This window comes from Hyperolius riggenbachi, chromosome 9, assembly GCF_040937935.1.
Source record: "Hyperolius riggenbachi isolate aHypRig1 chromosome 9, aHypRig1.pri, whole genome shotgun sequence".
NCBI classification, from domain to species: Eukaryota; Metazoa; Chordata; class Amphibia; order Anura; family Hyperoliidae; genus Hyperolius; species Hyperolius riggenbachi.
In genome coordinates this window covers 271,056,451-271,200,629 of record NC_090654.1, presented here as the reverse complement: position 1 = coordinate 271,200,629, position 144,179 = coordinate 271,056,451, and the positions used below count along the sequence as shown (strand labels likewise).

The window sequence follows — 144,179 nt, the reverse complement described above, 5'->3', positions numbered from 1 at the left end:
CATATACCAGACATGAGCGCATGCGCAGTACAAGATTTTCTAAGCATGTGGATCCAACTTAATCATACCTTCTCTTCATATCTCAGACATGATAGCAGAGTTCTCATATAGGGATTCCCAGCAGTCAGAGGGATTATCAGGGAGGAGACTGGCAGATGAACTGTGTATGGAAAGGGAATAGGGCGGTTCATAGATTTCTTAAACAGAACCGGACCAAGAATTCTTTGTAATCAGGAAGTGATTGAATTTATTCATGCTACGAGTTTATCTTTAGAATAAATAAATGTCCTCTTACCTGCTGCACAGTGCTGCCATGTGCTTATAATGTGAATCTTTCAGGAAGAGGGCGCATGTTGATGACCTCATCCAGGTGCTGCAGCTTTTTCAGATTCCAATAAAGATGTGCTGGAGTGCCCGGTAATACAGGTAAGCTTGTGATCATCACGACGTTTAGAGATATTTGCATCATATGATTGGCTGGGTAGAGCAACACCTGTATTGCCAGGTAAGATTTCTGATATCCGGTGGTTACTTGTGTATAGGTAAAAAAGCATCATATACAGTATGGTTTTCTGGAAGGTGATTATATCTCACTGCCTCTCTTCACCCCCCCATTCTAAACTGCTACCACTGACTGAAAACCATAGACTCTCTTGTGCAATACACTCTCAGGCCTCGTACACATTGCGTTCTGCTCACGTTGGCGTTCGCGTTGGACTTTTTTGGAAGCCATTTTTTCCCCTTCCCGGCGATTTCTGTGAGTTGGGCATTTTTGGTAAGGGCCCTTTTACACTTAATCAGTTGCTCTCAGTTAAAACAGAAAGAAAACTGATTTTCAAAGTAATGCCCATGTTTTCCTATGGCATCTTTCACACTTAATGCGTTTTAACTAAAATCTTCTTCCCAATGCACTGCTATGGAAAAAACGCACACTAACGCATACCAACTGATTAAGTGTAAACGGGACCTAAGCGTTTTTGTAGGCGTTTTTGTAGAGCGATTCCGGTTTTCCCTTCCTGACTGACGTCGGGAAGTGATCTCTTTGATACAGAAAAGAATAAATATAGTGGGGGAGATTTATCAACGCATTACCGGCAGTTTTTTCTTCTTAATCTGTTCTAACCAGCAGGGAGAACAGTTCTGCATGATAATAAGAATGTTCTTAAATCCTAGGTAATAGTGGCAGTTTAGCGTGGATTTCTAGAGCTGCATTACAGTTAAGAGAAGTGCAAATCCATCCCTAAACTGGTGCAGATTAAGAAGTGCTTGAAAGCAGTTCTACAGATGTATAACTTCTAGCTAGACATGATTGCAGAGTGCAGGCTAGACATGATTTGTGTGGTGTTCCAGGCTCCTCCCCCCTGCTGAATTCCTCCTCAGAGCCTGCTGCTATCAATACAGCAGGTGTGTTGGTTACCTCAGCAACAGCAATTCCCCTCTCACACTGCACTGCCTGAGAGACCTTCCTAGCTCCTCCTATTATACAACAGTGTTAGAAGAAATCTGCACTATCCAATGATTTCATAAGATGTCTGAGACAGTTCTGCACGGATTTCTAAAAACCTACCAATATTTTGTCTCAGACACTCTTGATAAATCTGGCCCAATGTATTTATTCTTAAAAATGCAATCGCTGCACAAAATGTTTTTGTGAGCATTTTGCGCTTTTCCTATACATTCCATTGTAGCAAAATCGCCCAGAAAATGGTCCATGCAGCGCTTCTCTTAATGGAAAGGGGGCGGATCGCCCCAATCGGAACTAGCGCATAGGAAAGCATGGTGAAAGCGCTTTCGGGGCGATTTAGAAAAATCGCAGGTGCTTAAAAAAATCCCAAAACACCTCCAGTGTGAACGAACCCTCAGAAGCTCTTCACAGGGACTTGTCTGATGACCTGACCTCCACTGTGGGACCATGTAAAGTCTGTCTATGAAATGCCTAGGATGCAGATATGGTAGCCTTTAAACTCTGTGACATAGAATACAACCGCTTTCTGTAGAGTTCTTCTTTAATATACAGAATTGGATTAGACAAAGAATGATAATCACATGCTTAGTTTTTAAGGTATTAAAACGTCTATGCAATGCATTAAGTATCTGTAAGATTAATGAGTTCTCTGCCTTCTTACCTGTGAATAGAGGTCATTAATGAAATGGTCATCTTTCTGACTTGCATGCAAACATAATGCAAATTGTATGCAACCTGAATCAGGCCAATCAAAAAATGTCAGGGAGTTACTCTGGTTGGCCCCATTCCAAGCTATATTCAGTCTAATTTGCATGCAAGTCAGAATTCTTGTCATGCTTCAGTGTCCCTGTTGAAGTTTGTGTTTTGTGGTAAGTGCGTTGGGATGCTGCACGCCATTAGACTGCACCACAATTCCCCAATGTGAACCTAGCCTCAAAATGTCAATTTAAAGGACAACTTGAGTGAGAGGGATATGGAGGCTGCCATATTTATATCCATTTCATCCACAGCTATAATTACTAGGTAATTCCCGGTGGTGTTGATCCAGGGATTTTATCTGATAGCCATCAGGAGTCGGGACGGAATTTCTTTCCCTTTTGGGGCTAATTGGCCTTGTAAGGGTTTTTTGCCTTCCTCTGGATCAACAGGGATATGTGAGGGAGCAGGCTGGTGTTGTACTTTGTTTTCTGGTTGAACTCGATGGATAATATAAACACACACACACACACACACACACACGATAATATAAACACACACACGCGATAATATAAACACACACACACACACACACACTGTACACACGCACGATAATATAAACACACACACACTGTACACACACACACACGTACACACACACACTGTACACACACACACGTACACACACACACTGTACACACACACACTGTACACACACACACTGTACACACACACACTGTACACGCACACTGTACACACACACACTGTACACACACTCACACACACACTGTACACACACACACTGTACACACACACACTGTACACACACACACTGTACACACACACACACACACACGCTTTTAAAATCACAAAGCACTCAGAAAAGCTCTTCTGGTGTGCATCAGCCCTTACTGTGTAAACAATACCAGTTGCCTGGCAGTCCTGCTGATCTATTTGGCTGCAGTAGTATCTGATGACACCAGAAACAAGCATGCAGCTAATCTTGTCAGATCTGACAATAATGTCAGAAACACCTGATCTGCTACATGCTTGTTCAGGGTCTATGGCTAAAAGTATTAGAGACAGCGGATCAGCAGGACAGCCAGGCAACTGGTATTGTGTAAAAGGAAATAAATATGTCTTGCATTACGTAGTTACATTGTTGGGTTGAAAAAAGACATGTCTATCAAGTTCATCCAGAAAATAAGGTACACTACACTAGCCTGCACCTTCATATATCCCTGTTGATCCAAAGAAGGCAAAAAAAAAAAAAAAACCTTTAGGGTCCTTTCTCACTGGCTGCGATCTGTTTGGTTTCTGAAAAGGCTTGCGATTTTCCAAACACAAGTACAGTAAAGTTACAATGGGAAATGTGAGAATACAGTCATACTGAATGCATTTCGGATTTTCTAAAAAGGCAATAGTAGTTTTGCTGCATTTTTCCTGCATTTCTATTGAGGCCAACATAATGAAAATCGCGAAATGCATTGTGTTTTGCGATTTTGGTGTGAAAGAACCCTTACAAGGCTCGGACCAATCTTTTCAACTCCAGATGGCAATCAGATAAAATCCCTGGATCAACTCTCCTGGGAATCACCTAGTAATTATAGCCATGGATGCTCTTCAATGCAATTCCATTATAAGGTAAACACAGCACAACTGAAAACATTTGCTGTAGAGTGTGATGTGACGCACGCAAAGAAGTAACTGACCAATGTGCACATTCATTTACTAACATTCTAGCAGCGCACTGCATGTTCTGTGTTGTGATAACTGAATCCATTGACTCACAGCTGATGAGGTGGGAGCCATTGACAGACTTTGGATTGCACCGCGTTACAGTGCACAAAACCGTGTCGGTTACAACACAACATGTCAATGTGAAAGTACCCCTAGTAAACTGCGACTGCAATCTGTCAGGACCATGGTCATGACATCACACTGGGAGGGGTTTCACCACAATATCAGCCATACAGAGCCCTCTGATGATCTAATAACGCAGGGGTCAGGAACCTTTTTGGCTGAGAGAGCCATAAACGCCACATATTTTAAAATGTAATTCTGTTAGAGCCATACATTGTTTCAAACTGGGACAGTGCGCATGCGCAGCAGAGGGCTCATGTCCCTGTTACCATGGTGATGTGTACACAGTTGATCCTCTGGGCAGCGGAAGTGTCACACACGTCTTCAGCTTCTCTTGGGTTTCAGCAACATCAGCAATTTCCCTGAGAGCCAGACAGGAGAAATACCGACTAACAGCTTGTACAATTAGCTAGCTGACTTGGGGGTTGAATCACTTTGGATGAGATCCCCATACATTGGCCCAATAGGCTGCCTGTCAAGTGCAAGACAGCCTATTGGGCCAATCAAAGTGCAGGGATCTCGTCCTACAAAGTCACTAGACCTGAAAGGGTCCAGAGTGGGACAATTGGAGCAGCTGTTAGTTTTGGGGGGGCCACGAGGAAGTTAGTACTGCATGCTACAGCAGTAGCGCGCCTTCTTTGAAAATCTTACTTGCGCTGCCACACTAAGCTGCGCTGCTTGAGCAGTGTAGTTTAGTGAATCAACCCCTAACTGTGAGCCAGATGTAGCCATCAAAAGAGCCATAGGTTCCCTACCCCTGTATTAGAGAAAAGGAAAAGATTTCTCATGGGAAAGGGGGCATCAGCTACTGATTGGGATGATGTTCGATCCATAGTGTTATCTTTGTTGATTATTCTCAATAGAGGTCTTACTGCTCACGTTGTTTTGTTGCTGTGTTATAAGTGATAGATGAGGGGGGTAAGGCTTCTGATTCAGTGATTTGCGTATTTGCCGCCATATATTCTGGCGTCGGCGGGAGCTGTTGTGATAACAAGTGTCTGGGGATTGGATGTGTTTCTGCAGAAATGCAGAATGTGTTTATTTATTGAGTCAGTGCAGAGCGCACCCCATCTGTGCCGCTCCTGATGCCAGATGCCGCCGCCCGGCAACCCCGCACCAAATTAATTACAGGAAGCCGCAGAAAAAGCAACTGTTAATCATCCGCTGCCTCCGCCGATCGCGTCGGTAGGGGGCCGCACACGGCGTAGCGAGCAGTCTGCCGTCATTATCGGAGATGGAAATGACTGATTTAGTCCGAATCGGAGCAGTTATAGAAGGGAGGCTGCCAATCTGGAACCGTTTGTGGGGTACATTTGTGCTGTAAGCCTCAGAATTAAATAAAGACATACTTACCTAAGATAGAGACGCCGCTGGATCCTGTGGAGGCTTCCCACACCGTCCTCCGGTACTCAGTCACCGAGGCAGTATGCCTGTGCAATAAGCCACAGCTGCTCATGGCAGAAGAGGAGTGCAGGCCCGATGTTAAGGAGGGTCCCGGTATGTGGCGGCCGGAGGAGCAAGGAGGACCCAGAAAGCCTCTGTAGGATGCAGAGTCTTCCCTCATCTTAGGTAAGTATGTTTTTCTGAACTTCTCTTTTAGGGTAACGATCTGTATTCATGTTGGTTTCTTTTATATTTAAAGCGTAAAGCCACCGGCAGGATCCCCTACGTTGGAGATGCTGACCTCGCCAGCTTGGGATCGCGCTCACATGGCCTGGAGCGTTCTGTGCAGGCGTAGAACTACTTAACCTTTGTGCTTTCTGACCATCGTAACCCCCCCCCCCCCCCCCACCACCACCACCACCAACATGATCCCCCTTGCTTATGCCTCACCTCAGTGTCCATCCCTACTGTTACCCCCATCCTGAAACCTAACTTACCCCAAACATTAAACCCTTTCAGATGCCTAATCATAAGCTAATGAAATTACCCTGCACCAAAAAGTACTGCTTCACAGGGCACCCGCCGGACAGCTGTATTAGGTAGGTACAGTGTTTTGCAAATGTATTCGGCCCCCTTGAAGTTTTCCACATTTTATCATATTACTGCTACAAACATGAATCAATTGTATTGGAATTCCACGTGAAAGACCAATACAAAGTGGTGTACACGTGAGAAGTGGAACAAAAATCAGACATGATTCCAAACATTTAAAAAAAAACAACTGCAAAGTGGGGTGTGCGTAATTATTCAGCCCCCTGAGTTAACACTTTGTAGAACCACCTTTTGCTGCAATTACAGCTGCCAGTCTTTTAAAGAGAACCAGAGATGAAGCACCCTCTTGTATGTTACCTTATAAATCAGTGGGAACATGACAGTAAACACCTAATCTGCTCTCTTGATTCATTGTTCTCTGTTTAATCTGACTGTTATCACCTCTGATAAGAATCCCAGACTGAGCACTCAGTCTAGCTTTGCTACGGAAAGATTATAGCTGAGTCTGTCTTCTCTGGTGTCTTTTCAAGCCCAAGCCTGCCCCCTTGTGGCTCTGCTATAATGACTCAGGTATAATTATTCCCTGCAAAGCCAGACTGAATGCTCAGTCTGGGATTCTTATCACAGCTGAGAACAGACACTTTTAGCAGTGAGGATGAAACAGAGAGAACGGTCTTCTCTAATGTTCTTACTGATATATATGGTAAAATACACAAGGGTGCTTCGTCTCTGGTTCCCTTTAAGGTATGTCTCTACCAGCTTTGTACATCTAGAGACAAATCCTTGCCCATTCTTCTTTGCAAAACAGCTCCAGCTCAATCAAATTAGATGGACAGCGTTTGTGAACAGCAGTTTTCAGATCTTGCCACAGATTCTTGATTGGATTTAGGTCTGGACTTTGACTGGGCAATTCTAACAAATGGATATGTTAAGTTTTAACCAATCCATTGTTGCCCTGGCTTTATGTTTAGGGTCGGTGTCCTGCTGGAAGGTGAACCTCCACCCCAGTCTCAAGTCTTTTGCAGACTCCAAGAGGTTTTCTTCCAAGATTGCCCTGTATTTGGCTCCATCCATCTTCCCATCACCTCTGACCAGCTTCCCTGTCCCTGCTGAAGAGATGCACCCATCGAGCATGATGCTACTACCACCATATTTGACAGTGGGGATGGTGTGTTCAGAGTGATGTGCAGTGTTAGTTTTCTGCCACACATAGCGTTTTGCATTTGGCCAAAAAGTTTCATTTTGGTCTCATCTGACCAGAGCACCTTCTTCCACATGTTTGCTGTGTCCCCCACATGGCTTGTGGCAAACTGCAAACGGGACTTCTGCTTTTCTGTTAACAATGGCTTTCTTCTTGCTACTCTTCTATAAAGGCCAACTTTAAGCCGTAAACGACTAATAGTTGTCCTATGGACAGAATCCCCCACCTGAGCTGTAGATCTCTGCAGCTCATCCAGAGTCACCATGGGCCTCTTGATTGCATTTCTGATCAGTGCTCTCCTTGTTCGGCCTGTGAGTTTAGGTGGACGGCCTTGTCTTGGTAGGTTTACAGTTGTGCCATACTTCTTCCATTTCTGAATGATCGCTTGAACTGTGCTCCATTGGATGTTCAAGGCTTTGTAAATATTTTTGTAGCCTAAGCCTGCTTTAAATTTCTCAATAACTTTAGCCCTGACCTGTCTGGTGTGTTCTTTGGACTTCATGGTGTTGTTGCTCCCAATATTCTCTTAGACAACCTCTGAGGCCGGCACAGAGCAGCTGTATTTGTACTGACATTAGATTACACACAGGCGTACTCTATTTAGTCTTTAGCACTCATCAGGCAATGTCTATGGGCAACTGACTGCACTCAGACCAAAGGGGGCTGAATAATTACGCACACCCCACTTTGCAGTTATTTATTTGTAAAAAAAAAAAATGTTTGGAATCATGTATGATTTTCGTTCCACTTCTCACATGTACACCACTTTGTATTGATCTTTCAAGTGGAATTCCAATGAAATTGATTCATGTTTGTGGCAGTAATATGACAAAATGTGGAAAACTTCAAGGGGGCCGAATACTTTTGCAAACCACTGTAAGTATACATCTGGCCACGCCCACTTCCTGCAGTGCTGCACGACATGGACAGGAAGTGAAGGGGAAATTCACTCATTGGAACTCAGCAACGTGAATCCAACAAAGGTTGAAGCCCCTCGCCAATGTCACCAAAAATTGCTCACTTCATTAAAAAAAAAAAAAAGTTTTAATTCCGATATTAAAGCTGCGAAAGAGCGAATTTTTTAAAGGACAAATGTAATTCCCTGGAAGACGTGACTTTCGTGTGTCACAATGTGCCTCTTCCGTCGCATGATATTCTCTGAGCCGCTATCGATCCGGAGGATTCAGCACAGCACGTGTTCGGACGCAGGAGATTTACAGCTATCGCTTGTCCTGGATTCTCTGGGATTTGCCGTGGCGTTTCAACTGTTGTCATGGAAACCACTTTGGTTACGGTGTTTGGAATCCTAGAGGAGGATGCGGAGGCAGAATACAGAAGTGTTCGCCCGTAAAGCTGATAGGTTACCTTGGAATTCATAGTCTGAAATAATCCTCATCATCTCGCCGCACTCCGCATAAAACTGACGAGGAAGGAATTCGTCTTCATGTAGATCGCACGCTGGCGTTCTTGTGCAATTCTGCCCTTGTAAAACAAAGTGTTTCCAAAATTCTCTTCCATTGAGAGAGGAGAACCCCCCCATAATGCATCACTGCAAGGCTACGAGAAAATATGCAAAGATTGCTTTAATCCGTATCTGCTGTGTTACCTGTATGTAGCCTGTTTATTGTATAGCACTGTTTATGTTTATGAGCTAATACAGTATATAGACAAACTTTCTTATCTGGAGTTAGCTAATCGGCAGGTCAATCAGTTATATCCTACATTTTCCAGCATCCCTGCATCACATCGGCCCTTTTCATAATTACAAAAAAGCAGTCGCCTGATAACAGAACTTCTTTGTTTACCGGCAGATCACCCTCCTTATAATGCCAGTAATGTAACAGGATTTAGGATTAGGTGTTGATTATATGCAGAGTGAGGGAATGGGTGGGATCAAATGATGATTCTGTGCAGAACGAGGAGGTTGGTGGGATCAGGTGAATGATCAGTGCAGAAAGAGGAGGTGGGCAGGGTGAGGCGATGGCTCTGTGCAGTGGGAGGAGGTGGGTGGGATCAGGTGATGGTTCTGTGCAGAGGGAGGAGGTGGGTGGGATCAGGTGATGGTTCTGTGCAGAGGGAGGAGGTGAGTGGGATCAGGTGATGGTTCTGTGCAGAGGGAGGAGGTGGGTGGGATCAGGTGATGGTTCTGCGCAGAGGGAGGAGGTGGGTGGGATCAGGTGATAGTTCTGTGCAGAGGGAGGAGGTGAGTGGGATCAGGTGATGGTTCTGTGCAGAGGGAGGAGGTGGGTGGGATCAGGTGATGGTTCTGTGCAGAGGGAGGAGGTGGGTGGGATCAGGTGATGGTTCTGTGCAGAGGGAGGAGGTGGGCATGATCAGGCGATGGTTCTGTGCAGTGGGAGGAGGTGGGCGGGATCTGGTGATGGTTCTGTGCAGAGGGAGGAGGTGGGTGGGATCAGGTGATGGTTCTGTGCAGAGGGAGGAGGTGAGTGGGATCAGGTGATGGTTCTGTGCAGAGGGAGGAGGTGGGTGGGATCAGGTGATGGTTCTGTGCAGAGGGAGGAGGTGGGTGGGATCAGGTGATGGCTGTGCGCAGAGGGAGGAGGTGAGTGGGATCAGGTGATGGCCCTGTGCAGAGGGAGGAGGTGGGCGTGGTCAGGTGATGGCTCTGTGCACAGAACCATCACCTGACCACACCCACCTCCTCCCTCTGCATAGAGCCACCATCACCTGACCACGCCCACCTCCTCCCTCTGCACAGGGCCATCACCTGATCCCACCCACCTCCTCCCTCTGCGCACAGCCATCACCTGATCCCACCCACCTCCTCCCTCCGCACAGAACCATCACCTGATCCCACCCACCTCCTCCCTCTGCACAGAGCCATCACCTGATCCCACCCACCTCCTCCTTCTGCACAGAACCATTGCCTGATCACGCCCACCTCCTCCCTCTGCACAGAACCATCACCTGATCCCACCCACCTCCTCCCTCTGCATAGAACCATCACCTGATCCCACCCACCTCCTCCCTCTGCAGAGGGAGGAGGTGGGTGGGATCAGGTGATGGCTCTGCGCAGAGGGAGGAGGTGGGCGGGATCAGGCAATGGCTATGTGCAGAGGGAGGAGGTGGGTGGGATCAGGTGATAGTTCTGTGCAGAGAGAGGAGGTGGGTGGGATCAAGTGATGGTTCTGTACAGAGGGAGGAGGTTGGCGGGATCAGGTGATGGTTCTGTGCAGAGGGAGGAGGTGAGCAAGCAAAAGTGATGGCTCTGTGCAAAGGAAGGTGGTAGGTGGGATCAAGTGATGGCTCTGACAAAGGGAGGAGGTGGGTGGGATCAGGCGATGGATCTGTGCAGAAAGAGGAGATAGGTGGGATCAGATAATGGCTCTGTGCAAAAAGAGGAGGTGGGCAGGGTGAGGTGATGGCTCTGTACAGAAGGAGGAGGCGGGATCAGGTGATAGTTCTGTGTAGCGGGAGGAGGTGGCCTGTATCAGGTGATGATGGCTCTGTGCAGAGGGAGGAGGTTGGTGGGGTGAGGTAATGGCTCTGTGCAGAGGGATAAAGTGGGCCGCGTCAAATGATGGCTCTGTGCAGAGTAAGGAGGTGAGCGGGGTTAGGTGATGGTTCTGTGCGGAGGGAGGAGGTGGGATCAGGTGATAGTTCTGTGCAGAGGGAGGAGGTGGGCGGGGTCAGGCTCTGTGCAAAAGGTGGAGGTGGGTGGGATCAGGTGGTGATGGCTCTGTACAGAGGGAGGAGGTGGGCGGGGTCAGGTGATGGCTCTATGCAGAGTAAGGAGGTGAGCGGGATCAGGTGATGGTCCTGTGCAGAGGGAGGAGGTAGGCGGGATCAGGGGATGATGGCTCAGCAGAGGGAGGAGGTGGGTGGCATCCTTTGCGCACAGATCTCTTGGTCATGTGTCTGACTCTTGCTACTGTGACACTGGACATTTTCCGTTTTATTTCAGTTGTATTTCTGACATAAGTCTGACTTTTGTAAAAAAAAAAATTACTGTATTTATCAAATGGATATTTCTTTTTCTCCTCAGCAGAAAGCAGCGATTAATGACGTTCATGAAAAGACGCTATTTTTGTACCGTCAGATCTCTCTATAATGACTGGGCTGTCGTGTTTTTTTGCCACCATTTTAGATGTAAATAAAAGTATATTTTGGCTCCTTGAAGCGGTTAATTCTCGTTTACGGCCAGCTAAATACTCATACTGGACAGATTGAAATTCGCGCCTCGTCGCCTCGTAGAGAAGCTATAAATCCCGGCGGCGCTGAAGAGGCCCATTCACCGGGTGAGGCGCACAAAGCTCAGTGACAGCGCCAGATAGACGGTCCGGCCAGGAAGTGGCCACTTCTCACGCCTCTATAGAAACCCGCCCCATAAATCCAGATAATGGCCGGGCGATGAACCGCCCTGAGACTATCGACAGAATCCGGAGCCCCCTCCTGCTCCGAGCGGTTCTCAGGAGACTGAAAAGCGGAGGCTGGACGCTGCTCTATAGGTGGAAGATGTACGGCGTGTCAGTGGAGCGCTGAATCATCGGCCGACGCACTCACGCCAAGTCACTGTCACTTCTACGCTGCTGGAAAACATGCCTGACATATGAGGACAAGTGCCGTCTCCCATCATCAATGTATCCTTAAAGTGGACCTGAACTCTTTCACAGGACAGAAGGAAAACAGAGAGACAGAGGCCCATATGCAATTACATTTTTCTCCTAGTTGATGTTTACAACCTTGTTGATAAATTTCCTTTTAAACCACCAACAAGCAAAAATAATTTGCTGGGAGAATTCCGCATAGCTAAACAGCCAAGGCTGTGACATCACTGGGTGGGCAGGGCTACGCACCAATATACAGCAATATGTAGATATAGGAGGTGTTTCTGATGCTGAAACCAGGAAAATGATCATATTTGGCCCATTGGGGGGTTTGCAGGCAGCATTGATGCCCGTTAGTGATGCTATTGATGCATTTTCCGATGAAGACTGCCTGTAAAATCGCAGAGGAGAGTCTCCGGGGCGCGAGCAGGAGCTGGTTGTGGAAGGTGGGTGGGCGATCAGTTTGGGTCGGCGTCGCTGTGGATGAAGTCGCTCTCACGCACGGCAACGAAGCGCACAGAACATCAATCAGAGGCGAAGGCGACTGCAGCAGCAGAAACACACGCAAAGCTATTCCAGCGGAGCAGAACATGCCTCGTCTCCAGCGATGCTCCGAGAACACGCTGCGGATGTGGGCCGCAGGTAGGTCCTTTCAATCGATTTCTAATGTTTCTCTGTGGAATGGATCACGCCAGAGCGATGTGATTTTTCCCAAAACGCAAACGCGGGTCCTGCAGCATTTCTGAGGCGATTCAGGCTCAATGTGACGCATAGGAAAGCGGGAAAACGCTCTAAAAGGCGCTAGATCAGAACGATTTTCCAAACGTTTTTGTTACTAAACAAGTACACTAGCAGTTGCTACACAAAAATGCTCCAAAAATCACTAGGTATAAATAGAAAATCGCTAGGCACATGCCTAGAATCTCCTTGAAAAACCAGCGCTGAACATTTGCGATTACGCTAGCGCTTTTAGGTGTGCACCAAAGCCGGGACAAGGTCCTCCAGCACCCAAGGCTGAGACACCAAAGTGCGCCCCTCCATCCCTCCTACCCCAGCCGTCACACACTGATTATCTCTAGTTATCTGGCTTGCAGTCACTGTCATGTATGCCCTTTTCTTATTTCTCTCTGCTTCAAACACAATAGAGGAATGATAGCTGAGTGAGATGTGCGCCCCCTCCTACACTGCGCCCTGAGGCTGCAGCCTCTCTTGCCTCTGCCTTGGCCCAGCCCTGGTGTGCAGGGGAGGACTGGCCAGGGGGGAAGGGGGGAGATTTCCCCCCAGGCTGCCTCTCCTTTAATGATTTAGGGCTGGCCGATCCACCAACTGCTTCGATAATTATCCAATCGGATGAAAATCTGTGCCGCCACAAGCATGCCCAATCAACAATTTGACTTATTTTGGGTGGAAAGTAGTTGAATGTATCAATCTGAGATGCTGGGAAATCTCATGCCGATGTATTCGTTAAGTGCAATAATAACAAACTATGTATGCAATGGAAACCCCGGCGTTTTCCCTCAAAATCTATTATGTACCCCACGGTGCCTGTGCATTTATACTTTACCTGTCATGCTGTCCCTCTAGTATCCTTGCTATATTTCTGCATTGGCATGACCATGTGACTACCGGTATATAGCACGTGGGGCGCATGTGACGTCATTTGGGCTGGGGCTGCCATGAAACCGGGCCTCTAGTTTGTGTTTTCCCTCCAGGCCAAAAGGTCCCAGTCCTCCCCTGCTGGTGTGCACCAGCTCTTCTCATGACTCGTGAAGTTTTGGAGACCCACAGCTGGCTGCAAACGTACATTAAAAATTATTATTTTGACAAGTGGAATATTGAGAACCCTGTCAGTTCTATTTCCCGGCGATCGCTTGTGTACATTGTGTATGAATGTCTTCCCAAATACCGTTCATGGCTGGCAGTCTCGTGCTAATGGGTTTTTCAAATAAAATGCAGCAGTAGGTGTATGCCTGCAGGCACCCTCTGTAACAACACAGCAAATAAAATGCAGCAGTAGGTGTATGCCTGCAGGCACCCTCTGTAACACAGCAAATAAAATGTAATCAGCTTAAGTAGCTGGAAGAAACAATAAAAAAGGAATCATAAAACTCAGGGGAGATACCTGGTCTAAAAGGCAACTATAATCTGTGTTTTTATGATTATTTCAATAGCTTTTTATTAAGAAGACCTACATATACATACATTACAGTAATGAGACAGGTGATGTAATGAGATCAGCCTATGGGGTGCGGTAATGTACGCGATCTGAGTTATGGCGTATCTCCAGCGAGGATGCGGATTGTCACTATAACTGTCACGTTAGCGACGTGTTAATTGTACCTTTTATAGGATATGCTTCCCTTGTGTGAATACAATGGAGGCTGATCAATGTAAAGAGGATCTTTGCGCAGGGAGATAGGACTCCATTACTGTCTATCTGGCCAGGCTGGAATCACATGACTTATGCTGGGCATACACGGGAGTTGTGCAGCCTTATCAATCGAGCCTGATGGCTCGATTGATAATATCCGACAGGTCCGATGACCTTCTGGATAGATTTCCTGCTCGATCCCCGCCGGCATCACACTGTGGGAGCCTTGTTGCATTTTGGGAAATAACAGCTGTTTACAGCTGTTTCAAACTGCTAAAAAAGCAAGCAGCATCTCCTTCCTCTGACATCACATGCCAGCAGTAAAAATGTCACCATGTGATAAATGTCAGAATGTAAATCAAGGAGAGGAAAGTTTTTACAATGGGAAAACACTGACGGAATCATTTATACATAATTATGGTAAAGATGAAGCACTTTTTGCATTACATTATTTTCACTGGGGTTCCTCTTTAACGTAATCCTGAGATTTAAGCTATCACATTGATTTATACTTACCTGGGGCTTCCTCCAGCCCTCTGTAGTCTGTTAGCTCCCTCCATGGAGTTCCTCTTTAAAAAAAAATAGAAGGTAGATCAGGAAGCAGACATTATTTCCCACAATGCAACAAGGTTCACAGGCAGGAAACTGTCAGGACCATGGTGATGACATCACACTGTGGAAGGGGTGTCACCACAATATCAGCCATACAGACTTCCCTTAAAGTGGACCCAAATTAAAAATACAAGATTTCAGAAATAAAAACAGTATTTTCTAAATTATAATATTAAATATCAGCCTTTTTTCAGCTGCATGATGACAAATATAAAGTATTTTACATTTATTGGAGGAACCCATCTCTTGCTTTCATATTGCCGGGACAGAATCCGGCAAACTGGTGGAGTAGATGGTGTCCGGCAATGGGGGAATTGCTAATGGCTGCCACCTGTATAACCCTAGTTATTAAAAGAGAAGGGTGAAAAGCATGCACTGAAATGCTCATAGGCCTGAAGAAATGTTTTTTTTTATCTTTGTATGTGTCAGAGTGGTGCAACTAAATATTTTGAATTGAAAAAAATCTTTGGTTTGGGTCCGCTTTAAAGAAAACCTGAACTGAAAATTAAAAGTCAAAATAAGCATACACCAGTCATACTTACCTTCCATGTAGTCTACTCCTCATTGGCCTCAATTCACTAAACTTATCTCCTGTCTTTAATAACTCTTCTAGAGTTGTTACCATGGTGATAAGGCATGTAGTATTCAGGAAACATTTTACCTCAGGCAAGCCTAAAGTTAACTCTTCTGTCTTTAAATTAACTCTCCAATCCTTAAAATAACTCCAGAGTTAAAGAAAGGCTGTTAATTAGCTGCATGTGAAAATAACTACAGAGGAGGTAAATTACCAACAGAGGAGGTAAATTAACTACAGGAGAGGTAACTTAAAGGGGTTCTTTCGCGAAAAAAGTAGGCAGTTAAAAAATGTGACAGGTTTTGGGCCAGTCCATCTTTTTAAGGGGGATTCTCAGGGTTTTCTTTGTTTTCAACAGCATTTCCTGAACAGCAGTTGCAAAATCTAACTGACATAATAGTGTGCAAGTGAGTAGGGAGGCTGGCTGGTATCTTACTATGTTGGCGTTGGCAGTTAAACTGCTGTTCAGGAAATGCTGTTGAAAACAAAGAAAGCCCTGAGAATCCCCCTTAAAAAGATGGACTGGCCCAAAACCTGTCATCTGTCACATTTTTTAACTGCCTACTTTTTTCGCGAAAGAACCCCTTTAAGGAATGAAGAGGTAAGATAACTCTCTCATGTGTGGAGGTAAGTTTTCTCTTGCCTTATTATCTCTAGCATGATCTTAGTGAATTGAGGCCATTGTCTTTCTCCTGTCCCGCGTCCTGTTTGTTCACTGTGATCAGGGGAATTTTCTGTCCTCCATTTTGAAAATGGCCATTACCCATAACAGCTTTCTGGTCAGCACACAGTTAAACTGTAACATCGCCCACTTGAGCCATAGGGAAACATGGACATTACCTGGTACATCCGTTTTCCTCTCAGCTATAACTGACAGCAACTGATATTTTAATGACAGCAACTGATATATTTCAGATCTGACAAAATATTGTCAGAACTGGAAGGGATTATTGTCAAAAGAAAATGGTGCGCTTCTGAGAGGAACTGATGGCAAGGTAACCATGTAATGTTCATTTGAAGTTACCTCGTGTTTATTTTAAATATTTTTTCTCAGTACAGGTTCTCTTTAAGCAATACCAGTTGCCTGGCAGCTCTGCTGTTCCTAGCCTCTAAAACTATTAGCCATAGCCCCTGAACAAGCATGCAGCAGTTCAGGTGTTTCTGACATCATCAGATCTGATAAGACTAGCTGCATGCTAGTTTCTGGTGTTATTCAGACACTACTGCAGCCAAAGAGATCAACAGGACAGCCAAGGCAACTGGTATTGTGTTAAAGGAAATACAGTGGTTTGCAAAAGTATTCGGCCCCCTTGAAGTTTTCCACATTTTGTCATATTACTGCCACAAACATGAATCAATTTTATTGGAATTCCACGTGAAAGACCAATACAAAGTGGTGTACACGTGAGAAGTGGAACGAAAATCATACATGATTCCAAACATTTTTTACAAATAAATAACTGCAAAGTGGGGTATGGTAATTATTCAGCCCCCTTTGGTCTGAGTGCAGTCAGTTGCCCATAGACATTGCCTGATGAGTGCTAATGACAAAATAGAGTGCACCTGTGTGTAATCTAATGACAGTACAAATACAGCTGCTCTAAAGTTATTGAGAAATTTAAAGCAGGCATAGGCTACAAAAATATTTCCAAAGCCTTGAACAGCCCACAGAGCACTGTTGAAGCGATCATTCAGAAATGGAAGGAGCATGGCACAACTATAAACCTACCAAGACAAGGCCATCCACCTAAACTCACAGGCTGAACAAGGAGAGCGCTGATCAGAAATGCAGTCAAGAGGTCCATAGTGACTCTGGACGAGCTGCAGAGATCTACAGCTCAGATGGGGGAATCTGTCCATAGGACAACTATTAGTCATGCACTGCACAAAGTTGGCCTTTATGGAAGAGTGGCAAGAAGAAAGCCATTGTGAACAGAAAAGCATAAGAAGTCTCGTTTGCCACAAGCCATGTGGGGGACACAGCAAACATGTGGAAGAAGGTGCTCTGGTCAGATGAGACCAAAATGGAACTTTTTGGCCAAAATGCAAAACGCTTTTGTGGTGGAAAACTAACACTGCACATCACTCTTAACACACCATCCCCACTGTCAAATATGGTGGTGGCAGCATCATGCTCGGGGGGTGCATCTCTTCAGCAGGGACAGGGAAGCTGGTCAGAGTTGATGGGAAGATGGATGGAGCCAAATACAGGGCAAACTTGGAAGAAAACCTCTTGGAGACTGCAAAAGACTTGAGACTGGGGCAGAGGTTCACCTTCCAGCAGGACAACCACCCTAAACATAAAGCCAGGGCAACAATGGAATGGTATAAAACAAAACATATCCATGTGTTAGAATAGCCCAGTGCTGGGCGTAATGGAAAAAACTACGCTTACGGATCATTACGCGTAATTTTACGCTATTACGCATTACGGAATTACGCTTACGGCGTAGACAATCATTTACGGTACATGTTTGTAATTACGCATAGCCCTTACGCAATTACGCGTAAGAGTACCGTAATTAAGGTTGTTATGTTATTGGCTTACGCGTAATATCCTACTAGCAATTAATGCTGTCATGCTGCCAAGCGGAAAAGTTGACGCATGGATCAATGTTAGGTAGCCGCCGACTTTAAGGGTTAATAGCAAAGCCCCCTTAATTGCTAAAAGCCTCAAATTTGGAGAATTTATCAAGGAGATCAGAAGGAATAAGTGGAAAATTTTTTTTTCAAAAAGACCTTATAGTTTTTGAGAAAATCGATGTTAAAGTTTCAAATGAAAAATATATACATTTAAAAACCCGCCGACTTTAACGGTTAATAGCAAAGCCTGCTTAAAATTTAGGAACACCAAATTCACAGGGTATATTAAGGGGATCAGTGGGAATAAGAGGAAAAAAATTTTTTTCAAAAAGACCTTATAGTTTTTGAGAAAATCGATTTTTAAGTTTCAAGGGCAAAAATGTCTTTTAAATGCGGAAAATGTCAGTTTTTTTTTGCACAGGTAACAATAGTGTTTTATTTTCATAGATTCCCCCAAGTGGGAAGAGTTTTACTTACTTCGTTCTGAGTGTGGGAAATATTAAAAAAAAACGACGTGGGGTCCCCCCTCCCAGACCTCTTTAACCCCTTGTCCCCCATGCAGACTGGGATAGCCAGAATGCGGAGCACCGGCCGCGTGGGGCTCCGCACCCTGACTATACCAGCCCGCATGGTCCATGGATTGGGGGGTCTCGAAGGGGAGGGGCAGCCAAGCTTTCCCCTCCCCCTCCGAGCCCTTGTCCAATCCAAGGACAAGGGGCTCTTCTCCACCTCCGATGGGCGGTGGAGGTGGAGGCCGCGATTTCCTGGGGGGGGGGGGGGAGGTCATGGTGGCATCTGGGAGTCCCCTTTAAAAAGGGGTCCCCCAGATGCCCACCCCCCCTCCCAGGAGAAATGAGTATAGAGGTACTTGTACCCCTTACCCATTTCCTTTAAGAGTTAAAAGTAAATAAACACACAAACACATAGAAAAAGTATTTTAATTGAACAAAAAACATAACCACGAAAAAAAGTCCTTTAATATTCTTAATTAACCATTAATACTTACCTGTCCCTTTAAATAAATGATCCCTCAAAATAGCCTCGGAAATGTTCTATCAGTTACAATGTAACAAAGTTATTACAATGTAACAACTTTGTTACATTGTAACTACGCCGCACCCGACGTCACTCGCCGCCGCCGCATACGCGTCTGCGCTGCACGGACCCGACAGAGCTCTGAGCTATATAGCTCAGAGCTCTCTAAAGCATCTTTGTATTTGGGCTCCAAGGAGCCCCATTGGTCCTTAGCAGACCAATGGGGTTCCTTCTGATTTAAAGGAACCCCATTGGTCTGCTAAGGACCAATGGGGCTCCTTGGAGCCCAAATACAAAGATGCTTTAGAGAGCTCTGAGCTATATAGCTCAGAGCTCTGTCGGGTGAAGGACGCTAAGTCCCCGCCGGCTCCGCTGCCCTCCCCGCCTCTCCCACATGTCACCTATATACATGCTGGCACCCATGGGTGCCAGCATGTATATGGGTGACAGGTGTGGGCGGAGTGGACGGCGGGAGCCGGCGGGGACTTAACGTGTATGCGGCGGCCGGCGGGTGAGCGGCGAGTGATGTCGGGTGCGGTGGAGTTACAAAGTAACAAAGTTGTTACATTGTAACAACTTTGTTACATTGTAACTGATTAGTATATTTCCGAGGATATTGCGTGGAAACTGGCTTTTAAAGGGACAGGTAAGTATTAATGGTTAATTAAGAATATTAAAGGACTTTTTTCGTGGTTATGTTTTTTGTTCAATTAAAATACTTTTTCTATGTGTTTGTGTGTTTATTTACTTTTAACTCTTAAAGGAAATGGGTAAGGGGTACAAGTACCTCTATACTCATTTCTCCTGGGAGGGGGGGTGGGCATCTGGGGGACCCCTTTTTAAAGGGGACTCCCAGATGCCACCATGAACCCCCCCCCCCCAGGAAATCGCAGCCTCCACCTCCACCGCCCATCGGAGGTGGAGAAGAGCCCCTTGTCCTTGGATTGGAGAAGGGCTCGGAGGGGGAGGGGAAAGCTTGGCTGCCCCTCCCCTTCCGAGACCCCCCAATCCATGGACCATGCGGGCTGGTATAGTCAGGGTGCGGAGCCCCACGCGGCCGGTGCTCCGCATTCTGGCTATCCCAGTCTGCATGGGGGACAAGGGGTTAAAGAGGTCTGGGAGGGGGGACCCCACGTCGTTTTTTTTTTTTTGTTTTTGTTTTTTTTAATATTTTCCACACTCAGAACGAAGTAAGTAAAACTCTTCCCACTTGGGGGAATCTATGAAAATAAAACACTATTGTTACCTGTGCAAAAAAAACTGACATTTTCCGCATTTAAAAGACATTTTTGCCCTTGAAACTTAAAAATCGATTTTCTCAAAAACTATAAGGTCTTTTTGAAAAAAAAATTTTCCTCTTATTCCCACTGATCCCCTTAATATACCCTGTGAATTTGGTGTTCCTAAATTTTAAGCAGGCTTTGCTATTAACCGTTAAAGTCGGCGGGTTTTTAAACGTATATATTTTTCCTTTGAAACTTTAACATCGATTTTCTCAAAAACTATAAGGTCTTTTTGAAAAAAAAAATTTCCTCTTATTCCTTCTGATCTCCTTAATATATTCTCCAAATTTGAGGCTCTTAGCAATTAAGGGGGCTTTGCTATTAACCCTTAAAGTCGGCGGCTTTTTTATATTATACGGGAGCGTAATATTACGCGATTACGGCAGACTGTGTAATTTCAATGGGAGTTTACTGTCTTACGGGTAATTTGTTACGCGTAATAACGTAACCTACGGTCTACGCGTAATTAATTACGCGTAATACAGTAACCTTACACGTAATGCTTACGGTCCATTTGTAGTGAATTACGATGCGTAATTACGCTAATGCGTAATTTCGGCCCAGCACTGGAATAGCCCAGTCAAAGTCCAGATCTAAATCCAATCGAGAATCTATGGCAAGATCTGAAAACTGCTGTTCACAAACGCTGTCCATCTAATCTGACTGAGCTGGAGCTGTTTTGCAAAGAAGAATGGGCAAGGATTTTAGTCTCTAGATGTGCAAAGCTGGCAGAGACATACCCTAAAAGACTGGCAGCTGTAATTGCAGCAAAAGGTGGTTCTACAAAGTATTGACTCGGGGGGCGGGCGGAGCAATGACCCAGCATACAACACTGTGGGCGGGGTGAACAGTAGAACAATGCCCTCCACCTACCCTTGTCCAAGATGATCTGCTAGGTTGATTGCTTGCCAACTCCCCAACAGGTAAATACAACAAATAAGGTAAAACTTGTCAGGCCTGCAGGTGGCGCTCTAAACAATCGAACATTCATTTGTAATATCTTACATCCCTAATGAAACCTAGTTAGTTTAATGAAGATAAATATATTAAAACGAACTTGAACTCAGAACTTCCTCTCTGCTCTAAATGATAAGCAACAGCATAATAACCTTTAAAGAAAAAACATTTCTTTGTTACATCTGCTAGAAATCCTGCAATAAATCTGCAGTGCATCTACTTCCCGCTTTCATGGAAGCAGACATAGGGTTACCATCCTGTGTTTACAAATTAGCTGCTCTGTCAAGGCAGCCAGCTGAGAGATCAAATTACGGTGGTGATTAGTCACAGTTGAGGGGGAATTAGAAAGGCTAAACCCTCTGAATACACACAGGGTGCATTTATCTAGGTTTTCCTTCTGTCCTGGGTAAGAGTTCAGGTCCCCTTTAAACAGTGCGGCACCACTTTGTGTTGTGTTTCCCTCCCCCGGGAACGCTGGACGTTATTAGGCCACTCGGTAAATATTTCATGTTGAGCGTCACATTTTTCTGCTGTCATGGCTCTTTCTGTTTGCAGGCAGCGGCTGCGATGTCACTTCATGTTTAGTCTGAGCCCGGGTCTGCCGATCACACGATATAGCCGATCCCAAACCTCAGACTTCATGGTCTAGTTTGTCTCTTTCAAAGGAACTAGACTGGTTATATTGTCCGTCCCCAAATTCAGCCACGCCGATGGTTTATAGAGAATCAGGGGCGTAGCAATAGGGGTTGCAGAGGTAGCGACCGCATCGGGGCCCTTGGGCCAGAGGGGCCCCGAAGGGCCCTCCCCCAACTACAGTATTAGCTCTCTATTGGTCCTGTGCTGGTAATAATGACTTCTATAGATACTTTGAATAGTGGTAATCCTTAACACACTGTTCCCTATCCCCTTCTTGCACCTCTGACACTGTAGTTGCCATTGACAGGTTTTGGTGCACCGTATCAATTGTTATGTATAGAGTGCTTGGGGGCCCCATTGTCAAACTTGCACCGGGGCCCACAGCTCCTTAGCTACGCCACTGTAGAGAATGCACCTGCTGGGAACACTTCCTCTGCAGTAAAGATTACTATAAAGAAATATGCAGCAAACTGGGTTTCTGTCAAAGATTTCTCACTGCAGCTGTGTAATTGAATTTTTCAGCAATCCGTGCTGCGTTCTGATGTAACCCAGGTCGGCATTTACCAGCTAATAGCGTTACTTTTTTACAAAAGCAGGAAGGGGTGTAACTAGAATGTGTGGGGGGTCCCCTGGGTCCATAGAGTGTGAGCTCATCTGGGGACAGTCAGTGACATGACTATGTACTCTGTAAAGTGCTGCAGAAAATGTCAGTGCTATATAAATACATAATAATAAAATGGTAGGACATTAGGCTATGTCCTCAGAGGAGCTCACAATCTAATCCTACCATAGTCATAGTCTAATGTCCTACCATTTTATTATGTATTTATATAGCACTGACATCTCCTGCAGCACTTTGCAGAGTACACAGTCATATCACTGACTGTCCTCAGAGGAGCTCACAATCCAATCCTACCATACATAGTCAGTCAGTGACAGGACTATGTACTCTGTAATGTGCTGCAGGAGATGTCAGTGCTATATAAATACATAATAATAATATGGCAGGACATTATACTATGACTCTGGTAGGATAAGAGTGTGAGCTCCTCTGAGGACAGTCAGTGACATGACTATGTACTCTGTAATGTGCTGCAGGAGATGTCAGTGCTATATAAATACATAATAATAATATGGCAGGGCATTATACTATGACTCTGGTAGGATAAGAGTGTGAGCTCCTCTGAGGACTCTGTAAAGTGTTGCAGAAGATTTCTGTGCCATTTATAATGCACAATTTTAAACTAGCGTGACTTCAGAGGAGCGATTTGTGCCAGAAAGCTGGTTGAATATGGCTGGTGGAACAGTGACACCATGTGGCTGAAAGTTAACACTGCAAAGCATTATTTTTTTTCCTCTCAACTTGTTTTAGCGGTGTCTGCTTTTTTCTGGTTGTGAACAATAAAAAAAGCAAATTATGCACCGAAAACTGATAGTGGTTTATTGGTTAAGAACATGTTCGCACTGGGGTGATTTGTGAGTTTCAGTGAACACTCAGAGTGACCCAGCCCACCTGGATCATATCAGATCCTAGCATATAAGCTGATCTGCTACTGCAACTTGCGAGAGGAGGTTCTGCTTAATAAACGGTATTTACCACAGATCAGTTCTTGCTGCTTTAGCTGCCTGTGATTGTATACCACAAACTACATTTCTCTAACCTTTCTCCAATCTGCACTATAGTCCAATATGACCCCGCTTGTCACTTAGTAACAGTTGAAAACACTGGCCGGTTCAGGAAAGTCTCTGCTGCACAGGAGCAACTCTGTCCTCCCATTGGAGGTACAGTACAAGCACTTGCACATTTGGTGGACTACAAGATTAAGTATACCTTAGTGCTGCATAGCCAGGCTGGACAAATTGCTGGTACAGTATCCTGGGCTCCTTGAAAATTGCAGCCATCACTGAATAGAGGCAGCCATTTGCTTCCTGTGAGTGGCTCTGGTACCTCCGCGGGCGGGACTTGCAGTACGTGTCCTGCAAAACTTTCTGCTCACACTTGAGCCAATCATGAGGTTTCCCTTCAAAATGCAGTAATCATAATAAGCCGCTCTCATCTGTAATGCGAGTGGCTCCGATACCTCAGCGGGTGGGACTTCGCACTCTCCTCTCCACTCTCCTTAGTTTTGAAGCGAGTAGGTCCGCTCTGATCTGCACTGCAAGTGAAAGTACCCTGTACTGCGCTCCACACGCTACAAGGAGCGTCATCACTATAATGGGAAGAGATACTCAGGAGTGCGCACAATCCTGTGGTACGACTGTGATGACACTTTTATCGGTGATTGCAAAGTGGAAGCGGTAACACTGCATCCTCTGTAGTTTACCTTAACATTATTCCTCATTTTCCCCAGGCTGCTTATTTGTACACATGTCCAGCAGCGGGAACATTCTTCTTGTTTAACAAATGTTATCAGGCATCAACTCACCTGCAACCAGCCTGAAGAGAGCAGCAGACCATGGGCTTCACACTGACGTGACACATGCACCACCCAATGACATGTGACGCATGCACTGTCCTCTGATGCATGCACTGCCCACTGATGTGATGCATGCACCGTCCTCTGACGTACCGCCCACTGACGTGACGCATGCACTGTCCTCTGATGCATACACCGCCCACTGACGTGACGCATGCACCGTCCTCTGACGTAATGCATGCACTGTCCTCTGATGCATACACCGCCCACTGATGTGACGCATGCACTGTCCTCTGATGCATGCACCGCCCACTGATGTGACGCATGCACTGTCCTCTGATGCATGCACCGCCCACTGACATGTGACGCATGCACTGTCCTCTGATGCATGCACCGCCCACTGACATGTGACGCATGCACTGTCCTCTGATGCATGCACCGCCCACTGACATGTGACGCATGCACTGTCCTCTGATGCATGCACCACCCACTGACGTGACGCATGCACTGTCCTCTGATGCATGCACCGCCCACTGATGTGACGCATGCACTGTCCTCTGATGCATGCACCGTCCACTGACATGTGACGCATGCACTGTCCTCTGATGCATGCACCACCCACTGACATGTGACGCATGCACTGTCCTCTGATGCATGCACCACCCACTGACGTGACGCATGCACTGTCCTCTGATGCATACACCGCCCACTGATGTGACGCATGCACTGTCCTCTGATGCATGCACCACCCACTGACGTAATTCATGCACTGTCCTCTGATGCATGCACCACCCCACTAACGTGACGCATGCACTGTCCTCTGATGCATGCACCGCCCACTGACGTGACTCTTTTTACTATATCCAGAATCACAAAGAGGCCAAAAAACAGGTTTACTATAACACAAGTTTTATTATATACCAGGCGTTGCTCCCATAGACTTATAATGGAGATTGGCCGGGACCTGGAGATGTAGTTTACTATACCCGAGTTTATTATATCAAGATTATGCTGTATATTTAATCTCTGTCATTGGGTGCGGGGCGTCAGTGTGCAGACCACCCCGTCTCTGGGCCGCAGCGTCCCAGTATCCATGATCTCAAAGGACTGACCAGGGACCAGCTTGAAGTTGAAGCGCTGCAGCAGTTTGCTCAGGACCACTTTAGCCTCCAGCTGGGAAGAGAGCAGAGAGAGGGACAAGAAGATTAGGAAGGTGCCTCACACTTTTACATTTCCCACACACATCACATGATCTTCTCTGCTGATCTTTATTGCTTCATTAGTCTGCCTGCTGCTCTCTGCTGGGCTCCTTTCTCTCCATTGCTCGCTGCTCTCTGTCAGGATCCTCCCTCTCTAGTGCCTGCTGCTTTCTGCTGGCTTGCCCCCCCCCCCCCCCCCATATGACCGCTTCTCTCTGCCAGCCTCCCTGCTCTCTAGTGCCTGCTGCTCTCTGCCAGGCTCCTCCCTCTCTAGTGCCTGCTGTTCTTTGCCAGGTTCCTCCTCTAGCCCCAGCTCCTCTCTGCTCCCAACTCCTCTTTGCAAAGACCGCGAAGCTGTAAGCCCTGGCCATCACTGCCACCGCACTAATCTGTTTGTCCATAAAGGGAAGACAGCCAGGGGAGCAAGGGAGGGGGGGACCCTGGTGGAGAAAGAAAAAGTCCAGGCCCCAGGGAGGAGGGACCTCTGAACATAAGAAAGGGGCGAAATAAAAGTTTTGCAGGGAGAGTCTGTAAGTCATAGATCTGCCCCAGGTGAGGTAATTACAAACATTGCACCAGGGCTGTGGAGTCGGTACAAAACTCATCCGAATCCGACTCAATTTATGAAACTACCAACTACCTAAAATGACTCAGACTCCTTGACTCCTTAGTCTAATACTTACCAGAGCTGTGGATTTGGTACAAAAATCATATGACTCTGATTCCTGCGTTTATGAAACCTCCGACTCCGGGTACCTAAAATTGCTCAGACTCCAACTCTGACTCCACAGCCCTGCCAGGGTCAATGGTGTCATGAGACACTGTAGGAGGTGACAATGCACAACAGGTGTCAGTCGGACTGATGATGTTTTAATTGTCTGGGGGAGTCCAAACCAATGGCTGGAGGTCCATCCAGCCTCCCATACACTGTAATACATGCAGTGCAGTTTCTAGGCTAAAATGCACCCAGGGCGAGGGTGTAAAAATTGCGCCCCCCCCCCCCCCCTAGGTTAGATAGGTAGGTGCCTCTCAGTATAGGTTAGATTAGGTAGGTGCCCCCTAGTATAGGCTAGATTAGACAGGTACCCCCAGAATAGGTTAGATTAGGTAGCTGCCCCCCAGTATAGGTTAGATAAGGTAGCTGCCCCCCCAGTATAGGTTAGGTAGGTGCCCCCCAGTATAGGTTAGGTAGGTGCCCCCCAGTATAGGTTAGATAGGTAGCTGCCCCCCAGTATAGGTTAGATTAGGTAGCTGCCCCCCAGTGTAGGTTAGATAGGCAGCTGCCCCCCAGTGTAGGTTAGATAGGTAGCTGCCCCCCAGCGTAGGTTAGATTAGGTAGGTGCCCCCCAGTGTAGGTTAGATAGGTAGCTGCCCCCCAGCGTAGGTTAGATTAGGTAGCTGCCCCCAGTATAGGTTAGATAGGTAGCTGCCCCCCAGTGTAGGTTAGATTAGGTAGGTGCCCCCAGAATAGGTTAGATAGGTAGATGCCCCCAATAATGGAGGGGGGAGCCGCAGGGAGGGCAGCCCGACCTCTCCCTCCCTCTCCTCTCCCGGGCGCCCTCCGTGCTCCCCCCTCAGATGCAGAGTTCGTGAGCAGCAGGGAAGCGCTGTTTACAACTCACCGGCTGCCTGGCTCCAAGCGCTGCTCTCTCGCCGCTGGTCTCCTCTCTCTGTATACATACTGATACACGCTGCTTCCGGCTACAGGAAGCAGCGTGTATCAGTATGTATACAGAGAGAGAGAGGAGACCAGCGGCGAGAGAGCAGCGCTTGGAGCCAGGCAGCCGGTGAGTTGTAAACAGCGCTTCCCTGCTGCTCACGAACTCTGCATCTGAGGGGGGAGCACGGAGGGCGCCCGGGAGAGGAGAGGGAGGGAGAGGTCGGGCTGCCCTCCCCGCGGCTCCGGCTCCCCCCTCCATTATAGCGCCCCCCTCCCAACAGCGCCCCGGGCGGCGGCACGCTCCGCACGGGGCAAGAAACGGGGCTGAATACATGCAACAAATAGAGTTCAGACTCAACCCTTGAAGTGGGAAAATTCCCCCAAGAGCATCTGACAAAGGGCCTCAGTTTCCCACTTCACGGGTTGAGTTCGAACTGTTTTTGTTGCATGTATTGCATCGTCGGAGGTGAGCAAAGGGCACAGGGGGAGCACAAGGAGAGAGTAGTGGGGGGACACTGAAGGCAGGGGGAGACAGAGGTGGCTAGTAGGGGTAGTGGGGGCACAAGGAGGGGGGGGGCACAGAAAGCAAATGGAGACAGTGGTGGCTTTGAGGAGGACACTGGAGGCAGGGGTGGGGAGAAGGCGCAGGGCGATGGATGGAAACACGGGGGGATTAAAGGAAGATGGGGATGAATGGAGGCACGAAGAGAGATGGAAGTAGGCACAGACAGGGTACAGGACAACAGGGGCAGGCACAGGGGCACTGGGAACTAAGGAGGCACAGAGGAGTCACACGGGGACAGAGGTGCCTTACAGAGGGACACTGGGGGCACGGGGGGGAAGGGGGTGGGAGCAGGCACGGTGGGACACCATGTTGGTACAGAACGACAGGTCAGGAATAGGGCATATCATATATATGAGTCCAGGCCCGGATTTACCTCACAGGAGCCTATAGGCACATGTCCTGGCACCTTAGATTTCGCCCTCCATGAACCTACAAACCCCGACCAAACCGCACCACAAGTGTGTTGGCTGCCCCAGCTGTCACTTCTCTCTTACTTTTCTTGCCCGTCATAGCTACAGGTTCCCCTTTGTATTAGGTAGAAGGAAGTACCCTCAATACTAAGTAACTAGAGGTGCCCCCAAGTATTAGGTGGCTAGAGGAACCTCAGTATTAAGTAGCTAGAGATGCCCCCAAGTATTAGGTAGCTAGAGGAACCTCAGTATTAAGTAGCTAGAGGCGTTTCTGACTGAAGGCAGATCTCTTTAGTGGAATGTAGAGAGCCGGGTGAATAAACTCTCATTTACACTCTCATTAGGACTCTGCTTAGGGAAGGAGGAAAAGAAGCGCTCTGGGAGGGGATTGAGGCACCTTTCCATCATCAGGCGCCTGTAAGCACGTGCCTATAGTGCCTTATGGTAAATCCGGCCATGATTATATGAGCATTCTATTGTAAATCGTGTCACCACTGCAGGGCAGAAAAAAAATAAAAAAAATACTAGCAGACTAGAGAAAAGAACCCTCTAATGAGATGGCCACTATAAATAAAGCAATGATGCAATGGCAATCTCAATGTATAACAAATATCAAGCTTTATTAAACAAAGAATAATACCATAAGGCCTCTTGCACACTGCAAGCGATTCAGATTCAGATTCAGCTTTTTAATCGGTTTTTGCTTCCGATTCAGATTCAGATTTGCAGTTTGCTCCCTGCACACTGCAAATCGGAATCTGAATCTGATGTAAAAACTGATTAAAAAGCGGAATCTGAATCGGAATCGTGTGCAGTGTGCAAGAGGCCTAAAAGCATAAAAAAATCCCCAAGCACTGTGGCTATACAGGTCTCCTGATATTCCACAATAAATAAATCTATCCAAACAATACTGTAAAAATATACCACTCTGGGCAAGGACCAGAAAAATAGGATGTTGCAATGACTGATCCACTGCAACACAAAGTGCTGGTGCTCTGTATGCACTTTCTTCTTAGCACCAGCACTTGTGTTGCATGGATTAGTCACTGCAACATCATATTTTTCTGGTCCTTAAATTGTGTCATTCGTTGTTTAACCCTCCTGGCGGTCTATTAGAAACCGCCAGGGGGCAGCGCAGCAGTGTTTTTGTAAAAAAATATTTTTTTAAATCATGTAGCGAGCCTAGGGCTCGCTACATGATAGCCGCCGTGCGGCGGCATCCCCCACGCCTGCTTCGATCGCCTCCGGCGATCTTTGATCAGAAAATCCCGTTCAAAGAACGGGATTTCCTGAAAGGCTTCCCCCGTCGCCATGGCGACGGGGCGGGATGACGTCATTGGGAGTCCCGATCCACCCCTCAGCGCTGCCTGGCACTGATTGGCCAAACAGCGCACGGGGTCTGGGAGGGGGGGGGGGCAGCGCGGCGATCGGAATGCACACGCAGCTAGCAAAGTGCTAGCTGCGTGTTGCAAAAAAAATGATGCGAATCGGCCCAGCAGGGCCTGAGAAATCCTCCTGCACGGCATAGCCCGTGCTCAGCACGGGCTTACCGCCAGGGAGGTTAATAAAGCTTGATATTTGTTAAGGCAATGATGCAATGGCAATTTCAATGTATATTTATAGTGGCCACCTCATTAGACATATCTGTGTCGGTCTGGGGCGCCCCGTTAGCAAGGGGAATTTTCCTCTACCTGTGGAGAAGGTGAGACGGTGTAGTATCGTTAGGAAAATTTGGAGGAACAGAATGGTGAATAATATATACTCACAAAGGTGGGTTGCAGTCCTGCAACCACCGTATTGGCATGCGAAAAAGACAATTTCCGCTCGGTAGCCCGGACCCTCTGGATCTGGGTGGTCGCTCTCCTCCTATGGTCCTGTACCCTGGTCGGCCGTCTCGCCCACTGGTAGGGATGACACCTCAGAGAGGTGTTGGATACACTAGTAAAAGCTCGTCGGTGGAGGCACACAAATGTATGCAATGGTAGTAAAATTGGTAACGGAGGTCTCTTACCTCCAGAAAAGGACTCTCATAGGTGGAACAAGGGAGTCTTTATTAAAAAACGGTTATACTGTAGACAACGCGTTTCAAGGGACACAGCCCACTTCCTCAGGTCAATAAAAAAAGATAACCTTATTTCCAGCCATGCAGAGCGAGGGCGGCATAGATCAAAAAACTTTTTTACTACCATTGCATACATTTGGGCGCCTACACCGACGTGCTTTTACCTCATTAGACGGTTCTTTTCTCTAATTTGCTAGGACAGGAATAGGGAACACGGGAAAAGGGGAATACTGAAGACAGAGCGGATACACTGGAGGCGCAGAGGTGGCACACTGCTCCGACTTACAGACAAATTCAGGTTACGAACAAAACTACAGTTGCTATCTAATTTTTTAACCGGGAACTACCGGTTTAGAAATGCTGGAAGACAGGAAGCTTGCTATCTATAAAAAATGCTTTGTGACACTAAGCGATTGTGTTTGCCAATTTTCAGCGGGAAGCTGCCTTATTTCCCTCATTTCAGTCAAAGAAGCCGCTCGATTTAGAATTCTAACAAATATATAGTTACATTTTGGCATAGGAACTACGTGAACACATTGATGATTTGGGGGGACATTTTTATGCGCTACATCTGGGACCCCAGTATGACCACTGGCTGGTCTGTCTATACACCACATACCTGAGAGAAGACCTGCCCCAGGCAGGAGCGCGGGCCCAGCGCAAACGGGAAGTAACAGAAGTACGGCCTGCAACACAAACACAGCCTTTAAACAACGGTACCCGGTCACTGACAAACTTCAGTTTGCCCCCACCCCCTCACCGACCCCTCCCCCCAGCAAAGACTCCTCCCCAGCCTGCCCCCCAGTACAGACCCCTCCCCAGCCTGTTCTCCAGCGAAGACCCCTCCCCAGCCCGCCCCCAGTGAAGACCCCTCCCCAGCCTGCCCTCACCACAGACATCCTTCCCAGCCTGCCCTCAGTTCAGACCACTCCCCAGCTTGCCCCTGGTGCAGTACCCTCCTTATGGCCCATACTCACAGGCTACAATTGTTGCTAGCCGTTAGCACACGGGAGCGGGTGCGCGACAGACCGGCGACAGCTCTTCGCTGGGTCCCTCCGCATACACACTGCGGAAGAGGGATTAGTGGTGCGACGGAAGCTGTCGCCGATGTCCCTCCCCCCCGCCGGAAGCTCCGTGTGTTGGCTATAGGTTGCTGTCGCTAGTCTGCATACACACGCGGACTAGCGACAGTTGCGGCGAAGTTGCGCCGGCAACTGTCGCCAGGCGATTGACCGCGCCAAGCGCCTGGCGACAGCGACGGTTCGGGGTGCGCACGCCACACTCACGGGCGACCTGTCGCCGCAACACGCGCATGCCACGTGGTTGCGATGACAATTGTAGCCCGTGAGTATGGGCCAATAGAATGCCCCCTGGTGCAGTCCTGTCCTTAGCCTGCTCGTGACAGGCCCCTCCCCAATCAACGACATACCCGTCACAATGCAGCAGCAGAGAGGGGTGCATGCAGAGTGAGCGGTTAAGATATCTTACCTTGCTTGAATCCCCATGCTCTGCATCTTCCTCCTGGTCCTAGGTATCCTGACTTACTGGTAAGTGACACAAGGGGTCTAGGACCAGGAAGGAGAAGCGGGCGCATGTGGATCCTGGCGGGATGAGTTATCCGCTCCTGCTGCACTCTGCATGTGTCCTCCTCTGCCGCTACTTAAAGGGAGGTGGGGATTCTGAATACCTAAAAGGGGTGCACTCTGGCTTCTTATACAGGATGGGGGCCTTACCTCTGGCTAGCTATATTGGAAGCTACTTAATACTGAGGAGCACCTCTGGCATCACAATAGTGTGCCCGAGTCTAGGGAAGGGGGGTGCAATTTATAAACCCCGGCCCTGAGAGCTCTGTAGCCCTGACCGGCGTACAAACGTTTTGAATGCGTCTCCACTGAAGTAGCAGAAAGCAAAATCCCGTCTTGTACGACTTTTCTGGACTCCGCACTGAAATCGGACAGGTGTTAGATAGCATAGTATCTGACACGCCCATTACAACACACGCCCCAATTACCCAGGTGGACACACCGGATCTGCTGTGACTGTCGCATTGTGGCTATGGTGTAGCGTGGGTGTACTGAGACCAGAGGACGAGAATGACAGCCGCTGCTCTGCCGAGTACATTACAGATACTTCACCTTCTCTCTTTTACTCACTTCTCAGCTGTTGGGCTGAACCTCTCCGGGTCAAACTTGAACGGGTCCGGAAAGAACTTATTCATGCGGCCCATGATATACGTGTTAAACTGTAGAGAAAAAAAAGATGTCAGAGAAAGGTGAGGAAATATGATGTCAGAGGAAGAGAGAAGAGATGATGTCAGAGGAAGCGAGCAGAAATGATGTCAGAGGAAGTTGAGGAAATATGATGCCAAAGGAAGCGAGGAAATATGATGTCAGAGGAAGCGAGGAAATATGATGTCAGAGGAAGCGAGAAGAGATGATGTCAGAGGAAGCGAGCAGAAATGATGTCAGAGGAAGGCGAGGAAATATGATGTCAAAGGAAGCGAGGACAGATGATGTCAGAGGAAGCGACTAGAGATGATGTCAGAGGAAGCGAGCAGAAATGATGTCAGAGGAAGGCGAGGAAATATGATGTCAAAGGAAGCGAGGACAGATGATGTCAGAGGAAGCGAGGAGAGATGATGTCAGAGGAAGCGAGGACAGATGATGTCAGAGGAAGCGAGGAAACATGATGTCAGAGGAAACGATGAAAAATAATGTCAGAGGAAGGCGAGGAAAGATGTCAGAGGAAGCGAGGAAAGATGATGTCAGAGGAAGCGGGGAGAGATTATGTCAGAGAGAGGGGGGAGAGTTGGAGAATGTAAAGCAAGGTGAGGAAAGATTTTACAATAAGTAAACAATGACTAAGGTCTCAAACCCACTTGCAGTGTTTTGCCATCATTTTGAAAGTGTTCTCCCATTCACTTGAATGGGAAATTCTGTAAAATTGCGGCAAAACCATTGCAAAATTGGCGCAAACAATTTTACTGCAATTTTTAAAACATTGTGGTGATTTTTCCGTGATTCCCATTCAAATAAATGGGAGCGCTTTTTTAATACGCAAAATGCTGGCAAAAAGTTGGATCTCTAAATGGTTTGTAAATACTGTAAAAAAAATAAAAATAAACAAATAAGCACTCTTATCCATTTTGATATACTAGTATTCAGTTCCGCATTAAATATCCAATCAGCAGCATTGTGACTGAAAGGGAACCTAAAGTTAGAAGTATATGGAGGCTGCCATATCTATTCTCTTTAAACAATACCAGTTTCCTGGAAGTCTTGCTGTCCTTTCAGTGTCAGAATCACAAACCTGAACAAGGATGTGGCTGATCGGCATGCTTGTTCGGGGTTTATGGCTAAAAGTATTAGAGGCAGAGCAGCAAGACATCCCAGCAAAGCACGGTGCACGCGCGCTCATCTCCTGCTCGGGGGGCGGAGCTCCGTCCCGCCTTTAGTCTCCGAGCGGCGATCGCTGCTCGGGAGACTTAGACGACGAAACCTCTTTGTACAGCGCTGCGATCTGCAGCACTGTACTGGGGACAGCCGTGTGACAGGGCTGTCCCAACTAGAGATGCAGAAAATTAAATATATATGTCAGCCTCCATATCCCTCTCACTCCAGGTTCCCTTCAATTATTCAACTCTCCCTATCCTTAAAGTGACTAAAAATCGACTCAGCAGCACTGATAAGGCTTGGTGTTTCTTTAACAGTTTCACAGCATCAGAACTTTGTTTCTCTTATACAAGACTCATTTTTAGCTGCACAGAAGAAAACTGCCCGGGCATTTTTCCCCTGATGCTGTGCAAAGCATGATGGGATTTCTGATGTTGTTGTTCTCGTTCTGCTGTTTTGGTGCAATTTTTTTTTTGCATTATGAATTTGACATTTGAAGCCTAGCGCATGCATCTGGGAGGGGTTATCAGGACACAGGACAGTTGGAACTGTGTCTCCTGCTCCCTGTCACTTCCTTTCAACCAAAAAGATGGCTGCCCCCATGAATCACAAACATTTGCCTGTTCTTTTAAAACAGGGTGGGTAAAACATTATATTACCTATCTATTCTAATTAACATAACTAATGTAACTTAATGACAGAATGTTTGTTTAGGCTGAAGTTCCCCTTTAAAAAACAACTATCAAAGAAACTGTTTTTCTGTATACCCCACATACCTATGGAGCTTTTAGCCTGCAACACTAAAATGCTTTTCAGAGGTCTATCAGCACAGCCTGTGTGAAAAAAGCCTTGTTTACCTTGTTTTGTAACAATTTTGTGTTGACATCAGGAGGCGGTAGAGCTGAATGCTATATATGTTACAGGCAATGTGTGACAAGCAGGCATTCTATAAAATGCCTAGGCAATATATACAATGCCTGGAGTTTGTTTTAGCAAGGTATGAAATAGCTGTGTGGTTACATACATTTCCTAGGCATTCTAAAGAATGACAAGTACTAATTTGGCAAAGTGTGAAATGGGATATCAGAGGTATTTTTCCCCCAACGAAATGCCTGAGAATGAAAGAACATTTAAAAAAACAAAACATGTTTGCGAGAATGAATTTCCATTATGTGCAATGTGCAATGTAACCGCCCATACATTGCTTGTCCTTTGCTGGCTGCGGGCGATGTCCTTTGTCCATACATGCATCCCATGTGGTTGCCGGAGTAATGTGTGTGCAGGAAACACTGCACATTGGAGGACAGCGTCGGGCCCGCAAGGTGGCGGATGTGGTGTCACAAGGCTGATTCAGGATCAATTTCAGCATGAATTTGATCAGGAATCGGCCTGCGGTGTATGGGCAAGCGAGAGATTTATCTCTTGTTTGAATCTGCCCATCATCACCATATGTATGGCTACCTTTAAAGAGACACTTAAGCCAGAAAAAAAAATGAGTTCTACCAGCCCCCTGCAGCAGTCCGGTGCCCTCGCAGCCACTCACTAATCCTCTGGTCCCCCGCTGCCAGCTAGTTTCGTTTTTGCCGACTGCCAGGACTGGCCACGCGTAGCTTTTTCCGCATTCGACTGTAATTAGCGCTATTGCGGGCCGCAACGTGTACAAAAATATGCGTTGCCGCATTACACACACATAGATATGCGGCAACGCCTATTTTTGTACGCATTGCGGACAGCAATAGCGCTAATTACAGTCGGGAATGCGGAAAAAGCTACGCGTGGCCAATCCTGACGGGCCTGTCGGCAAAAACGAAACTAGCTGGCAGCGGGGGACCAGAGGATTAGTGAGTGGCTGCGAGGGCACAGGACTGCTGCAGGGGGCTGGTAGAAGCCCCAGGTGAGTAAAACTCATTTTTTTTTTCTGGCTTAAGGTTCACTTTAAGGTGGCCATACACTGGTCTATTTATTTGTTGCATCGATATCCAGCCGATTTGATCGAAATTGATGCAGCAAACAATTCCCGATCAATTGATTTTTCGACACAATAGATCAAGTCAGACAATCACACAGGATGAAAGATTTTGCTCGATCGGCGGCAGCGGGTCTTAAAGAGAACCCGAGGTGGGTTTGAAGATTATTATCTGCATACAGAGGCTGGATCTGCCTATACAGCCCAGCCTCTGTTGCTATCCCAAACCCCCCTAAGGTCCCCTTGCACTCTGCAATCCCTCATAAATCACAGCCACGCTGCTGACAAACAGCTTGTCAGAGCTGGCTGTGTTTATCTCTATAGTGTCAGTCTGCTGCTCTCCCCTGCTCCTGCAGAACTCCAGTCCCCACCTGCATCCCTTCCCTCCCTGCTGATTGGAGGGAAGGGACGGGGGCAGGGACCGGAGCTATGCAGGAGGCGGGGGAGCAGCGGAGACTGACACTACAGATGTAAACACAGCCTCACAGCACGACTGTGATTTATGGGGGATTGCAGAGTGCAGGGGGACCTTAGGGGGGTTTGGGATAGCAACAGAGGCTGGGCTGTATAGGCAGATCCAGCCTCTGTATGCAGATAACATTCCTTGAACACACCTCAGGTTCTCTTTAACGAATCACAAAGTGGTATTCGATTTTAAGACAACCAATGCAGCAACGGAGCTTACACTCACCTGTCCACCACTGCGTCTTCTCTCCACCTTCCTTCCTGTCCTTTCTCTCCTTGGTGCCAGCGTCACATCTAGGTCATGTGATAGATATGCAAGGCTCTGATTTGCCAGTCATGATCATGTGCTAAAGCAAAATGTGATTGCAGCAAATCAGGGCTGTGCAAATCTATCAGGTGATCAAACAAATCGCATGCTTCTCTGGCGTAACTTTAGGGGAGCAGTCTCTGCAACTGCAGGGGGCCCAGAGTAGTAAGGGGGCCCCAACTACTACGTCACTCCCTCAGATAAAGGAGTTCATCCTTCAGATCAGGTGGTTTTGTGGCTACACTTGTTACAGGTGTGAAGATTGTGATGCCCACACTTATTTTATGAGCCTTGTGAGATGGGCCTCCTGGCTGTGAGGGTCACCAGGGATAGGAAAGGGAATGAACATTGGGGGTCTCCATCAAAGTTTTGCTGGGGGGCTCATGATTTGTAGTTACCCCTTTGCTTTTCCATTAGTTCTTCTAGACGTGACCATCACTAGTCAAGTCACAAATGTTAGAAGTCAAACACTAGAGGCCTCTACTGGTCACATAAGGTATGTGCCGTGCTGCCTGCAGTGTTTATCACATGACACAGGCACCCTGGGAGCAAAGAGACAGGAAGTAGCACCCGATGGTGGATAGAAAATGTGTGGCAGGCAGGTAAAGGTGGCCACACACGATACAATAATATGATCCGATTTTACGGCAATTCGATAAATATGATCGGATCTCCTGAAAAAAAATCGAAAGCTTTTTTTTTTTTCATTCGACTGAACAATCCGATCAGATTTCCCGTTTTCTTCTATTTTTATCGATCCAGAATGTCAGATATTTTTCTTCAATCTTTCTAAAGATTGTATGGTGTGTGTTAGATTGTCAATTTATTAATATACACACCCTAGCAATTTTGTCAAAGTTTCCAATCATTTTTTTATCACAATTGGGGAAAAATTGAACATAGGTGTGTGGTACATTGGTCATATTTTTGAAATGTTACAATCAGTCAGAAAAGTCGATTGCAATTCTTAAATTGAACAGATATTTAAAAAATGGTATGGTGTGTGGCCACCTTAAGGCCAGAAACCCACTGGGAGCGCTTTGTAAGCGTGAGTGATTTGAAAAAGCTCTTGGTAATGCAATGCTATGGGGGATTTTTATAAAATCACATCACTCAAGTGGGATCACACCCCTAGCATTACATTAGCTAGAGCTTTTCAAATCACAAAGCGCTCAGAAAAGCTCTCCTAGTGGGTTTCTAGCCTAAGAGATGACAACTCTGCATGGCCCAGGGACTTTTGTGCAGCACAATTATCAAACAACTTTTGTTGTGTAACAAGTTGAAACAACCCAAAAAAAGTTGCTCGGTACTGTTCAAACTGATAAGACTGATAAGACATCAATCTGAGGGCCCATTTCCACTATCGCGAATTTGCATGCGTTTTTCGCATGCAAATTCGCATAGCAATACAAGTGAATGGGACTGTTTCCACTTGTCAGGATTCCTTTGCGTTTTTCTGTGCAGAAAAAATTTGCATGGCAGAGCCATCAGAATTCGCATACCGCATACCGCTATGCGAATCGCATGCAATGTATTTAATAGGAAATTCGCATGCGGTTTGGGAATGTGAATTTTCATGCGAATTTTCATGCGAATTCGCATAGAAACAATGGAAAATCACACCAGCAATGCCATGGTTAAATTCGCATACATCGTCATCCATGCGAATTCGCATGAAAATTAGCATAGCCCTGCATGCGAATTTCGCATCCGCATGCAAATTTTTCCCGCGACGATTCCCACCGCACAAGTGGAAATGCAGCCTAACTGTTGGATTGGCGTCTTATCAGTTGTGTGAACAATAGCAGGCAACTTTTTTTGGGTTGTTTAAAGTGGTTTCACAACAAAAGCTGTTTGATAATTGCGCTGAATAAAAGAAGGCTGTTGAGCGTGTGTATGGGGCTTAAGGGGACTCTGTACTAAAAAAAAACAAAAAACATCCCCTGGGGGTTGCTCACCTCGGGAGGGGGAAGCCTCAGGGTCCCAATGAGGCTTCCCCTTCCCCCTGTAGCTGCAGGCAATCCAGCGCTGGCTCCCCCGAAGCGTCCCACAATCCTGGCTCGACAAGCCTGACCTGGCTAATATATTTACCTTCCCTGGCTCCAGTGGGTGGCACTGTTGCGGCTCTCAGCACGGAGATAGGCGGAAACAGCCGATCTCTGCCGGGTCCGCTCTACTACGAAGGCACAGGAGACTTGCTCCTGCGCAGTAGAGCGCCCCGAGAGCGATTGGCTATTTACGCCTATCTCCGAGCGGAGAGCCGGTACTGCACCTGCGCTGGAGCCGGGAAGGTGAATATTTACATATCCGCTCTTCGGAGGGGCACAGCGAGACCGCCGTGGGACACAGGAGGACGGGGGAAGCCTCGATAGGGTCCGGAGGCTTCCCCCACCCGAGGTGAGAACCCCCAGGGGAACTCTTTTTTTTTTTTTTTTTTTTTTAGTTACAGGTTTTCTTCAACTCTCCCCTTACAGCTGGGTAGAATGAATGTGGTTGATAAGAAATGGAATCACAGTTGAGCGTGTCAGGGGGTGGAGCCAGAGCACATCCAGTACTGGTGAGGAGATCTTTCCATTTCTTATCTGGTTGATAAGGTACATTATGGCTCACCTGTCACCTGTTTCCACACCTGAACTCAGTAACATGCAATTCATTCGAAAGCCAGAATCCAGTGTGTAGTAACTTCATGTAAGCGGCTTGAGAATGGGCCAATCAAATTGAGCAGCTGCTGCAGTCAATTACTTTCCTAGCTGCAAAAATTAGCATAGCATTTGCATCAACTTTAAACTCAAAATGACTAGTGTCTCATTGACCACCCCTAATGAAATCTGCTGTTTTTTTAAGCAACCTTCCCAGTCTCACCGTAATAGGCACTCCGCCGGGGATCGGAATACCGGCAATCACCGTGTCTTTCTCTATATAGCGGGATGTTCCAGGACCTGGCGGGTAAAGACGCAGAGATTCCTTCAGAACCTGCAGAGAAGAAGATTTATGTCATGTATGTAGAAATCACTGATCCATTCCCATCAGTCTCTGCACCAGAGGAGCTTACACTCTGATGTCCTCATCACAGTCACACACTATTATTATTATACATTTATATACAGTGGGGGAAACATTACCACAATTTCTTCTATCTAATCTTCCCTGAATAAGTCTCAGTAGCAGCCACCAGGGGGCCCCATATAACATACATGCTGCACTAGGGATAAAGCCAGCACTGATAGGATATAGTAATAGTGGCTCTGAGGGTTGGCTCCCGTCCACATACCTGTCACAAAGCAATCTGGTCTCCCTCAATAGTCAGTGTTGATGGAGAATGTTATTTCTGCATTGGGGCAAAGTTCAGCTATGCTGTATGTTGGAAAATGAGCTATCTAATTTTTGGGAGGGTTTTTCCTTTTAAATATGTGTGTCTACATGGTTTTTAGATGACCTGTCACCTCCATAGCTGTTGCTTACTAATTTGCATATAAGGTCTGTGTGTCTCGCTGTTTTTGGAATAAATAATATTTAATTATCTATAGCTCTCTATACCATTTTTCTATATTACAATGAGGGATAAGAGGTGCCCAGGGATGAATAAATCTGAGTTAAAAATACTTAGGCCTTGTTCACATTATAAATCAACAGCGCAAGCGCCAAGCTATTTGCGCTTTGTTGAGCGCTTTTCAAATCGCTTTTGTCTGGCGATTTTTTTGTTTGTTTTCATCTTGCTGATGACACTCAGGAAGTGAACTCTTTGACCTGGAACAGAATAAATACAATGTATTTTTTCTTGAATGCGCTGGGGAATATCGCTTTTCAAAGCACTTTTTCCCTATACTTTGTATTGAAGTGCAAACGCTCAGGAAATGGCGCAGGAGCCGCGTTGGGGATTGGATAGAAAGCTCATCGCTTATGTGAGAACACTCACATAGAGCAACTAGAGATGTCGCGAACCTCCGATTTTCGGTTCGCGAACCCCCGCGAAAGGTTCGGTTCGCGTAGACTTCAATGGGGAGGTGAACTTTGAAAAATAGAAAAAATTCTAACGCCTAGAAAAATGATAGAAAACATGTTTCAAAGGCTCTAATACCTGGAGAAATGTTAGCCTGGGACATTTGATGTGTATTTCACTCAATCATGTCCCAGGCATGATTGAGTGAAATACACATCAAATGTCCCAGGCTAACATCTAGGTTTCACACAGACCCCTATTTTAGGACTCCCTCCTCCCTTCTACCCTTCTACCTATTCCCTCCTACCGGAGGGAGGAGGGTCTCATCTGCCAGAGAATTATATTATTTCAAAAGCCAGTTTACATACCATAGCTGAGAATTGAACCCAGGTCTCACTGTGTGGTGGGCAAGTACCTTAACCGCTGTACCACAACAGTACTAACTGAAGCTGGCCAAGCATTTACCATTTATGCTCAATCCAAGAGAAACATTAGACAAGATAGCAGCATTAGGAAGACTTGCCTAAGGTCTCCTACTGAATAGGTGCTGGCTTACTGAACAGACAGAGACGAGATTCGAACTCTGGTCTCCTGTGTCAGAGGCAGAGCCCTTAACCATTACACCATGCAGCCACTGCTTACAGAGATGTAGCCAGACATGGCCTTGTATTTTGTGTTCAACAGTTGTCCAAAGAGAACCTCAGATAGCCAGGTAAATTCATATCCGGGAGGAGGGAGGAGGAGCCCACAAGAGCCTAATTAAAATCTCCCTAGCAGAGTGTGTACCAGCTGTCCCTTAACTAATTAGTGTAGGCAGACAAGTGAGTCAAATGGTATAAGGACCTTGCTTGGAGGAGGGAAGGGGGGCGGGCCTCCAGCATTGAGAGCAGTGTGTTTGGCAATAATGTGTCTGCTGACTGTGATGTTAAGGGTCAAAGTTTTGCTCCATAGAGCATTATGGGGAGAATCGAACTTCCGGGAAAGTTCGCGTTTGGTAGGCGAACGTGAACCACCGAAGTTCGCCTGGAACCGTTTGCCGGCGAACCGTTCGGGACATCTCTAAGAGCAACATTGCAGAAGTGCATTTAAAGGGATTTTTAAAATCACCAGCGCAGTCTAGCTTTGCCCGGAATGATTATAGCTGAGTCCGTCTTCTGTGATGCCTTTTCAAGCCCAAGCCTGCCCCCTTGTTTGCTGCTTCGAGGATAAATAGCAGGAAAGCAGAGCCACAAGGGGGCAGGCTTGGGCTTGAAAAGACATCACAGAAGACTGACTCAGCTATAATCATTCCGGGAAAAGCCAGACTGAATGCTCAGTCAGGTATTCTGTTCAGGGCTGATAACAGGCAGATTTAGCAGAGAAGAATGAAACAGAGAGCAAGGTAGGTGTTTTCTCTAATGTTCCCACTGATATATATGGTAAAATACATGAGGGTGCTCAGTCTCTAGTTCCCTTTAAAGGGGGTAGTTATACTTACCTGAGGCTTCCTCCAGCCCCATGAGGAGGATGAGCTCTCTCCCTCCCTGTTAACTTGGTATGCCCCCCAGTAATCTGTTCGGCCACATTCCCTCTGCGCCTGCGCATAACGCTCCGGGCTGCAGGAGCGTGACAGGGGTGCGCATGCGGCCGGGCATGTGCAGTTGAGTGCGGCCGGCCAGTTTACCGGGGTGTATATCAAGTGAATGTAGAGGATGGCGAGGGAGCCCATGCACTTCCTGGGGCCGGAGGAAGCCAAGATAAGTAGAACTAGCCCCTTTAATCCCATCTCCGGTACACTTTAAAAAGAAAAAAGGAGGTGGCTTACCTCAATCACCACATTCTCATGAAACAAAGTTAGGAGACTGTCGTTATTGAGGTAAGCCATACATCTCCACCTGCTTGAAGTGGTCGGTTGCCCCTTACGCATCGCAGACCACCTTTGTGGGTAATCATTTGTGTAATAACAAATTACTGTATTTTTTGGACTAGAAGATTCACTCCCCCCCCCCCCCCCCCAAAAAAAAAAAAGTGGGGAGAAAAAGTCACTGCGTCTTATAGTCCAAATGCAGAGAGTACCTGACTTGTGAACGCCTGCCAATACCAACCTCCAACCCGCAGCAATGTCGGGGACTCCCTGTACTGTGCCCATGCAGAGGAGGACACAGGGAGACTAATGGAGAACACAAGGGTGACACAAAGGGGCATAGAGGAGGACACAAGGGGGCATAGAGGACACAAGGGAGATACAAAGGGGTAAAGAGGAGGATTCATGGAGGACAGAGGCGGACACAAGGGTGAACAGGAGGACATAAGGGGGACAGAGGAGGACACGGAGATACAAGAGGTACAAGGGGGCATGAGGTACAAAGGGGGCATAATCCACAGGATGCCCCTTCACCATGGATGCACCAGGTTTAGTATATATATATTTTTTTCCCCCGGTTTTTGTCCTCTAAACCTAGGAGTGTCTTATAGTCTGAAAAATACGGTATTCCTTATTCCCATAACATATTGCACTATTTGGGCTCATGTTGTCTCTGTGCTTTTTTTTTTTAAGTGGGATGAAAGTCCCTTAATAAAATATTGAATACAAAATATTTGCTCCCCAGAAAGTGTATTATTCAAATTGCAAAGTAGAAACCAGGTGGACAAGCACCCAAATGGGGACAGACCTGTGCTTAAGTGGATAGACTCAATAGCCCTTAGAGCAGTGGTTCCCAACCCATGTGCCGCAACACATACATGTGTCGCGGCAGCTCCGGGTATGTGTCGCGGCTCTCTCGGAGGGGAGCAGCGCAGTGGAGGGAGAGCTGTGGGCAGCGGTGGAGAAGGGGGCCATCTCCTCCCCTTCTCTCACCTTAGGGTGCTCTGCCTCCCTTGCTCTCCCCTCTGATACTAAGTGTGGCGGCGCTTGGCAGCGGGCGGAACTTACTTTCCGTGTCGCTCCAAGCGCCGGCCGGAAGTTCTGGTTCTGCAGCCGCTGCTTTAGTCTGGATCAGGCCAGAGTAGTGACAAATCATCCCGCGCCGGCGACGAGACCAGACGGAGACACGGAAGGTAAGTTCCTCCCCTCTGCCAGTCACCGCACTTCGTTACGGAGGAGAGAGCGAGGGAGGGAGAGCACCCTGAGGTGCCGCTCTCCTTCCCTCGCTCTCTCCTCCTGGGGGGGGGGGGGGGGGGGCACCTGGCTACATATACTGGGCACATACATCCCTGGCTACATATACTGGGCACATATACCTCTGGCTACATATACTGGGGACATATATCGGGGACATATACACCTGCCTACATATACTGGGGACATATACCCCTGGCTACATATACTGGGCACATATATGTATATAAAATCACACTAGACTCACACCTAAACCAGGTCTGTGACTCTAGACCTGGAAGCCGGTGCCAACTTCTGCAGGTACACCACTCCTGCCTCAACGTACTACACACCAGGAATGAAGACGGCACACAGAAGGCTATTTCAAGTAATCTGTATTGAGTGCATACAGTTACAGAGTGTCAGGACACGACATGTTTCGGGCCACGCCCTTCCTCAGGTGTGCCCCTCCCAGCACACATGACACCCTTATACCCCACCCACAGGAAGTCACCTGTATCAGGTGACCAAATTGAAATTTCAAATAAACAACCAATCACATATTACAAAATAGACCTAAACAAACAAGGGAACAACTGGCTGTTTGTCATTATGTGCATTTACTGGTGAAAAGCTGTCTTTTATTATGTGCATTTACTGGTGAAAAGCTGTCTCTTACGTGCATTTACTGGTGAAAATCTGTCTCTTATGTGCATTTACTGGTGAAAAGCTGTCTCTTTTTATGTGCATTTACTGGGGAAACGCTGTCTCTCATTACGTGCATTTACTGGTGAAAGGCTGTCTGTCATTACCTGCTTTTACTGGTGAAACGCTGTCTCTTATGTGCATTTCGTGGGGAAACGCTGTCTCTCATTACATGCATTTAGTCTACGTGTCACGGAGATCTGAACATTTGGTTTGATGTGTCACGACTCCAAAAAGGTTGGGAACCACTGCCTTAGAGAGTCAATCGAAGTCCAACGCTAGGAATCCACAGCACCACGTCAATGATGTATAGCTCTTTTATTGTTAAAATAACAGAGACAGCCATAACAGCTTCCTCAAGCGGGGTCAGGCTCTCTCTGAAGTGTAAGACAAATACTGCTCTTTACAGTATATAGTGACCATAGGTACAAAATAACCAATCAGGATGCAGAGAGGACACGGAGGACCTGATGGGAAACTACAGAAAGCCACGTATGTATGCATCTATGTATCTATGACTTAAAGAGTCTGAAGCAAGAATAAATCTCGCTTCAGACCTCATAGATAGCAGGGGCATGTGTGCCCCTGCTAAACCACCGCTATCCCGCCACTAAACGGGGGTCCCTTCACCCCCAAATCCCCTCCGTGCAGCGCATCCCCTCTTCCTGGTTGGGGCAGGGCTAACCGCCGCAGCCCTGCCCCACGCGCGTCTGTCAACGCGTATCTCCGCCTCTCCCCCGCCCCTCTGTCTTCCTTCACTGAGAGGGGCGGGGGAGAGGCGGCGATGCGCCGCTGATAGACGCGACTGGAGGCAGGGCTGCAGCCGTTAGCCCTGTCTCCAGGAACGACCAATCTTACGACCAAGGTTTGCGGGGGGGGGGGGGGGGGGTGAAGGGACCCCCGTTTAGCGGCGGTTTAGCAGGGGCACACATGCCCCTGCTAACTATGAGCTCTGAAGCAAGATTTATTCTCGCTTCAGAGTCTCTTTAAATCCAACTGACCAATCAAAGAGAATCATGAAAATTCAAAATCCCCCCTACCTCCTAACTCCAACTGTCCAGTAAGAGAGGACCCGATGGGGAACTGAAGTTCCTACCCATATGTGTCACGCCAAACAACTTCCTGAAAACGTCTTGCTAGTCCCGTGATGTACGCATTCACGTATGCATAAAAACGGCAGCGCATGCATAAAAACGTAAGCATTGCCTGTGCGTAAAGCGCCTGCGTAAAAATGTATGCGTAGTTCCCGCGATAAGGCATCACATACAAACTACATAGCCATATGCATAAAGCGTGCATGCAAATATAACGGGTAAAAACATAATCAGACGCGTAAAAATATAAATGACATCTCTGTTATTTTAACAATAAAAGAGCTATACATCACTGACGTGGTGCTGTGGATTGGTTGTGCTGCTATTCAAATTGCAAATCATTTTGAAAAGTGTACAGATCCCAGCTGGATGACCTGCCAGCTCTGTTAACCTCCTTAGCGGTAACCCCGTGTGTGACACGGGGTAAGCCGCCGGAGGGTGCCGCTCAGGCCCTGCTGGGCCGATTTACTTAATTTTTTTTTTGCTGGACGCAGCTAGCACTTTGCTAGCTGCGCCAGCACCCCGATCGCCGCCGCCGCGCGCCCGATCGCCGCTATCCGGTGCGGCGCGCGCCCCCCCCCCCCCCAGACCCCGAGCGCTGCCTGGCCAATCAGTGCCAGGCAGCGCCGAGGGGTGGATCGGGTCTCCCAATGACGTCCCGACATCGCTGACGTCGGTGACGTCATTCCGCCCCGTCGCCATGGCGACGGGAGAAGCCCTCCAGGAAATCCCGTTCTTTGAACGGGATTTCCTGATCGCCTATCGCCGGAGGCGATCGGCTTGGCTGGGGGGATGCCGCTGAGCAGCGGCTATCATGTAGCGAGCCCTCGGCTCGCTACATGATTTTAAAAAAAAATAATTAAAAAAAACTGCTGCGCTGCCCCCTGGCGGTATTTTTCATACCGCCAAGGGGGTTAATAAAGCAGATCTGAACTCAGAATTTCCTCTCTGCTCTAAAAGATAAGCAACAGCATAATACCATTTAAAGAAAAAAAAAACATTTCTTTGTTACAGCTGATACAAATCCTGCAATACATCTACAGTGTGTCTACTTCCTGCTTTCATGGAAGTAGATATAAGGTTAACATCCTGGGTTTAAAAATTAGCTGCCCTGCCGAGGCCACCAGCTGACACAGCTGGGAGATCAAATTACAGTTTAGATTAGTCACATGAGGGGGAATTGGACGGGCTAAACTCTCTAAATACATACAGGGTGCATTTCTCGTTTTCTCTGTCCTGTGTAAGAGTTCGGGTCCACTTTAAATGATCCGCATCCGTAGGTGGAGGAAGCTGCTAGGTTGCAAGGCATTGTGGGAGGGGTTTTTTTTTGGGGGGGGGGGGATGGTTATTATGAGAAGGTGCCAGAGAGGCATATTCACACATGACTTCTGATTAGTAAGGCTTGGTTTACACAGAGCTGTACATTTCAGGTCTAGCCCTGTCCTGTCAGTTTTCCCTGACTGCATTGGTGCTGTGTACACCTTTTATGTGTGAACACACCAATAGAAATACATACAAAACTGATAGGACTGGACACCTTTTTATGTGTGATCCCAGCCTCTGTGCAGCTCATCCACAGCTTGCGTTACTCTCTGCCTTCTGCTCTGTTCGGCTGCAGTGAAGAGTTATCTACCTGAGCGCAGCAACAAACCAGCAGAGTGAAGGGGAGAGATAAAGTCAGCCTGGCTGCCCTCCAAGTTTCTCAGCTTCACTGTCTCAGCTAATTACTGATAAGGAAGTATCTCTGTGCACAGAGGAAGGAAGGTTACAGGCTGGGCTGCAGGGGACAACCTTATCAGTAACGTTTATTCTCTCTCACTACAATGGAATGTTACAGACTGCAGTGTACCAGCGAGGCACGCCAGGCTTTAGAGGGGGCTTCGCTGTTCTGCTGGTGTCCTGCTCTGTGCTCTGCTGTGCAGCCCCCCTGGCCCTTCTAGCATAACTCGCATGCTTTGGATCGGGACATGTGAGTTAGAGAAGGGGCTGGGGGCAGAGCAGGGGGACCTGAGGTGACACAAAGGGGAACAAGAGTTGCCGCACAGCAGGGGGACAAGCTGACACAGGGGACACAAACAGGGACAAAAAATGCACAGGGAACAAGTAGGGTAACAGATGACACAGGGGGACATGAGGCAAAAGAGGCACAGGGGGGGACAGAGGTGACACAGAGGGGGACAAAAGAGGCACAGGGGGGACAGAGGGGGATGAAATAGAGTGAATTCAGGTTAAGAACGGACCTACAGTCCCTATCACGTTTGTTAACCAGGGACTACTTGTATTCCTCTAGTCACTTTTATTAGCTACGTCTTGCTAATACTGAGTATGACCTTTTTTTGCCATCAGAACTGCCTTAATTCTTCATGGCATTCTTCAGAGATGCTTGGTCCATATTGACTTAAAAGCATCATGCAGTTGGCTCCACACACATCATGTCCACACACATCATGTCCTGGCCATGCCCAATTTTTTGCCGCCTCGCCCGCTGCTCTCTTCGGAAGGGGGGGGGGGGGGGGGGGGAGGAGGAGCACGGACTGGTTGTGGCCACAATAGCCTCAACTGTGAGCTTGTCAGCTTTTCTCAATCACACATGCCCGTGACCTAGGCTACATGCACACAGTGGGGGTGATTGTAGTCTCAGGGTGGTGGGAGGGCAAAGTAAGTGTTCTGTACTGGGAAGAAAAAAAAAGATAAGGGAGGAAGTGACATCATCTTGAGCTTCATCAGTAGCGTCCCTATCATAGGGCGCAGGGGGGCGGGGCGCACCGGGTGTCAGACACCCAGGGGGGTGTCACCACGACCCCCCACAGCAGCACAGCAGGAGGGTGAAAGCAGCGCTAGAAGGAGGGGCAGTGGGGGCAGCGGTGGGGAGGGGGGAAATATCCCCCCCCCTCCCTCACCTGGGACCCCTCCTTCTGCCTCCATAGCTAATTGTCGGGGTGGCCGGAGGCGTGCTAAGAATTACTCACCTCATTTCCGCGTTCCAAGCGTGGAGCGCAGCCGCAGCGTCATGTCGTTACAGGTCTCCGCCTTCAATGCCGCCCACTGTGCTTCCTGATTAGTGGAAGCACAGTGGGCGGCATTGAAGACGGAGACCTGTAACGACATGACGCTGCGGCTGCGTTCCACGCTTGGAACGCGGAAATGAGGTGAGTAATTCTTAGCACGCCTCCTGCCACCCCGCACTTCCCGACAATTAGCTATGGAGGGGGAGAGAGGCAGAAGGAGGGGTCCCAGGTGAGGGAGGGGGGGATATTTCCCCCCTCCCCACCGCTGCCCCCACTGCCCCTCCTTCTAGCGCTGCTTTCACCCTCCTGGGGGCAACTATACTAGCTATACTGGGGCAACTATACTAGCTATACTTAATGGGGGCAACTATACTGGCTCGGGGCAACTATACTAGCTATACTGGGGCATATATACTAGCTATACTTACTGGGGGCAACTATACTGGCTGGGGGCAACTATACTAGCTATACTGGGGGCAACTATACTAGCTATACTTACTTGGGGCAACTATACTGGCTGGGGGCAACTATACTGGCTGGGGGCAACTACACTAGCTATACTTACTGGGGGCAACTATACTAGCTATACTGGCGGGGGGCAACTATACTAGCTATACTTACTGGGGGCAACTATACTAGCTATACTGGCAGGGGGCAACTATACTAGCTATACTTACTGGGGGCAACTATACTAGCTATACTGGCTGGGGGCAACTATACTGGCGGGGGGCAACTAAACTAGCTATACTTACTGGGGCAACTATACTAGCTATACTGGCTGGGGGCAACTATACTGGCGGGGGGCAACTAAACTAGCTATACTTACTGGGGGCAACTATACTAGCTATACTGGCGGGGGGCAACTATACTAGCTATACTGGCTGGGGGCAACTATACTAGCTATACTGGCTGGGGGCAACTATACTAGCTATACTGGCTGGGGGCAACTATACTAGCTATACTTGCTGGGGGCAACTATACTAGCTATACTTACTGGGGGCAACTATACTAGCTATACTGGCTGGGGGAAACTATACTAGCTAAACTGGGGGCCACTATACTGGGGGCCACTATACTAGCTGTACTGGGGACTACTATACTACCTACACTGGCTCCTGGCGCTACCTAAACTAGGGGGCACCTCTCACTACCTAAACTATCTAGGCCAGCCAGCCCAACATCACCACCAGCCAACCAGCCCAGAATCGCTGGCAAAAAGGCCACAGCATCACCCCCAGTCAGGCCAGCATTTACTTCAACCAGCCAGGCACAGCCACAGCATCACCGCCAGCCAGGCCAGCCACAGCATCACCGCCAGCCACAGCATCACCGCCAGCCAGCCAGCCCAGCCACAGCATCACCGCCAGCCAGCCCAGCCACAGCATCACCGCCAGTCAGGCCACAGCATCACCGCCAGTCAGGCCACAGCATCACCGCCAGTCAGGCCACAGCATCACCGCCAGCCAGGCCACAGCATCACTGCCAGGCCTTTCAGTCCACACAGTATTGCCAGCCAGGCACAGCAGCCAGTAGAGGAGAATTCAGAAGCCAGGTGAGAAGTGTCTACCATATTAAGGGGGCATTCTGCCCATTTATGTGAAATGCTGTCTATTTATGTGCCTTATGATTGCTGAATTTGTCTTGTTGGGGGCCTCATGATTGCTGAATTTGTCTTGTTGGTGGCCTCATGATTTGTTGGGTGCCTCAAGATTTCTGAATTTGTCTTGTTGGGGGCCTCATGGTTGCTGAATTTGTCTTGTTGGGGGCCTCATGATTGCTGAATTTGTCTTGTTGGGGGCCTCATGATTGCTGAATTTGTCTTGTTGGGGGTCACATGATTGCTAACTGTGAGACTATGGGAAAAGCTGAATCCTTATCATATGAGACAATAGCCTTAAATCTACTTTTTTAGCTTTTTAAAACAGAAAATAAAATTGGGGGGAGGGGGTTTCTAAAACAATACATTTTTCAGGAGTAGGATGGATGAAATTGTTTATCTTCACAGTTTATTTTCAACTTGGATTTTCCATAATGTTCACGTATGAGTTTGTATTTAGTTTAAATTGCTGTTGGCACTTTGCGATAGATAAGTGACTTTTGGGTTGCAGTTTGGGCACTCGGCCTCCAAAAGGTTCGCCACCACTGTCCTAATCTAATGTACCACCATTGGTAAGTTCATGTAAATTTGTCTCCACCCGTGACCACACCCACATTTTGGTCCATGACCACACCCATTTTTCAGCGCAGCCGCACAATGTAGCCCCATTTTTCGGCTAAGCGTTGTCTTCCTGATTGGGGGGGGGGGGGGGGGGGTGTCTGTGGATAATCAGCACCGGGTGCCAAATACCCTAGGTACGCCACTGAGCTTCATAAAGGAAAAGTCAAGATGGGAATCACGGCAAAGTGTTTTCTTTTTATGATCTTTTTTTATCAATACTAGCGGATGACCCGGCGTTGCTCGAGTATGTATTTGGTTGGTGTCGGCTCCGCCCACTTTTTCTAACACTAACACACAAACACTCAATGACCAAGTTTGTGAGCTTTGGCATAAATAATTTGTATATGCTCATAGAAATTAAACAAATCAGATTGGTGATTTGTGACTCCACCCCTCTCCAGCATTTGAACCCCAGTCACCTAATCACCAACTGTAGCAGGTTTGAGGCATCTGCTATTAACAGTGTAAAAATGGCAGCAATTTAAATATTCCCCTTGAAAATCAACGCATTTTGATGGCAGCTCCACCCACTTTCTATTTGCGCTTGCGGGGGGGGGGGGCTCTTCAAAGCCCCCCTCCGCAGTGCTTCCCCTTCCCTCCCTCTCCCTCCACCTGTGAGCGGCGCAGGACAGAAATCCGTGGCCGTGCTTCAGCCTATCAGATGCCGGCGATCCCCGGCCAATCAGAGGCCGGGGATTGCCGATCTCCTCTACGGCGCTGCTGCGCAGCAGCGCCGTATGTATGTAAACAGCGGGGAAGATCTTCCCCGCGTGTTAACATTTACCCTGCGAGCCGCGATCGGAGGCTCGCAGTCACGGAGACACCCTCCGTGAACTGACATGGAACGGCCGCTCGTTTCCATGGAAACCACTTCAGGATTCAGGGGCGTACTTATGCGTACGCAGAATCCTGAAGTGGTTAATATACCCCTTGAAAATCAACTGATGAATATTGATTGGCTTTTTTAGGCTCCACCCACTTTTCCGAATATTAATCCCAGTCACCCAGTAACAAACTTTGCAAAGTTTGAGAACCCTGCCATTAGCAGTGAAGAAGGGCTGCAGTTTACATTTTCCCAGGAAAATCTGTTTTTGACTCCACCAAGTTTTAGTAACCTTGACACCAAGTCACTCAATGACCAAGTTTGTGAGCTTTCGGGTTCCTGGCATCAAAATTGTGTGAATGGAAGCAGTTTATCCAGCAAGGAAATCTGATTGGATGTTTGTGGCTCCGCCCTTTTAGTTAATTTGAACCCCAGTCACTTAATGACCGACTGTACCAGGTTTAAGGCCTCTGCCATTAACAGTGTAAGAGTGGCAGCAGTTTCAATATTCCCCTTGAAAATCAATAGGTGAATTTTGATTGGCTGTCACAGGTTCCACCTACTTTTCCAAATATTAATCCTAGTCCCCCAGTGACCAACTGTGTCAAGTTGGAGAACCCTGCCATTAACAGTGTAATGCTGGGCATACACGGCGAGTGTCTTGTTATTAATCGAGCTGATGGCTCGATTGATAATATCCGACGTGTCCTATCACCGCGGCGGATAGATTCCGCGCTCGATCCCCGCGGGCGGACAATGCAAAAAACGAAGCGCTGATAAGGAAGTGCCCGCGGGGACGAGCGGGAATCGATCCGGGCGGCGCGATTCCCGCGCATTATCTAACCGTGTGTTCCCAGCATAAGAATGGCTGCAGTTTATATTTTCCCCAGTAAAAAGTTGGTTGTTTTTGGTTGTTTCTAACCTTGCCATACAGTCACTCAATGACCAAGTTTATGAGCTGTGGGGTCCTTGGCATCAATAAGTTGCATTTTTCCATTGAAATTAAACAAATCTGATTGGCTGTTTGTAGCCTGCCCCCTTTTCAGAATTTAAACCCCAGTCTCCCAGTGACTGACTGTAGCAGATTTGAGGCCTCTGCCATTAAGAGAGTAAGAATGGCAGCAATGTAATGTAAATGTAAATATTCCCCTTGAAAATCAATAGGTGAATTTTGATTGGCTGTTGTAGGCTCCACCCACTTTCTAAATATTAATCCCAGTCACCCAGTGGCCAACTGTGTCATAGTTTGGAAGCCCTGCCATTTAACAGTGTAAGAATGGCTGCAGTTTATATTTGACCAGTGGAACTTGTTTTTGGCTCCACCCACTTTTTGTAACCTTGACACACAGTCACTCAATGACCAAGTTTGTGAGCTTTTGGGTTACTGGCATCATAAATGTGTGAATGGAAGCAGTTTATCCAGCAAGGAAATCTAATTGGCTGTTTGTGGCCCCGCCCCTTTAGTGAATTTGGACACCAGCCAATGACCGACTCTAGCAATTTTGAAGCCTCTGCCATAAACAGTGTAAGGATGGCAGCAGTTTAAATATTCCCCTTGAAAATGGATCTATATAGATTTACCTAATACTACCGTAACTATAATTGGATAGGTAAGCAATACTAACCATTACCTATCAGTTGCCCTTCCACAGCACATCCGCCACTCTCCCACCTTTGAAATCTTTAAACGCTCCCTCAAAACCCACCTTTTCCGACAAGCATATTCTCTAGCTTAGACCATGCTCCCACTAAGTAACCTAATTACGCACTGCCTGTACATACACTGTATACTTCCCCCACCTTTTGTTTCCACCCCATTCCTTGTAAGCTCGCAAGGGCAGAGCTCTCACCCTTTTGTGTCATGGAATGTTATTAATTTAATTGCTGGCACTCTGTTAGACATTTTATACATTTTAGTCATCAGGTTAAATTTGCTATTGTAATCAGCATTGCTGTATTTTGTATCAGTGTTCATATTTGACGTATATCATTGTCATAATGTATCCCTTGTTTGTTTTCTTACATTGTACAGCGCCACGGAATATGTTGGCGCTTTATAAATAAATAAAAATAATAATCAGTTCATTTTTTTCACTTTTTTCTTTAAAGAGAGTCTGAAGCGAGAATAGATCTCGCTTCAGACCTCATAGCTAGCAGGGGCATGTGTGCCCCTGCTAAACCGCCGCTATCCCGCGGCTTACCGAGGGTCTTTGTCCCCGCAAATCCCCTCAGTAATGCGGGGGAGCGCTTCCGCATTGGGGCAGGGCTAACCGCCGCAGCCCTGCCCCACGCGCGTCTGTCAGCGCGTATCTCCGCCTCTCCCCCGCCCCTCTCAGTCTTCCTTCACTGAGAGGGGCGGGGGAGAGGCGGCGATGCGCGTCTGATAGACGCGCTGAGAGGCAGGGCTGCAGCCGTTAGCCCTGCCTTCAGGAAGGAAAATAAGCGACCAAGTCTGCGACCAAGGTTTGCGGGGGGTGGGTTGGGGGGTCAGGGACCCTCGTGCAGCCGCGGGATAGCGGCGTTTTAGCAGGGGCACACGGGGCACACATGCCCCTGCTATATATGAGAGCTGAAGCGAGATTTAGTCTCGCTTCAGTGCCTCTTTAAATATGCGGTTTTATCCCACTGTAAGGTGTCGAGGCAGCCAATACTCTTTACTTTTTTCTAGATAAGATGGTGACCTTTCATCTGATAAATGGCAGTGGAATCTGCAGTCTGGAAAAAATCCTATCATAAAATAATATATCAGGTCATAAATTTCTGCAGTGGAATGCAACAGATAAGCCAGGAGTGGATAGACATGAGCTGCTGCAGACAGAAATAGTTGGCCTTGACCTGTTAGGTTATCTGGCCCAGTAAAATGCAGGGCAGCAGACACCGTGTTTAACCATTTAAAGGAGTTATCAGGCGATTCTAAGGAAAATAAGTGCTACTTACCCAGGGGCTTCGTACAGCCGCAAGCTCCCAGCATGTCCCTTGCTGCAGCTCCGCGGTGAGCCGTTTGCCGCCGCTGCCTCCCGGACCCCGGCGATGCTTGACGGCGCCACTCACACAGACGCAGTACAGGCCGACCTCCAGGTCAGCCTGACGTCATTGCCGAGGACCGGGAGGCAGCGGCGGCTGACCGCGGAGCTGCGGCGAGAGACATGCTGGGAGCTTGGGGCTGGACGAAGCCCCGGGTAAGTAGCACTTATTTTCCTTAGAATCGCCTGATAACTCCTTTAAAAGGGACACTGTAGGGGGGGGGGGGGGGGGTCGGGGGAAAATGAGTGGAACTTACCGAGGGTTTCTAATGGACCCCGCAGACATCCTGTGCCTGCGCAGCCACTCACCGATGCTCCGGCCCCGCCTCCGCTTCACTTCTGGAATTTCAGACTTTAAAGTCTGAAAACCACTGCGCCTGCGTTGCCGTGTCCTGACTCCTGCTGATGTCACCAGGAGCATACTGCGCAGTCCCAGTATGGTCTGTGCCTTCGCAGTTCGCTCCTGGTGATATCAGGGGAAGCGAGGACACGCAGGCGCAGTGGTTTTCAGACTTTAAAGTCTAAAATTCCAGAAGTGAACCGGAGGCGGGGCCGGAGCATCGGTGAGTGGCTGCGCGGGCACAGGACGTCTGTGGGGGACCATTAGAAGCCCTGGGTAAGTTCAACTCATTTTCCCCCGACCCCCCTACAGTATCCCTTTAAAAATGACGCTACCTGCTAAAGCTACGCCCTGTTTTGATGCTGATCTGGCTGCCAGGGCGTAGATTTCAAATCACCAATGCCACGCGTTCCCACCACTTCCGCCGCTCCCTATGATCTCGCCGCTATCTCCCCGCCGCAGCTCATTCATTGGCTCCTGACCTTGTCTATCCACGTAATAATAATAATTCCTTTTTTTGTATAGCGCTTTTCTCCTGGCGGACTCAAAGCGCCAGAGCTGCAGCCACTAGGGCGCACTCTATAGGCAGTAGCAGTGTTAGGGAGACTTGCCTAAGGTCTCCTACTGAATAGGTGCTGACTTACAGAACAGGCAGAGCCGAGATTCGAACCCTGGTCTCCTGTGTCAGAGGCAGAGCCCTTAGCCAGTACACCATCCAGCCACCGCTGGATAGTGAATGTAATGGCTTACATTCATAGACAGGGTCAGGAGCCAATGATCGCTTCTCCTGACCGGCTCACTGGAACTCTGCTGTCATAGAGACAGAAGAGTGGGTAGCCGATGTGCAGCGCTTTTGTGTGCCAATTCGTCTGTATTCCGCCGTTTCTTAAGGACCAGAGACCGCTGGTACTTAAGTGGTTAACTGAGCCTTAAGGCAGACCTGAACTCAGAACTTCCTCTCTGTTCTAAAAGATAAGCAACAGCATAATAACCTTTACAGAAAAACATTACTTTGTTACAGCGGATACAAATCCTGCAATAAATCTGCAATGTGTCTACTCCCTGCTTTCATGGAAGCAGACATAGGGTTAACATCCTGTGTTTACAAATTAGCTGTTCAGTCGAGGCAGCTAGCTGCCACTGAGAGACCAAATTATAGTTGTGGTTAGTTACAGATGAAGGGGAATTAGGGTAAACTCTTTAAATACAGACAGTGCATTTCTCTGTTTGCCTTCTGTCCTGTACCAGAGTTCAGGTCCACTTTAAGGATTTAAAGGATTTTAAGTAAATGTTTCAGGATGCCCATTTTTATGGTACATTTCATGGTTTCCACATCAGAAACACATCCTATCCTACTTAATAAGATCCCTGGTTTCTGTGTCCAGGTGTTCGTGCATGTCGTCATACTGCACATGCGCATGGCCGCGACTTCGCATATGCGCAGTATGGCAGAACTAGAGTGGGTGGCAGGAGGCACTGAATACACCTAGTGCACCTTAAAGGGGAACTTCAGCCTAAACAAACATACTGTTATTAAGTTACATTAGTTATGTTAATTAGAATAGATAGGTAATATAATCTCTTACCCACCCTATTTTAAAAGAACAGGCAAATGTTTGTGATTCATGGGGGCTGCCATCTTTGTCATGGGGGCAGCCATCTTTTTGGTTGAAAGGAGGTGACAGGGAGCAAGAGACACAGTTCCAACTGTCCTGTGTCCTGATCACCCCTCCCAGCTGCACACGCTAGGCTTCAAATGTCAAATTCAAAATGTAAAAAAAAAAAAAAAAGTGCACCAAAACAGCAAAACGAGAACAACAACATCAGAAATCCCATCATGCTTTGCACAGCATCAGGGGAAAAAAGCCCGGGCAGTTTTCTTCTGTGCAGCTAAAAATGAGACTTGTATAAGAGAAACAAAGTTCTGATGCTGTGAAACTGTTAAAGAAACACCAAGCCTTTTCAGTGCTGCCGAGTCGATTTTTAGTCCGGAGGTTCACTTTAAGGCCAAGCTGCAGGGCCGCACAACACAGCACACAAGTGATTCCCAACCCCCCTTTTCTCCCCACCAACAGGGCTCTCTGTTGGTGGGATCTGATCGCCCCCCAGATGTTTGTTTGTTTATATGTATTTGTTTTTGTAATAAAAACGTGTTTTTTTTCCCCCAGCTGTAACCCCCCCCCGCCAGCCAATCCCCGTGATCAGCTGTCATAGGCTTCAGCCTATGACAGCCGATCACCTCTGTGTCTCAGGAGGGGACAGCCGTGTCACAGGGCTGACCCCAGTACAGCGCTGCTGCTGATTGCAGCGCTGTACATGTAAATAAACGGCGATTACGCCGTCTAAACAGTCTCCCGAGCGGCAACAGGCGCTCGGAGACTGAAGGCGGAGCTCCGCCCACCAAGCAGGAGATGCGCGCGCACCCTGCGCGCGATCTCCTGCCAAACACAGCCCCAGGACTTTACGCCAATCAGCGTTAGGCGGTCCTGGGGCTGCCGCCGCGGCCATGCCCATTGGTGTGACGCGGTCGGGAGAAGGTTAATATGAAACAGGCCCAATGGTTAGTATCTACTGTGTATATTGGTATGAAGACCCACCCTTCCAGCAATGCATAGCCTAAGCTGTTTAGCTATGCAGAATTCTCCGTCCAGAGCATTTTGGGAGATCAGGTATATTTTCGCTGGCTTCAGAATTCTCCAAAACAAACATTCCGCAGAGCTGCACCTGACAGAACTAAAGAAGTTGCTGCCTGTGATTAATTTCAGAATGTAAATCAGGGAGATGAAAGGTTTTACAATGTGCAAACACTGACTAAATAATCTATACATCAATATTCTAAGAAAAGAAAAAAAAAAGCATAAACCACACTGCAGCTTATGCTAAAATGAATGAAGACAATGTACGCCTTGTAGCATGCAGAGCTGTGATTGGCCATTTAACTGTTTACTGGTGTCACATGATAGACGGCTTTGCCACTCACCTGAGTCATGTAAGTGAGTTTTGAAATGTCCTCAAAGTCGATGTCACGTTTGACACCGATGACCTCATCGATCTCTTTCTGCAGTCTGAAAAACAAAGCAGATGTCTGCTTCAAACATGTGACCAGCATTAAAGAACTGTAACCAAGGCTTGAACCTCATCCCAATCAGTAGCTGATACCTCCTTTCCCACAAGAAATCGTTACTTTTTTTTTTTTTAATAGATCATCAGGCGGGTCTGTGTGGCTGATATTGTGGTGAGACTCCTCCTACAGTGTGATGTCATGGCCATGGTCCTGACAGTTTCCTGTCTGTGAACCTCATTCCATTGTGGGAAATAACAGCTGTTATTTTTTAGCCTATCGCATTGTTAGTGGGTGTGGTTATAAATAATATCAGTTGGTGCTGCCTAGTTTTTTTCTTGTCTGCCAGTAGTAAAGATGATGACCTGCAGGCTAATTGTGGATCAAACAACATGAACAAATGACACGATGAATATCAATAATTCCTTTAGCCCTCTTCTATTTTTTAACTTCTCACTTTGCAAAGTATTGATTTATTTTTTTCCCCTTTTCGCTGAAGTTCCTCTTTAAGCCAATGAAGCAGTTTCCTGTCACGTGACACAGACTTCCTGCTGTATCCGCAGTGAGAGGGATTCTTTCACTTCTCTTTATACACCCAGCAACAAATATGCTGCTTCTTCTGTGTTGAGTGTACCTATACTTAAAGGACAACTGAAGAGAGAGGTATATGGAGGCTGCCATGTTTATTTCCTTTTAAGCAATACCAGTTGCCTGCTGATCCTCTTCCTCTAATACTATTAGCCATAGACCCTGAACAAGCATGCAGCAGATCAGATGTTTCTGACATTGTTGTCAGATCTGACAAGACTAGCTGCATGCTTGTTTCTGGTCTAATTCAGATACTACTGCAGAGAAATAGACCAGCAGGGCTGCCAGGCAACTGGTATTGATTAAAAGGAAATAAATATGGCAGCCTCCGTATACTTCTTACTTCAGTTCCCCTTTAAAGCAACCTCTACAAACGTTTCCACTGCTTTATCCCATCTCTGCTGTTTTACTTACCTAAACTAGATTATCATCTCCTCCACAGGGCAGCCATCTTACAACAAAACATTTGCAAAGCGCTTTAGAATAAATAAATATGGCAGCCTCCATATGCCTCTCACTTCAAGTGTCCTTTAACCCCCCTGGCGGTAATCCACAGCATAGCTCGGGCTAAGATTCAGATGCTGGGAGCGGTAAGCCCGAGCTACACTCGGGCTAGCTAAATTAGCTGCTGCAGCTTACCTGGGTCCCGTGCGCGATTGGTGCTGTCCAACGGGACTCCAGACTCCTATTGCTGGCCACCGGGATCCCCATCTCCTCTCTGCTTCCTGGATCCCGGTGGCCAATCAGCAGGGGTACACAGCGGTGTGACATCATCGGGGGTGGCACATCATTTTAAAGTGGACCCGATCTCTCGCACAGGACAGATGAAAACAGAGAACTGCACCCGGCATGTATGGAGAGAGTTTAGCCTGTCTAACCCCCCATCTGGACCCCGATCATTTGCACAGGGCAAAAGGTAAACATAGAAAAATGTGCCCTGTATGTATGTAGAGAGTTTAGCCAGTGTAATCCTCCATCTGGACCCCGATCTCTGGCACAGGACAGAATGTAAACATAGAGAAATAAATGCACGCAGTATGTATGTAGAGAGTTTAGCCTGTCTAATCCCTCCTCATTTGTCTCTAATCACGAGTTGTAATATGATCTCTCCCCTGTGTCACCTGACTGCCATGGCAGATAAGCCCATTTTAAAGCACAGGATGTTAACAAAATAGCTATTTGGTTTCCAACTGCTTCTGAGCTAAGTGCTTCTGCTGATCTGCCTTACTGTTACCGACTTTTGCCTGGATTTTTACTACTCTCTGCCTGCCTTCTGCACCGACCTCTGCCAGGATTTTGACTACTCTCGGCCTGCTGCCTGCACCGACCTCTGACAAGATTTTTACTACTCTCTGCCTGCTGTCTGCACCAACCTCTGCCTGGATCTTGACTAATCTGTGCCGGCCACCTGTACCGAACTCTGCCTGGATTTTGACTACTCTCTGCCTGCCGCCTGCACCGACGTCTGCCTGGATCTTGACTACCCTCTTCCTGCATTGACCTCTGCCTGGATTTTGACTACTCTCTGCCTGCTGCCTAAGACTGATAGCAAAGGGAATAAAGTCCAAAACCAATGACGCTTCTCCTGCCCCGATTGTGATGTCACCCTCTGTGCCATTTCCCGTTTCAAAATATACCTCCCGCGGGAAGTGTAACAGGTATATATGCACATACTGTATAGACTCTGGTGCCTTATTTGTACAGTTTTACTATTTTTTAAGTTAATTCATACATTTTATTCCAGCAATGTTGTGTTCTAGTCTGTTATTATACGCGGTAAGTCTACAAGACCTTTATTCTCATATATTTTGGTGAGTTATGACTTAAGAATTGGAGGCCTAAAATTCTTGAAAAAAATGTACCGTTTTTAGACCCATAAATCCAGAAAGAAATGCACCGCCAGGGAGGTTAAGTACCTGGTGGAAGACTCCAGGGAGGAAGGTGGCCTCGCCTGCACTATTAGATCGTAGATTCCGGAAAATAAGGATCTAAGAGGCTCAGTGAGTCTGTCCTGTGGCTGTTGGGTACTGGGACCTGTCATGGGGGGCTGTCATGTCATACTTCAGGTGGTACATGCCCTCTTCAATCGGTGACATTTTCACCAGTCACTCACCTCTCTGTAATCTCTGGCTGTCTGGTCAGCTCCATGACGGTGAAGGACAGCTGGTTGGCGGTCGTCTCTTGTCCTGTGTAGAAACAGCGATCTCATGAAACATTCTGGTCTGTAGGTACTCGAAATGTACCTACATACGTGGCAGCCAGATTCCAGGGAACAATACAACTTGGAAAAGTGAACCACTGCCTGGTTAATATTTAACCAAGGTAGCCATAAGGGGGCTACAGGTACTACTCTAGTGACAGAAAAAAAGGGAGAAGGACCAGAATTGTATCTTGTAAGGGAGTGGTACTGGCGATAAGAACCAGACATTTCTAATCATCATCAGGCTGCTCAGAGCGCTAGGGGGTGGGGCACAGATTGAGCTGTCTGAGGAGATAAGAGCCTGTGATGAGGTGGGGGTTGGCAGGAGGTGAGATGGGGTGTGGTCAGTGATGAGGTGGGGGTTGGCAGGAGGTGAGATGGGGTGTGTCCAGTGATGAGGTGGGGGTTGGCAGGAGGTGAGATGGGGTGTGGTCAGTGATGAGGTGGGGGTTGGCAGGAGGTGAGATGGGGTGTGGTCAGTGATGAGGTGGGGGTTGGCAGGAGGTGAGATGGGGTGTGGTCAGTGATGAGGTGGGGGTTGGCAGGAGGTGAGATGCGGTGTGGTCAGTGATGAGATGGGGGTTGGCAGGAGGTGAGATGTGTCAGGAAAATAGCAGCTACTTATGATGTTGGGATAATACAGGAGTATATTTTCATTTTTCTATCTGCTGTGTATTATGTCAGAGATGTAGGTATGCCAGGCTGGCAGTTGGCTTCATGGAGTTCCTGTATGTACATGTAAATTAACTCTATCATTGTCTGCTTCTAATTAGGAAACACTTAAAGGGATACTGTAGGGGGGTCGGGGGAAAATGAGCTGAACTTACCCGGGGCTTCTAATGGTCCCCCGCAGACATCCTGTGCCCGCGCAGCCGCTCACAGATGCTCTGGCCCCGCCTCCGGTTCACTTCTGGAATTTCTGACTTTAAAGTCAGAAAACCACTGCGCCTGCGTTGCCGTGTCCTCGATCCCGCTGATGTCATCAAAAGCGCACAGCGCAGGCCCAGTATGGTCTGTGTCTGCGCAGTACACTCCTGGTGACATCAGCGGGAGCGAGGACACGGCAACGCAGGCGCAGTGGTTTTCTGACTTTAAAGTCAGAAATTCCAGAAGTGAACCGGAGGCGGGGCCGGAGCATTGGGGAGTGGCTGTGCCAACACAGGATGTCTGCGGGGGACCATTAGAAGCCCCGGGTAAGTTCAGCTCATTTTCCCCCGACGCCCCTACAGTATCCCTTTAAGAGCAGGGAATGCAAAATGGATTTGCTAGCCTCTGGCAAGGAGATGGCTAATTAGTCAATAGCCAGTCAGATCCTTACCCTTGATCTGCTAGGAAATAATGTCACCTGTAACCTGGAGTAGGGAAGTCTTTTGTTGTGTGTGTGCTATAATACACTTTTACATGTGGAAGTTGGATCTCTGGGAATTAAATTATGTCTGGAAATGTAATTAAAACTAGTTCCCCCCTTCCAAATGGGCTTGCAGCCTCAAGCCAAATCTCCCAGCATAAAAAGCAGGGGCAGATACCTAAAATCAGTCCGCTCCTGACGATAGCTGAAGCTGGGTGGACTCCCGGTCCAAGTTAAGTTGGCTCCTGGTCCAACCAGAACTGTGTCTGTCCACAAAAACCAAGTCCAAGGTTCTTCTATCTTGATCCTTGTTTATTTTGGTAAGCAAATAGCCTTGTGTGTGTGTGTATCTTTGTAACTTTTATCCTTGCAACTTTTATTTTGTAACTTTTACTGTTTTTGTAAATCTTTTGTATTTATTATTTTCTGCATTGTTCCACTTTTTTTCCTGGAATATTAAATCGTTATTTAATAAGTTTGACTTCTGCTGTACTAAACTAACACCCATAGCCTAGAAGAGACTGAAGTGTAACTGTGTATAAGTCCATGATTGTATGACTGAGCAACACTACCGTATAAGATTGTAATTGCATTGTGTGTATGGGGCACTTCTGCACTCGACAGCAGAGTGGAAAGTCTCGGAGTGGCTAACAGTATCGTTCGGAACGACTGTTAGTGGTTTTGCTTCACTACAGTGTAAGATTGCAACTGTGTGTGTGTGCGTGGCGTTCTCGTATTCGGCCTAAAGCGCAAAGCTGACCCGAGTATGAAAACGCGGATTCCGTGCTGAGCACTCGACAGCAGAGTGGACGTGTCTAGCAACAGCTAGTGGTGGAAGTGAGAAGTTTGAGGGGTCCCAGCCTTGTTTTTAGCTTGAATAAGGCTGCTCACCGCTTGATCTGGTCAAACCCGCAGTCGGGAACCGTATCTGCAGGTGCGCCGCGGGGCTGGTTCCTGACAAGATGAGGTGTGGTCAGTGATGAAGTGAGATGGGGTGTGGTCAGTGATGAGATGGGGTGTGGTTAGTGATGAGGTGGGGTTGGCAGGAGGTGAGATGGAGTGTGGTCAGTGATGAGGTAGGGGTTGGCAGGGGGAGAGATGGGGTGTGGTCAGTGATGAGGTGGGGGTTAGCAGGGGGTGAGATGGGGTGTGGTCGGATGTGTGGTGAGGGTTTCAAAACACAAACTAATTGGAAGAAAATGGGTACAACATTACAAAACAGCGGGGATGCAAACTCAGTCCCTATTGGCCCTTCTCAATTAGTACATAGCTATAGCTGCCTAAAATATATCTTTTAAAATTGGCTAACAAACATATACCATCACCTCAACTTAAGTATGGGGAAAGGGAAAGGGGAAGGGTATTATGACCTAAGGTACTGTCTGAACCATCAATACAATCTGACCTCACTGTATCAGGTGTACTGTGCTATGGGTCTGACAGGACAGAGAGGAGCAATCTCTCCCTCTAACCCTGTAGCGTACGTGACTCCACACTCAGATTACTTCTAGAATACTGGGTCTTTTAGCAAAAGTCAAACAAATCCAAAAAAAGGGCAGTGGTCCAGACTATTATTTGCAAGGTCTAGTGGACCAAAGGGGTGCAGTATCTCCCTTCTAACCAATTAACCTAATTGACCAAACACAAAAACGGTAACCCCATACATGAACAAACGCTCCAAGCTACATAAATTCCAATATGTTTTGCCTGTATAACAAGGCTTTGTCGGGGAAACAAATAAAGTGCTAATAATGTGCAACAATCACAGTGACATAATAATAGCACAAGTCAGAGACAAACTGATACTGGCTCACATCGCTATATATACTGCAGTTGCCCCCTCCCCTGTTAAAAAGACACTGAAGCGAAAAAAAAACCATGATATTATGATTTGTATGCGTAGTACAGCTAAGAAATAAAACATTAAGATCAGATACATCAGTCTAATTGTTTCCAGTACAGGAAGAGTTGAGAAACTCCAGTTGTTATCACTATACAAAAAAGCCATTATCTCTACGACTTTCAAAGTAGTGGAGAGGGCTGTTTTCTGACTTTTATTATCTCAACTGTTAGTTAACTGTTTACTTTTTCTTTGCCAGAGGAGAGGTCATTAGTTCACAGACTGCTCTGAAAGAATCATTTTGAATGCTGAGTGTTGTGTAATCTGCACATATTATAGAATGATGCAATGTTAGAAAAAACACTATATACCTGAAAATAAAAATATGAGAATATTTTCTTTGCTGCTAATCTTCTAGTAATTATTCATAGTACACAACCAATTCATTATATCATATATTTTTTTTCGTTTCAGTGTCTCTTTAACCAGCACACCCCCTCATTAGACTCACCTGTTTGTGACTTATACAGCCTTCTACAGGGTGGACGGGATCATGTAAACATCATCAGGAGGTATGGTCATATTGTCCGCATAGTCCTCCATTATTTGAATTTTTAAATAGTAATGGTGTGGTCAGGCTATGGCAGGAGGTGAGATGGGGTGTGGTCAGTGATGAGGTGAGGGTGGCAGGAGGTGAGACGGAGTGTGGTCAGTGATGAGGTGGGGGTGGCAGGAGGTGACATGGGTGTGGTCAGTGATGAGTTGGGGTGGCAGGAGGTGAGATGGGGTGTGGTCAGTAATGAGGTGGGGGTGGCAGGAGGCAAGATGAAGTGTGGTCAGTGATAAGGTGGGTGTGGTCAGTGATGAGGTGGGTGTGGCAGGTGAGATGAGTTGTGGTCAGTGATGAGGTGGGAGTGGCAGGAGGTGAGATGGGGTGTGGTCAGTGATGAGGTGGGGGTGGCAGGAGGTGAGATGGGGTGTGGTCAGTGATGAGGTGGGGGTGGCAGGAGGTGAGATGGGTTGTGGTCAGTGATGAGGTGGGTGTGGCAGGAGGTTTGCTTCTCCTGCACATAATTAATAAACCCCCATAACTTATCTTTGGCCCTAGTAAAATGAAGCACTTACCAGCTATGAAGAATGTGATGAAGTTGTCACTCATCATTTCATCATCCATGCCCCCATCCTCCTCTGCATAGAAGGTACAGAGAGGTCTCTGATTAGTCACAGTAACACAACCCAAGCTACATACAGAGATGATGCTTCTACATAAAGCCAGCTCCGTACACACTAAACAAACTAACAAGGCTTCCCGCACTTTAATGCAAAATTATATAACATAATCTATATAATATATTCTGCTAAAGCATCTGAGTCACCTGTCTAATACCATGTAGTGCCCCCCTTGTGCTGCCACAAGACCTGTGAAAGTGTCCTGAGGTATCTGACTATATATCTAGAATACATAGAATACACTGTCAGCCTATAGTATAGTGCAGCTCCCCCTGGTGGTCAGGCCTGCACTCCACAAGACCTGTGAAGGTGTCCTGTGTGATATCTGACTATACATGTATGGACTACACAAGACCTGTAACGGTATCCTGTGGTATCTGCCACCAAGGCGTTAGCAGCAGATCCTGTCAGAGGGCTTTGCTCCTCCTCCTCAGACTGACACGTACGTGCAACTTGCAGGATTTTGGTGAGGATGTCTTTGGGCAGCTCCTCCCCTCTGAGCATGGCTTGCTTCCTCTGCATGATACACTCCTCGGCTGTCTTCCGCAGCATTACGGCGCTCTTCTGTACTTCTTTAATGAAGGCCCAGTGCTGGGGCATGTACTGCAGACAAGGGGCAATCATCATCATCCTGCACTACAACACAGGATTCATCTCTACTCATAGCTAAGTAATGATTGCACTATAAGGGGAATTGTAACTGGGGGCAGCCTTACAGAGACACTATCAGAGAGCAGTATACCTGGGGGAAGACAATGGAAAACAATATAACATTGCATGGTAAGGCAGGCCTTTAAAACTGGGGGGAAATTATGGGGATCACTGTTATAAAGGGCATTATACCTGGTAGAAAACAATGAAAGGCAATATAATTGGGGGCACTATTATGGGGAGCACTATTATAGAGGGTATTATACCGGGGGAAGACCATATAACATTGCATGGTAAGGCAGGCCTTTATAACTGGGGGCACTATTATGGGGAGCACTCTAACAGAGGCATCATTATAGAGGGCATAATACCTGGGAAGAATATTATGGAAGACAATATAATAGTGTATTGTAGTAGAGGCTTTATAACTGGAGGCACAATAATAGGGCAAACCTACAGAGACACTATTATAGAGGGCATTATATCTGGGAAGAATATGGAGGACAATATAACAGTGCATTGTAGTGGAGGGTTTTATAACTGGGGGCACAATAATAGGGTGAGCAAACAGAGACGCTATTATAGAGAGCATTAGACCTGGGGTGGTACCAGGGAGGATTCTGTGACAGTCCACTATAATGGAGGACACCATAATGGGGCATTATAACTGGGGGCACTATTGTGGGGAGCACTCTAATGGAGATACTGTTGCATGCATTTGGGAGACACTTTAATTTCATGCATCCTGGATATTTCTTTCAGGCATTGCAATCATCATTTTCCTACCTCAAGGAGCGGATTCTGGAGATATTGAACCATGCCTTTCAGAATCGTGGAAATGGCGGCTGGAAAAACGGAATTCATTCCCTCTGTCAGACCGAGCTCCATGCCAAACGCCACCTGTTTCAGGGAGAGGGGTGGGAGTTGTCAGTACTGGACCTTACCAAACCCCATCTGAATACAGAACCTATTTTTGTGAGACTGGAGGGATGTGGGCCAAGGAATCAAAAATCTGTGGCCCGAGAAAACACAAGGCAGACACAGCCCAGGAGCTAATAGTGCAATGTCAAAACACCAGAATAGGCTGGAAATAAGAAATAAACTTACAAATTTCAGGTTACAGCAATTTTACAAACACCAATAGAGCTTATAGGACAACTGAAGTGAGAAGATTATGGTGGATGCCATATTTGTTTCCTCTCAAACAATGCACATTGCCTGGCAGCCCTGCTGATCTATTTGGCTGCAGTAGTGTCTGCATAACACCAGAAACAAGCATGCTGATAATCTTGTAAGATCTGACAATGTCAGAAACACCTGATCTGCTGCATGCTTGTTTAGGGTCCATGGTGGAAAGTATTAAGAGGCAGAGGATCAGCAAGACAGCCAGGCGACTGGCATTGCTTAAAGGGACTCCGAGCAGTGCAGAAACTATGGAAAGATGCATATCATTTTAAAGCTCTCTTTCTCCTCTTTCCAATGATATATAAACCGCCGCCCTACGCCTTTTAGTTTTCGCTATTTTTGTGATCGAAATTGCCACAGCCACGATTTCGATCGCAAAAATAGAGAAAACTAAAAGGCGTAGGGTGACGATTTAGGGGTCGTCATAAACAGGAGAAAGAGAGCTTTAAAATGATATCTATCTTTCCATAGTTACATTGTATTACACAGGGCGACTTTTTCTGCTGAATGGAGCTGCTGACTTTGAGAAAAAGTCGCCCTGTGTAATACAATATAACTATGGAAAGATGGATATCATTTTAAAGCTCTCTTTCTCCTCTTTCTGACAACCCCTAAATCGTCGCCTTACGCCTTTTAGTTCTCTCTATTTTCGCGATCGAAATCACGGCCACGGCTATTTCGATCGCAAAAATAGCGAAAACTAAAAGGCGTAGGGCGGCGGTTTATATATAATTGGAAAGAGGAGAAAGAGAGCTTTAAAATGATATGCATCTTTCCATAGTTTCTGCACTGCTCGGAGGAGTCCCTTTAAAGAGAGTCTGAAGCGAGAATAAATCTCGCTTCAGACCTCATAGATAGCATTGGGGCAGGGCTAACCGACGCAGCCTTGCTCCACACGCGTCTGTCAGCGCGTATCTCCGCCTCTCCCCCGCCCCTCTCAGTCTTCCTTCACTGAGAGGGGCGGGGGAGAGGCGGCGATGCGCCGCTGATAGACGCGCTGTGAGGCAGGGCTGCAGCCGTTAGCCCTGCCTCCAGCAGCAGCAAAATATTCAACCAATTTGGTCGTTGATTTTGCTGGGGGGGGGATATGGGGGTGAAAGGACCCCCGTTTAGCCGCGGGATAGCGGCATTTTATGAGTTCTGAAGTGAGAATTATTCTGGCTTCAGTGTCTCTTTAAAGGGAAATAAATATGGCAGCCTCCATATACCTCTATCTTCAGTTGTCCTTTATGGAGAATTTCTCTCCCCCATTCAGGTTTACGAAGCTCCTCAAATGGTCTCATTCCTGGTACTTAGGCAGGTACTAACTCAAAGGGAACCAGAGATGAACGATTCGCACAAAATAAACATATCAGTTGATAGCTTGTAAAGAATAAATGCTCTACCTGATAATTTTGCCACTCTGGTGTGCCTTTTTGAGTGTTTTTTATCCATTATTGCTCCAGGAAATATCCAATATGGCCGCCGGCTCATATCTCTTCTGCTTCCAGGTTATAAACTGTTCTGGATGTGCTGTCTAGCCTCTATGACACTATAGACAAGCAGGGCTGCTGCAGCCTTTCATCTGTCTGCTTTCAACTTGATTATTCTGGTATGCTGTGTGGCTGCCTGTAGGAAGTGTCTCTCATAGGAATGAAACTGCATACAGTAGATAATGACTGGCTGCACAGTGCACACAGATACACTTGTCTGTTTCAGAGCTTCTTTCTTGGTAGCAGCAGCCCCTCCCATGTCAACAGCTCTCAGTAGGAAATCTGAGCCAGGAGGGGGCAGGCTTGGGCTTGAAAAGACTCCACAGAAGAGTGACTCAGCTATAATGATTCCAGGTCAAACCTAGACTGAATCAGTCCGTGGATTGTTATCACAGTTGATAACAGATAGATTAGACTGAGAAGAATAAAACTAAAAGCAGGGTAGGTGTTTACTGTCATGTTCCCACTGATAAATGTCATAAAATACATGAGGGTGCTTCGTCTCTGGTTCTCTTTAAAAAGGCAAAAACTACTTTAAAACAATACAACCACCCAACAGATGTGTAAGCAAAGATACTGGTGGATGGAGGCAACCAAATTAATAAAACAAAACTGTTTAAAAAGGAGAGGTATCATTGGCTTACCTCTCCTGAAGATCTCAAAAATAGCCAATGATTGTTTTCTTTTAAACGTTTACTGAACACGGCAACACGTTTCGCAGGTATTTTCCGCTTCCTCGGGTCAGTTAACAACCATCAAAAGTGTTCTGTTGGCTAGAGTAGTCAGAGGCACTTGAATCTGACTACTTTCTGGCCTTACTGTGTACAATAAACTTTTGAAAGAATACAGAATTATATTGGCTAGTTTTGAGACCTTCAGAAGAAGTAAGCCAACTTGTACCTCTCCTTTTTACTTACCGTACCATAGTTTTTTATTGTTTTATTATTTTGGGCACCTTTACCAACCAGCATTTTTGTGAGAATTCTTTTTTTATTATCTTGCTGTTTTGTAACAGACATTGATTGTTTCCCTTGATTGTTTCCCTTGTGTACCACCTTGCACCAATCCACAGATCAAATACAAATACAGCAAAGTCCCCGTTATCCGGAATTCAGGCAACCGGAAGTCTCATCTAACCTGCATGCCTGAGGGATAACGGGGACTTTGATTTGGGCAGTTTTGGAACCTTTAAAATACTTGACGAGCCTCCAGCGATGTCAAGCAACCTTCCTGCATCTCCTAGCGGCATCTGTGCACGCAAGTCAGCGTGTCACATGACAAGTTGTGGGTCAGGTGACACTCCAGCTTCTGTGCACAAAGGAAGCCAGAAAGCCGCTAGCAGCCCGCAAGGTGCAAGTGGAAGGCTGCTAGCCATCACTGGAGGCTCGGTAAGTAGTCAGAGTGGGGGGTTTGTGTTTTTTCAGCCAGGTGCTCACGTAACCCGGCAAGCACATGTATCCAGCGTCACGTGATCCCCATTGCTGCTGGTTACTCGGGACTCTGCTCTACTATACTTATCTTTTAGCCATGTGTTCAGGAAATCTCAGGTAATCTGTGCACCTCCAGCATGCTGGGAGTTGTAGTTTTTATCAGAGGAATTAAGTTGTACATGGCTATACCCTGGCATCAGGACTTACCCTTGTGATGACATCCAGGGTGACGCAGTTGATGTGGGCGTGCATACTGACTTCCTGCTTGCCATCTGCTTTCTTCTCCAGCTGTTCCGTCAACTGCTCCGCTACATCATTAAACACCCCGACCATGTCCATGAGGTACCTGCAGAAGACAGCGGATAGCGTATAATAACAGCATCTTACAGGTACTCCGCCAGTTGCGCAGGAAGGAAGCCCGCTAGCATGGGGTGCTAACATATTACGGAGGGCCTTAGAGGGGATCTAATTAACATGTATACATACGTCAGAGAGCAATATAAAAGCTTGGCGGATGAGCTTTTTGTCCCTAGGCCTTCACAAAAGACTAGAGGACATGATCTGCGCAAGGAGGAAAAACGTTTTAGACGTTTATTTAGGAAAGGGTTCTTTACAGTAAGATTGATCAAGATGTGGAATGTATTGCCACAGGAAGTAGTCATGGCAAATTCTATATCTGCATTTAAAGGGACTCCGAGCAGTGCAGAAACTATGGAAAGATGCATATCATTTTAAAGCTCTCTTTCTCCTCTTTCCAATGATACATAAATCGCCGCCCTACGCCTTTTAGTTTTCGCTATTTTCGCGATTGAAATTGCTGCGGCTGCAATTTCGATCGCGAAAATAGAGAAAACTAAAAGGCGTAGGGTGACGATTTAAGGGTCGTCAGAAAGAGAGCTTTAAAATGATATCCATCTTTCCATAGTTACTTGTATTACACAGGGCGACTTTTTCCTAAAGTCAGCAGCTCCATTCTGCTCAATGGAGCTGCTGACACTGGGGAAAGTGTCGTCCTGTGTAATACAAGTAACTATGGAAAGATGGATATCATTTTAAAGCTCTCCTTCTCCTCTTTCTAAATCGTCGCCCTACGCCTTTTAGTTTTCTCTATTTTCGCGATTGAAATCGCGGCCGCGGCAAATTCAATCGCGAAAATATCATTGGAAAGAGGAGAAAGAGAGCTTTAAAATGATATGCATCTTTCCATAGTTTTTGCACTGCTCGGAGTCCCTTTAAAGGAGGCTTAGATGCTTTCCTTGTGATGAAAGACATCCATTTATATAATTACTAGGTAATGCCCAGTGGTGTTGATCCAGGGATTTTATCTGACTGCCATCTTCCGGAAGGAATTTCTTTCCCTTTTGGGGCTAATTGGACCATGCCTTGTAAGGGTGTTTCGCCTTCCTCTGGATCAACAGGGATATGTGAGGGAGCAGGCTGGTGTTGTACTTTGTTTTCTGGTTGAACTCGATGGACGTATGTCTTTTTTCAACCCAAATAACTAACTATTTAACTATGTGTGCATTAAAGGATACCACAACTGAAATGTGACATAATGAGATAGACATGTGTATGTACAGTGCCTAGCACACAGATAACTATGCTGTGTTCCTTTTTTTCTTTCTCTGCCTGAAAGAGTTAAATATCAGGTATGTAAGTGGCTGACTCAGTCCTGACTCAGACAGGAAGTGACTACAATGTGACCCTCACTGATAAGAAATTCCAACTATAAAACACTTTCCTAGCAGAAAATGGCTTCTGAGAGCAAGAAAGAGGTAAAAAAGGGGAATTTCGTATCAGTGAGGGTCACACTGTAGTCACTTCCTGTCTGAGTCAGGACTGAGTCAGCCACTTACATACCTGATATTTAACTCTTTCAGGCAGAGAAAGAAAAAAAGGAACACAACATAGTTATCTGTGTGCTAGGCACTGTACATACACATGTCTATCTCATTATGTCACATTTCAGTTGTGGTATCCTTTAAACAATGTCACAGAGGGACATGACAACATTCAGCAAAACAGTGATGTAAACAATGTAGATGTAAGAATAGCAGACAAGTCACTGGGTATGTATGGTGGCAGAGAAGAGCACTCAGGGAGAAGGCCCTGCCATATAGGCTTACAGTCTAAGGGGTGAGGGAGAGGGACACATAAGGAGGCGGTGGTGTGTATGTCCAGTGGAGTGGGTTGGAGCAATGAAGTTCGTGAACAGGCTTTGGTGAACAGATGGTACTTTAAGGCCTTCTTGAATGAGTTCAAGGTCGGGGTGAGCCTGATGGGGGGAGGGAGTTCCGTAGAGTAGGGGCTGCTCTGGAGAAGTCCTGAAGCCTCAGTGAGCAGTGATGTGAGGAGTGGACATCCGCACAGTGTCAGAGGAGTGGAGAGGGCATGTTGGGGAGTAACTCTGGAACGGGATCGGAGATGTATGAAATAGAGGTATGGTGGATGGATTTGAACGCTGGGCAGAGGGAGTGTAAATGTCATTCTGAGGGGGGCAGAGAGCAAGTGAAGGGACTTCTGAAGAGGAGCAGTGGGAGGGGAGGATGAGCCTGGCAGCTGCAGTCATAATGGAGGGGGCGGAGTCTGGTCTTAGGAAGTGCACAGAGGGTGGCACTGCAGTGGTCCACATGAAAGATGACCAGAACATGGCCTAAGAGTTTGGCGGTATTGGGGTCAGGTAGAGGTGAATATTGGCGATGTTGAGGAGATGTAAGTGGCAGGACCTGGCGACCTCCTGGATGTGGAGGGATAAGGAGACTGCAGAGTCCAGGGTGACACCTAGCGGGTTTGTGGGAAGGACTTACGTGTGGCTGAACGCAGGGTTCATGATCTTCCGCTGTCTGTACCAGTGCTCGTGGTCATCATCGGTCAGCAGCCCCTTACCCATAAACCTGCAGAGGAGAGGAAAATAATGTCCAGCCATCAGTTTGGTAGCGGTTTTGATAAACTGCAGGTTACCATAACAACAGATCTCCTGATGGGCAGACCAGCCACACACAAAATAAAATTCATTAAATGATTGAAGTATACATTTATTAAAGAATTGTTTGTGCAAGCTTATGATGCGCAAACATTACCCCTCAGGCAAACCGTTTAGGGCTGAGTGCTGTACAGACGCGTCGCAAAGCAGCAGCCTTGCTCTATGTTCTTTTACTATGGAGGGGGAAGAGGGATGATGATGTGAAACGCAGAGGAGCCACACTCCAGTGACAGGGGAACAATCTGCTAATTAACATAGCGGTCTATGGAGGAGCCGGAACCTGTGTGCCAATACTGCCTGCTTCACCAGGGAGGCTGTACATACAATAGACTCTCTCAGCAGAGACCCCTCTAGTTGGCTTTATCAACCTAATCGAGTTCAATCATATTTTCTGTATCAGATCTCTTGTTCCAGCAGACTGGAAGGTAAAGACAACAGATTTCCACTATGTGGATCCCAGTTATGCTATGGCATAGTGATGGGTCGTTCGCGAACGAGCCGGCTCTAAGAGCCGGCTCTTTGCTGCGAACGACAAGAGCCAGCTCTCAGTTTTGAAAGAGCTGATGCCTCAGCCGCCCTACACAGCTCTGATTTGCTGTGTAATAAAGGGCGCTGAGGCATGCTGGGAGATGTAGTCCTCCTCTTGCAGCTTGTAGGAGTGTATTGGGCGGAGCAGAGCAGTAGCAGGAGGGAGTGCCCCAGTCAGAGAAGCAGTCTGGAGTTGTCATGGAGATGGGGTGGGGCTTTTACTCCGATTCTGAGTGGTGTCTAGTGATATTCAATGAAGAGCCGATGCAGAGCCGTAAGAGCCGGCTCTTTAATGGGAGCCGATTCAGAAGAGCCGATTCTCCGAGAAGAGCCGGTATTCCCATCACTACTATGGCAACAACCATGATTTTATGCAAATCTCCTGGTTTGTTTGGTAGATGTCTTATCTTCAGCCAGTCAGCTGGCATTCAAAGGCACCTCGCAGAACTGGGAAAATCCCAGTAAACTCCATCACTGTCGATTAGGCCTCTTTTCCACTGACTGTTGATAGGCAGTGAAATGCCCCTCAAACTCTCACAACTGCTCACTGCTGCCTGATAACTGCTGCCTGGTAACTGCTTACTGCTGCCTGGTAACTGCTTACTGCTGCCTGGTAACTGCTCACTGCTGCCTGGTAACTGCTCACTGCTGCCTGGTAACTGCTCACTGCTGCCTGGTAACTGCTCACTGCTGCCTGATAACTGCTCACTGCTGCCTGATAACTGCTCACTGCTGCCTGGTAACTGCTCACTGCTGCCTGGTAACTGCTCACTGCTGCCTGGTAACTGCTTGCTGAGCACACAGCTCAACAGTCCATGGTAAAGAGGCCTTAGACCAGTTTCCAAATCAAGATTCTGGCCGGCTGACCTCTTTAAAAGGGAAGGCCCAAGGTGTATAAAAAAATCTTCTTACCTGCAGCTTCCTCGAGCCACTGGCAGCCGTACTGTGCCCTCACCGCAGCTCTGCTCCCAGCCGGTGGCCCGGTATCCCCTCCGGTAAAAGAGGCCTACTTGCGCTCCAGTATGCGGCTCACATAGTCGCGCTGACGTCATCCGGACTTTACTGTGCAGTACACACCATGAGCCACCGGAGCTGCAGAGAGGACACAGGACGGCTGCCAGGGGCTGGAGGAAGCCCCAAGGTAAGTGGATTTTTTATTTTTATACACCTCGGACCTTCCCTTTAAAGGACAACTGTAGCGAGAGGTATATGGAGGCTGCCATATTTATTTCCTTTTAAGCAATACCAGTTGCCTGGCTGTGTTGCTGATCCTCTGCCTCTAATACTTTTTGCCATAGCCCCTGAACAAGCATGCAGCAGATCAGGGGACATTATTGCCAGAGCTGACAAGATTAGCTGCATGCTTGTTTCTGGTGTTATTCAGACACTACTGCAGCTAAAGATATCAGCAGGGCTGCCAGGCAACTGGTATTGTTTAAAAGGAAATAAATATGGCAGCCTCCATATACCTCTCGCTACAGTTATCCTTTAAAGTACACCTGGAGTGAGAGGGAAGTGGAGGCTGCCATATTTATGTCATTCTAAGGACTACCAGTTGCCTGGCAGCCCTGCTGATCCTCTGCTTCTAGTTCTCTTAGCCATAGTTCCTGAACAAAACGCTTGCAGCAGATCAGGTACTCTGACTGAAGTCTGGCTGGATAAGCTGCATGTTTGTTTCAGGTGTGTGATTCAGACACTACTGCAGCCAAAGAGATCAGCAGGGCTTTCAGGCAACTGGTATTGTTTAACAGAAAATAAATAAGTCCGCCTTCTTATCCCTCTCACTTCAGGTGTCCTTTATAAACCTTGCTTCTGGCATTTTAGTGCCATCGGCCAGTGATTTGACCTCCATGAAAGCTAAAGGCAGTACAGCAAAATTCCTGTTATCCGTAATTTAGGCAACTGGAAGTCTCAACTAACCGGCATGCCTGAGTGACAATGGGGACTTTGCTTTTGGCTGGTTTTGAGGCTTTGTAAATGCTTACCGAGCCTCCAGCGATGTCTAGAAGCCCTTCTGAATCTTCTATCGGCTTCCGGCGTCCGTGCACACAAGTCGGTGTGTCATGTGACCGGATGCGGGTCAGCTGACACGCCGGCTTCCATGCACAGAAGCCGGAAAGCTGCTGGAAGCCCGCTAGGTGATTCAGAAAGGCTGCTAGACATAGCTGGAGGCTCGGTAAGTATTTTGGGGGAGGTTTTGTGCAGTTCAGGCCGGTTTCTCAAGCAACTAGCAAGCACATGTAACCAGCATCAGGCCATCCTCACCGGTGCCGAATATTTGGGACTCTGCTGTATATGCCAAGTTAGTCTTTTGCGAAAGTTAGAAGTTTTAAATTAGGGATGATCAATGATATGCAAATGTATGTACATTTTTATGCAAATAGATGCAGCTTGCAAATGGACAAATCAGTTCAAAGTGGACTTGAACAATTGCTCAGGATAGAAGGAAAAACGTAGAGAAAGGCACCCTGAATGTATTTAGAGAGTTTAGCCTGTTTAATCCCCCCTCATTTGTGTCTAATCACAAGTTGTAATTTGATCCTCCCCTGTGTCACATGACTGCCTATGGCAGAAACACAGATACGCCATTTGAAAAGCACAGGCTGTAAACAATATGTCTGCTTTCATGAATAGGAAGTAGAAACTGTGAAAATGTATATTAGGATTTGTATCAGCTGTAACATTTACGTGTTTTTCTTTAAAGGTTATTATGCTCAGAGAGGAGTTCTGAGTTCAGGTCAGGGGCGTAGCAATAGGGGTTGCAGAGGTTGCAACCGCATCGGGTCCCCAAAGGGCCCTCCATCAACTGCAGTATTAGCTCTCTATTGGTCCTGTGATCATAATAATCACTTCTATAGATACTTTGAGTTGTGGTAATCATAAACAAACTGCTCCCCATCCCCTTCTTGCACCTCTGACACATTGGCAGGTTTTGGTGCGCCGTATTAATTGTTACATATAGTGTTTGGGGGGCCCTAATGTAAAACTTGCAACGGGGCCCGAAGCTCCTTAGCTACGTCACTGATTCAGGTCCATTTTAAACCTGGGTGAGACTTGATAGGTCCATTTTCAAGCTGCATATATTTGCATAAAAATGTACATAAATTTGCATGAACTCAAAAATATTTGCATATCATTAATCATCCCTAGTTGTGATTTTAAAAAATAAAATTGGGCAAAGTGTGTGAAGCGGTTTCATCCAGCTCTGCACCGCAGACCTGCATGACATCATCATACCTTTTCCCAAACAGATTGAAAAGCCGCTTGTAGACATTCGGGTCCTTGGGGTAGTTTGGTGACATCAGAAACTCCTGCAGGGAGAAAGGATAGCATATATTGTATGTAAGAAGGATACTTACAGATTCTATCTTTGGGGCAGTTTCTCGTTTAACCACTTTCCTACCACAGGTCATTTCCCCTTAAAGAAACAGATTTTCCCACAACACCTCCTCCCATTCATTCACCAATAACTTTCTCGCTAATTATCACACCAAAATTATTTGTATATTTTTTTTCATCACAAATGAGGCTTAGGGTGGTATTTTTTGCTAAGAATTATTTTATTTTATATGACTAAAAGGGAATAACAAGAAAATAATAACAAAAAAAAATTATTTCTCAGTTTTCAGCCATTATAGTTTTAAAATAAAACATGCTACTGTACATAAACCCACATATTTTATTTGCCCATTTGGCTCGGTTATTACAACATTTAAAGGGGAACTGAAGAGAGAGGTATATGGAGGCTGTCATGTTTATATCCTTTTAAGCAATACCAGTTTCCTGGCAGCCCTGCTGATCCTCTGCCTCTAATACTATTAAGCATAGCCCCTGAACAAGCATTCAGCAGTTCAGGTGTTTCAGTGCTTCATTCTGATACTACTGCAGAGAAATAGACCAGCAGGGCTGCCAGGCAACTGGTATTGATTAAAAGGAAATAAACATGACAGCCTCCATATAACTCTCTCTTCAGTTCCCCTTTAAAGTGTACCTGAGACGAGTGGACAGAGCTTTTGGAGGAGATGGAGGAGCTAGTAATTATGTTTTACTATTTAAAGGACTATTGCCCGCCCACTCTCAATACCCCTGACGACGACAGGATGCCGAAACCGGTCGGTTTGAGAGCGGGCAAGATCCTTATAAGGTCATTTTGGAGAGGTGTTCCATTAAGTACAACTAAGGTGGAAAGTAATTTCAGCCAGGGGGCCCTAAAGGAGTTCAGACCCACACAAGTGAGTGCAACTTTTATTGCATTGCTATTTTTATGCATATGAAAGCTGGATTGCTTATTCCACACTGAGCGAGTTCCTATTTATTTTTGTGTCTCCTTGTATATTTGCTCGGACGAGAGTGGAGTCGTGACAGCAGTACTGAGACAAGGAGGGATCTCCTGGGACCAGTGTGTGACTGTGTCAAGGCAACTGGTGGCGATCTAGCGCAGCAGAGTATATCTTGTTGGCTTGGATAAAACTGCATCTGGGATTTGGTCTTTCTGTGTGCGGCTGAGCAGTACAATTACCAACAGAGGGCGCCAAGGCTCGTAATTTCTTCAGCTTATTCAGACACTACTGCAGCCAAATAGATCAGCAGGGCTGCCAGGTAACTGGTATTGTTTAGAAGGAAATAAATATGGCAGCCTCCATATACTTCTAGCTTTAGTTGTCCTTTAACAGTCAGAGGAGAGCAAACAAATCTCCCATATCGGAATAAACAGAACATGTCTTGCGAGTAACAATACACCAGTCATACAGATAAAGCACATGTATTATGCGAAGTATCATCACAGGCAGGGCTGGTCACCTGACTGCAGATATCAGCTTTCTCTGACGCTGACGCTCTGGAACCCACACAGGCCAGAGTCCCGTCTACCTCTATAAAAGGGCTTGTTCAATATTTCCCTTACTGAATGGATTAACCATTCACTGCATGGAAAATGCAGTAAACATATATCCCAGGATCCTCCACTGCAAAGCTATACTGAATTTCAGAAATGCTTTTTATTTACAACCCTCATTCAGCCACCCATTTCCTAATGAAAGTGGCATTATCAAAGTGATACTTAAAGAGAATCTGTATTGTTAAAATCGCACAAAAGTAAACATACCAGTGCATTAGGGGACATCTCCTATTCCCCTCTGTCACAATTTCGCCGCTCCCCGCCGCATTAAAAGTGGTTAAAAACAGTTTTAAAAAGTTTGTTTATAAACAAACAAAATGGCCACCAAAACAGGAAGTAGGTTGATGTACAGTATGTCCACACATAGAAAATACATCCATACACAAGCAGGCTGTATACAGCATTCCTTTTGAATCTCAAGAGATCATTTGTGTGTTTCTTTCCCCCCTGAGGGGGAAGTGCATAGCAGAACCACAACACTGAAGAACTTGGCAGCCTTCCAGACACAAGGGAAAGATACATTGATTTATTACAGAGATTGTGATAGTACAAAGTGCTGCAGTAAGCCAGAACACATTAGAATAGCTTTTGGAACTTGTAGGATGATAAAAAAATAGGATGCAATTTTTGTTACGGAGTCTCTTTAAGAGAGTCTGAAGCGAGAATAAATCTCGCTTCAGACCTCATAGATAGCAGGGGCATGTGTGCCCCTGCTAAACCGCCGCTATCCCGCGGCTTAACGGGGGTCCCTTCACCCCCAAATCCCCTCCGTAAAGCGGGGGAGCACTTCCGCATTGGGGCAGGGCTAACCGCCTCAGCCCTGCCCCACGCGCGTCTGTCAGACGTGTATTTCCACCTCTCCCCCGCCCCTCTCAGTCTTCCTTCACTGAGAAGGGCGGGGGAGAGGCGGCGATGCGTGTCTGATAGACGGCGCTGAGAGGCAGGGCTGCAGCCGTTAGCCCTGCCTCCAGGAAGGGAAGATTTATGACCAAGTCTTGCGGGGGTGGGTTTGGGGGTGAAGGGACCCCCGTTTAGCGGCGCGATAGCGGCGGTTTAGCAGGGGCACACATGCCCCTGCTAACTATGAGCTCTGAAGCGAGATTTATTCTCGCTTCAGAGTCTCTTTAAGTGAAAACAAAAGTGAAGAGATAAACAGCTGTATCGCTCCTCATACTCCTAAAAATGATTTTTTTGACTATCAGCGTGTTCTGATAGCTTTTTTTAATTTTTTGCGCGTTCTGATAGCTTTTTTTAAATGGGATAGCTCCCATTCACTTACATTAAAATTGCGGTAAAACTGACGCAATCGCAATTTTTCAAAAAATCACGATCATGGCAATTTTACCACAATACGCAGCCGGGCAGTGCATGCGCAATTGGCTCAGAACCGGAGGACTTTCCGGGGCTAATTGTGATTGAACGAGGAGGTGGAGGAGGACAGTGAGGGAGCGATAAGCCTGGAGGAAGCCCCAGGTATGTATATTTTTGTCTTCATATCAGGTTTACATAAAGCAGTGACAAAAGTTTTGTTGTAATAAATATATTGATGCTACCTGGCTGGCTCCTGTATGTCCATTTCTTGCTGGTATGATTATGATTATTTATATAGCGCCAACATCTTCTGTAGTGCTGTACAGTAGTATATATTGTCTTGTAACTAACTGTCCCTCAGAGGGGCTCACAATATAGTCCCTACCATAGTTATATGTCTATGTATGCATCTGTAGTGTATGTATCATAGTTTAGGGCCAATTTAGAGGGAGGCCAATTAACTTATCTGTATGCTTTTGGAATCTGGGAGGAAACCACTGTGCCCGGAGGAAACCCACATAGGCACCGGGAGAACATACAAACTTCTTGCAGATGTTGACCTGGCTGGGATTTGAATCGGGGACCCAGCGCTGCAAGGCGAGAGCGCTAACCCTACGCCCTCTTGCAATCTTATTGAACAGTCAGCTGTTCAAGCTCCGTCCATCTCCCACATCAGAAAATTTGTATTTAAAGGAAAAATGTCAATTTAATGACTCTATATTGGATACACCACCACTACTACCACTAGTGCTAGGGTCACTTTGTTTATTCACCCAGTTCTCTACAGTTCTCATTCCTCACACAGCTTACAAATATACTTTACTGTGTCACAGCATGCAGGACAGTCTCAGGATCTGAAGAGGTAACAGGTAGCTAGATGTGCTGGAATATAACTAGCAGTCAGGGAGATGTGTATACACTACCCATGACTGACTGGCTGCTTGTGATGTTACACTCCTGGCTGCATCTACTTCCTAGGCTGCTGTGTGCTGCCATGCTGGAAGGGAGAGACACTGATAAAGATGCTGATGCCTTTGTAAACAGTCAGAAAAGTGAAGAGAGACAATAAACACACATTGCTGTAATGTTAGGGCTGGTTCACACGGGCGTCTGCCCGGCTTTCGGAGGCGTTGCGTTTGGTTGCGTTGCGGCAGCGTCGCGTTCGAGCTTTCAGTGGCTTTCCATGGCGTTCAGTTGCAGTCAGCGGTTTTCTCCCCCACGGGGGACATTAGCATCATCGGTTAACAGGGTCGCCTCGAAAGCCAGGGAAAAATCAGGATCTGACAAATCGGGATTGTTCGCGCAAACACCAGTAAAAGCCCGGTAAAAACGCTAAATGGGAGCGTTTTAATGCCAAGTCCGGAACGCCGGCGGTAAACGCGGGGCAGACGCCCGTGTGAGCCAGCCCTTACCACCATCTGAATAAGGTGATTGATAAACTATATGCTGAGTAGTTGATAGCAACCCCCAATGCAGGAACATGGTCCAATACTGCAGAGCCAGTTTTTGTATCTAAAACTGATGGATGATTTTACAGTAGAGAGGCAGAGCTGTGTGGAGCAATTCGCCCGGCGGATCGCTCAGAAGCAGCCGTATCAGTCCGCCGACAGTGCGTACACACGCTGGACTGTCGTTGGAATGCCCACCCAGCGGGAGGTGACGACGGACCCGTCGTTGCCTCCAGTCCGGCGTGTGTACGGACCTTTAGCTGTATCTGCTGGCCTCCTCCGTAGAGCAGCTAATTTGTAAACACAGGATGTTAATTCTATGTCTGCTTCCATGAAAGCAGGAAGTAGACACACTGCAGATTTATTGCAGGATTTGTATCAGCTGTAACAGATATTTTACTTTAAAAGATTATTATGCTGTTGCTTACCTTTTAGAGCAGAGAGGAAGTTCTGAGTTCAGGTCCGCTTCCTGAGACATCAGGAAGGATTTAACATTCGGGGGGGAGTTTAGGGTTAGCCATCAGGAAGGGGGTTACATTAGGATAACAGTATTGCTTAGGGATAGCTGATCGATGAGGAAAAGAGATGGAAACACAAAGGTTTGATCGGCTACAAATCCAAAGTATGACAAGAGTAAATGCTATATTGTACATTGAGCAGAAAAGCACTGGGCGGGAATACAATGAGACTCTGCTGTGCTGCAGTGCTGGCTACAAAGAGCTACTCTTTCTCAGCACTGGAAGGAAGTGGGTGTGGTCAGGTGAACTGCTCTTTACTGGGAAAGCTCCTCTCGGCGTCAGGAAGGGGAAGTCTTAGGGTTAGGCGTCAAGAAGGGAGTTTTAGCGCTAGGCATCAGGAAGAGGGGTATTAGGGTTAGGCGTCGTGGGGGGTGGGGGTTTTGGGTTGGGGAAGGGTCCTGTGTGAGAGTAGGGTTAAGTTAGGTTTAGTTGTAGTAAACTATCGGTTACATTTACCAATGTTTTACTATTGTCATTTTGACTGTAAATATTTTCTCATTGTTAAAGATGATATTTTGCAATTTCGGCTTCGCCCAGCGCCCTTTTTTAATACCGTTATTTTAACATATTTACTAATCTAGTGGAGATAAATATGAACAAACTGTAAAAACTTTGTTATAGACGATATTTTGAGATTTTGGCTCCCCCTGCGCCCTCGTTCAACATATGCAATTAGGGATGGGCAATGAGACGCTGATAATTCCAACTCGACACAGATTTTATGCACCCTGGAATTGGCGCAATCAGATGCAGCATCCCCTGCATTTCATTGGTCCATTTCAAAGCTGCAAAAAATTTACATATAATCTGCATCAACTCCCTGACCATTCCTGACTGTGACACAAAAGCGGTTAATGTGGGCTGTTTGTGCTTTTTATTGAACAAGCATTCATGACAGGTCACCTTGACGGACTCTGGACAGGTAGAGAAAATCGAGACATTATGCAGGAAATTCACTCGGACGACTGGACCGTACTTTTCTGCCCTGTGAATAGAAGATAGAGGATGTCAGTGACCAAAACAAAACGACCTGCAACAAACCTTTAATCTCCAGCAGGGGGCGGTGGTCACACGCTTCACCGAGCATGGCACAATCTATCCATTACCTAATATTACACAATATGGGACAAGGGTGTGTCTAGCCAGCGGGATCTGCATGAGTTCACATAAAAATTACAGCAGATCTGCCACCTACATTAAGTCTGCCTGAATAAATAGACAGATATGAATCAGCTTTGAAAGGGATGACCGGAAACTTAAAGTGACCCAGAGACGGCAGCTTTTAAAGATTTTTACCTTACCCGGGGCTTCCTCCAGCCCCATAAGCACGGATGTGTCCCTCACTGTCCTCCCGCGTGACTTAACAGCGATCAGCTCTCTGAATTCTGCTCAGTCGGGCCCAGTCTGACTCAGTGACGTCAGCCAGGTCTTCTGTGCTTGGGCAGAAGATCCGCGCATGCGTAGAAGGCCCCCTGCTGATGTCATTGAGCCGAATACCGGAGCTGATCGCGGCTTAACGGAGGCACTCAGGAGGACGGCGAGGGACGCATCCATGCTTATGGGGCTGGAGGAAGCCCCGGGTAAGTAAAAAAATCTTTAAAATCTGTAGTCTCTGGTACACTTTTAGGTACCCATGCATCTATCAACCATACGATTCGATAATTGTCCAAATCGGACAAAAATCGGGGCCATCAAGTGCATGCCTAATCGGCGATGCAACCAATTTCGGGCCGAGGATGCTGATTGTACATGCTGCAAGATGTCGGGCTATCATGGTCGATCAATGAAATCCCCAACGCTGTCCCCCATAATGTCCAGTGTGCCCCCTGCCCGGTGCCCAATGCAGTATACATTACCTGTACGTGTCCACCACTGGCTCTGTTCCCATACACACGCCCAAGTGGTTGTCGGAGTAACATGGGCATGTGTGACATCAGCTCACGTGTACAGCGGCAACCACATGGGGCGCATGTATGGATGGAGGGCGGAGCCAGCAGTGGACACGGACAGGTAATGTTCACTGGGCACATTGGACATTGGGGGGGGGGCAGAGGATGCGGCGTCACAGGCCAATTGTGGATCGTTTTCAGCATGAAATTGGGGAATCGTCCTGCGGTGTACGGGAAGCAAACCGATCTCTCTAATCAGATTTGATTAGAGAGATCTGTCTCTTGGTCGAATCTGCCCATCATCACCATATGTATGGCCACCTTTATCGGAATGTCACACAAGAACCATAGGCTGACCTCAAGTGACCTTCCAACACAGTGACAAACGGAGACTGGGGCAACACAGCGTGACACTGGCTCCTACAGGCAGGGCTGATGTCATGCCAAGACAGAATAAACCCCTTCATCAGTCAGAAGCAGAACCCAGTCAGGCTGAGGTTTGCTAAGGACCACAGGAGTTGAGCTGTAGAGAATTGGCGTAAGGTTATCTTCTCAACAACCAGTTATCTTATGATTACAGATTCAGCACAGAAGCCCACAGCACACCACGATGAGATAAAATCCAGACTTTATTTAGCACATCCATAAAGACGAAAAGGCATCGGCCGTGTTTCAGACGCACAGGTCCTTAGTCATAGCTCGCCAAATACAAACACAAAATTGCATATATACATGAGACTCCACCCCCAAGGGCTGGGCCTGACACCTGCAAGGTAATACATTTGACCAGCACATAAAGAACCATGTGAAAGTTGGTAAGATTGCACCATTGTATCATTAGTGCGCACCATACGGCAAAGCTGGTCAGTCCAATACCTGCAAAGCTTTGAGGGTTTTTTTTTTTTTATTTTTTTGCGGTGGTCTATTTTTTCCAGAGCTGTATGTGAAATTGGAAAAACCAGCCTGAACAGTGGGGTTGGTCTTTGGTATCAGTTATCATCAACATTCAATCCTGCCTTTGGGTCGGTTCACACTATGAACGTTTTTTTTTTTTAAAGCACTGGCGATTTTAGAAATCGCCTTATAAGCGCTTGTGCAGTGTTTTCCTATGAGAGTGTTCACATGTGAGCGTTTCCATTTCTTTGAAATTGCAAAAGCGCTGCCTGTACCATTTTCTGAGCGCTTTGGCTCAAGGGAAATCGCAAAGTGCTTGAAAAAGCGCTTGGTATAGCGATTTCCTGAGTGCTTTTATGAATAAATACATTGTATTTATTCATTTCCGGGTCAAAGAGTTCACTTCCTGACTGATACACTCCAAAGGGTCAAGGCAACGCGTTTTGCAGGTGTGGCCCCGCCCCATCAGGCAATAGGGGGTGGAGCATACAGCAACAAGTGTCTATGTCTCAACCTAGCGCCTCAGCCTATGTCTCAGAGGCGCTAGACTGAGTCACTTGTTGCTGTATGCTCCATCCCCTATTGCCTGATGGGGCGGGGCCACACCTGGGAAACTTGTTGCCTTGACCCTTTGGAGTGTATATATAAATAAATTTGCTTGTTGATATAACCTCCATGGCGGTAAGCCCGAGCCGAGCTCGGGCTATGCCGCGCAGGGAGATATCTCAGCCCCTGGTGGGGCGATTTTCACCATGTAAAGTGCTGTGCACGCAGCTAGCACTTTGCTAGCTGCGCGCACTGCTTGATCGCCGCCGCTCTGCGGCGATCGCCCGCACGCAGCGGCAGAAGAGGGTCCCCCCCCCCGCCAGAGCCCTGCGCTGCCCGGACCAATGAGTTCCGGGCAGCGCTATGGGCTGGATCGAGTGCGCCTGACGTCAGGACATCGGCTGACGTCCATGACGTCATGCCGATCGTCACCATGGCGACAGGAGAAGCCAAACAGGGGAACGCGTTATATACGCGCTCCCCTGTTTGCTATTGTTGCCGGCGGCGATCGGACTAGAGGGCCACATGCGCCCTCTAGTGGTGTTTCATGTAGCTACCACTCTGGTAGCTTTACATGAAACAAAACAAAAAAAATTAAAAAAAAAGTTTTTTGGACCATTTGAAAAAAAAAATTAACCGCAAGGGAGGATAATATCAACCTGTTTTTTTGTGTCTGCTTAGAGGGGGTGGGTCCACCACTGCCTCCCCCGGTTTTTAAAAAGTTTTAGCTACTTTTATCCTTTTGGCATCTCTGTTCATTTCCACATTGTTCAATTCCGTCCACGGTGGAAGGTTGTTAACACCTTGTTTCCAGATCTACAGAGAGAGACTTGTTAATCCTAAGTGGGGACAGGTCTCCTCACCTGCCGTCACAGTGGTTGCCTTAGTGGTAACTCATGTTTGTGAGTATAACTTTACATACTTGCCTCTCATCACCCACATCAATCCAGTACATACTGCACTATATTGAGCTCTCAGTGTTTTTTTTTTTGTATGCACTTCTAATGTTCCTGCGTGTCGCACACCATACGCAATGCACACGGCAGCGCGTATAGTGTGAACATGGCCATAATCAGGTTTTCACTCTCTGGGAAAGGTGAGTAGGTGACCCTGCCATGTCACAATTTTCATATTTGATACAGCATCTTTGTAAGAGATGTCCCGTGACCCAGTATCCATTCACAAAACTGGCCGCTGCTAAGAGACCAGTCATTCCCCAGCTAATGAACAGCAGATCATAAATTCATAAATAGTCCTGCTGCTGAGAGATTATCTCTTTGTGGTCGGCACTGCAGTTAAGCAGTCTCATTATCATTTGTGTAATAAAGCATTTAACCTTTCCCACATCCTCCCGGTGTGTTTATACAAGCCATGTGTACCTCTCACCACCCTGCCTGCAATTAGAAATGTTTACTCACTGCCCTTTTATGAAGACAATGGGGAGGGTTTGGGAAGAGATACATTCTTTTCCCCATACTAAGGAATGACAGGAAGATCTGACTCAGCTGGGCTGCAATGCTGGTTACAAAGAGTTCATCTCTCAGTAGGGTCAGTAGCACAGGGAGGAGATGGGCGGAGTCAGCGCCATGCAGTGAAAGTCATAAAAAGTGTGAAGACTTAGCTTGGTGCTCATATCTGAACATAACAGAACCCCACCAACAACAATGGACTGGCCCAGTGGCCTGACTGTGAGACATACCATTGCAAGAAGAGGTCGTGCACCACCTTGTAATTCTTCATGGATTTATTAACGCTGGGCAAGTGTCCGAAGAGGAAACTACACAGGAGACAAAGAGAAAGACACGTTACTAGAGAAACCGTCTAATAAATATGGGACTGTCACCTTAGCAAGATCTCTGCTTACTGCAGAAGAACCACAGGTGCCAGCATGCTACTAAATCTCTTCATTTTGTATTAAGTTGTTAATTGGTTGTGCTGGGACTTGTATGTTATGGCAACTAGATCCCACTGACCACTTCTACCTACAGCTACCATCCCCCCCACCACCACCACATCTCTACTCCAAAAACTGCCTGATCCACCCCCACCCCCACCCCCCCTCGCCTTATGCTTCTGTAACCCTGTGTGTGTGTCATTGCAACAGAAACACACACCAAGGGTTACAGATGCATTTACTTTTTGTGGAAAGTGCTGCTGTAAAGGGAGCCTGCAGGTGCCGCCAGGGGGAGCCCATGAGCAGGAAAGAGGAGAGAGAAGCTGGGCATGTGCAGGGAGGAAGTAACAGTTGAGTTTTACAGTTGAGGCAGGGAACACACTTGCAGGGCCGTTTTCCCCTGCGTTTCCCAGGTTTCCGTCGGGTTTTGCGGTCGCGTCTAACGCGTGCGTTTTTCCACGTGCGTTTCCGCGTTCATGCGATTGCATGGCATGTAGTGCCATGCAATGTGCGGGGAAAAACAGAAAACTGTGCGAGTACAAAACGCGGAAAAAACTGCGAACGCAAACGCGCACAAACGCATGCGGCGCAGCGTTTCCTGAGCTGGGCTATTAATTTCAATAGCCTCTAAAATCGTGCGCGTTTTGCCGTTCGCGGCAAAACGTGCAAAAACGCATGTAGTGTGTTCCCTGCCTGAAGGCTAGTGAGGGGGAGGAGCCAAGTAGCCATGGAGACTGAGCTGATGCAGCAAGAAATAAATTGTGTCAAGATACTATACTGGACTGCAGCAAGAAATACGCTTGATATGTGAGGAAATAGAGGAGAGACACAAGAAGAGACCAGCCATTGGTGAGGCAGTCTGAGCAAGGCAGAGCCACAGACAAGGGAGCACTTACTGAAAACTAAAGTAAGGGAGAGAGAAAGAGAGATTCAGGCATTACAGGAGAGGAGAGAGACCACTCACAGCTACAGGCCAGTAAAGAACAGCCATACTGGAGAGATAAGCCAGAAGAGAAACAGTAAGCAATAAGAAAGAAAGACAAAGATATTAAAATGTACTGTAACAGAGAGAGATAACAAAAAACAGCAGAGACATTACAGTGACACAGAGACAACAGGAGTCAGGACAGCAAAGCATACAAGAGTGAGACAGAGAAACAAGTGACAGGATTAAAGAAAAGGAGTGAAGACTGCAGTGCAGTGTCTAAAGAGATTGGGCTTGATTCACAAAGCGGTGCTAACCTACTTAGCACGTCTAAAGTCTTTAGGCGCGCTAACCAGGGTGCTAAGTAGGTTAGCATCGGTTTTCTCAATTGAGAAATCCGGTGCTAACCTACTTAGCACCCTGGTTAGCACGTCTAAAGACTTTAGACGTGCTAAGTAGGTTAGCACCGCTTTGTGAATCAAGCCCATTGTGTGATAACAGCTGGCAGACAAAATACAGAGGAGACAGCGGTGCTTCTTATATGTTAAGTGATCATTCACAATCATCAGTTTCACATATTCTGTCCCATCCTGGATGTTGCTAGGTAACCGCCGGGCATTTCTCTACGTTTCCTTTTGTCTTGTGCAAGAATTCAGGTCCACTTTAGACAGCGGTGAAGAAGTTGCAGACAGCGGAGTGCTGAGTGAGGAAAATTCTGGCAAGTTAATGCTAATAAACTGTATTGCATATATGTTTCCTGAACTAGCCCTGATCCTAGAAGGCGGATGTATACAGAGGCCTACCTATACTCATCTGCTAAGAAGAAGTTTATGAATGTGTTTTGTCACTGAATATTTTTTATCCATATGATTTAATACAAATATTTATTTAAAAATAACTTGATTGGTGTCTGGAGGATTTATTTACAGTTAACGCATTTTAGAGGTGTTACACTTCCACAACCCCAAACATGTCCTGACAGCTCTCCACATATCACTTCTATTCCCGAAGAAGCCTACCTCTCCCCCACTTCAAGCTTTGCTACCCCAAACCTAGTCTAACACCTCTTCCCAGTTCCCACCATAACTTTGCTAAACTATACTAGCTCGCTGCTGACTTATACTGTATGATATCTCTGTGCGTAGGAGTACATTGCCCTGAAACACAGTTGTAGAGATCACTTTTTTGGCCTCAATTCACTAAGCTTAACGCCTGTCTTTAATAACTCTTCTGAGCTGTTTTACAGGTATCACAATTATATCACCATGGTGATAACTGTAAAACAGCTCAGAAGAGTTATTAAAGACAGGAGTTAAGGTTAGTGAATTGAGGCCATGTATTTAGCAGTCTAGAGAGGAAAGTAAGTCCAATTCGATCAGAAGTGTTACAGCACCAATGGTCACAGTATGATGTGCAAGGATCCACTCTGGAGCATCAAGTGTCAACAGTAATTCCTCAAGATCCTCACCATCAAAAGTCCATCTTTATTTAAGGTATCAAAGTCATAAAAGCATCATAAAACAGCATGGAAATATGGCAGATGACGCACAGGCGTTTCGGACCATCACAGTCCTTTCTCAAATCATCATAGACCCACACTGTGTGGGTCTATGATGATTTGAGAAAGGACTGTGATGGTCCGAAACGCCTGTGCGTCATCTGCCATATTTCCATGGTGTTTTATGATGCTTTTATGACTTTGATACCTTAAATAAAGACGGACTTTTGATGGTGCGGATCTTGAGGAATTAGAGAGGAAAGTAAGAGCAGATTCACAACAGCTCACGGCCGCTGTCATTACAACGCAGGAAGTTCGGCCATATTTACCAGAACTCCCGCAGACATACACTGAATGACAGATCAGCAGCGCTGCCCTCTCCTCCTGTGGCCACACGTGGGTACAATGTGGCTTTTGTTCGACATTTTGCCTTGCTTCCTATATAAAGTCAGAACACTTTTAAGGTGGCCATACAGCTCTCGACTTGGTGGCCGATCGACAATCCGATTGGAGAATTATGAAAATCGATGCCGCCAAGAGCATGCCTGATAGACAATGTGACCAATATCGGGCCAAAATTGGTTGCATGTATCAATCAGACATGCCGCAAGATGTTTGGCTGTCGTGGTCAATCGGGTGTGGGGTGGTAAAAACGAATATCAGGAGGAGCGACGAACGCGACAAAGCCAAGTCTAGCGCTGCCCCCCTAGTGCATAAATGTGTGTGCATTTATACATTACAGTAGCAGTAGGGTATTGTACCGTGTTAGCCATCAGTAAAAGCAAGACGTTTTAAATCAGGATGATACCATTTATTGGCTAACTACAAATGAATAAAAATAAGCAAGCTTTCGGCCTTGCAGCCCTTATATGGCTTATATCCTGTTCCTTTGCAAGCTGGTGGTACCGACAGCTTTATACATGCAACATCAAAAGGGAAAACAGATATTTTTTCAAGCATAAATACATGTCATTAAGATGCCTTAATTCAAACAGACCATCTCAATGGGGTTAGAGGTTGTTAGGTAAGATAAGGATCCTTGTTTACTCGATGCTCACAGACCTGGGATTAGGATTGACCCAGAGGTATCGTAATTCTAGCTGAACTTGTGAACTAAGAATTTACGATACCTCTGGGTCAATCCTAATCCCAGGTCTGTGAGCATGGAGTAAACAAGGATCCTTATCTCAGCTAACAACCTCTAACCCATTGAGATGGTCTGTGTGAATTAAGGCATCTTAATGACATGTATTTATGCTTGAAAAAATATCTGTTTTCCCTTTTGATGTTGCATGTATAAAGCTGTCTGTACCACCAGCCTGCAAACTAACAGGATATAAGCTAGACGAAGGCTGCAAGGCCGAAAGCTTGCTTATTTTTATTCATTTTTAGTTAGCCAATAAAATGGTATCATCCTGATTTAAAACTTCTTGTTTATACATTACCTGTCCTCTGTCGCCCACTGTGCGCTGCCCGTCTTCGGAATCCCCCACTCTTTCTTTAGCGGTATACACGCCGCCGGTGTATAACACGTGGCCTCCTATTTGCCTGTGGCATGTATATCGCTAATGGAAGAGCGGGGGATTCCGAAGATGGATGAACACCACGCGGTGGATGACACAGGACTGGTAATGTAGAAATGCACACACGGGGGTACATTTATACACTAGGGGGGCGTCGGCAAACTTGGCCGATTCCCAAGAGATTTCATGCTGAAATTGATTAGGAATCGGCCTGCGGTGTATGGGTAGCAGACAGATCTCTCTCCAATTCGATTCGTTCACAGACAGAGATTCGTCTCTTGGCCGAATCTGCCCATCATCACTAGATGTATGGACACCTTTACAGTTATCGTACAACCAATTTACACTCACAGGCCCATATGCAATTCACTTTTTCTGCTGAGTTTTCTTCTAGGAGAGAAGTTTTCATCTTTGATGTATAATAACTTTTTAGCACTTTGCAATGGAAAAAGTACCAAAAAGTAGATGAAAAAGTACTATCAAAATGATTTTGAGTATTTGTTTCCTTGCTGGTGCACTTTAAGAAAATGTAAAAAAGCGGGTCATGGGTAGTGGGTCGGGTAGCGGGCCTGCGGGTCGGGTTGCGGGTATCAAATTCACCAGAAAGCGGGTTGCGGGTCGGGTGCGGGTATGAAAAAGTGGACCCGCGCAGGCCTCTACTACATTGTACCAGTCCACCCTTGGTGGAGGGGTGTTACCCCTTTTTCTTGATCTATGGAGAGCGACTTCTTAATCCCGAGTGGGGACAGGTCTAATCTCCCCACCTTCATCTACAGTGCTTGCCTATTTAGTAACCCTGACTTGTGAGTATACTGCACATACTCTTTCCACACACCTTCATTTACCAGTGCATACTACACCCTATTGTCCTCCTCATAATTCCATTTATACTGCTCTGCCTGGCGTAAAATCAGGGGTCGAGTGGGGCATGAACGCGGGTGGACGACGTCCACCTGCTTTTTTCAGAGGGTCGACGCCGTCCATCCTAGCATCCATAGTGGAGGGGAGCAGCACAGAGGAGAGCTGTGGGCACAGCGGGGAAGGGGGGACGTCTCCCCCGCATTCCCTCACCTTGGCGCTCCCCCTCCAGATCTAAGTCTGGTAGCGGGCGGAACTTACCTCTGTCTCGTTCCAAGCGCCGGAAGTTCTGGTGCCGCTGCTCTGGACCAGACCAGACTAGCGGCAAATCCATTAGACCATCCTGTGCCTGCAACGAGACAGAGGTAAGTTCCGCCCGCTGCCACCCGCCACACAAGACTTAGTTATGGAGGGGAGAGCGAGGGAGGGGGAGCCCTAAGGTGAGGGAAGGAGGGGAGAGACGTCCCACTTTCCCCACAGTTCTTCTAGGCGCTGCTCCCCTCCTGCAGGGGGACACCTGGCTACCTATTCTGGGGACATATACCCCTGCCTACATATACTGGGCACATATACCCTTGGCTATATATAGCAATAATATTTATATAGCGCTTTTCTCCCTGGGGACTCAAAGCGCTGGGCACATATACCCCTGACTACATATAATAGGGACATAAACCTCTGACTACATATACTGGGCACATATACCCCTGGCTACATATACTGGGCACATATACCCCTGGCTACATATACTGGGCACATATACCCCTGGCTACATATACTGGGCACATATACCCCTGGCTACATATACTGGGCACATATACCCCTGGCTACATATACTGGACACATATACACCTGGCTACATATACTGGGCACATATACACCTGGCTACATATACTGGGCACATATACCCCTGGCTACATATACTGGGCACATATACCCCTGGCTACATATACTGGGCACATATACCCCTGGCTACATATACTGGGCACATATATCACTGGCTACATATACTGGGCACATATACCCCTGGCTACATATACTGGGCACATATACCTCTGGCTACATATACTGGGCACATATACCCCCCTGGCTACATTTACTGGGCACATATACCCCCCTGGCTACATATACTGGGGACAGCTATACACCTGGCTACATATACTGGGGACTACTATACACCTGGTCACCTATTCTGTGGACATCTATACACCTGGCTACCTATTCTGGGGACATTATACACCTGGCTACCTATTCTCGGGACAACTATACTCATGGCTACTTATACTGGGGACACCTATAGACCTGGCTACCTATGCTGGGGGTACCTATGCTGGGGGAACTGCTGTCAGATTAAGTGTATTTTGGGGAACCGCTGCCAGATTATGTGTATGTAAGGGGAACGGCTGCTGCCAGATTACGTGTATTTTGGTGAACTGCTGTCACATTGTGTAAGTTTGGGGGACCACTGCTGCCAGATTATATGTATTTTGGTTGTTACGTGTATTTTGGGTGATCCACTGCCAGGTTTTGCGTATTTTGGGGAACTGCTTCCAGATTATGTGTATGTTGGGGGAACTGCTACTGCCACATTGTCTATTTTGGGGGAACCACTTCCATATTAGCTGTATTTTGGAGGAACTTCTACCAGATTACGTCTTTTGGTGAAATGCTGTCAGATTACATCTATTTTTGGGGATACACTACGGCAGAGCTCAAACTTCCCCGGCAGACTTTTTACATCACTGCTAAGGTCATGTATATTTGGCCCCAATCATGACCACGCCCACGTTATGCTTGACCACGTCCATTTTTTGTGCGCCGCGATACGCAGAGGTTTTCGGGGTGAGTCCACCCACCTCTTTTCCTAGGACTAGACCCCTGCGTAAAATCCATCCGCCTTACCTATCCTTTGTACATCTAGGACAGTGATGGCTAACCTTGGCACTCCAGCTGTGGTGGAACTACAAGTCCCACAAGGCATTGCAATACTCTAGCTCTAAGCATAACTCGGGGAGGCAGAGGCATGATGGGATTTGTAGTTTTGTCACAGCTGGAGTGCCAAGGTTAGCCGTCACTGCTCTAGGGTCTTGTCCAAATACTCCCCAACCTCTCCTCCAACACTCTACAGATGTCCACTCCTCACTTGCAAGGCTCCTGGACGTCTCCAGAGCAACCCCTACTCTATGGAACTCGCTTTCCGCAATCAGGCTTTTCCTCAACCTTCAACTCATTCAAGCAGGCGTTAAAGACCCATCTTTTTACCATTGATTGCCTGCCATCTACACAGCTCCCCCCCTTTCCCCCAATGTGTTTCACTCCTCAACCCCTTAGATTGTAAGCATACTTGGCAGGGCCCTCCTACACATGTGCTCTTCCCCGCCACCATATGGACTCAGTGACTTGTCTGCTATGTTTATCCCTACCTTGCCATCGGCACACCATTGTTAATTATTTCACTATTTTGTGTACAATTACATTGTAATGTCCTCGTGTTATGTTGTTCTGCGTTGTAATGTCTCCCCTATCTATTGTACAGCACTGCATAATATGTTAGCGATTTATTTGTAAAGTTTAATAATCATAAAAAGGTAAATGTGTAGTGTAAGCATTCAGTGGCGTATCTAGAGGAGTGCAGGCATCACACCATGTCCACCTCCCCTCCGGGCATCGTCCCCACCACCGCTGCCTGAGCCCCCCTCTCTGTCATATTAACAGACTTCAGATCAGCGCAACAGCAGAGACAGAAGGGCACACATGCTACCCACGCCTGGTGTACTCCAAAAGCAGGATGTGCTGAGGGCGGCACCAGGATACAGGCAGCACAGGCACAGTAGTGACAAGGACCGGTCACTGCTGATCTGAGGTCTGTAATGGCACCCAGCCAGCACCTTGTCCCAGACAGCACCCTACCCCAGCCTGCCAGCACCCTGCCTCAGACAGCACCCTACCCCAGCCTGCACCTTTCCCCAGCCAGCCAGCACGCACCATGCCCTAGCCAGCCAGCACCCAGCCTGTACCTTGCCCCAGCCAGTACCCTGCGCTAGCCAGCCAGCACCCTTCCCTTGCCACCACCCAGCCTGTAACTTGCCCAAGACAGCACCCTACCCCAGCCTGTACCTTTCCCCACCCAGCCAGCACCCTGCCCTAGCCAGCCAGCACCCAGCCTGTACCTTGCCCCAGCCAGCCAGCACCCTGCCTCAAGCAACACCCTGCTCTATCCAGCCAGCACCCTTCCCCTGCCAGCACCTTGCCCCAGAAAGCACCCTACCCCAGCCAGCACCTTGCCCTCGACAGCACCCTGCCCCAGCCAGCCAGCACCGTGCCCCAGCCAGCCAGCACCGTGCCTCAGGCAACACCCTGCCCTAGCCAGCCAGCACCTTGCCCCAGACAGCACCCCACCCCAGCCTGCACCTTGCCCAAGACAGCCAGTACCCTGCCTCTGGCAACACTCTGCCCCAGCCAGCACCCCACCCCAACCAGCACCCTACCCCAGGCAGCTCCTGGACACTGCTACTGCCAATAGAGCGCGCCCTAGTGGCTGCTGCTCTGCTCTGGCGCTTTGAGTCCGCAAGGAGAAAAGCGCAATATAAATGTTATTTGTCTTCTCTTGTCTTGTCTTGTATGACTGTGACATCTTTATTTTTATTTGACAACATGTGACTACTTGATTTAATTATCTGATGGCACGTGACTATGTGAGGTCCGGTTCACATTTGCGTTTTTTCATGTAACCAGCCGTACGGATCCGGCCATCAGGATCAGGTAAAAACTGTCCGTTTTTACAGCCAGTGTGCTGCAAAGTGTCCTTTTGTATGTAGCTGCAAAACTTGCCGTTTCCGTTCCGCTGGGCACAATGGTCCGGGAAATTACGGTAGGTCCTGCTGCATATTTTTGTTTGTTGTACGGAATGGACAACAGATCCGTACAAGCGGATAGATGTGAACTGATCCATTGGTTTAACATTGGATCTGTTCACATACCGGTCCTTTTGTACAGTTTACGTTCCGCTCACTGCTAATGTGAACTGGGCCTAATTAATTCTAATATCTTGCGGACCACAGCTTCTGAATTTATGTATCCAGGTGGGGCATTTTAAACTCTGGTATTTGGGTAACCCAGCTGATTAATTCTAGTATCTAGAGACAACACATTTGTCTTATGACAATAGTGCAGCCTGCAGATAAAAGCTATACTGCCTCCCCGCAGGTATTGAAATGTAGTCTCCCATTTCTTGTTGGACAGAATTCTTCCAGCTTGCCTAAGTGACCTTTCAACGTGTGGGGGATTGGGGCAAATTCAGTGTTTGCCATATGCACCTTATTACCCAGATAAGCCTCTGCACTCACTGTATATAATTAACTCATTTTTTTTCTTCCCATGTCACACTCTGTACACATGGCGGTTACTATCCTCTAGTACTTCTGTTTATTACTGTCACTGTGGTTATAGGTCCTGACACACTGGCTGTGCTGTGATTTTAGAATCAATTTTTCAGTCGCAAAGCCTTCAAGAAAATAAAGCAAATCGCAAGGCACTGTACACAGTGGTGCGCTGCGATTTTAGAAAATTGCAATCGCAGTGCCTGCAGCGCTTTTTGAGGGTTTGTGTTTGTGAAGTGCAAAGAAACTGTAACGCATGCAATTTTCATTGCGTTTTAAGGCCAGTATACACTGAAAATTCCCAAGCGCAAACGCAGTGCAATGCAATTGCATTTTTTAATCAAAATTCTACTTTTTTTGTGCGTTTGCAATTAGACTAGGATTTTGTGAGACTATCTTGTCCTGATTTTCCGGTTGAAAATTTTAATGAAAATGTTATCCTGCGTTACAAATGTAAGTGCTCAAAAAGCACTGTAGGGGCCGCGATTGTGATTTTTTTAAAAAGAAAACTCATTGCACCACCGTGTACAGTGCCTCATGGTTTACTTTAATTTGGGAGACATCTCGAGCTCACTCCAACCTGAATTATCGCAAATTCTTTCTGTTTTAGGAAAGCAAATTTTTGTTTTACTTTAATTTCATGACGGCTTTGTGATTGTGAAATTTGAAGAAAAAAAAAAACAATCGCAAAGCAGCCAGTGTGTGCAGGTCCTTTAGGTAAACAATCTGGAAACGATAGCCTTAGCAAAATCTCAATCGCAAACACACAAAAATAGAATGTAGAATTTTGGATAAAACGCAACCGCATCACACCGTGTTTGCGCTTGGCGATTTTCAGTGTGTACAGATCCTAACTCACAATTCCAATAAAAAAATACATTGTTGGGAAAAGACAAGAGAACTTTTGCAGCCAATACTGACCTGTCTCTGGGCGGCCCGGGGATGTGGTCATACTTCATGTGAATGTGCTTTACATAGCCGCAGTAGAGGAGGAAGGCGAGGAGTCCTCCGCAGACCAGGAGTAGTAGCAGATAATAGAGGCCGGAGAGGAGCAGGGTCACCACAGACTCCCACATTGTGGCCAGGAGAAAGTCTGCTGTATTCAGGAACTTCCACTGCTATGAGACTTATAAACAGTGCAGAGTTCAATGTGGGCAGGAATAGGAAGTCCTACACTTCCCACTGGATTATTGCTGAGCCATGACTGCCACCTGCTGGACAAATAGCCTCATTGTTTAAATGACACCTGAACTGGGAGGGATACGGAGGCTAAAATATTTATTTCCTTTTAAACAATGCAATTCGCCTGGCTGTCCTGCTAATCCTCTGCTTGCGTGCCTGAAATAGAGGCGCTATGAAAAAATGCCACAGGATATAGCTGGATTTCTTATTTTACAATAATAAGTACAAAAATATTGGTTTACAAATACATTTCATTTTAAATTATAACTTTGTGTAATTGTGATTCCGTCTGACATTTAGCAGAAACTATGAATAACATGTTACCGGAAAAATACACGTAAAGTATAAATTAAATGGTACAAAACATTATTTGTAATCTTAATCATATAATTTTGTTTCTGAAACATTTTAGTGGCTGATTCTTTAAAGAGACTCTGAAGCGAGAATAAATCTCGCTTCAGAGCTCATAGTTAGCAGGGGCATGTGTGCCCCTGCTAAAACGCCGCTATCCCGTGGCTAAACGGGGGTCCCTTCACCCCCAAACCCACCCCCGCAAGCGTTGGTCGCAAACTTGGTCGTGAGTTTGCTCTTCCTGGAGGCAGGGCTATCGGCTGCAGCCCTGCCTCCAGTCGCGTCTATCAGCAGCGCATCGCCGCCTCTCCCCCGCCCCTCTCAGTGAAGGAAGACTGAGAGCAGGGGAGGACTGGGACCTTTTGGCCTGGGGGGAAAACACAACCCAGAGGCCCTTGGGGAGGGGGGGGGGGGGGAGTGTTACAACAGTGAGGCGAACAACAAAGATGGGATTGACCGTGGCATGATGTGGGCGGAGCTAACTGCATGGCACTATCATGCCAGTATGGACCAAAAATCTCTGAGGAATGACCTAAAGAATGAAAGGAATACTTAAGTCAAAAAAAAAAAATGACATTTACTCACCTGGGGCATCCCTCAGCACCCCGAAGCTGGATGGTGCCCTCGCAGCCCCGCTCCGATCGTCCTGTCCCCGCCGGCGGCTACTTCCGGTTCGGCGACAGCCGCCGACAGGCTGGGAACGCGGCTGATTTTCCGCGTTCCCAGCCGCTGCTATCACCCTCTATGCTGCTATGTATATATACACGCTATAGCAGCATAGAGAGTGATAGCAGCGGCTGGGAACGCGGAAAATCAGCCGCGTTCCCAGCCTGTCGGCGGCTGTCGCCGAACCGGAAGTAGCCGCCGGCGGGGACAGGATGATCGGAGCGGGGCTGCGAGGGCACCATCCAGCTTCGGGGTGCTGAGGGATGCCCCAGGTGAGTAAATGTCTTTTTTTTTTTTGACTTAAGTATTCCTTTAAGGCAGTTCTGATGGCAAAAACAAAATCATATTCACTACTAGGAAAACATACCTAATAAAGTGGCAAAATACAGGTAGTCTCTGGTTAATGAAGGAGATAGAGAATGTGGGTTCGTTCTTAATCTGAATCCGTTCTTAAGTCAGAACACTCATTTCTGTGCCTCTTCTGTCCTCCTCTATGTCACCTGTTCCCCCTGTGCCTTTTTTGTCCCCCTCTGTGTTACCCGTGTGTCTCTTGTCTCCCTCTGTGTCACCTCATGTCCCGTTCCTTATTTCCCCAGTGTCCCCTTTGTTCCCCTGTGCCTTTTTTGTCCCGTGTCACCTCTGTTCACCGTCTCTTTTGTCCCCCTATGTTACATCTGTTCCACGTGTCACCTCTGTTCCTCCTCTGTTACCTCATGTCCCCCTGTGCCTTTTTTTTCCCCCAATCTCTTTTGTTCCCTCTCTTCTCACTGTGCCTCTTTTGTCCTCCTGTGTCACCTGTTCCGCCTCTGAGATGTGGTGTATTTATACTTACCTGGGGTTTCCTCCAGCCCCATGAGGTGTGTAGGCTCCCTCACCGCCCTCTCCGTTGTGTTGTAGTCCCCCATGGTAATCTGGCTGGCCGCACTCTTCTGCGCAGGTACGGCTCGACTGCATGTGCACCCCCATCATGCTTCCACAGCTGGGAGCGTTCTGTGCCTGTGCACTGTGCAGACGCAGAGCACTCGTGCGTGGCAGGGCATTGTAGAAGCGCATGACTGGCTGCTACTGGCCAGATTACTGCGAGAGGTTGTGTAATATTATAACAAAGTGGCCAAAGAGGACAGCGAGGGAGCACCTCATGGGGCTGGAGGAAGCCACAGGTAAGTATAAATACACCAGTACACAACTCAGGTAGACTTTAAAGTTTCCTTTAAAGGACTTCCGATGCATCAACCAGTTGTACTAATATCTTGTACTTAATAAAGCCTTAATAAAGGACTTACGATGCAAAGTAAAAAAAAAAATCAATTTTTTACTCACGTGGGGCTTCTTCCATCCCCGAGCAGCCGTCTCAGTCCCTCGCCGCAGCCCCGGTCCTCCTTGGTATCCCCTCTGGCTATCCGCAATGATGGCGACCCGCTGGTGGGGTCGGCTCTTCTGTGCCTGCGTGTCTATGTCATCTCACGCATACTGCACTTGCGCACAACTATTGCTCAGGCACAATATGCGCCAGACGATGTGGACAGACGCAGAAGAGCCGACCCCACCAGCGGGTCGCCATCATTGCGGATAGCCAGAGGGGATACCAAGGAGGACCGGGGCTGCGGCGAGGGACTGAGACGGCTGCTCGGGGATGGAAGAAGCCCCAGGTGAGTAAAAAAATAGATTTTCTACTTCACATCAGAAGTTCTTTAAGTAAAGTGGTAAGTGCTATTGAGGTAGTACAATATATCAGTATGCAGCCAAAGTAGTATATATAAATATGCATGACTTAAATAGAAAGTGCTGTGAAAAGCTATATCAGCTAATAACAGCAGGCAGCAGTGAAAGGGTTACATGAATGCATCAGACAGAGGGATGCCTGGCTGGAGTGTTCAGAACTGGCCTGCTCAAAGCATAACAAAGGAAAAGCAGAGGAAGTGTCAGCTTACAAAGTGACTCTGCTCTGTAGACTCTGCCGCTGTCAGCCTCCTTGTCCTTCCCAGCTACAAGAGGTAGGAGGCTGGGATTGAGGGAGACACTCGGCAGGGAGAGACATCAGGCAGCACTGGAATACTCAGGCTGTCTCTGCCCTTTCAAATGACGCGCTGGAGGCGACGCTGCTCTCTTCTCCTCACTGGCTGGCTGTGTCTGCAGGCAAGGGGTGGGATCTCTGTTGCCTAGCAGCCAGTCTTAGCAGCCGGAATAGTAGCAGTTCGGGAGAAGGGCCACCCGCTTCTGCAAAATGCAAATGTAAGATTCAGCCCTGGGCGGCCCTGATGCAAGGGACAGGAGGCGGCCCGGGGGCAATCGCCCCCCTCCCCCCGGGCCAGTCCGCCACTGACTGAGAGGGGCGGAGATACGCGCTGACAGACGCGCGTGGGGCAGGGCTGCGGCGGTTAGCCCTGCCCCAACCAGGAAGAGATCCCCCGCTGCACCGAGGGGATTTGGGGGTGAAGGGACCCCCGTTAAGCCGCGGGATAGCGGCGTTTTAGCAGGGGCACACATGCCCCTGCTATCTATGAGGTCTGAAGCGAGATTTATTCTCGCTTCAGACTCTCTTTAAGTCCAATAAAACACCTTTCCATAAATGAAACAGTAGTTTAGTGTTACTGATTTAGGTGATTGTAAAAAATAGTAATAGTAAAGTTTGTTTTATTACCACTAAACCTAACCCTACTCTCACACAGAACCCTCCTCGGCCTCTACCTATCCCTAACCTTTAGACCCTCCTGGTGAGGCCTAACCCTAACCACCCCCCTGCTGGTGCTTAAAGGAATACTGTAGGGGGGGGGGGGGTCGGGAGAAAATTAGTTGAACGTACCCAGGGCTTTTAATGGTCCTCCACAAACATCCTGTCCCCGCACAGCCACTCACTCAATTTATAACGATATATTCCGTTTTAGCATTGTAAACCGATAAATAACAATAGGTGCAAAACAGTTTATCGGGTAGCCGATTCGTCTAGTTTTGCGTCCAATAGCCGATATTTAACATTGGAGTCATTGGCAGCGCCCGAGGTATCCACTTCTCATATGCTCCCGATTTTCCTGCTTCCCCTCTGCCCCAATGCTGGGAATACACACTGAGATTTTCTGGCAGATCGATGGTTCGATAGATTATTTCTGACAGGTACGATCTGATTTTCGATCGTTTTTCTCATAGAAGTGAATGGAAATCAATCAGAAAAACTATTGAAAAATCGATTGGACATTAAATCTGCTGAAAAAATGTCTCATTGTGTATTCCCAGCGTTACACCTTTAGCCATAGCTCCTGAACATGCATGCAGCATGATGATAGAGAGGACCAATGTAGGCTGAATGATAAAACTGCTTTTGGTTCTGAATTCTTTCTGGAATCAGTGACGAGAGGTGTGGCAGGGGAGTGATTAGGGGTGTTGCAGGGGTGTGTCTTAAAGTGTCCCTTTTTCTTATCTCAAAAAGTTGGGTGGTATGTTCAAGTGTGTGATACAGACACTAGGGATGATCGGAAAGTGCAAATTCCGTTCCGCCGGAAATCACGGATTCCCTCAGCGTTAAATTCCGTCGCTATGATAATTCCGCCGGATTTTTACGAAATTCCGCGGAATTCCGGATTCCGCCGGAAAAATTAAAACGATTGCAAAAGTAACCTGGTTTATTCTATATGGTAGCCCATAGACCCTATTGACTGTTCCCTTAGTCCTTTTCTTCCCTCCTCCCTTCTTCCCTCCTCCCTTCCTGAGGGTCTCGTCTTCCAGGGAATTGTAGTATTTCAAAAGCCAGCTTACATACCTTGGCTGGGAATTGAACCCAGGTCTGAGTGCGTGGTAGGTAGCTCACTTCACCACCTGAAGCCAGCCTAGCATGTACCATTATGATATATCCAAGCGAAAAATGACCTTGCTTAAGGATTTATTGAATGTCAAAAGCCAACTCACATTGGCTGGGAATAGAACCCAGGCCTACCGCTCTGTAGGCTGCTATCCTAACCATTATACCACCAACACAACACACTACAATGCTACATGCTGAAGCCAGCCTAGCATGTACCATTATGATATATCCAAGAGAAAAATAAGCTTGCTTAAGGATTTGTAGCATGTCAAAAGCCAACTCACATTGGCCGGTAATAGAACCCTGGCCTACCGCTCTGTAGGCTGCTATCCTATCCATTATACCACCAACACTACATGCTGAAACTTCTTGGAGCAGACTTACTTCCTCCCTCCAAAAGACACACATACATCCCCATAAAATCATTCAACAGCAACTGCATGCACAGTCTTTGTGGTACACAGTCTTTGTGGCACAATTGGTTAGCGTGTTTGGCTGTTAACTGGAAGGTTGGTGGTTCAAGTCCACCCAGGCATGGTCAAGCCGTTTGTGTTCAACAGTTGTCCAAAGAGAATCCCAGATAGCCAGGTAGATTCATCTCTCTCTCTCTCTCTCTCTCTCTCTAGTAGGGATGGTCACCGCTTTCCGCGGAATTGTATTTTCCGCAATCTTAGGCGGAAATTGGTCATTCTGTTCCGTTTGGTTGAAACGGAATTGCTTTTTCAATCTGGCGGAGTTCCGAAATTGCCTGTGAAATTCTGCTGGTATCCGTTGATGGTTATAAGCTGAAAATTCGGTTCAATGGCATCAAGTCCTAGAGAGAGAGAGAGAGAGAGAGCTCATTTTTCTCTTGGGTGTATCACAATGGTACATGCTAGGCTGGCTTCAGCATGTAGCATTGTAGTGTGTTGTGTTGGTGGTATAATAGTTAGGATAGCAGCCTACAGAGCGATAGGCCTGGGTTCTATTCCCAGCCAATGTGAGTTGGCTTTTGACATGCAACAAATCCTTAAGCAAGCTCATTTTTCTCTTGGATATATCATAATGGTACATGCTAGGCTGGCTTCAGCATGTAGTGTTGGTGGTGGTATAGTGGTGAAGTGAGTTACCTACCACACACTTAGACCTGGGTTCTATTCCCAGCCAAGGTATGTAAGCTGGCTTTTGAAATACTACAATTCCCTGGAAGACGAGACCCTCCGGGAGGAGGGAGGAATACAGGTTATCAGGTTGAAATTAGTTAGGTGGGGAAATGCATTTGAATTCTGTAAAATTCCACAGAATTTTAAAATTTTCCGCGGGATTCCGTTTTAGAGCTATAGCAATTCCGTTCCGTCATATCGGAACCAGAATCACCAATTTCCGGCCGGAATCCAGCGACCATCCTTAACAGTCACCGCTGTAGCCAAAGAGATCAGCAGGATGCCAGGCAACTGGTATTTAACAGGAAATTAATATGGCAGCCTCCATGTGCCTAAGCTGGTTCTCTTTAAAGTGAACCTGAGATGAAAGGCATCTCAAGTTCTATACTTAACTGGGGCTTCCTTAAGCCCCCTTGAGGCCACTCAGTCCTTAACTGTCTCCCCGGGTGGATCCTTTCTGCCCGCACGATGGCCTGGTAGCCCAAATCTGTCTTTGCTTGGCAAAAGTAAACATGCTCAGACACAGTCTTGAGGTGAACAGGTTGTGCTTTTATTCTACAGAAAAGTGACACAAATGATGCAGATACGTCCACAGCAAAGGAAAAACCTTACCTGAGGTGCAATGTAATAAAATCAGCATTTCCAATAAAAATGCAATGGAAGGAGGAGGTGCCCAGGGATCATAAAATACTTCAAAATCCTTAAAACTAAAATAGGAGGTGATTTAGGTCATGACACAATGTTAGAAACCGGAAAATGTTATGTGCACTATAGGCAATGCGTTTCGTGAGTTCATGCACCTCACTTCATCAGGATAAGTTTCAGTGCCGGATAATTCAATCTAAGCTAAGCACTGAGTGCCTCAAAGAGAGAGAGAGAGACAGAGAGAGAGAGCGGTACTGAAACATGGCCTGATGAACTGAGACTATGAACTCACTAAATGCGTTGCCTTAGTGTAAATAAACTTTTCCTTTTAGGGAGAAAAAAAGCCCCTGGAGGGTGCTTACCTTGGGAGGAGGAAGCCTCGAGTCTAGAGCCTAACGAGGCTTCCCCGTTGTCTTCAGCCTCAGGGATCCAGCACTGGCAGCCCCTAAAAATAGCACAGGTGCAGCAGTGGCTGCAGTGCGTGACGATATTTACAATCTGCATTCTTACGCCGGCGCAGTACAAGCTTCTCCTCCGGCTGCGGCAAAATAGCCAAGTCTGATCAGGTCCGCTCTACTGCACAAAACGCATCGCACCTGTATAGTAGAGCAGACCTGATCTGGCTCGGCTAATTCCACCAGAGCCCGAGGGGATGCTTTTATTGCACCTGCGCAGGAGCGAGGATTACTAAATATTGGTGTGTGTGTCACTCATGGGCTGCCAGCGCCGGATCCCCTAGGCTGAAGAGAATGTATACAGAAATTTTACTTTATTTGAAAAATGTCAGCACAGAAAGTAAAAAAAAAATCATTTTTTTGACAAAATTCATGTCTTTTTTGATGAATATAATAAAAACTAAAACTAGCAGCAGCAATCAAATAGCACCAAAAGAAAGCTGTATTAGTGACAAGAAAAGGAGGTAAAATTCATTTAGGTGGTGGGTTGTATGACCGAGCAATAAACCGTGAAAGCTGCAGTGGTCTGAATGGAGAAAAGGGCTCTGGTCCTTAAGGGGCGAAAAGACTGTGGCCCTCAAGTGGTTAAGCTGGAATTTTTTATTGACTCAAGTATAAGTCTACCCAGCAAAGTTAATGGCTGCACTTGGGGATTAGGAAGAATGAACACCTGCAATTGGGGCCCAGGAGGAGTTAATGGCTGCACTGCATACAGTATTGTAGTTATTAACTCCTCCCATCCCATAAAGAGAAACTCCGACCAAGAATTGAACTTTATCCCCAATCAGTAGCTGATACCCCCTTTTACATGAGAACTCTATTCCTTTTCACAAACAGACCATCAGGGGGCGCTGAATGGCTGATATTGTGATGAAACCCCTCCCACAAAGAAATTCTGAGTACGTAATCTTGGCAGTTTGTTGTCTGTGAACCTTGCTGCATTGTAGGAAATAGCAGTTTACAGCGGTTTCCAACTGCCAAAAAAACATGCAGCAGCTACATCACCTGCCAACAGTAAAAATGTCACCATGTAATAAATGTCAGACTGTAAATCAGGGATTTAAAATATTTTACAATGGGCAAACACTGACTAAATCATTTATACATAATTATTGTAAAAACGAAGCACTTTTTTATTACATTATTTTCACTGGAGTTCCTCTTTAAGTGCAGCCAATACCTACGCCAGGCCTCCAAGTACAGAAAGTATTCACTCCCCTTCCTGCAACCCAGTATTTTCCCCCTGCCCCTTTCCTTGTTAATTGTTGGGGCCAAGACTTTCAGACCTCTGCTTTCTTGGTATTTCCTTTATCAAGAAAGTGTCAATTGCGGCAAATGAGAATGTCACTAATAGTACACACATTGCTCAGTATTTACCATGACTCATGCATAAGTCGACCCCTATACTTTGATTTAGTGTGTCAGAACAAAATGTTTAGACTTATACTCGAGTATGTACAGTAAGTACCCACCAGGGGCTTTTTTTCTCCCTACAAGTTTACTTTATGGGATTTTAAGTATTTCATTATCCCTCTACAATACAAGGGGCTTGATTCACAAAGCCGTGCTAACAGCTAACAAAGGCTATGACATTGTGGGAATAACCGAGACATGGATGGATGAAAGCCATGACTGGATAGCTAATTTAAAAGGATACAATGGGCTTGATTCACAAAGCGGTGCTAACAGTTAGCACGCTGGTGAAAAGCCCTTTATCATGCCTAAACTCAGTTTAGGCATGATAAGTTTAGGTGTGATAAGTTTAGGTGTGATAAGTTTAGGCATGATAAGTTTAGGTGTGATAAGTTTAGGCATGCTAAGTTTAAGCGCCAACTGCGTTAGCACCGCAGTGCACAGCTGATCAAAAGTTTTACGCTAGCAAAGACTGGTGCACTTTGTATAAAGTTTAATGGCGCTGCTTTGCGTGCGGGACTTTGCAAGCGATCTAAACTTATCTAAACTTAGCATGCCTAAACTTATCACACCTAAACTTATCACACCTAAACTTATCACGCCTAAACTGGCTTTTCACCAGCATGGTGCAATGGTTATCATGCCTAAAGTCTTTTAGGCATGCTAACTGGGTTAGCACCGCTTTGTGAATCGAGCCCAATGTGTTTAGGAGGGATAGAACAGGGAAAAAAGGTGGAGGGGTTTGTCTCTTTGTTAAGAATTCTCTTACAGCTGTCCTCAACGATGAGATGGAGGAAGATTGCGAAGATGTGGAGTCCGTTTGGGTAAATATTCATGGTGGAAATAAAAGTTGCCAATTGCTTATTGGGGTATGCTACAGGCCACCTCTTATTAATGAAGCTGCAGAACTGCGATTACTACAGCAGATTGAAAAAGCTGCAGGTAAAAATGAGGTCATAATTATGGGCGACTTCAACTTTCCAGACATTGACTGGAGTATTGAGGCTACCCATTCTGGTAAAAGCAGCAGATTTCTGGCAGCACTACAGGACAATTACTTGACTCAAATGGTAACTGAACCAACTAGGGGGCATGCGTTACTGGATCTGATCATTTCTAATAGACCAGATAATGTATCAAATGTGCAGGTTCAAGAACATTTGGGAAATAGTGATCACAACATGATAACGTTTGATCTGGTGACTGATAGGCCACGGGGCAGCGGGACCACTAAATGTATCACGCCTAAACTGGCTTTTCACCAGCGTGGTGCAATGGTTATCACGCCTAAAGTCTCTAACTGGGTTAGCACCGCTTTGGGAATCGAGCCCAAGGTCTTGGCTGCACTCCTGGGTAATTTACAGGGTGTGACGGTCTATCTGTCTGAGCAACAACAGGTGACGTTTCAAGTTGACGGTAAGACCAGAACACACTTCAAGACTGTGCACTGACAAACCTCTCCACTTTATCCAGAAATTTTTATAATGCTTCCATATGGTGACAATACAACATGCCAGCTGTATAAACCTTCAGAATCACACTTCAAATAATGTACGTCCATACAGCAAAAATCCAAACAGGTCCAGTAAAGACACAGAAAAGAAGGACACAGAATTATGGCGGCAGCTATTACAGGTGTCGCTAAGCAATGACAGACACCGGCCTTGTGCTGTTTTGGACTATCACACATCTGTTGTCAAGCCACTTAAAGGGACCCTGAGCGGTGGCCAAAAAAAGAAAACTGGACTTACCCGGGGCTTTCTCCAGCCCACCGTAGCCCAGGAGATCCCCCAGCATCCTCCTGGCAGTGGCACCAGTAATGCGGCGATTTCGCCTGTTGCGTCATCATGCCGGTGGGGATAAGAGCCCTGTGCATGGTCCGTTCAGTCTTTAGAGGACAGGGCATGCGCAGGGCTCTTACAGCAACCAAAAGGGGGGCACACGGGGGTGACTTCACCCGAAGTCGCCGCATTACCGGAGCTGCCAGCGGGAAGGGGCCAGGAGGATGCTAGGGGACTTCACAGGCTACAGTGGGCTGGAGGAAGCCCCAGGTAAGTCCAGTTTTTTTTTTTTTTGCCACAGCTCAGGGACCCTTTAAAGGAAACCAGAGACACTGGAAAGTAATGATTTTTTACTTACTCGGGGCTTCCTCCCACCCCATAAACACGTGCGAGTCCCACGCCGTCCTCCGGCGGTCTGCCATTCAGCCACGATCAGCTCCGGTAATATGTTCAGTCGCGTCAGTCCGGGTCTACTGCGCATGCACAGAAGACCCATACTGGACGTGACTGAGCATATTACTGGAGCTGATCGCGGCTGAACCGCAGACCACGGGAGGATGCCGAGGTACTCAGACGTGTTTAGAGGGCGGTAGGAAGCCCCGAGTAAGTATCACATCTTTATTTTTCATCGTCTCTGGTACACTTTAGAGTGCACAAAATGCTGACAGCACTCAACTCCTTATGCACCGAGTGAATAAAAAATTAGAGACTCCCCTTATTTGAAAGTAAACCAGTCGCAACAGTGGCGTAATAAGGCAGAGTTGATTGTAAAATGAACACTCAGCTTCAGACGACGTAGTTATCACAGAAGTTAAATGTCAAAATGGGTAAGACGAAAGAGTTAACTGACTTTGAACGAGCGCTGATCCTCAGTGCAAAAAGAGCAGGTGCTAGCATCTCTGAAACGACGACTCTTTTAGGAGTTTCTCGCCCAACAGTATCTCGGGTGTTTAGAGACTGGCGGTTGAGGGGGAAAAAAAGTTCAATGATGAGGAATATTAGAGTTGAAAAAGGCTTGTGAAGGAGAGAGGTAAAAGGCGAGTAGCACAGATAGTTTTCAGCAATAGAAGGGCAACAACACAAGAAATTACAGCTGAATTCAATGCAGGTGCATCACAAAGCATATCCCATCACACAACAAAACGGACTTTGTAAAGGAAGGGCTTTAGCAGCAGGAGACCATCAAGAGTGCGTTTGGTATCACAGAAAAATAGGAAAAAAGACACCTTGTGGGCCCCACCGTGCCGGATTAGTCTCAAATTGATTTGAGGAACATCAATCAGAGTTTAACCTGCTCCCATGGCCAGCTCAGTCCCCTAACCACAGTCCTATTGTGCAATTGTGGGATGAAGTCAAACAATCATTTCAAAGCCTTGGAAATGCCACCATCCAAGCTGACCCAACTTAGGGCTCCCATTATGTCAGCATGTGCCAACGTTCCTCAGCAAGGGTATCAGCATCTTGTTGAGTGCCATGCCAAGAAGAATCTTTGCTGTGATCAGAGCTAAAGGTGGACCAACTCCTTATTAGAGGGTGTCTCAAATTTTCTCAGTGTATATTCAGATCAGCGCTACAGTAGCTCCAAGCTTTGTGATACTCACCCTTAGACACTATCTACGGCCCTGAAGAAGCGGATTTACTCCCTTGAAACGCATTGTCTGGTGTCTACCTCTTTTACCCTATACCATGTCATCCTGAGGTTAGTTCTTACCTTTTAAACTGTTTGTCTTAAGTGTTTTATATTTTGGGGGGCGCTTCCCCAACTCCCAAGACATTAACCTCCCTGGCGTTCAATTTCCCCAGGATTTCTGTGCAAATCGTGATAAAATATATTTTTAAAACTTTTTTTTTTCCTGTAACTTGCCAAAATGTGTCAAGCAAGGGTCTAGTATACAGTGCAGGAGAGTATTGATGTGTACGCACGATTATACTGTTCACAGCATGTTTTTATGGACGGCTACAGTATATCTGTCAATACCGCTAGGGAGGTTAAATCTTGTCTACGTGGTGGTGAATTTGCACCCTGCAGGAAAGCGTAAACGATTCATCTGGTTGCGAACGTCCTCGCTGATAAAAATATAAAGCACTGGATCCAGAAGGGTGGCCAGGCTGGTCACAGCAATGCTGATTCTGTAATAGGAGTGGATACTCTGCAGAAACTCGCAGTCCGGGCCGTACTCAAGATAGTGGCCCGCCTGTGCCAGAGCCAAGCAGTGGTAGGGCCCAAAGCACAACACGAACGTCAGGAAGCAAGCTAGTAAGAGCCACTTAATCAAAGTGGCACTGCCAGGCCTCAGCGTAGCCTTTCCAATCCGCCTGATTGTTGCCTGATGGGTAAATAGTAAAATGCAGAACGGACACAGAAAACCAAAAACGGAAGCAAATATATTAATGGCGGCGTGAAACTGGCTCTGCACATATCCTTGGTAGCAGAAATCGGAATACTGCAGGTTCAGACACAGCACTACCGGCAGGTGGGACAATGTGGCCAACAACCAGCCAGTCAGGGCAACACCAATGTAGCATTTTAGGCTCTGGAGCCTCCTAAATCTGAAAGGGAAGATTACAGCCAGGAAACGATCAATGGCGATACAGCACAGGAAGTAGATGCTGGTGTACATGTTGATGAAGAACATGGCTCCAACCGCTTTGCAGGCCGTGGATCCAAGAGTCCAGGTATGGTTGTGGCGAAAGTAGATGATCCATAGCGGGAGGAAGAGGAGGTACAGGAGGTCAGCCAGGGTCAGGTTCAGCAGGAAAATCAGCTGGGTGGGCTTGGACTTTATCAAATGACAAATACTGTAGAGGGCAGCTAGGTTGGCCGGGATGCCCACAACCACCACAGAACTGTAGACAATCACAAAGAGAGTGTCAGAGAAGTAAAGGTCCAGAGGGCAGATGTGGGAGATGTTGGAGCTCACGTTCAGGGTGGTGCCGAAGCTCACGGTCAAGGAGACCACGTCTGGGTAAATGCTGGGATCTGCTGGACTCAACATGATGGTCAAGGCCAAGGCCAGTGGGACCTGTGACAGTAATGAGACAGTCAATGATAGATTATGTGTATGCATTGGTCCTTTCTCAGATATGTGGAGAAGAACAAGCAACAAATATGGCTCCTCATATTATATATATATATATATATATATATATATATATATATATATATATAATGATGCGAAAGTTTATGATAAAAATATCAGTTAAATATATAAATTTAGGAGACACACACAGTGATATTTGAAAAGTGAGATGAAGTTTATTGGATTTACAGAAAGTCTCAAAACAACTCTTAAATGACTTGAAGACAAAGATTGTTCACCATCATGGTTTAGGGGAAGGATACAGAAAGCTGCCTCAGAGATTTCTGTATGACTGTTCTCACCATTCATCGCTTCTGTTAATCTGAGATTTTTCTTGGTCTGCCACTTCGAGCCTTAACTTTAACTGAGCCTGTGGTCTTCCATTTCCTCAATATGTTCCTAACTGTGGAAACAGACAGTTGAAATCTCTGAGACAGCTTTCTGTATCCTTCCCCTAAACCATGATGGTGAACAATCTTTGTCTTCAGGTCATTTGAGAGTTGTTTTGAGACCCCCATGTTGATACTCTTCAGAGAAATTTAAAAGAGGAGGGAAACTTGCAATAGACCCCCTTAAATACTCTTTCTTATTATTGGATTCACCTGTGTATGTAAGTCAGGGGTCACTGAGCTTACCAAGCCAATTGGAGTTCCAATAATTAGTTCTAAAGGTTTCTGAATCAATAACATTACAACAGTGCCCAAATGTATGCACCTGCCTAATTCTATTTAAACAAGTATTGTGCACTTTCTATAAATGCAATAAACTTAATTTCACTTCTCAAATATCACTGTGTGTGTCTCCTATATGATATATTTAACTGACTTTTTTTTTATCGTAACAACAAACGATTTATACAGGAAAATCATGACGATTAACAACGTTGCCCAAACTTTGCATCCCACTATATACAGTACTATATATATAACTCTACTACTAACTTCAATGCCCATTAAACATTTTAAAACACCACAGTTGTTTATTAAAGTGTGATGAAAGTTAAAAAAAAAAAAAAAAAAAAAGCATAGAACAAGTAAACAAGTTAAAAAACAAATCACGGAATATTACTATATGGAGGCGAAGACATACTATAAGTTTTATATATACTACATGGAGGTGGTAAAATTGGTCAGTGATTGGCCAATCATAATTGAACGTGTGTACCAGGCTTAAAGGATACCAAAGCTGAATACAATAGGAGAAACGGAGGGCGCAGGCATGTATGGGGAACCGTCCTGATGCCCACCATTCCCGTGTTCTGCCCCGCCGCTGCTTATAAATGCCCTCCGGTACCCTCTTCCGGGTCACCGGAGTCGGGCATCACTGCGCCTGCACTGGCCCTTCTGCGCGCATCCTACAGCGCGCGACCACAGTCGGCAGCACTCTGATCATGTGTATGACGTAATCATGATGTTATGTGAAGAGCACTCCCGGCTGTGGTTGAAATTGTATCTATCCTTTTTCTAAAAACAGGGATACTCACCGAGATCAATCACGACTGATTACTCGTGATTCAAATAAGGGTTAATTGCTGCAGGTGAGGGGCTGGATTAATTACCCATAATGCCGCCGTCCGCCCTCCGTGGCAACGAGATTGCAAGCGTCCTATTAGTCGCGTTGCAAGCCTCGCTATGGCGCACTCCCTCCTTCGAGCCGGAAAGAGGAAGTGCTTGCAACGCGACTAATAGGACGCTTGCAATCTCGTTGCCACGCAGGGCGGACGGCGGCATTATGGGTAATTAATCCAGCCCTGCACCTGCAGCAATTAACCCTTATTTGAATCACAAGTAATCAGTCGTGATTACTCGTAATTAACCACGGTGAGCATCCCTGCCTAAAAATGACTTTTTTAAGATATTCCACAGTTTTATTTTATATTTAATTTTTAAGTTTTTACTGTTTTATTGTTTTTGCTCAATGACATATTCTTTGAAGTATGCCAGAGCTAAAATCTATGAACTATTGTCCCTTTTTAGCTCTTTCCTGCTCTCAGAAGCTATATTCTGCTAGGAAAGTGTTTTATAATTGTAATTTCTTATCAGTGAGGGTCACACTGTAGTCTGACCCAGTCCTAACTCAGACAAGAACTGTCACTTACATATATACCTGATGTTTAACTCTTTCAGGCAGAGAAATAAAAAAAGGAACACAGCCTAGTTCTTTGTGTGCTAGGCACTGTACATACACATATCTGTCTCATCATGTCACCTTGGGTATCATTTACGTTTCGGACATGATTTATCAGTAGAGATGAAATGATCAGTAATGAATGGTAACTCACCTGTCAGAGACTGGGCTCAGGCCGACTCCTCCGCATCAATGAAAGTTCAGCACTGCCGATGACTTCGCTGCGCAGTGCGTGCAAATTGGAGCATACCGCTGTGCAGGTCGGGAGGGAGCACACAGCGCAGGCCACATCCGACTCTCACCAGGAGATGCTTTCAATGGTCGTCCAGGAAGGGCTGATAATTACCGAGCAACCTTCAATATTCTCAGCTATGCACAAATAATGTTAAACACATCTTCTAATGTATAGAACAATGATCCCGTGTGCACTGTCAGCCCGCCTACATCCATCCATCAGCCACTGACAGGCCAAGGTGTCAGAACACAAAGAGCGTCGCTGATCCATTGACAATCTATTATTATTGATTTATAAAACACCAACATATTCTGTGGTGCTGCACAAAGTAAGTAACAAACGTGACGTACATAATAATACAGAAAGTGGTGTACGCCAAATATAGACACTGGTACAACATACAGAATTGGTAATTACAGTGACAAATGTAACATAAGTAAAATGAATAACACATTGCAAGACACAAAAGGGTGACAGAGCCCTGCCCTTGTGAGCTTACATTCTAAAGGAATAGAGGGGCAGCAAGTGGTGTAGCATGCAATATTTATACCTAGAGGCAGTGTGTTTTTAGGTTATCTAGTAAGGAGTACAACTTGGCCAGAGTCTCTGCACCAGAGGAGCTTACACTCAAGCTCTCAAGACTCACCTCTTCACGCTCGCATACCCCCCTACACCAGCATCATAATATGTTCTGTTAGACCCCCTCTCAAAAGACGCACCTATTGTCTCCACCCCACCCTTTAGATTGTAAGCCTCCGGCAGGGCCCTCCTCCCTAGTGTTTCCAGCTTGATTATGCAATCTTACTCACAACCACCCTTCTTGTAGACTCGAACAGTCTCTATCTTGACCTATGACACTGTATTGTTATCAAATCATTTGCATGATCTTGTTTTGTTGAGAGTTTCCGTATGTTCTACCTGTATGTTAACGCATTTATCTATTGTGCAGCACTGCGTAATATGTTGGCGCCTTAAAAATACAATAAATAATAATAATAATAATGTCCTCACCACAGCCACACACTATTATTATTATACAGTTATATAGCGCTGACATATTCCACAGCGCTGTACAGAGATCACTGATTCATCCCCATCAGTCTTTGCACCAGAGGAGCTTACACTCTAATGTCCTCACCACAGTCACACACCATTATACTTATACACTAGCTGATGGCCCGGTGTTGCACAGGTATGTATTTGGCTGGTGTTGGCTGCGCTCACTTTTTCTAATACTAACACATTACTCAATGACCTAGTTTGTGAGCTTTGCAGTCTTTGGCATCAATAATTTGCATTGAAATGAAACAAATCTGATTGGCTGTGCCTCTACCCCTCTTTTCTGAATTTGAACCCCAGTCACCCAATGACCAACTGAACCAGGTTTGAGGTTTGTGCCATTAACATTACCAGAATGGCAGCAATTAAATATTCCCCTTGAAAATCGATAGGTGAATTTTGATTGGCTTTTGTAGGCTCCACCCACTTTTCTGAATATTAATCCCACTCAGTCACCCAGTGACCAACTATGCAGCGTTTGAGAATCCCATCATAAACAGTGTAAGAATGGCTGCAGTTTACATTTTCCCAGTGAAATTTGTATTTGTCTCCACCAACTTTTTGGTTATTGGGGATACAAAGAATCCTATATGTTATTGCAGGTAATGTACTACGTGTGTGCCAAATTTCATTCAAATACGTTCAGCCATTTTTGCGTGATTGGGTAACAAACATCCAAACTTTCACACTTATAATAATAGTGAGATATATATATAGCTCTGACATATTCCAGAGCTGTACAGAGATCACTGATGTATTCCCATCAGCCACTGCACCACAGGAGCTTACACTCTAATGTCCTCACCACAGCCACACACTATTATTATTATACATTTATATAGCTCTGACATATTCCACAGCTCTGTACAGAGACCACTGATTAGTTCCCAGCCGTCTCTGCACTAGAGGAACTTACACTCGTAACGTAAGGAAGTTTGGGCGCCAGAGATGCTGTGGAAGTTTTGGCACTGCTTTAGGCGCCTATAGTAATTTTTTCTATGGGCGCCCAATAAAATAGCAGACATCAGGGTTGCCCGTTATTCAAACTGTAGCTACAAATAGCAGGCACTGGCAGGAGGTGGTTAGGATTAGGCATTGGTGGGAAAGTGGGGGGGGGGGGGGGGGGTTAGGATTAGGCAGCCGGCAGGGGGGGGGGGGGGGGGGTTTAGAGCTAGCCATCAGAGAGGGGGTGGTGGTTAGAGTTAGGCATTGGCGGGGAAGGGGGGGGGGGGTTAGGAATAGGATTAGGCATCGGCAGGGGGTGGTTAGAGTTAGCTATTAGAGAGGGGGAAGTTAGAGTTAGGCATTGGCGGGGGGGGGGGGGGGTTAGAGTTAGCTATTAGTGAGGGGTTGCTTAGAGTTAGGCATCGGCAGGGGGGTGGTTAGAGTTAGCTATCAGAGAGGGGGTGGTGGTTAGAGTTAGGCATTGGCGGGGTGGTGGTTAGAGTTAGCTATCAGAGAGAGGGTGGTTAGAGTTAGGCATTGCCAGGGGGGTGGTTAGAGTTAGCTATCAGAGAGAGGGTGGTTAGAGTTAGGCATTAGCAGGGGGGTGGTTAGAGTTAGCTATCAGAGAGGATGGTGGTTAGAGTTAGGCATTGGTGGTGGTGGGGGGGGGGTTAGATTTAGCTATCAGAGAGAGGGTGGTTAGAGTTAGGCATTGGCAGGGGGGTGGTTAAAGTTAGCTATCAGAGAGGGGGTGGTGGTTAGAGTTAGGCATTGGTGGGGGGGTGGTTATAGTTAGCTATCAGAGAGAGGGTGGTTAGAGTTAGGCATTGGCAGGGGGGTGGTTAGAGTTAGCTCTCAGAGAGGATGGTGGTTAGAGTTAGGCATTGGTGGGGGGTGGTTAGATTTAGCTATCAGAGAGAGGGTGGTTAGAGTTAGGCATTGGCAGAGGGGTGGTTAGAGTTAGCTATCAGAGAGAGGGTGGTTAGAGTTAGGCATTGGCAGGGGGGTGGTTAGAGTTAGCTATCAGAGAGGGGGTGGTTAGAGAGAGTTAGGCATTGGCGGTTAGAGTTAGCTATCAGAAAGTGGGTGGTGGTTAGAATTAGGCATTGGTGGGGGGTGTGGTTAGAGTTAGCTATCAGAGAGGGGGTGCTTAGAGTTAGGCATTGGCGGGGGGGGGGGGGGGTGATTAGAGTTAGCCATCAGAGAGGAGGTGGTGGTTATAGTTGGGCATTGGCCAGGTGGGGGGGGGGGGGGGGTTAGGGATCACAGAAGGGGTGGGTAGGGTTAGACATCGGCAAGGGTGGGTGGTTAGGGTTAGGCATCGGTAGAGGTTGTGGTTCGGGTCAGGCATCGGTATAGGGAGAGCGCTGAGTGAGAACAAGGTTAGGTCTAGCTGTAGTAAAATAACAGAAATTAGCAGCACTCCAGAATAGTAGAATATTGTTACATTTACTGATTCGTTGCTTGCTTTAGAAGTTTCAGAAGCCTGAGTAACTTACCTCCATTACACACACATATCCTTCCCAGCTCACACACACCAAAATCAGGAGGTTCTGGGCTAGAATCCCTTAGAATCTAATCTAGACAGTCCTTTTCAGTGGCGTAAATGCAAATCATGGGGGCCCCCAGTGTTCCCACCCTTTCCCTTGCCAACCCTAGTGACCATCACAACCTGGGGGCCCATCTCACAAGGGTCCTAAGTAAGTGTAAACACAAAAACACCTGATCGGAAGGGGGTGTGAAGTAGTAGTTGGGGTCTCTTACAGCTCTGGGCTTCCTGTGGCCGCAGGAGGTGCTCCCCTGTAATTACACTTTTACAGTATACAGAGGTAGTATAAAACTGGCTTGTGCATAAATTACTCTGGCACATGTTTTGCAGTAAATGTTTAACGTTCCTCCAACACCAGCCAATGTTGTGCACAAGGTCCCAGGACTCCTGCCAAGCAGCATATCATACTCTGGACTCACTGATCCATGCAACAAACTTCTGGGGGAAGAACTTAGTTATGTTGATTGTAGTTTATTTCTTGACACTGTGATGGTTCTTTTTGCTTAAAGAGAAACTCCGAGCAAGAATTGAACTTTATCCCAATCAGTAGCTGATACCCCCTTTTACATGAGAAATCTGTTGCTTTTCACAAACAGATCATCAGGGGGCGCTGTATGGCTGATATTGTGGTGAAACCCCTCCCACAAGAAACAAGAAAAGTACGTACTCTTGGCAGTTTCCTGTCTTTGAACCTTGCTGCATTGTGGGAAATAGCTATTTACAGCTGTTTCCAACTGCCAAAAAAACCATGCAGCAGCTACATCACCTGCCAACAGTAAAAATGTCACCATGTAATAAATGTCAGAATGTAAATCAGGGATTTAAAAGATTTACAATGGGCAAATACTGACTAAATCATTTATACATACAGTAATTATTGTAAAAAATTAAGCACTTTTTTTTATTACTCTTTAACTGAAGTGTTAGGCTTCAACCTATTGACTGTCTAGAAGTGTTCAGTTAAAATTGATAACTGTTGCAATGGGTTTGTTTGCTGCTTTGTTATTAAAGAGGAGCTCCAGTGAAAAGAATGTAATAAAAAAAGTGCTTTATTTTTGCAATAATTGTGTGTAAAAGATCTATTAGTCGGTGTTTGACCATTGTAAAATCTTTCCTCTCCCTGATTTACATTCTGACATTTATCACATGGTGACATTTTTACTGCTGGCAGGTGATATCAATGGAAGGAGATGCTGCTTGCTTTTTTTGGCAGTTGGAAACAGCTCTTATTTCCCACAATGCAACAAGGCTCCCACAGTGTGATGTCAGAAACATGGGCCTGACATCACACTGTGGGAGAGGTTTCACCACAATATCAGCCATACAGAGCCCCCTGATGATCCATTTGTGAAAAGGAAAATATTTCTCATGAGAAAGGGGTTTTCAGCTACTGACAACCACAATTGGAGGAAGAAATGGGTGGCTGTATAGGTTAATATCAATACAGTGCTGTACACTACAGACTGCAAGCAACTTTTTCCACAAACATAAGAAAGAACTGAATTTTGTTACATCAGGTGTTCAGTACCCCTCACTGTACAATAGATGATGCCCTAGATTTTGTCTATGTAGCCTGTGCCCAGAAAGGTGAACACGGTGAATCCAGCGCAGGAGACTTGGGCGCACAGGGAGTAACTTTAGCGCCGTCAGAAGACGGAGCTGAAGTTACTTTTAAAACACAATAATTCGTCTTCCAGCAATTGCTGGAAGCCAAATTATTTCGTTCCCCCACTATCCATGGTGGCCTGGAGGGAGAATAGTATTTAACACGGCTGGGACTTGTGCAGCAGCAGGATCAGCCATATACCGGCTGTGTCCTGTGCCCAAGTCTCCTGCACTGATTCCTCTCATACGCCTTTACTACAAACACGTCTAATAAGTTGGAATTGCATTATATCCAGCAAGGTGACTTGGCTTTCCCCTGTGGGATCTACCTCCTTAAGCCCTTTGGGGTCAGGTTCCCTGAATTTACCATTTACTGGGGGGAGGAGTGGGGGTCTGCAACGCTGTCTCATTAGGGGTGTTTTTGGGGTGTGAGAGAAAACCAGAGTGCCCGGAGGGAACCCACGCAGACACGGGGAGGACATACAAACTCTGTTCAGATTGTGCCCTGCCTGGGATTCAAACTGGGACACATCTCTATCCTGTTTTGTAGCTGTGCGAGGGGGAGTTCTGCACGATTTTTGTTGCAGTGCGCTCTAATACCGGACGCATCGCGGCGCAATACCAGCAGGGGAAATTGTAGGTACAGATATCACAATGCTGCCTGATTGCACTTGCGATCGTGTTACCTAGTAGAAAAGGGCCCTAAATACAAAACAGGTACATTTTGAGCCCACCGACACCAGCGCTGAAAGCCAAGAAAGCGAACAGCCACCTTCCGATCCATTTATAACATAAATTGAATTTGTTGATGACTGCTGTCTTATATACAGAAAAAATGGCGAGATTAGCTGTCATCTCACCAGACTTGTATTCATGGCGGCATTAGCCCAGCTGCTGCACACAGTCTCCCATAATTCCTCTGTTCAGTACAAATCCTACAAGCTTCTACAGGAGCTGATGGCTGTTCTCGCACGTGTAGCAGAGCTGGCTTCATGCAGAAGTGTGTCATTCCTCACGATGGGCGTATAATAGGCTTGTAAGAGAGAGACTCTCCTTATCCTGAAGCTGAGACTCGATGGGCTGCTTCGCCTGATAAGGGGAAAAAAAACAATGTATAATTTGCTTTCATGTATTATTGATGCTAATTAAACTGACTGAGAGGCAAATTACCACTCCAAGTCTTCCAAGTTTCCCGTGCTCAGAGCGAAGCTCCTCAACGCTTCTGTACACAATAATTCAGTGTAAACGCCTCATTGCCCATTATATCCCCTTAATGTGCCGTGTTGGGAGGCCTTATAAATGATTTACACATTCTTCTGCGCTAATGAATACACTTACGCTTAGAGAGGAACTGCGGTCAACATGGCCCCTTTGCTCCAACAGATTAGCCACTTAATTATAAGTTCTAAGAACAGGCTTTTTTTTTTTTTTTAAAGTGCTTACAAAGGGTTAATAGATTTACTTTCAATTCTTCCCGGTACCTTTATCAGAGTGCTGCACTAAAGGCGCGTACACACGTCTGATTCAAACAATGGGTCGTCAGACCCGCCCGCGGGCCAGCCGTTCTGCCAACAGTTTCCCTGTGTGTACAGTCTGTCGGCAGGCTGATAAGGCTGAGCGGATCAGTCAAAACCAGCCTTGTCAGCCTGCACACATGGGGAAACTGTCGGCAGTACTGACGACCCGTCGTTTGAATGAATCAGGCGTGTGTACGGACTTAAGCTTGATCTCTGCAGGCTGCCGAGAGTTTAGTTTTATCTCTGACTGCAGGAGATAAGGTTTATTTATAGCAGAGAGCTTATGTGTTCATGACAAACTTTCCGTATTTTTTGGCCTATAAGGCGCACCAAGGATTAAAGGGCAAAAACCAAGGGGGTAAAATATACTAAATCTGGTGCGTCCATGGTCTAGGAGCATCTTATGGACACCCCCAATTATTGTTCTACTTGTGCCTTCCTTGTGTCTCGGTTTCCTCCTGTGTCCTCTGTCCCCATGTCACTGATGTCCTCCAGTAACCATATCATCTGGTGTTCCATCTCTTGCCCCCTTCTGAGTGCTTTCTCCTTCCTCCACCTGCCTCACCCCTCCGGTGTGCTGTCCCCCTTCTACATATGCTGCATGCCACTGATGCACCACTGGTTGGCAGGAAGTGCAGTATTTACAGGGCTAGCACAGCTTAAAGCATCTACGAATCAGGCGGGGAGCTGCCCCAGCCGCCAATCAGAATAACTTATTTCGCCAAGTGCAAACTGGGAGGGGGGGGTTATACCCTGAATTGGTTTTGGCTCATACAGGTTCTAGAAGCTTGGGGGGGATAACGTCCAAAAGTCTAGAGCCAAGCCTGCCATACTACGGCGCCACCAGTCGGACTTAGCAATCATCTGTCATCCCTAAGGAGACATTGAAAGTGTGGGGGGCACGACAGAGGGAAGCGAAGGTTCAGCAGTTCTTCATGAAAGAAACCTGCGGCGATGGCTGCGGAGGATCGCGATTGCTGGTATCTGGCACTGGCAGTGCTGACCAAGGTGTTCCAGTCAGGGATGCTCGGATACCCCTTTTTAAAATCCGAATTAATTTGGATCCGGGTACCCAGATATCTGGATCGGATATCCGAATCCGAACGTTCCGGTATCCGCATAGATGCGGATATCCAAACGCATTATCCGGGAAATCCGAATTGATTCGGATATCTGAAAAGAAAACCGGAAATGGTGTTTAAATTGCTTCCAATACGTTTTTTTAGGATAAATGATGCATGTAGCTTCATGTTTTTCTTTTTTTAAAGAGAAACACTAATTGATTATGTGGGGAGTTGAAATACAAAAAAGAAAAATAATAAAAAAAAAAATGGCTGTAAATTAACATCAGGACTAGGTTTCAGACAGCGGTCGTGCAGCCCACATTGTGTCCAAAGTCCAACCGCACAACTGGGACATGACAGTTTTCAGCCCAGACACCTCCAAAAAATTACGCAGCAATTGTGTTTTGGGTTAAATATAGGTGGTATCAGCACAGGAGCAGTGGCCTGTGGCACCCTGGTGGTGGGAGCAGCAAAGGCAGCAGGAGAAGGGCAAAGCAGCAGTAGCAGGTGTAACGTGTGCCAAGAACATGGCGGTGTAGTGAAATTTTTTGCAACTATCAGATTTTGCAACCGGTAGCACTTATTTATAGGTATAGCTATCAGAAAGTGTAACCTTACCATTGACTTCAACCTATCTGTATCAGAAAATGCAACCCAAACAAACCCTATTCTCACACAGAACCCTCCCCTCTTGCTCAACTAATAACCCCCCCCTGGAGGGAACAATCCCTCCTTCTTGCTCAACTAATAACCCCCCCCAGTGGGAACAATCCCCCTCCGTGGTTGCAAAAAATTACAGGTGTGTTAACAGAGAAGCCACGCCTACACAGTTATACACTGTCCTTTATGGCAAAGTTGCAAAATATAATGGGTTGCAAAATCTTTCATTACACTCGAGATTGTACCGTGGTACGTAGCGTTGGTACCACGGCTGTAAAAAAAAAATTGTGAACCAGGCAGCCTAGTTAGTAATAGTTAATCAGGAGGAGCCAGGAGGTTGTGGTGGTGGTAAAGGGTGGTAAGGCAGGCATAGTGATTCCCAGCCACTTCATGTCCTGGCCCCCTCTTGTCAACAACAGGGAAAGACTCGCCCAACAGGGTCTGGCAGTGGTTTTTCCTTGCACGGGAAGCGGTGTAGGGAGCAGAGGAGGCCACTGACGACTGGCTGCCTGAACAGGCCTTAGTGTTGGCAGGAGTGGCAGAGGGGGTTCTGGTGCTCCGAGTCTGAACACTGCCAGCGCCAGCTTGCTGCGAACAGGAGTGCTGGTGGAGGTCTCAGTTGTAGAGATGGCGGTGGCCTGCTCATTCACCATCAGCTGGAAAATGGCCGCTACACACTGCTGCACCTCTGCAGCGTGACTACCCCTAACAGCTGGGCGGCCAGTGGCTAGCGGCGGAATTGACACGGACGCGACTAAACTGCTCACTGTGGCGCAGAGTGGGACTTGTAGTTCCTGAACAGCTGGAGAGCTAAGTTTGCAGATCACTGGCCGAGACTGATTCGCTATGGAGAACTCCCCCCCCCCCCCACAGCATTCTGGGGGACCGGGGGAGAATGGGGGCGTTCCTTCCTACAATTGCAGAGTAATGCGCAGCAGAAATGACTTATAAATCTTCCGGGCGCTGGTCTTCTTCTCTACTACAGCTCCCAGTGGCTTTGCTGCGTCCTCATACAGCTCCCCAGCAGGTCACCTGACCCACATCAGAGATGTGCGCAGAGGAGGCCGCAAAACTGCTGGGAGTTACAGGACCGAAACAGACCAGCGCCTGGAGGTTTCATAAGTCATTTCTGCTGCGCACTACTCTGCCTTTCCTCCGGGGGCATGGGAGGATAGTGTTCATTTTAACGCCGGTTCATTGCCTTCTCAAGCAACCGGCAAGAAGAAATATCTGGCGTTAGGCAATTCCCACCTGTGCCCCAGAAATGAGACTCTACTGTATTCATGGAAAAGTGCAGTCACTGTGGAAGCGGTCTTGTGCTTTTGTCACAACAATACGTACACGCAGGGCCGGATTTACCATAAGGCACTGTAGGCATGTGCCTACAGGCGCCTGATTATGGAAAGACGGCTCACTTCCCTCCCTGAGTGCCTCCCTCCCTCCTTCCCTATGCAGAGTGTAAATGAGAGGTTACTCACTTAGCTCTTGACATTCCGCTGATCACATCTCCCTTCAATCAGGGGCATCTCTAGCTACTTCATACTGAGGGCACCCCTGGCTACCACATGCTAAGGGACACCTGTAGCTACCTACACTTGGCAGGGTAAGTAAGGGAGAAGTGACAGCTGGGCCAGCACACTTGTGGTGCAGTTTGGAGGGTGTTTGTAGGCTCGTGAAGGGCGAAGTCTAGGGTGCCAGGATATCTGTGCTTATAGGCTGCTGTGATATAAATCTAGGCCTGTGTACACGTCAGTGGCGAACAAAGTCAGCGGTGGGCCACTGTGCAGGATAAATGAAGGGTCCATATATCGATATAGTCTGAAAAATGGCTGCCGCTAGGGGGCGCTGTTAGCAGATAAAATTAGGCATAGCATCAACCACTTGAGAACAAAGTGTCGGATTTAAAAATGCTTAAAGGGGTTCTGTTGGGGTGCATGAGGATAAAAACTGCCACTTATCTGGGGCTTCTATCAGCCCCATGTAGCAGTAATGTCCCACGCTGTCCTCCTCCGATCCGCCTTTCCCCGCCGCCCCCGGTCTAGCGCGGCATGCCGTCCAACTGTGGCTGCGCGGCCGCAGCCTGCTTGCTCCCGCCCGCGTCATCAGAAGTTTACTGCACAGGTGCAGTGCAGGAAAACTTCGTCCTGCGCAGTAAGCTTTCCTGCTATCCTGCGGCAAAACGAGGGGTTAATACCCCCCAAATCCCCTCTCCTACCTCCGGGGAGCACTTCCTGCTTGAGGCGGAGCTACAGCCATAAAGCTCTGCCTCAAGCGCGTCAATCCCCGATGATCGCCGCCTCTCATCTGCCTTCACAGAGACGAGCGGGGGAGAGGCGGAGATCCGTGCGGCGATTGACGCGCATGGAGGCAGAGCTACAGCTCATAGCTCTGCCTCCAGGAAGAGCAAAATCCACGACCAAGAAAGTTGTGGATTTTGCAGGGGGGATTTGGGGGGCATTAACCCCTCGTTTTGCCGTGGGATAGTGGCGATTTAGCTGTGCTTATGGGCTTAACATTAATACAGGTTAGAAAAGAGAATGGAGACTCGCTTCAGAGTCTCTTTAAAGAGTAACTGTGGGATATAAAATCAATTCTTTATTTTTATCTGGTAAACAAGTAATAAGGACGCTAACCAGTTTATCCAAAAGTTAAAATCCCGATTACTTTTCTTGTTGATAAATGATCATTCCCCAGTTTGACTCTTAAAGGGACACTTAAAGGGAATGTCCAAGCAAAATAAAAAAAATGAGTTTCACTTACCTGGGGCTTCTGCCAGCCCCATGCAGCCATCCTGTGCCCTCGTAGTCACTCACTGCTGCTCCAGTCCCCCGCTGGCAGCTTGCCGACCTCGGAGGTATGCTGGACGCATTGCGTACATTTTAACGCATTCCTGCTAGTGCAGGAACATTAACGCATACATTTTTACGCGTTACTGGTTCAATGCGTACATCTTTACGCATGGCACCAGTAATGCGTAAAATGTATGTGTTAATGTTCCTGCACTAGCGGGAATGCGTAAAAATGTACGCAATGCGTCCAGCCGACCTCCGAGGTCAGCAAGCTGCCAGTGGGGGACTGGAGCAGCACTAGTGACTACGAGGGCACAGGATGGCTGCATGGGGCTGGTAGAAGCCCCAGGTAAGTGAAACTCATTTTTTTATTTTGCTTGGACCTTCCCTTTAAGCCAGGAAAAAAAAAAAAAAAAAAAGTTTTACTCACCTGGGGCTTCTACCAGCCCCCTGCAGCAGTCCTGTGCCCTCGCAACCACTCACTAATCCTCTGGTCCCCCGCTGCCAGCTAGTTTCGTTTTTGCCGACAGGACTGGCCACGCGTAGCTTTCTCCGCATTCCCGACTGTAATTAACGCTATTGCGGGTCGCAAGGCGTACAAAAATACGCTTTGTCGCATATCTATGCGTAGGTAATGCGGCAACGCAATAGCGCTAATTACAGTCGGGAATGCGGAGAAAGCTACGCATGGCCAGTCCTGTTGGCGAAAACAAAACTAGCTGGCAGCGGGGGACCAGAGGATTAGTGAGTGGCTGCGAGGGCACAGGACTGCTGCAGGGGGCTGGTAGAAGCCCCAGGTGAATAAAACTCATTTTCCTGGCTTAAGTGTCCCTTTAATTGGTACACACAAAATTTGGTACACAAACAGAAAGTTGCAGGGCATGCTGGGATGTCCTTTTTTGCTTCTCTACTTCCCCTCAGACTTAACTAATGCAGCCTGATTGGCTGAAGCCTCTTTCCCTCACGTTTCCCCTCCCACACCTCTGTTCCTCTCTGATTGGCCAATTTTTCTCATGCTGAGGCATTTTCTATAGTGAAGGGCGGGCAATGCATACACAATCAGGCAGAGGAGGGTAAGGGAGGAAATTACATCAGGATTGGCTTCAAAATAGCCACAGTTAAAATGGGAAATGCTAAGGTTTTTCTCTTCTTTCTTCTTCCAGCCCCATGGACTCGTTCTGTGACCACAAAGTCCTCCTGGTCCCCTCCGACCAGCAGCAGCGACCTCCGCAAAGCTGGCTGGGCGGCGGCGGCAAAAGTTGGCAGCTACTGCACATGCGCAGCTCCAAGCCGCACGCACCCTGCTCACGCTCCAGCAGTAGGGGAGCACCCTACTCATGTGCAGTAGCAATTTCCACGTACTGCGCATGCACAGAGCAGCTCTGGGCTGCGTATGCGCAGTAGTTGCCGACTCTCGCCACTTGGCCAGCTTCGCAGGGGGGCGCTGTTGCTGGCTGGAGGGGACCAGAAGGAAACGTGGGCACAGAATGAGTCCAGGGGGCTGGAAGAAGCCCCAGGTAAGTTAAAATCATTTTTTTTCAGTTAAGTATTCCTTTAAGTCCAACACTTTGTTATCAAGAGGCTGAAGCTTTGCCCAATTCAATCTGCCAACAGTGCCCCCCTAGTGGCAGACATTTTCAGACTATTTCCAGTAGGACATATGCTAGATTGGAAAGGGTTAAAGTTACCCAATAAATAGTATTGTCCTAATTCAAGCCTTTGCGTCTTAACTGGTGGCTGACACCATACAATATTTTGCTGTCGTTCTACAAAACAGGACAGACACAGAGATTGCGAGTACTAAAATAATTTATTTTCTAATTACAAATATACATTTTGGTGGCTTTTACATAGGGAAATGTACCTATAATGCACCTTATCACACATATAGCTGTAAACAGTATTCCAAATAAGCAGCTGTGACCCCAGTGAGTGTCCTCGTGACACCAGTCCCGATGGTGCGCCCGTCAACATGTCCCATCTGTGATAAGCTGCGCTGGTTCCCAGACAAACTCTCCACCACTATGGCGCTAAGCATTACTTACCCGTCTGTGATCTGCTATCTGCACATCAGGTCTAATCTAAGCATAGTTAAAGGGACTCAGAGCTCAGGATTTTATACATACCTGGGGCTTCCTCTAGCCCCATCTGCTCCGATTGCTCCCACGCCGCCATCCTCAACCATCTCTATCGTTGTTACCGAGTCTTGTAACTTCGCCAGTCAGGGCCAGTCTACGCAGGAGAAGTGCGCTCTTTGGGTATCTCTCCAGCAACTGCTGAAGAGATACGTAGAGGGCGCCAGACTGGCTAACTACTGAAGTGACGGGACCCGGTTCCTCAAGCTGCGGGCAGCGGAGGATGACGGTGTGGGAGCGGTCCGAGCGGATGGGGCTGGAGGAAGACCCAGGTATGTATAAAATCTTTTGTAAAGCTCTGGTACACTTTAAAGAGGAACTGTAGTGTAAAAAAAAAAAATTAAATTGTTTTTTTTACAATATTCATTTATAGATCATTTAGTCAGTGTTTGCCCATTGTAAAATCTTTCCTTTACCTGATTTACATTCTGAAATTTATCACTGGTGGTGACATCCAGGTGAACTGTACGGAATGTTCGTTACTGAAAATTCTATGCAGAGAGGGAGATTCTACTTGCTTGGCAGTGGGAAAAAGTTGTTATTTCCCACAATGCAATGAGGTCCACAGACAGCAAACTGTCAGGACCATGGTCATGACATCACACTGTGGGAGGGGTTTCACCACATTATCAGCCATACAGACCCCCCTGATGATGTATTAGAGAAAGGAAAATATTTCTCGTGGGAAAGGGGGTATCAGCTGATTGGGATGAAGTAAAATTCTGGGTTTAAAGTTCCTCTTTAAAAGGAAGTGAATTACTGAGAGTAAAGTGGCCAGAATCCTCATAAAAATTGCAGTTACACTGCATAACTGATTTTGCTTCTGACAGTAGACGAGACACTGCAATGCTTTGCTCTTATTCTGTACACAAGGCCTGGGGGACAGGTCTACTGTAAGTAGGGTGCCTGCATTCTGTGGGCAGGAATATTCCGCATAGGAAGCCTCTGATGAAAAACACCCATAACCTAAGTCAGTGCTGTCCAACTGGCAACCTGCATTCAGCCTGCCAGGCCACCTGCTGCAGTGTTGGAATGTAGAGCGGCAGGAGAGCGATCTTATCCCACGTTGGTCTGGCTGGGTTTGAGTGCCAAGATGATGCGGAGTGATACACTCAAACCTTCAGTTAGAGTTGGAGTGTTTAGAACATACATGTCAAACTCCGGCCCGTGAGCCATTAAATTTGGCCCTCAAGTGGTTTCCCCACTTTGCATTATGTTTGGCCCACTCTAGACCACCAGGGAAGCTATATTGGAGGTGAAGGCCTAGAACACCAGGGAAGCCATACGGGGAAGGTAGGTGGAAAGCACTAAACACTAGGCAACTTTACAGGGGAGGGTGGGGGCCACTAGACACCAGGGAACTATATAGGGGAGGGAGGAGGGCCATTAGACACCTGGGAACTTCATAAGGGAAGAAGATGGCCACTACACATTGAGGTTGGCCCGTGAATAGGTCCCAGTGTACAATTTTGGCCCACTTTGTATTTGAGTTTAACACCTCTGGTTTAAAGAGAACCCGAGGTGGGTTTAAAAGAATATTATCTGCATACAGAGGCTGGATCTGCCTATACAGCCCAGCCTCTGTTGCTATCCCAAACCCCCCTAAGGTCCCCCTGCACTCTGCAATCCCTTATAAATCACAGCCACGCTGCTGACAAACAGCTTGTCAGAGCTGGCTGTGTTTATCTCTATAGTGTCAGTCTGTTGCTCTCCCCGCCTCCTGCAGAACTCCAGTCCCCGCCTGCATCCCTTCCCTCTCTGCTGATTGGAGGGAAGGGACGGGGGCAGGGACCGGAGCTATGCAGGAGGCGGGGGAGCAGCTGAGACTGACACTACAGATGTAAACATTGCCTCACAGCACGGCTGTGATTTATGAGGGATTGCAGAGTGCAGGGGGACCTTAGTGGGGTTTGGGATAGCAACAGATGCTGGGCTGTATAGGCAGATCCAGCCTCTGTATGCAGATAACATTCTTTAAACACACCTCGGGTTCTCTTTAAAAGGAGGAGAGTGGAGCAGGGCGGGATCAACAAAACAGAAAGGGAATGGGAACACAGAGTTAGAGTATTTAGCAGAAGCAGGGCAGCAGTAGCAGAGCAGGAAGAGGCTGGGGAGAAATATGAAGGTGGAGTTGGAGTGTTAGCAGGAGCAGAGTGGAGAAGGACAGTAGTAGCAGAGGAGGAAGTGGCTGGAAAGACATATGAAGGTGGAGTTGCAGTGTTTAGTAGGAGCAGAGCGCAGCAGGGAAGCAGCAGCAGAGCAGGAAGTGGCTGAGTGGACATATGAAGGTGGAGTTGGGGTGTTTAGCAAGAGCAGAGTGGAGCAGGGAAGGAGGAGTTTGTCAGGAGTGGAACAAAAAAGTAGTGAAGGTCAATGAGATATTAATTCCAACTTGCATGGAAACTGTATGCAGATTGATTGCATCTGCAGAGTGTCTCATCCTGGCAGGTACTCTTTAGAAGTTGAATTTACAGCGTGGTAAAGCCCTTTTGGGCGGAGATGAGAAATCGCTGCAGAAGAATAGACAGCGGTATTTTAGCGCGAGAGAGATGTACCAAGAAGAGATTCGGTTTCACAGGCCAGGAATGAGTGCTTTGCCTGTGAGTCTGGGAATAGCAGCTTCTCTCTGATGCTTCTCACACAGGCATATTGTTGTGGCAGCTTCCTGGTAACATATCTCTCTGGCGGAGGTCCGCTGCAGAGAGGGCGAGGTTATCGCTTACATGCTCCTCTCAGTGTCTTATCGGCTGCTGCATCCGCTAGGACAATGACCGCTAGTTAATGATAAATCCCTTTCACTACGTCGCCTGGCAGAGCTACACGGAATCTATTATGAGCGGTGTGCTGCGAATGGCTCAGACCATTGCGAAATGCTGCCGCAACTTCTCCAGGAGCTGCTGCGACTCCACGTGATCCGGAAACGCTGCCTCCGCCTTCTGCGCAGCCACGTAGCTGCTCTGCAGGTCGCCGATCTGAAACACAAGGGGTTAAACAATGACCGGATATCCGCCGTTCAGAGATAATGAGGCAATGACAAAGTCAACCAGGCAGAAAACACATAACTAAGGTTAAAGGACAACTGAAGAGGGATATGGAGGCTGCCATATTTATTTCCTTTTAAGCAATACCAGTTGCCTGGCAGCCCTGCTGATCCTCTGCCTCTAATACTTTTAGCCATAGCCCCTGAACAAGCATGCAGAAGATCAGGTGTTTCTGACATTATTGTCAGATCTGACAAGATTAGCTGCATGCTTGTTTCTGGTGTTATCCAGACACTACTGCAGCCAAATAGATCAGCAGGGCTGCCAGGCAACTGGTATTGTTTAAAAAGAAATAAATATGGCAGCCTCCATATCCCTCTCGCTTTAGTTGTCCTTTAAGTCGCAGGAGATGTGGGTGGGGTTAATGGATTACACCACGCCTCTCTGACTGACAGGGAAGTGGTTTAAGAGGAACTCTGAGCTCCCATGAAATCTCCCGTAATTCTTGGTTCCCTCTAAAGTTGACCATATACTGATCAAGCTATGGCCGATCAATTTTGTTTATTTTTTGTTTTAGAAAATGGTTTGACTATGGTTTGGTGGTGGATCAGTGCGCCACACACTAATCGATATCTGATAGATTTGTGCTGTCGATCTGTTCTGGAAGTGCGGCATAATGTTAATGCTCTTCTACACCCCCCCCCCCCCCCCCGCCGATTAAGCTCATGTTCAGGGGTTGGCACTTACCTGGTCAGAGAGAGAAGCGATGTTGAAATGTGGTTCGTACATATGAGGGGCGAGAGCGGCTGAGGTCTGGAGAAGTGCGCGGGCCTGGAGGGAGACAAACACGTCATATGATTACAAAGGTCACAAGGACATACCTGTCACATGGCCACAAACGTCACATGGTCACACGGCCACACTGGCTGGATCATCCTCCACATAACCGATGACTACATTAAAAGGTTTTAACAAGGTTGCTTGATACGCCCCCATCTGCATAAATAGCTACTTACACGCTATAGGGAACCTAAACTGAGAAGGATATGGATTTTTTGTTTTAAAATAATACCAGTTGTCTGAATCGCCTGCTGATCCTGTGTCTCTAATACTTTTAGCCACAGCCCCTGAACAAGCATGCAGATCAGGTGCTCTAACTGAAGGCAGACTGGATTAGCTGCATGCTTGTTTCAGGTGTGTAATTAAGCCAATACTGCAGCCAAAGAGATCAGCAGGACTGACAAGCAACTGGTATTGTTTAAAAGAATAAACATCCATATCACTTTCAGTTAAAGTGGACCCAAATTAAAAATACAAGATTTCAGAAATAAAATCTATTTTCTAAATTATAATAATAAATAGCAGCTTTTTTTCAGCTGCATGATGACAAATATAAAATATTTTACATTTATTGGAGGAACCCCTCCCTTCCTTTCATATTGCCGGGATTTTTCCGGCAAACTGGTGGTGGAGATAAAAAACAAAACACAGGATGCTACTGATGATGTCACAGGGGAGGTGATCTCAGCTTGTGTGTGATTTCACATAGACGACTCCCCTGTGAGGGAGGGTAGCTGATGACAAACACACCCATGATCTAAAACCTCCTACTAAGCTCAGAAGTAATGGCTGCTACCTGTGTAACCCTTTCTATGAAAAGAGAAGGGTGAAAAGCATACACTGAAATGCTCATAGGCTTAAAGGAGTATATTTATCTTTGTATGTGTCAAAGTGGTGCAACTAAATATTTTGAATTTAAAAAAAAAAGGTTGGTTTGGGTCCGCTTTAAGGTTCCCTTTAAAAGTCTCCTAATTTGTTTTTTTAGAGTTTGCTTTCTACAGTCTAGACCAGGCATGGGCAAACTCGGCCCTCCAGCTGTTCCGGAACTACAAGGCCCACAATGCATTTGCCTTTATGAGTCATGACTGTGGCGGTCAGACTCCGCAATGCATTGTGGGACTTGTAGTTCCTGAACAGCTGGAGGGCCAAGTTTGCCCATGCCTGGTCTAGATCCACATAAAGCCTGTCATACAATTATGAGTAGTGGTGACATTAAGGGCCTGTTTCCACTACACGCAGATTGGATGCAGAAAAACTGACTCCAATGAATGTCTATGGGAAAATCTGCATCAGAAAAATCACGTTTAGTGGAAACAGGCCCATAGGCATTCATTGGAGTCAGTTTTTCTGCATCCAATCTGCGTGTAGTGGAAATAGGGCCTTAGAGAACTAATATGTCACAGGACTGTATCCAAACAAATATGGCAGTACGGAAGCAATTAATTGATGCAATGATATGAATACAATCATACACACTGGTCCGTTTCCAAGCTGCATAAGATTGCAAACAATTAGCAAACATTAATATACAATTAATATTTGCATCAACTGAGGAATTGCTCGCACCTCAAATGACCATTCCCAAAGGTGGGCATAAAGCTAGGTACACACCATGCTATTTTCACTTCAGATCTTATTTCCGATCAAGCAAATCATTGGATCAGAATATACACACATATACCAGATTTCTGTCACCGCACTACTGACCTGCTCAACACGACTTTTCCGCATCTCCAACACGGCCAGATTATTGTAAGCCTCGGAGTGATTGTTGTTATTGGCCAGGGCCAGCTTTAGGCACTGATAAGCCAAATGAAGGTCCCCGATCCCCTGGAACAACAGAAACACATTCAATAGGAAAGACCCACAACACAATGACAGGCGTGATCTACAAATCAATACATCTATTAGCGTTCAACAAGGACGAGCTATATTGTAAATGTAGCCAAACAACATTGATGAGCAACCGATATCAGGCATTCTGCCCGAACAATCCAGCGGATGAAGTAGGATGACTGTTGGGCAGATATCGTGCAGTCGGCCAGGTTTGTACAATGTCGTTCAAATGACAACATTCTACAGCATGTGCGCATATTAGTGGGAAATGTTGCTTCCGCTTTTGTATGCAGTATTTAAAGGTAGACTGAAGCCATTAAAAAACAAAAAACCTACTCGCCTAAGGAGAGGGAAGGCTCTAGGTTAGTGATGGCTAACCTTGGCACTCCAGCTGCGGTGGAACTACAAGTCCCATGAGGCATTGCAATACTCTGACAGCTCTAAGCAGGCAGAGGCATGATGGGATTTGTAGTTTTGTCACAGCTGGAGTGCCAAGATTAGCCATCACTGCTCTAGGTCCTCTTGAGCCTTTCCGTTCCTCTCACGGCACCCCTTCACAGTTCCAGGGTTGGCTCCCCCCACTAGACTGCTCTCTGGCACTGCGGGGAGCTTTGGAAGTCTTAAGAAGCCTGAGTGCTCCTGAAGACAGGCCGGTCTGTACTGCGCATGTGCAAACACGCATTCTCGCACATGCGCAGTACGGAGCTGCCCATCTTTGAGACCACTCAGGCTCCGGAAGCCTCCTGCAAAGGGGGATTTGGACCGGGGTGGCAGTGCTTGAACGTGGGGACTGTGAGAGGAAAAGGAAGACTCTATAGGACCCAGAGCCTTCCCTCTCGTTAGGGGAGTATTTTTTAGTTATTTCTCATTGGTTTCATACTCGCTTTAATTCACTTGGTCCTTTGAAATATCAGTGTGCAGACAACGTCGTTGGAAAGACTCATCGTTTGTCTTTGCCGAGGTTAAAGTCATTTCTGCGGCAATGCTCGATTGTTTGCGGCACGTTTTGTATTGCGTGTGTACAGACCTTTATATATTTACATTTACAGACATGAAAGTGCAGGGCAATGAGACGGGAGTATCAGAACGGCAGACACAACTTTAGAACACTATGGTATTGGTCCCATCTTTATCAAACGAATCAAAAATCTATATTTAAACCAAACAGCCAGAGTAAAAATCAACGGTACCTTGACACACTCCTTCCCTTTGGGGAACGGCGTGAGGCAGGGATGTCCAATCTCCCCGCTAATATTCAATTTAGGCATAGAAGTGTTAATACGCATGATCCATTCTGACAGGGAGATATCTGGGTGGCATATAGGTAACTATGAAAGTAAACTACTAGCATACGCGGACGACCTTCTTTTGACATTAACCAATCCCCTGACCTCTTTCGAAGAAGCAAATAAAATAATAACTGAATTTTCCAAATACTCGAACTATAAAGTAAACAATTCTAAAACTACAGTATTAAACATAAAAAGTCCCGCCGAAATATTGAGTACCCTACAACTAAGGTATGGCATTCATTATACCAATTCTCATATTAAATATCTCGGTATCAACTTATGTAGTGATTTCAATGATCTATTCAAACATAATTATACACCAGTGCAAAAAGATTGTGAGAAGATACTGAGTAAAATGAAAAATGCCCAATTTAATACAATTGGGAAAATCAACTTTATAAAAATGAAAATTCTTCCTAAAATAATATTTACAGTACAAAATTTGCCAATAAACATCCAAAGGAATTGGTATAATGTCTGGAACAATATATTTCAAAATTTCATATGGAGAACACCAAACCGCAGAATTTCATACAAGATAATAAGCAGGCATAAGAAATTGGGAGGAATGGGGGCACCAAATATTAAACGATATGCCCAATGTTTCCAATTGCAAAGAATTTTAGATCTCAGGATGTGCGACCCGAAGAGATTCTGGACAACATATGAAAGAAGTCTGTTTAATTACGATATGTTGGATTCATGGCACCCCCACACGGTAGCAAAACTCCTCCCTTCTATCAGCCATCCATTATTAGCACCTGCAATTAAAACCCACATGGAAGTTATAAGATCTATGTCAAAGAGCAATAAAATATCATTACTAACCACTCTACGCAATAACCCAGATTTTCAACCTGGCTTAACTTCGGGGTGGCTCAAGGAATGTGGGCTCCCTCGAGATGTTAGAATCCTAGACTTAGTTGGCCACAGAGATTCCACATTGAGGGAGATTTATAACATGGTCAGAATGGATAATGGGCTGTGGAGCTTCCAGGTCAGGAGCTACCTTTCCAAACATAAGGATAATATAAGTAAAACCATAAATATTTATGAAAAGTGTTTTCTTCATTCGAGGGTGGGGAAGGGAATGACAGCAAATTTATATTTTTTTCTTGACAGTTGTCAAACTGATCCTCTACCTAAGTTCTGTAGAAGCTGGGAACAAGACCTAAATCATATCCAAAACTTGGACTGGGGAGCAGTATTCCAGGAAATTTGGACCCCCAGCTATACCTCATTTCAACTTGTTAATTATAAACTCATGACGAGATGGTACTTCACACCCTCTAAGATGGCTAAATTTAAAGGCGGAAATGGGAACTGTTGGAGATGTCTTACTGCGTTTGGTTCACATATGCATATGTGGTGGTCGTGCCCGGTTATACAGAACTTTTGGAGAGAGATAGGAGATTTCATTAAACTTCCTTCCCCTTTTCATCCCAGTACCGCTCTGTTGAGTTGCATGGAACCTGACCGCTTTAGACATGCAAATAAACTAGTAATCCCTGCAGCAATTGTGGCCAGGAAACTTATAGCAAAATCCTGTAAGAACCCCGAAGCTCCCAGTATGGAAGAGTGGATATGGATGATGTCAGATTTTTTGCAAGGTGGCGAGGGCAGTGTAGAAGATGCTGGCTCCAACAAACAAATGGAGGAATGGAAAATTGCATGGGAAAAAATAAGTAACATATAATATGTAGTTGAGTATTTGAAGTGGAGGGGATGAGGAGAAAAGAACCAAATAACCACTATATTACCAACTGAAATTGTAAGGATAAATGGATGGATGAATGTGCAGATGCATAGATATATGTTGAAGTATAGAAGGCACTTATATGAATGTGTATGAAAGGTGAAATAAGAGTAATTGCTTTGCTTCTCAGCTTAGATATGTGACCTGTTTGTGCATGAGGCCTGTTCCCTCCATTGGCTTGGTCCGGCCCTGATGGCTCATGCATGGAGGGCATGTCCATAAAATAAGTGGGTGGTCGGAAAGGGATATTAACCACTTAAAGTTAAGATGGGTAGGTGGAGTTTGTTTTTTGCTGGTGCTTGTGTTTTTTTTTTGTTTTGTTTTTCTTACTTTCTTTTTTCTCTCTCTTACTATAATTAGTTTGACCTGAGCCACTGGTGGAATATTTATTATTATTATTATTATTTATTGTATTTATAAAGCGCCAACATATTACGCAGCGCTGGACAATAAATATATACAATGATACAAGAATGACATACATAGGGATATACACATAGAACAAAGTTATACATACAAATTGTACAAAATACATGATCATGCAATATGGGCTGGTTAGGTAGGCCCAGTAATACAAGTACAGGATGTCATAGGACAGGAGCACATGATCCTGTAGATTACACTAGGGAGTGGAGGACCCTGCCAGAGGCTTACAATCTAAAGGGAGGGGTGGAAACACTAGGGGGGGGGGGGGGCTGTTAAATATTCCTTAGAGAGTTACTGTGTGGTAGGAGGTGGGTAGGCCATCATAAAGAGGTGGGTTTTGAGGGCTTGCTTGAATGTGTTGAAAGAGGGAGCAAGTCTGATGGGTGGTGGAACGGCATTCCAGAGGGTGGGGGCAGCTCTTGAGAAATCCTGCAGGCGGGCATGGGAGTGTGAAATGCGCGGGGTGGTGAGGCGAAGGTCGTTGGAGGAACGGAGGGGGCGACCTGGTGTATACTTGTGAACAAGCTGCGAGATGTAGGTAGGGCATGTTTTGTGCACAGATTTATACGCCAGGCATAGAATCTTGAAACTTATCCTGAGACTGATAGGGAGCCAGTGCAGGGATTCACAAAGGGGAGATGTGGATGCAGAGCGGTGCGAAGAATGGATGAGTCTTGCAGCTGCGTTCATCACTGATTGAAGGGGGGCAGTGCGTTTCAGGGGGAGGCCAGAAAGGAGTGAGTTACAGTAATCAAGGCGGGAGATGATGAGGGCATGGATGAGCAGTTTGGTCGTGTCCGGGGTTAAGAATGGGCGGATCTTGGAGATATTACGGAGGTGGAAATTGCAGGCTCTTGTGATGTTTTGGATGTGTGGGATGAAGGAGAGGTCAGAGTCCAAGGTGACACCCAGGCAGCGGGCCTGGGAGGTAGGGAGAATGGTTGTGTTGTCGATTGTGAGGTGGAAACCTGGGATGGGTGCAGCAGCATGGGGTGGAAGGATCAGGAGCTCAGTTTTGTCTAGGTTAAGCTTTAGGAACCTAGCTGACATCCAGGAGGAAATTGCTGAGAGACACGAGGAGACCTTGTTTATGGTGGTGGCTGAGAGATCGGGGGTATGGAGGTAAATCTGAGTGTCATCTGCATAAAGGTGGTAATTGAAGCCCAGGGAGGAGATAAGCTTGCCAATTGAGGAAGTGTATATGGAGAAAAGAAGGGGGCCTAGAACAGAGCCCTGGGGGACCCCAACTGAAAGGGGGGCAGGAGTTGAGGAGGAGCCATTGAAGGAAGTGGTGAAGGAGCGATTGGATAGGTAGGAGGAGATCCAGGCCAAGGCAAGCCCATGGATGCCCATGGACTGTAGTGATTGGAGGAGGAGGGAGTGGTCAACAGTGTCAAATGCTGCAGAGAGGTCAAGGAGGAGCAGGATGGAATAACTGCCTTTGGCCTTGGCAAGGGTAAGGTCGTTGACCACCTTGGCGAGGGCTGTTTCAGTTGAGTGCGCAGGTCGGAATCCAGACTGTAGGGAGTCAAGTAGGGCATTGGTGTTGATGTATTGGGTAATGCGCTGGTGGACTAGGCGTTCGAGGAGTTTAGAAGCATAGGGAAGGAGGGAGATTGGGCGGTAGTTTGAGGGTAGGGATGGGTCGAGTGAGGGTTTTTTCAGCAGGGGAAGCACAGTGGCCTGTTTGAATGCTTTGGGGAAGATGCCTGTGGAAAGGGAGAGATTGAACAAGGAGGTGAGGACTGGGGCCAGGTCAGAGAAGTGGGGACGAAGAGTATTCGCGGGTACCGGATCACAGGGAGAGGATGTGGGGGGGGAAGCCACTAGCAGCAGGCTGACTTCATCAATGGTGGCAGGAGCAAAAGATATATTGTAGTGATGATGGAGTGAGGGAGGGGGGGAGGAGAGGAAAGAAAATCAAACTATGATGCAGACCTGAGACCCACGTATGATGGCTTCACAGCTGTCACATGGTCATATCTGGGTCACATACCGGCTGAGTTTGAAAAAAAAAAAAAAAAAAAAAAAAGAACGGCAGACGCCCCCATTCACACCCAGACAACCCCAAGAAAAGCGACTCATCTGGCGAATTTGTGCTACATGATTTAGATTGGCCCTGGACAAAGGATTTATAATAACTGATGAATTTCCATGTATCAGCAGCCAAACCAGAAATCTTCCTCCAATAAATGTGTGCCGATTAGCAGTATAAAACCAGATCAGTGACTGATTAAAGCACTCTGCCCCGGATCACAGCTGCAGAATGTTGTGGCGATGACCTGGCAAGTTTCGTCTGGTTTCCAACTGCTAAACGTTAGTCAGCCAAAGCCAACTTTTCTGGGAACTCTACCTGCAAGGCTGTCCCAGGTGGCAGGTAATAAAAAGGACAATATTCCTGCGCAGCAGGAACAGACACCATACAATTTTTTAACCTTCCTGGCGTTGATTATTTCCAGATTTAAGGTCTAAAAGCCATATAATTTTTTCACTAGCTTTTAGACCTAAAAACAAGAAGAAAAACATATCTCAGAGAGGTCTGCAGCAGTTTCTGCATGAAACTCACTCAGGCTCGGGGGTTATCGCTCTGAGCTGTGGATTTCTGTATCGAGGCTGACTCGGGGTTACCACTAAGGAGGTTAAACAGCTGTTCAATTCAAGAATTGCAATCAATTTTTCTGACTGATTGTAACATTTCAAAAATATGACCAATGTACCACACACACACCTTTGTTCAATTTTTCCCCAATTATGATAAAAATGATAGGAAACTGAGAAAACTGCTAGGGTGTGTATATTAATAAATTGACAATCCAACACACACCATACAATCTTTAGAAAAATTGAAGAAAGATTTCCAGCATTCCAGAACGATAAAAATCGGATTTCCCGTTTTTTTTTTTCGATCAGATTTTCCAGTCGAATGAAAAAAATAAGCTTTCCATTTTTTCGGGAGATCCGATCAGATTTATCGAATTACCGTAAAGTCGGATCATTTTATTGTATCTTGTGTGGCCCAATAGCGCTTTTCTGGGATATTTACCACGATTCCCAGAGTGAATGCGATTTGGCTCTGCAGCCACTGATGCAATCTTCCAGCATCGCTCCCAAAATGCTGTATGCAGCGATTTGTGATTGTTCCATGATCGCAACAATGCAAGGTGGAACCACGCACATAGGATTCCACTGCTGCAGCGATTTGCTGATCGCCAGTGATCAGCAAGCGCTGCAAAAGCACTTCCAATGGGTCCCAGGCCAGTGGCCACACCTTAAAAAGGATCATTGTACTGAAGATCCAATTGGTAGGCTGTCGTTGAGATCAGATGCTCCATACTGCCATTGGGCATCGTTCATTTGTCGTATTGTCACCGGGGATTGTTAGTTTGCCAATGTCAGCGGTTTAGCATGTGTATGTAGTGTTAAACAAGCTATCTGTGTCTGTAATAATCTTTCTGCCTCATTCAGAAAGGAATAATTGGACAGCTGGTTAGGGAGTCTCTAAGGAACAATACAGTAGATCATATAGAACACAAATGACTTAGATACATATGGAGAGGGTGTTTGGCTTGGACCCAGACTTGTACTAGTTTTTACTCCTTTGATTGCATGATGAAGCGGGATAGAACCTGCAAAACGCATTGCATTGTGGAATACTTAAACAGTATCTTTGCTGAAACTTAGGATACCCGAAGTGACATGTGACATGAGACAGACATGGGTATGTACAGTGCCTAGCACACAAACTATGCTGTGTTCCTTTCTCTGTCTGAAAGAGTTAAATATTAGGTATGTAAGTGGCTGGCTCAGTCCTGACAGACAGGAAATGACTACAGTGTGACTCACTGATAAGAAATTCCAACTATAAAACACTTTCCTAGCAGAAATGGCTTCTGAGAGCAAGAAAGAGATAAAAAGGGGAATTTCTTATCAGTGAGGGTCACACTGTAGTCACTTCCTGTCTGAGTCAGGACTGAGTCAGCCACTTACATACCTGATATTTAACTCTTTCAGACCGAGAAAAAAATAAAGGAACACAGCCTAGTTAATTGTGTGCTAGGCACTGTACATACCCATGTCTATCTCATAATGCCACTTCAGGTATCCTTTAATCAACACAGTCTGTGTTTTACTTGTTGGGGAAGTAAGCCCACCACTGCCGCCCTTTTTAAACTTTTTAAATGTTTTTACTCTATTCTGGCTCCACTGTTCAAGCTTCTCTTTATATTGCCAAGTCCACTCCTGGTGGAGGGGTGTTACCCCTTGTTTCCGATCTACCGAGAGCCACTTCTTAACCAGAGTGTGATCAGGTCATAACATCCCCACTCGCCTATACAGAGGTTGCCTTTGTGGTAACCCACATTTTTGAGTATAAACTCTAATGCAACTTACAACTACCAATAGCTTCCGGAACACCACTCCACTATTTTGGGCTCTCTGTGTTCCTTTTTCTACTTCTGCAAGTTCATATGGAGAGAGGAGGCTCTGGACCCCATAGACTCTTCCTCGTCCTCTCTCTGTCCCCGTTCCACCGCTGTCCCACCGGTGAAATTCTTCAACTTGCAGGTCAGATATGTCTGTGGTCTTCCCCTGGGCAGCCTTCAGAAGTACTCGTGACCCCAAATTTTGAAGTTGAGCAGATTCGTACTGTGTAGACGCACATCTGGGCTCGCACCTGCACAATATGGTTGAGCCCATTTTCAAAAGCACTCAGGGATACGAGTGTTTCCAAAGCTTTCAAAGGAGTCCCGAAGGTGTGAATGTTGAAAGGGGGACAGTGGTGGAGGTAAGAGAGGGAGAGAGGCCCAGACGACTCTATGGAATCTAAAGCATTCACTCTTCTTAGTTGAAAAAGTCAAGGATGTAAAAATCAGATACAAAGTGGGGTCAAAAGTCAACAATGGGACCAAGTTGTGAGCCAACTTCAAAGTCTAGTGGCCACCTCCCTCCCTAATAAAGTTCCCCAGTGTCTAAAGCTCCCCACCCCCATACAGTTCCATGGCATCTAAAGGAGCCCCCACCCTCCCCATACAATTTACCGGTGTCCAGTGGCCTCTTGCCTACCCTATACAGTTCCCTGGTGTCTAGTGGCCTCCTGCCTCCCCCATACAGTTCCCTGGTGTCTAGTGGCCTCCTGCCTACCCTATACAGTTCCCTGGTGTCTAGTGGCTCCCCTCCCTCCCCTATACAGTTTCCTGGTGTCCAATGGCCTCCTGGCTACCCTATATAGTTCTCTAGTGTCCAGTGGCCTTCTTCCCTCCAATTTATACAGTTATCTGGTGTCTAGTGGCCTCCTGCATCCCTTATACAGTTCCCTGGTGTCTAGTGGCTCCCCTCCCTCCCCTATACAGTTTCCTGGTGTCCAATGGCCTCCTGCCTCCCCTATATAGTTTTCTGGTGTCCAGTGGCCTCCCGCCTCCCCTATACAGTTATCTGGTGTCTAGTGGTCTTCTTCCCTCCAATTTATACAGTTATCTGGTGTCTAGTGGCCTCCTGCATCCCTTATACAGTTCCCTGGTGTCTAGTGGTCCTCCTGCCTCCCCTTTACAGTTCCCTGGTGTCTAGTGGCCTCCTGCCTCCCCTATACAGTTCCCTGGTGTCTAGTGTTTTACCCCTCCCTCCCCATATGGCTTCCCTGGTGATCTGGGGCTTCAACTCCAATATAGCTTCCCTAGCAGTCTTGAGTGGGCCAAACATAATGCAAAGTGGGGAAACAACTTGCGGCCCAAATTTGATAGTTCTGTAGGCCAGATTTGGCCCACGAGCCGGAGTTTAAAATGTATGATCTAAGTCTGTTTTTTTTTTTAGGCCGCTACAGTTGCACATACAGTACTTTGCATTTTATCTGCATGCAAGCTGGAAATACTAGCATCTCACTGACCAGCTCTCATCAACACTAGCAAATCTCTGATGGGATAGTTTGTGTACAGGAAGTCAGGCTGGGATAGGGGTGCAATGTACCTACCACAGCAACATGGCCAAGATTGTACCAGACTTCAGCTACGTCCTCGTCGTTCTCGGCCAGGGAAAGCGCTCTCTCAAATGACGTCAGAATCATGTCATACTGCTGGGCGTAGAAGCAGCACAGGCCCAGATTGTTAAACAGCTGGCAGTTATAGACTCCCATCTGTAGGAGGCGCCTGTGAGAGACAGAAGAATGTTATCTAGTGCCTCAAAAACAAGATGGCTGCTGATGTGTCAGTGACAGTGGAAGTTATGCCTGTGCCTTAAAGAGGAACTTAACCAAAATAAAGTAAGTAGAGGGGAAAAAAAAACAAATCAGTGCATTATAAAGTGAGACGTTAAAAATTAGAATATGGATCAATAAATTATTGATATGTGCCGTGTAATTCTTCATGTTGTTTGATGCCAAATGAGCCTACAGGTCATCATCCTTACTGCTGGAAGACATGAAAAAAAAACGGGAGCACAAACCGCCCTTATCTATAAACACACCCACATATCTATCTATATGTCAATGCATGGCACCCGTCCACGACTGCTGTCCGAAGCCCGCCCACAGCCACATGCCAGACACAGGGATACAAGAGGGCACAGAAACAGGGGGATTATTATATAGGTTATATAGGATATATTATAAAATATATATATGCACAGAGGCAGATACTGTTTGCTTGGTAGTTGGCAACAGCCATTATTTCCCACAATGCAATGAGATTCCAGATAGGAAACTTACAGTGGGATGCAAATGGCAACCTTGTTAGTTGCCATGATTTTTCTGTATAAATCATTGGTTGTTATAATAAAAATGTTTAGTTAAATATATCACATAGGAGACACACACAGTGATATTTGAGAAGTGAAATGAAGCTTATTGGATTGACAGAAAGTGTGCAATAATTGTTTAAACAAAATTAGGCAGGTGCATAAACTTGAGCACCACAAAAAAGAAATGAAATCAATATTTAGTAGATCCTCCTTTTGCAGAAATTACAGCCTCTAATCGCTTCCTGTAAGTTCCAATGAGAGTCTGGATTCTGGTTGAAGGTATTTTGGACCATTCCTCTTTACAAAACATCTCTAGTTCATTTAGGTTTGATGGCTTCCGAGCATGGACAGCTCTCTCTTTAACTCACACCTCAGATTTTCAATTATATTCAGGTCTGGGGACTGAGATGGCCATTCCAGAATGTTGTACTTATCTCTGCATGAATGCCTTAGTGGATTTTGAGCAGTGTTTACGGTCGTTGTCTTGTTGAAAGATACAGCCCCAGCGCAGCTTCAGCTTTGTCACCGATTCCTGAACATTGGTCTCCAGAATCTACTGATACTGAGTGGAATCCATGCGTTCCTCAACTTTAACAAGATTCCCAGTCCCTGCACTGGCCACACAGCCCCACAACATTATGGAACCACCACCATATTTTACTATAGGTAGCAGGTGTTTTTCTTGGAATCCTGTGTTGTTTTTCCTCCATGCATAACTCCCCTTGTTATGCCCAGATAACTCAATTTTAGTTTCAGCAGTCCACAGCACCTTATTCCAAAATGAAGCTGTCTTGTTCAAATGTGCTTTAGCGTACCTCAAGCGGCTCCATTTGTGCTGTGGGTGGAGAAAAGGCTTCCTCTGCATCACTCTCGCATACAGCATCTCCTTGTGTAAAGTGTGCTGAATGGTTGAACAATGCACAGTGACTCCATCTGCAGCAAGATGATGTTGTAGGTCTTTGGTGCTGGTCTGTGAGTTGACTGTTCTCACCATTCATCGCTTCTGTTTATCTGAGATTTTTCTTGATCTGCCATTTCGAGCATTAACTTGAACTGAGCCTGTGGTCTTCCATTTCCTCAGTATGTTCCTAACTGTGGAAACAGACAGCTGAAATCTTTGAGGCAGCTTTCTGTATCCTTCCCCTAAACCATGATGGTGAACAATCTTTGTCTTCAGGTCATTTGAGAGTTGTTTTGAGACCCCCATGTTACTACTCTTAAGAGAAAATTAAAAGAGGAGGGAACTTACAATTGACCCCCTTAAATAGTCTCTCATAATTGGATTCACTTGTGTATGTAGGTGTGTGTATGTAGGTCAGGGGTCACTGAGCTTACCAAGCCAATTTGAGTTCCAATAATTAGTTCTAAAGGTTTTGGAATCAGTAAAATGACAACAGTGCCCACATTTATTTTATTCAAACAATTATTGCGCACTTTCTGTAAATCCAATAAACTTCATTTCACTTCTCAAGTATCACTGTGTGTGTCTCCTGTATGATATATTTAACTGACATTTTTTATCGTAAACAACCAACGACTTGTACAGGAAAATCATGACGATTAACAAGGTTGTCCAAACTTTCACATCCCACTGTATGTCCATGGCAATAACATCACACTGTGGGAGGGGTTTCACCACAATATCAGCCATACAGATCCCCCTGGTGATCTATTCAAGAAAAGGAAAAGATTTCTTGTGGAAAGGGGGTAACAGCTACTGATTGGGATGAAGTTCAATTCTTCTTCTGTTAGGAGTTCCTCTTTAAAGTTGCCACTGCTCTGTGCACAGCTTTGTACCTGAGAGATTGTTAAGTCACCACCGACCTGTAATAGCGCAGAGCGATCTCTGGCTGATCCGTGTAGAAATGGCTGCTTCCGATGCAAGCGATGGCCTCCACGTGAGTGTTGTCCTGTTTGAGGACCTCCTTGTAGTACTCCGAGGAAGAAGTCAGATTATTCATTTCCTACATGGGAAGATAATTAAAGATGAACCATAGTCAAAATAACATAATACAATTGTTTTTTTTTAATATTAATTTATAAATGATTTAGTCAGTGTTTGCTTATTGTAAAATCTTTCCTCTCCCCGATTTACTTTCTGAAATTTATCACAGGTGGTGACATCTTTAGTACTGGCAGGTGCAGCTCTGTGGAATGTTCATTAAAATGTACTTGAGGCAGGGGTAATTTTAAAAAATAATACACACCTGGGGCTTACTCTAGCCCCCTCCAGGCTGATCGCTCCCTCTCCATCCTCCTGTGACATCTGGATCTTCCGCAATTCGCCCCAGAAAGTCCTTCAGTCGAGGCCAATTGGTGCAGATGAAGTCCGGCCACACATGCACAGTAACCCCAGGCCGGAGGACTTTGTGGCTGAATTGCAGAGGATCCAGGTGGTGCAGGAGGACAGGGAGGAAGCAATCAGGTACGTATCCTGATTGCTCCCCCCCAGTCTCAGGTTCTCTTTAAGGGCTTGTTCACACTGCAAGAGCTTTAGTGCGAACCCAAACCCACTAAACTTCTTATATGAGGACTTGCTGGCCAGTAATGAGTGTTGTGGTCTGCGTGAGGGGACGGCCAT

At 46.6% G+C, this 144,179-nt stretch overlaps 3 protein-coding genes and 1 long non-coding RNA gene across 5 annotated transcripts in view; all 4 read right to left on the bottom strand.

Moving 5' to 3' along the window:
• Positions 1-25,088: 25,088 nt before the first annotated feature.
• On the bottom strand, positions 25,089-96,704 carry LOC137533268 (cholesterol 24-hydroxylase-like). The gene is made up of 15 exons (XM_068254564.1): positions 96,467-96,704; positions 86,168-86,245; positions 82,043-82,124; positions 76,203-76,276; positions 72,262-72,348; positions 69,662-69,800; positions 66,154-66,267; positions 65,163-65,319; positions 64,612-64,674; positions 60,212-60,284; positions 57,430-57,514; positions 39,085-39,195; positions 32,246-32,334; positions 30,712-30,778; positions 25,089-25,369 (listed from the first exon to the last, which is right to left on the bottom strand). The coding sequence occupies exons 1-15, from the start codon at positions 96,619-96,621 to the stop codon at positions 25,226-25,228; spliced, it is 1,518 nt and encodes a 505-aa protein (XP_068110665.1). The 5' UTR covers positions 96,622-96,704; the 3' UTR covers positions 25,089-25,225.
• Positions 96,705-108,976: 12,272 nt separating this feature from the next.
• Positions 108,977-109,972, bottom strand: LOC137533622 (ovarian cancer G-protein coupled receptor 1-like). The gene has a single exon (XM_068254965.1). The coding sequence runs from the start codon at positions 109,970-109,972 to the stop codon at positions 108,977-108,979; it is 996 nt and encodes a 331-aa protein (XP_068111066.1).
• Positions 109,973-127,705: 17,733 nt separating this feature from the next.
• TTC8 (tetratricopeptide repeat domain 8) overlaps positions 127,706-144,179 on the bottom strand; it is a 59,982-nt gene continuing 43,508 nt past the window's right edge. For both annotated transcript variants that reach the window (XM_068254562.1, XM_068254563.1), the window contains 5 exons: positions 143,423-143,562; positions 140,835-141,009; positions 131,270-131,392; positions 129,470-129,553; positions 127,706-128,713 (listed from right to left, as the gene is read on the bottom strand). In XM_068254562.1, coding sequence (XP_068110663.1) covers positions 128,597-128,713; positions 129,470-129,553; positions 131,270-131,392; positions 140,835-141,009; positions 143,423-143,562 — 639 coding nt within the window. In that variant the 3' untranslated portion in view covers positions 127,706-128,596. The remainder of the gene's footprint in view (positions 128,714-129,469; positions 129,554-131,269; positions 131,393-140,834; positions 141,010-143,422; positions 143,563-144,179) is intronic.
• On the bottom strand, positions 133,162-136,874 carry LOC137532102 (uncharacterized). The gene is made up of 2 exons (XR_011023857.1): positions 136,811-136,874; positions 133,162-133,451 (listed from the first exon to the last, which is right to left on the bottom strand). It is a non-coding gene; the product is annotated as an uncharacterized lncRNA (long non-coding RNA).

Coding starts and splice junctions, on each gene's coding strand:
- LOC137533268 (XM_068254564.1), bottom strand. CDS start 96,621: ATGTGGGAGTCTGTGGTGACCCTGCTCCTCTCCGGCCTCTATTATCTG. Junction 76,277..82,042: donor CCTGTCCAGAGTCCGTCAAG/GTGACCTGTCAT, acceptor TTCTCCCTGCAG/GAGTTTCTGATGTCACCAAA. Junction 66,268..69,661: donor CCCTGGATGTCATCACAAGG/GTAAGTCCTGAT, acceptor TCCCTGAAACAG/GTGGCGTTTGGCATGGAGCT.
- LOC137533622 (XM_068254965.1), bottom strand. CDS start 109,972: ATGTTGAGTCCAGCAGATCCCAGCATTTACCCAGACGTGGTCTCCTTG.